General features: G+C 38.6%; 3 protein-coding genes across 12 annotated transcripts; 1 reads left to right on the plus strand and 2 right to left on the minus strand.

Moving 5' to 3' along the window:
* Window positions 1-24,933: 24,933 nt before the first annotated feature.
* Window positions 24,934-97,323, minus strand: wu:fj19g03. 9 transcript variants are annotated; one of them, XM_073906430.1, is made up of 9 exons: window positions 95,459-97,323; window positions 62,209-62,593; window positions 47,183-47,274; window positions 44,410-44,598; window positions 32,388-32,552; window positions 29,128-29,616; window positions 26,913-26,982; window positions 26,789-26,827; window positions 24,934-26,712 (listed from the first exon to the last, which is right to left on the minus strand). In XM_073906430.1, exons 5-9 carry the CDS (start codon window positions 32,539-32,541, stop codon window positions 26,643-26,645), a joined length of 822 nt encoding a protein of 273 aa, XP_073762531.1. In that variant the 5' UTR covers window positions 32,542-32,552; window positions 44,410-44,598; window positions 47,183-47,274; window positions 62,209-62,593; window positions 95,459-97,323; the 3' UTR covers window positions 24,934-26,642. The 9 variants fall into 9 exon arrangements, with proteins under 9 accessions (XP_073762531.1, XP_073762509.1, XP_073762515.1 ...); XM_073906408.1 differs by lacking the exon at window positions 62,209-62,593 and adding an exon at window positions 49,864-50,009 and having other exon boundaries at window positions 95,459-95,903; XM_073906414.1 differs by lacking the exon at window positions 62,209-62,593 and adding an exon at window positions 49,864-50,009 and having other exon boundaries at window positions 47,183-47,271; window positions 95,459-95,755.
* Window positions 78,979-92,345, plus strand: si:ch211-202h22.10. Of its 2 annotated transcripts, XM_073906394.1 has the most exons (2): window positions 78,979-79,208; window positions 90,349-92,345. In XM_073906394.1, exon 2 carries the CDS (start codon window positions 90,432-90,434, stop codon window positions 91,989-91,991), a length of 1,560 nt encoding a protein of 519 aa, XP_073762495.1. In that variant the 5' UTR covers window positions 78,979-79,208; window positions 90,349-90,431; the 3' UTR covers window positions 91,992-92,345. The 2 variants fall into 2 exon arrangements, with proteins under 2 accessions (XP_073762495.1, XP_017212100.3); XM_017356611.4 differs by lacking the exon at window positions 78,979-79,208 and having other exon boundaries at window positions 90,266-92,345.
* A 445-nt stretch (window positions 97,324-97,768) lies between the features above and the next one.
* On the minus strand, window positions 97,769-106,241 carry tekt4 (tektin 4). The gene is made up of 6 exons (NM_001145690.1): window positions 105,627-106,241; window positions 104,048-104,118; window positions 102,721-102,864; window positions 101,015-101,237; window positions 99,087-99,241; window positions 97,769-98,787 (listed from the first exon to the last, which is right to left on the minus strand). The coding sequence occupies exons 1-6, from the start codon at window positions 106,173-106,175 to the stop codon at window positions 98,574-98,576; spliced, it is 1,356 nt and encodes a 451-aa protein (NP_001139162.1). The 5' UTR covers window positions 106,176-106,241; the 3' UTR covers window positions 97,769-98,573.
* Window positions 106,242-108,087: the final 1,846 nt, after the last annotated feature.

A 108,087-nucleotide genomic window follows, 5' to 3' on the forward strand; every position in this document is an offset into this window, starting at 1 on the left:
TAAAAATGCTACAGTACAAATCCGTAACCTGCTTAACGGTATGTTTCCTTAATATATACGGCGAATAACCGTAAATTGACTGTCCCAGAATTCCCTGCATGGCACATCACTTTTTATGCATTTGGTTGACATTAATATGGATCTTTTTAGTTGTTTCCCCATTAGTTATGTACATTAGAGAGTTATGTTACATCTGATGTTGATAAACAATGTTTATTTCATGACTTGAATTTTATGCGTGTTACCATACAGGTGTTTAATAGCTGTGTGAATGACACTGAGCACCTTCTTTATGCTGATACTCTTTTTTACTTGTGGGAAAAGTTGATTGTGATGAGCATTGGCTCATTATGTAACTTCCTCATCACCTCCTGCATGTGGGTGTGCTAACGTGTTTAACTGTGTAACATAAGATGCGTAGATGTTGGTCATTCAAAATACAAATATATTACCTCTAGTGATGGGAAGTTCGGATCATTTTACTGACTCGGATCTTTGAGTCTCGTTCATTAAGATGAACAAATCTTTTTTCGAGTCATTTGGTTCATTTGGTTCAATTTGCCAAAATATTATTAAAATGTTATGAATTGCTTTCAAACACATCTACAACTAGCCCAAAAGGTTGATTGCACGACAAATAAGTCATAAGTAGAATATAAGAAGGAGAAAATAATAATTCAATGTTTACCTGATCTTTTGTCTATGAAGGTATTGTTGTCTCTTTGCTCAGCTCACCTCTTCATGTCTTCAAATGTCAGGGGTTCAATCACGTTACACTGACAGTCACATATAATCTTAACCAATGCACAGTCTAAGCCAGTGGTCTCCAAACTTGTTCCTGGAGGGCCGGTGTCCTGCAGATTTTAACTCCAACCCTAATCAAACACACCTGAACAAGGTAATCAAGGTGTTATTAGGTATACCTGAAACACCCAGGCAGGTGTGTTGAAGCAAGTTGGAGCTAAACCCTGCAGGGACACCGGCCCTCCAGGACCTAGATTGATGACCCCTGGTCTAAGCCGATAGGAGCCATGACCGTTCGTTCATCACGTGAGAGAATGACTCAAACCCGAGGACTCGAGAGATGAACGGTTCAATTCTTTTTCCGGCTCTAAACGCATATGATTGGCTCGTGATGAACGAGTGACTCAGACCCGATGGAGGACTCAAGAGGTGAGCGGATCAGATCTTTTTCCAGCTCTAAACGCTTAAGATTGGCTTCTGCCAATGCGATGAAGCCTTGAAATTAACGATACCTGCACAAATGTGCGCACGCGCGGATGAACGAATCACTCCCTGAGAGGACTCGTAGTTCCCGAGTCATATTGAAGATTTGTTCAAAATGAACGAATCGTTCAAAATGAACGAATCGTTCATGAACGACCCATCACTAATTACCTCTATAAATTAATAAAATACGGTAGTTTACCATGAAAATTATAAATTACTTTTGCGGTTTGTACCGTGTTTTTAACGGTAAAGTACTGGCAACCACCGTAATACCGTAAATTTTACGGATTTATTTTTTACAGTTGCTGTCTCACAGACCGCAATATTTTAGCAATTTATAAAATATGATTCACTTTCTGGGCATTGGATATTAGGCATTGATATATATTGCAATCGTGATTTTCGAAAGTATTACAGCACTTTGTAAACGATAATTACCATTTGTTAAGTCTTCCCATGCAGTTTGATAGAGGGATCCGGAAGCAGTTTCGCGTGACGTCACACTTAACAAGCGTATACTTATCAAAAATGTGTACATGACGGATCGGTATTGATTATAGTAAACAGAAACTAATGCAGAGTTCAGACTGCACAATTTTCAAAGTAGTGGCATCACAGATGTTTTCACACTGCAAGGAATTGGGGGTGGAATTCCGGGAGTTTTCCGGGAGACAACAATAAGGGAGATGGGTCTGAAATACGATAGATTCCCAGGAAAAACGGGAGTGTTGGCAGGTATGATTTCTTGCATACAAACAGACTGAAAAAAGCCATTTAACTTCTTTCTTTTGTTACTGATATACAGTTATTTAAACAATCACAACTAAAACTAAATGAAACTAACAAAAAAAAATAATGAAATAAAGTTTTCAGAATTAATAAGCACTCATTTTGTGGCAGAATGTTTGACCTGCGGCTGTTTCGAGAAACACCAGTAGGTGGTGCTTATACAGACAAACAGAAACCACTGAGCTAAGCACTGAGCCACAGTGTGTTAAAAATAATAACTAAAACTAAATTACACTAACAAAAATAACTGAAAAAGGTTATAAATATGAAGACAAACTATTGATCAAAAATCCTTTTTGTTAATTGACATAATGTTTAAAAAAACATAATAAATAAATAGAAATAACAAAAATAATTGAAAAAAGTTATAAATATCAAAAATTACAGTACAGTGATCTGTACTGACTTTAGTTAATGAAAAGTCTGTCTTAGTTTTTGTTAACTAAAAATCAGTACCGACTGGTCAACAATATTTTTTGTTAACTGTCATACAATTTTAGTTTGAAATCACAGTAAATTAACAACTAAAACTAAATGAAACTAACTAAAATAACTGAAAAAAGTTATAAAAATATATATATATATATATATATATATATATATATATATATATATATATATATATATTTTACAGAATTTATAAGCACTGATTTTGTGGTGGAAAATGTGACCTGCAGCTGTTTAGAGAAACACCAGTAGATGGCGCTAATAGAGAAAAACAGAAGGCAAAACATGATTAAAATATGTCAGTTAGGCATGTTTAACATATGTTGAAGACGTTTGTTTTCATTTCTTTTTTATTTTATTTTTGATTTCCGTGTCTATTTTTCTGTGTCAATTATTTTATCTTTATGACTGAGAGGTTTGTATAAGAGTTAACGTAAACTGACAAACACTTTTATTTACTAAGACTAAAACTGTAACTAAATACAAATTGCATTCACAAAATAAAAACTAAAATAAAACCATTAATAAAACCAGTTAAAATAAACTGAAATTTACAGCAAATTTAAAAATAGTACAGAAGTCATTAAAAATGCTAAACTATAATAACCTTGCTCTGGATACACTTGAAGTGCTTTTTTTCTTTTACACCTTTCACTTCTGTGGCCGTTCTGAAGGTCAAGCCACCGGATTCAGACACATTGGAAGCGACGTGTGGGAATTTGAGCGTTCACTTAGCTGCCAAAGCTGGAAACCCAACAAGAGCAACCTTGCAAACCTCATTAAAAAGCTAAAGCTGGGTTTCCTGTCTGAGAGCCTGAAGCTGATTTCACTGCTACTCATTCTGAGCGCATGCAGACACTCTTTCTGCCAGTGTTTGATGCTTGAGGATCTTTATCACTGGGGGTTGAAGCTTCAATGATCTTTAAAGGGTTAGTTCACTCTAAAATAAAATATTCTGCTATTAATTACTGATCCTTATGTCATTCCAAGCTCTTGAGAGCTCCGTTCAGAACACAAATCAAATCAAGGTATTTTAGATGAAATCTGAGAGCTCCCTCATCCTCCATACACAGAAAGGATCCAAAAATGCTCAAAGTTCACAGAAGGAATAAAAAATATTGTCAAAACACTCATGTGTCTTCAGTAGTTCAGGCTCCAAGAACAATTTTTCATGCCAAGAAAACTGTAAGAACAACTTTGATTGCCTATGTCTGCGTGTTGAGTTAGTGTACGAGTTTACTGTGGGAAACAGTGCTTGTTTTTACTGTTTGTTTGGTTTTTGTCACACTTGGAAACACAGAAATCACATGGACTAGTAGGCAATGTAGATATCTGAACAGACTTATAGGAATAGACCAGTTTTCAGGGTCATTTAACACCTCTCCAAGAGTCAAAGAGTACAGTTTTACCATTTTGAATGCAATAAGTCGATCTCTGTGTCTTTCAGGAGCACTTTTAGCTTAGCTTAGCATAGATCATCGAATTTAATAAGACTATTAGCATATTGTTCAAAAATGACCAAAGAGGTTGGCGCCAGTGGTGCTTATGATCCTTTGCCGATCCTTCCCCTCTCTCTGCTTTTCTGTCAATTCTCTCTACTTTCCTATCCAATACAGGTGAAAACCCCAAAACATTCATTCTTTTAAAAATGACCAAACAGTCCTAATAATTTTTTATTTTTAAAGGAATTTTTTACTCTTCTATCTACTAAGAAAAACGAAAAGTTTCTATTTTTTTTTGTCAACATGGCTTGGAACTATGATAATATGCAACATCTGAAAATAGTCCCCAGCTAGGTAGCTAGGCAACAGCACTACGTAATAACATTGCTCCTGCTTCAGCCATTGGTCCACCAGCAAAGTTCCTTGGTTATTACACCAGTTCCCAGCCATATCAGCCTAGAAAATTGTAACTCTTTATTTCCCATCGATGCACAATGTGACTACAGAAGAGTCGAGCTTTAAATATGACAATTAAAAATACTATTAGCAGGGTAACGGCACAGGGGCACAATGGTTAGCGCTATTGCCTCACAGCAAGTTGGTCGCTGGTTCAAGTCCCTGCTGGACCGGTTGGCATATCTGTGTGGAGTTTGCATGTTCTCTCTCTGTTGGCGTGGGTTTCCTCCGGGTGCTCCGGTCAAACACATTCCCTAAACATGTCTGTAGTATATAAGTGTGTGAAAGAAAGTGTATGAGTGTTTCCCAGTGATGGGTTGCAGTTGGAAGGGCATTTGCTGCGTAAAACATATGCTGGGTAAGTTGGAGGTTCATTCAGCTGAGACGACCCCATATTAATAAAGGGCCGAAAAAATTAATGAATGAACAAATTTTTTTAGCAAGATGCTAATGGTCTAATCCAGTTCAATTTTTTATGCTAAGCTAAGCTAAAAGCACTTCCGTCAGAACCGGAGATTGGCTAAATCAGGAATGGGCAAACTTTTTTTTTTCTTTTATAAATATTTCCCAAATGATGTTTAACAAAGCAAGGAAATTTTCACGGTATGTCTGATAATATTTTTTCTTCTGGAGAAAGTCTTATTTGGTTTATTTCGCCTAGAATAAAACCAGTTTTTAATTTTTTAAAAGCCATTTTAAGGACAAAATTATTAGCCCCTTTAGGTTATATTTTGCTTATGATTTTGGGTGAACTATCCTCTTTAAGCTAATGATTAGATTAGATGGAAACACCTTCAAACACTCTGCAAACTCTGACATTTATTAAAATCACCTTTTGTTTTTCTTTTTTATCATTAGCCATGTTCAGTTCGTCCCTCTCAGTAGTGAAAACAATAACCACAGATGGTGGTAATACAAGGAGCACCGGAAAAATTATTTAAACAGTTGCATTTAAAACTTTCGCAAGACAATGTTTGCGTAATCTAAGATAACCCAAACACACACACACATTCACACTTAACACTGGGTCCCACAAGAGTCTGTGTTGTCACAAAGAAAAAACATTCAGCAACAAATATGCATCATTCCCAACAGAAACTTGGAAAATATGGAGATACGGGTGGCTGCGTCTGACTTTGGATGGCTTTTTGTTCATGGATGTGTGTCGAGCTGGAAAAACAGCTAACTGTGGTCCACATCTCCAGAGTGCACTGAATCACTGTTATGGGTTTTGTAAATTAAATACAGATCACTGAGATTAGCTGCAGAGCTCAAAAATGTTTTCTTATACCTGGTATTAAAGCTAATGCTAGTCCACCCTAAGAATAAAAATGTGCTGCTAATTTACTCACCCTCAGGCCATGCCAGATGTGGGTGACCTTATTATGAAGTAGAGCATTAGAGAGGATTTTAGATGAAACCCTGAGTCTTTATGATTCATAAAATGAAAGTTAATGATGGCTACCAGCACTTTGAGGATATAAAAATATTTTTAGAGCTATATCTTTATCATTACCTTTGGTGTGAACGAGTCTTTAGACTTGTAGACTTAGGGTGCTTTCACATCTGTAGTGCGCTTTATTTGGTCCGGACCAAGGGTAATAAATGATACATTGTTGCATCTTCTGCAGTCTTTAGGTCGTTTTCACACCACACTGCTGGCTTTGGTCCGAACCAGTTGAAACGAACCAAAATGCAGTCATCTGACAAAATCCACATCTCTCATTGGCCAGATGTTGTTGAACATATTTCCTAAACTGCTTATTGATTGGTCAGAATTCACGTGCGGGAAAATGGTAGTGAACTCCTGCAGGTAAACAAAACCTTTTACTCTGGAGGGACGACTGCGCTGGCTGATTGTATCCCTGCTTTAGACAAACTATACATTATGAAAATGAAGCGCGTGCGCGGCTGGAAAACAGTGCATCGCTCGTCACTTCAGGAGGAGGCGTGAATTAATTTGGCTAAACTGCGACATGGTCATCTTGCGGAAATATTACCAACAATCCATCAGGTAATGTTTTCCCCTCTCTCTCTCTCTCTGTTGGTAAAGCGCTGTCAACAAATATTTCTCTTCCATATCCCATAATGCACAGCGCATCGGCCTACGGCACCTGAATTAGTCCAAAACGCGCAGTACTTTTTGCGGTTTTAGTACGGATCATATTCTCACCACAAACGAACCGCTCCAGGGTTCGTTTGAAAGCGTACCGAGACCACCTCTTCAAGCAGGTCTCGGTACGCTTATTTGGTCCGCTTTTGGTGCGCACTCGAGTACGATTGCTGCATTCTCACCTGCCCAAACCAACCGTACTAAAAGGGGAAACGAACTCTAGTGCGATTCAATCAAACTAAATAAGGCAGGTGTGGAAGAACCTTTAGTAACTAAAGGCCTAACTATAAAGATAATGATAAAGATATAGTTATAAAAATAGCTCACAGTGTTAAAGAATAGCACAGTCTACATTACAACTACAGCGATAAAGATAGAGAGGAATTATATTTTTTGGATCATTTTCAGAACAATTTTTCTCAGCTAATGAATGATAAAATGCTGACAGATAATCAGAATCCATTGAAATTCAATGTTATCCATTGAATCACATTGACTGTGTGATTGGACTGATTACACGAGCTGGATTCACTGGTCAGGTGCAGTAGAAGCACACTGAGGACACCTGCTGGTTACAATGCCCAATAAAAAGCAATATCTAAAAATAACCAGATGATTATTATTCATCTGTGTAAACACAAATATATTTATCTTCATATTAATTATTTATCGTTATTGTGCTTGATGTGAATGTGCCCTTAGATTCCTCATAGCATTTGCATATCGCTATTCTCTGTCGATCTTTTATATTTACTATTAAGTCACTTTGGATAATCTGCTAAATGAATACATGTACATAAACATTTCCCGACAAATGTTGTGGAAACACTTGATTATACCATGGTAAAAATTAATGTTGTGAAAGTCATGCTTCCAAACTGAAATTTAAAAATAAAAGTAGCGCAGAAATTCATTGCTAGTTTCAGTGTGTTAGTGTTGAAAATGCTGGAGAACTGACTACGATTGTTAAATTGACTGCTTGATTAAACTGATTACACGAGCTGGATTCACTGGTTAGATGCAGTAGCCGCACACTGAGGACACCTGCTGGTTACAAGGGATACTGCCCAATTAAAAGCAATATATATAAAATTAAACAGATCATTATCGTTCATCTGTGTGGACACAATATATGTTTAGCGTTATATTTATATATATCGTTATCGTGGTTGATGTGAACAGGCCTGTAGACTTTTATATATGGCTATTCTCTGTCGATCAGAAGTGCTTCTTTAATCCTCACTATTAAGCTGTTCTGGATAATCTGCTAAACGAATAGATGTAAATATACAAGTGTCATAGAAACACTTGGCTAAACCATGGTAAATAATGATAATATGAAAGTCATGCTGGCAAATATTTAAAAATAAAAGTAGCGCAGGAATCCACTGCTAGTTTCAGTGTGTTTGTTTTGAAAATGCTTGGGAACTGAATACGATTGTTAAATTGACTTTGTGATTGGACTGATTACATGAGCTGGATTCACTGGTCAGATGTAGTAGAAGCACACTGAGGACACCTGCTGGTTTTAATGGATACTGCCCAATTAAAAGCAATATCTAAAAATAACCAGATCATTATTACTACATCTGTGTGAACACAAATATGCTGAAGTGTTTCTTTAATCCTCACTATTCAGTCGCTTTGAATAATCTGCTAAATGAATAGATGTAAATTGTAGATACGTTTGAAGTAGGAATTATTATCCCCCCTAAATAATTAGCCCCCCTGTATAATTTTCCCCCAATTTCTGTTCAACAGAGAGTCGTTTTTTTTTTAAACACATTTCTAAACATGAATAACATGTGAACCTGTAATATAAATATAACTGACGATGATTCAGCCTGGAGCTCTAACTGTGTGACCTTTTCAGGGCACCACAGGAAGCCGAATCCCTTCTCCTCTGATCTGAGATCAGCATCTAAACTTGAGCCCTCCGAAACCACCATTACATGACAACAAGCACCTGATCAGAGGAAACAAAAACAGGCCAGGGTATAGTCTTGTTTAGCACAACGCTTCAGGACACCCTGTCAGGTTAAATTCAGCTGGAGGTGCCCGAGCGGAGCCGCGGGAGATTCATTATACACTCCTCAGACCAGACACATAAACATTCACAGAGAAAGCAGACACACACTCTTGTATATGCTTAAGAGTGTGTGTGTGTGTCTACACCTGTCCTGAACTGTGATCTTTACAATTTCTTGGATATTTTTTTTAAAGGCACAGGATAAAGGATTCACAGCCCTCCAGGGTCGCCCGCCCACAGCTGCTAATTTGATTGTAATGTTATTAGACGGAGAGAAAGAGTGGGATGAAGACAGAGAAAATTTCCTGGTAGCTTCACTGTTTGACAGTCTCACCACGCTGCCTTTCTACAAGCCAAATCCATGGTCCGCTTAGTGCTGAAGGGTTTTCATATAGGGGAAATAAACACTGCAAATTCAATTAAACTCAACTCAAAGTGTCCTTATAAATTCAAAATCAAACAAAAATGTATTTGTACAAACTACCATGTGATCTGTCTTCTAAAATATCTCTACAACACAACTTTTTTGATGCTATAAATAGCTTGTTTCCTGGAGATTTGGCGTTTTTTTTTCAGCGTGCTGATAAGAGCCTCCTCCGCCTGACCTGCGCTTCTCTCTCCAGCAGGGTCAACATGACACACAGCCAGAGCTTTCTCAATGAGGGCAAGACACGGGACAGAAAGTTCTGAGCATTTCATCTTCTAAGCTTTGAGTGTTCCTGATCAGAATGCTAATTTGAGCTTGGCGGGTTGGAGACGGAGAAAAAAAAATCAATAGTGTTCAATCCGAATTCTGCACAGACCTTCAGAAATGTTTACAGATCATTAATAGAGCGTTTGATATAAAACACTACATGGACTGATTGAAAGGCTTCTCTTTGATAAAACACAAAGACATTTGGAAGCTCCTTTTTCCCAGGGCTGCTTTGTGTCATGTCCTTTGTTCTCCTTCAGGATTTTACTCAGTCAACTAGGATCAGAGTTTATGAATGTTAAATTGTCATCAATTGTAATCAATCATCAATCAATCAGAGTTTGCGAGTTTTAATTCGCTGGAATTAACTCAAAAACCAAAATGATAAAAAGAAGTTGGAGCCAACCTCAACCGCGCGATCTACTGCACTGAACAAGTCTGAACATGTTCCGCCTACGCGTGCGAGGCAGGCAGTTTTGTACAATTACGTAATTTCTCGGCTTAAAGATATCGGCCTTATTTAGGCATCAAACTGATATCGATAATCTTAAAAATAGCATTTATTGGCTGATAACGATATGGCCGCCGATATATCGTGCATCCCTAATCAAAAGACACGTGAAAGAGAAACCATTAAAGCAGGAACGTGCACACATAGGGCTCAAGCTGTGCAGTGCACATGCCCTTTTTAGTCTTGGATAGAAAGTGCCCTTCCAAAATGATCAAAAGTGCCCCTGCGACACACACCCCCTCCCCCCCAACCGGCCTTTACTAGGCGCGCGAGAACACCGCTCTTGAGTACGTGCGCTCCCCACCCGCTTTACAGAACGCACGCGACAACAACACACTTCAGTACTTTAACAACCCCCCCCCCACCCCCCCACCCCGCTCTTCCAAAAAACAGTCTCTGCACGGGCCTGCATTAAAGCGACAGCCCGCAATTCCTACTGCTGCCAGTTTTATCATTAATCAAACAACAAAAGGAGAAAATCCCTCACTGCTCTTGACTGAAGAACTTTTGTAGCTAATTTGTCTTTCTCACAGTGAAGAAGCTTAAAGCACAGTTTGTTTCATATTTTTATTCTGTTGTATTTATTTCCCTTTCCTGTGCAGGGTGGAAAATAACTGTATACCTGCAGTTGAAGTCTTCTGAAGAGCCCTTCTGAATATTAGCAACCCTTTTCCTCCCCAATTTCTATTTGATGGAAAGAATTTTTTTTTTACTTATTTCTGAACATAATAGTTTTAATCACTCATTTTTAATAACTGATTTCTTTTATCTTTGCTATGATGACAGCACATAATATTTTACTAGATATTTTTCAAAATACAAGCATTCAGATTCACAGTGTGATTCAAAGGCTTAATTAGTGTAATTAGGCAAGTCATTGTATAACAGTAGATTCTTCTGCAGAGATCTGTCCTTCCTTTTAACAGCACTTGGTATTGTTACAGTCAGGCAGAATTGCAAATCTCCCACCAAATGGACTATGAATCCTGTGATGCACCTCACACAAACACCTGTTCCGATTTTCCCTGATTACACTTACACAGCTGGGGGGGTGTTGTTGCGGGGGCACTTTTGATCATTTTGGAAGGGCACTTTCTATCCAAGACTAAAAAGGGCATGTGCACTGCACAGGTTGAGCCCTATGTGTGCACGTGCCTGTTCCCAGGGCTATAAATACACCTCAGTTTCTCACACTAATGGTGGAGACTTACATGTAACCTTTACAAAGTATCTTCCTTGCATTGTTTTCCCATTCCCAAAATGTTTTTGATGACTCTTTTGGATTGCCCTTGATTATTCTGTTTGCTCCTGCATGTGACTAACCCTTGACTGCTTGACTTGTCTCATTTTTAAGGAATCTGCAATTGGATCCTTACCTCCGTTGTCAGCATCCTTATTGTTACAGTGATATATTGCAGAAGCCATTCACTAAAACTTTATTTTATATTTATACAATAATCAATAACCATTTAGTACTTAAAGATCATACCCCAAACTCTCACACTGCTTCATGCACTGCTACAAAGAACAGATCTGTTACATGTAGACTATTGTTATAAAGTCTAAAGGTTTGGATTTTTTACGGAGAGCATGTATTGATTCAGATGAAAATAGCCTACTGAACAATGCATTGTGCGGACAAGGGAAATGCAATTAAGAGCTTTCCTCATCCTTCAGTCTCCAGTGATGTTTTCATATTTTCTCTCTCTCTGTAATCTGTAACAGCATTTGGATTGGATTTACTGAGGACGATTAGAAGCAGACGCAGCAAGAGCTCATCCTAAATGCTTAGAGTTCTGGATAATGGATGGAAATTAGCAATTTCATCGGTTAAACAAACAATTGGAGGCTAGCTGGTGCTACTGTTGCTGCGTGTGATATCTGTACCTTTGCATGTATTGTTTTGCATGTACAGTATTTATTCATTAATATTATGCTTATATTTGGCAAGATTGGGTTCCTAGGATATGTTCTTGATGTTTTAGCCTGTATATTGTCTTTATTCTACCATCCTGTAAATGCTTTGGATACTCCGGCAACAATAAACAAAACCTGTGCATGTGTTTGAAATAAAACAATTTGCATTTGTCTCAAATTGCTTTTTCTTTGTCCTTATTTGTAAGTCGCTTTAGGTAAAAGCATCTGCTAAATGACTAACTGTAAATGTAAATGTAAATTAAATCATTAATAATGACTAATATATTAAAATAACAAGAGTACTTGATAAAAAATTGTTTCATTTAAATGTAAAAACAATATTAGCTCTCTTGTGAATTTTTAATCATTTTTTAAATATTTAAGTTTTTTAAATATATATACAGATTAAGTCAGAATTATTAGCTCCTCTTTGAATTAAAAAAAAAAATTCCCAAAAGATGTTTAACAGAGCAATAATATTAATTAATAAATGGCCTCTTTAGCGTTTTCAAAACGATTTGTTTTCGGCGCTCGTAAACTCCGGCATAGAGTGGACTGATGGTGTAACTGTAGCAAAACGTATGCGTATTAAAACTAAAACGTATTAGTGTAAACGCAGCCTCAGACAAAAGTGAACAGCGGTGGGGCGGTGGGGGTTGTGTCGCGTACAAAAGTGAAGAGCAGGTTATGTGGTGTAGGTAAGAGGTTGTGGTATCATAGTAGTATCTCTAGGGGCGTGGGCCCTTAGAAATGTACTAACTTTCCCCACCCAGCGGCACCTCTGTCCATAGTACAAACTATCATAGATATGTACACTAGATGTCGCCTGGCCTTTTGTTGTCTATTGGAAGGAATGCGTCAATAGCGCCGCCATCTCGAAATGAATGTTGGACCAAGGTACAGTGGAGGACTGTGGCCATCCAAAGCCAGAGATATACACATATACACATATATCTGTGATCGGGAGTTTTCCTGGATGTTAGTATGTATTTTTTTTCTAATTACGAAAATTATAATTTTACATCACTTTTCTCCATTGATGGATCAGTGACCGCACGGGCATTCCTGACAAAAAGCTTGTGTTTGTGTGTACAGAAATGTACTATTCACCCTCCCTGTTAAATTTAATCTAATCATGTCCTGAAACACAGCTCCTCTCCTGCTTTCACTTCTCATACTGACGGAGAGAGCGATTCGTTTGTGAATGAATCCCTCGAACGACTCTTTCACTAACGTTAGCTGACAATAATGCAAGTTTCTGGCAGCGCAGCATCTCGTTGTCATATTTCTTTTGCATTGTTTGCTGATTTTATTCAACAAAACTAGCATAAGCCGAGTGTTTAGTGCGAGTTGGAGCTGCTTTGCCGTATGGTGAATGCAGTAAGTGACTGTTATCATCAATAACGTTACCCGATTAGCACAAAAGTTCAGAACATACAAAAACAGAAAAAAACTTAATATTACCTATGAAATGTTCTGTCTTTGTGCTTTATTTTCTTTGTTTGCTCGTTACTACACCCGTAGACAGTGCTAAAGTCCCGCATCTTCACGTAATAACACTGTCTTGACTAGTGCGGTTGAATGACATTTGTCCTGGGAGCACTGTACCAATGTGGCGGCGCTATTGACGCATGCTCAGGGTCCCTATGCGATATCTAGTGTATATATCTATGACAAACTATTATGTAAACGCAAACTTTTATTTTGTGATTAACCATTTAACACGGTGGTCCCCAACCCCAGAGCCGGTTCCCGTGCGTAGATTAATTAGTACCGGGCTGCATAAGAAATCTTAATTATTTGCGTTGAATTTATAATCTGAGTCTGAACACTCTTTTAAATCTTTTATTTTGAAAAATGACCACTTGAATGGTCACTTGAGCGCCAAAATCTAACCTACAAGCAGCCAAATGAGTAAGATGTCTTTGAAAAGTCTCTTTGCGAAGAGGAAAAGGTCCAGTGAAAGACCCGTGAACGGCCAAGAAATGGATCCACAACCCATTTGTCAGCAAATCAGACGAATCCAGCATGTCAGTGCAGGAAGATGATCAACTGATGGAGATCGCAAATGGTGGTGGCCATTCACATATTGCGTCTTTTTTGCGTCACATGTATGGAACTGATTCAACAGAACTATTAAACAAAAACACTGATCTGGACTGAAAAATGCCCTGAAAATAAAGTTTTATGAACTGATTTGTATATACGGCAAACTTACTTATCTTATTTCGAACAGTCTGTGAATACTAATCAGAAATAATGCAAATATATTTAAATCAACTGAATGTATTAATTGTAAAACATGTAAATTCATTTTTACAATGTGTTTGTCCGTTCATTAATTATGCATGCTATTATTACACGACTTCTGTAAAACAAAATGTTGTATAAACCACTTTTATGGTTCCTTTTTTAGAAGTTCTTTTAGCCTCAGTCCACCAATCCTTTCATTACATTCAACATATATTCTTTATCAATTCAGAAACAGCACACAGATCCAGAATTACATACAAACTGAACTATTCTATTAATGTATGTTAATCAATGCATGATTATCCAAATGCTGGACTCATCGTGGGTTATTTTTTACTTTATTTTGCGTCAGTATTGCAGCAGTGACGTGGGTATTAAAGATATTGTATACTAATAATAGTTCTTACCTTAACGTGACCGCTTGAAGAGGCGAGTTCATCTGTGGGTTGCTTTTTTAAACCCTTATTAGCACTCAAACACACTTGAGAGCAAAGAAACATGCATACTTACATTTTTTCTAGTGTTGTGTTGTTTGTAATACACTCAAAGATGAAGAGATGAATGCCTGAACAAAAAAATATGGAATATATTACATCCAAAATGTATAAAACAAATGAAATGCATATGTCTATTCCTAAAAAATAAAATCCTTCTGAATGAGAAAGTGAACATCCAGACGAGACAGATGATCTGATGAGAGAAAATGTCCTCTTCAGTGTTCTCTTCATGAAAAATCACTGTAAATGTCATATCCGACACCTTTACTTTTCATTGCTCATAACTATTTTGGTAAGTATAAATGATTTTCATGAACATTTTCCACCTCTTTCCACCTCTAAACCATTTACTCATGAAAATTTCCTCATCATTTACATTTACAAATTCCTTTCTTCTGTTGAACACAAAGTCAGATTTTCTAAAGAATGAAAAAAATATTCATTTACATCCATAGTAGGTACAAGGGATGGAAAAATACTATTGGGGCTTCAAATATTTTTGCGTGAACCATCCCTTTTAAAACTAGCCGACTGCAAAGTTCCTGTCATTCTCCATCACGTCGGGTCGGATGAGAACAGCGTTTGCCAACAACTCTGTCAAACTGTGAGTGACACGAGCGCTGATGAGAGTAGACAGCCATCATCTGTGCTTGTGTGCAATTAAAAGAATTGACAATGTTCATTTAGAGGCAGAAATGAAGTCATAATGAAGGTGTTCGGATTATTTGTGCTCATGTTTAAACTAAAAAAATTAGACCCTTGGATTTGCTGCTCCAAGTTTGGTGTTGTTGTTAGACAGAGATGTCTAACAATCCTAGGGTACTGTGAAATGTTTCTCAGAATTGCGAAATATAAAGTAAAGAATTTTAAATTTAAGAATATAAAGTCAGAATTTTGAGTGTACATTATGCAATTCTGAGAAAAATAGTCCAAATTCTGAGATAAAAAGGTGCAATTGACATTTTATTTTTTATTCAGTGACAAAAACAGGCTTCCATGTACCAAGTTTGACATTATTAACAAACAAATGATGCAATTACGACTTTATTACACATATATTATTATATTATTTATCACATAATTGCGAGATATAAAATCAGAACTCAGACTTTATAATTAGCAATTAGCAGTCAACCTTTTATCCGTTGTAAACTCTGACATGTTTTTCTCAGAATTGTGAGTTTACATTTCGTAATGTTGACGATATAACTCACAATTTTTACCATGTAATTTTGAGAAAAAATGTCTGAGATTTTTTAATGAAAACTGCTGGTATCTTAAAGGACGCCTATTTTACCCATTTACCAAGATGAAAGATAAGCCTTTGGTGCCTCCAGTATGTGTCTGTAAAGTTTCAGCTCAAAATACCCATCAGATAATTTATTATAGCCTCCAGAATCTGTCCATTTTGGAGTCTGAGTGTGGTGTAGCTGTTTTTGAAAAAAACTCAGAATTCTGACATAAAAAAGGTGCCATGAACTTTTATATTTTTATTTCAGTGGTGAAAACAGGCTTTTATTTAACTAGTTTGGCATTATCGATAACCATATGATGCAATAGTGACTTGCAAGATATGAAATCGGAACTTTGACTTTTTAACTCACAATTTCTCAAATTTGTAAACTCTGACTTCTTTTTCCTCAGAATTCTGTTTACATCTGTTAATTCTGGCTATATAACTCACAATTTTGAGCTTATACCATGTAATTTTGAGAAAAAAAAATCTAAGATTTTTCATGAAAACTGCTGCTATCTTAAAGGGCACCTATTTTACCCACTTTACAAGATGTAAGATACGCCTTTAGTGTCTCCAGAATGTGTCTGTAACGTTTCAGCTAAAAATACCCATCAGATAATTTATTATAGCCTCCAGAATCTCCATTTTAGTGTCTGAGTGAGGTGTAGCTGTTTTTGTAGCCTGGGGCTTTAAATGCAAATGAGCTGCTTCTTCCCGCCCACTGCTAGTCCACCTAGTTTGGCATTATCGATGACCATATGATGCAATCGTGACTTTATTTCTCAGAATTGCAAGATTTAAAATCAGAACTTTGACTTTTAACTCACAATTTCTCAAATTTGTAAAACACTGTCTTATTTTGTTTCAGAATTTACATTTGTTAATTCTGACTATATAACTCACAATTTTGAGCTTAAATGCAAATGAGCTGCTTCCCCGCTCATTGCCACCACATGCATGTTTGTTTCTCATCATGTCTTACATCAGATAAACTAAACAGTGACAGAGACGGACTTGGATGAAGCTGAAATACTGCTCATTAGCCAAAAATATCAAGTAAGTTTATTTGATGTATTTGTGGTGGAGTTTATTCAAGCCTTTTGAGCGAGTCTCACACAAATGTTGCTTGCAGCACACAAATGATCATTTACTGACACCATGCAGCTGTGGTGATTATAGCAGTTAAGTATTACATAGCGATTTTACTGCCATAAATGAAGTTATAATGAAGGCGATAGGAAGCTTTTTGCTATTATTCGTGCTTGTGTTCAAACAGTACAAAAATTAGTTCTTTGGATTTGCTGCTCCAAGTTTGATGATATAGATCGACAGAGATGACACAAGTGTGACTATTTCTCAAAGTTTCGAGTTTACATCCACAATTGCAAGTTTGTATCATGCAAATCTGAGAAAAAAGTCAGAATTCTGCGATTATTCAAGCCTTTCTGAAATGATGAGTCTCACACAAATGCAGTTTGCAGTAGACAAACACACGCACATATATTAGCTTTTACTGACATCATGCGGCTGTAGTCATGTATGCATTTGCAGCTATTCAAAAATACTCACTCTTTACGTGTTGGACTTGGTGTGTCCCGGCCCAAAGTGTGTTGTTCAATAAATTCAAGCATTTCTAAAGCATGGTCAAGGACAGATCTTTAATCTCACCCTGGTTGCTCCTCAAGTCTCTGCAGCTGCAGCTTTAACCTTGATTAGTGCTGTTTAACACTGCCACCTGTTTGTGTGTGTGTTTGTGAGTCTGATTCTCTTCATTATAATCTGCCAGTGCTCAGGTTTGGCTCTAATTAAGCTGTTATTTCTTCAACACTGCCTGCATTAACAGAGGATGTTTATTGGAACGCTGCAGTCCTCCTTTTAAAATCTCTGCAATACAATGAAGAGCCGCTCCAAATATCAGTCCATCGCTTCCTCTGTCCTTAATCATCTGATAAACCAAAGCGTGTCACTGGATCCCTACAGACGGGCACAGTAACTGTCAGGTTGGCTTTAATCACATTGCTTTTTCTGGTAAATATTTTGAGCCGGGTGCAAAAGTGTTCAGTATTTATTTCAGATTTCATTATTTAGCATTTAATTAATATTATTTTGCTGCATTATATGAGTTCAGCTAACTGTAACTGAGTTCCGTACTCTTTGAAAAAGTTTTCCTCATCAAAATATAATGCTGTTGATCTTATTTATCTTGCAGTTTGTTTTCTCTGACTTTTTAATACTTCATTTTTCATAATAAATAATTAAAAATGATTAGCAGTAAACACTGTTTTTAAAATGTTTTTTTTTACTTTAAACTAGAGGTCTACAACCCTAAAAAATCTTTGCTGCCTAAAACATTTAAATTGAATCTAATTAACTTGTTTAGTCATCTCAGCTTATGCCAGTCCATTCATTCATTTTTTTTTTTGGCTTAGTCCCTTTATTAATCAGGGGTCACTACAGCGGAATGAACTGCCAACTTATCCAGCATATATGTTTTACGCAGTGGATGCCCAGAGAAAACCCACACCAACACGGGGAGAACATGCAAACTCCGCACAGAAATGCCAACTGACCCAGCTAGGACTCGAACCAGCGACCTTCTTGCTGTGAGGCAATCTTGCTACCCACTGCGCCACCGTAACACCCTATATCAGTCAAAATGACTAACGATATTCAGTTACCAAAAAATTGAGTATTGAAACCTGATTAACTGACTAAACTTAAAATAACACAAAACATTGGCTGTTTCCCAATATGCGTTCTTGTCTGTACGTGCTTTCTTGTGTCCTCGTGAAACGTCATCATCGTCGCCGAAATACTGTTCCAATTTAAAGTTCGCATCTTGCCAAATACAGATAAAGTTCCCGCATGTGTACTTGCTCTGCCCCTTTTGTCAAGGATGCATCGAGAGTTGACTTGTGCGAACTTACAAAGCGCAGGTATCCCAGAATGCATTGCAGTGTAACCAGTGAAAGCTAATGGCAGAGGAGAAAACTCCCACGGCTTTAAAAACACTCTTGTTGTGTTACAAATTGAAGTTTTAGGAGTTTTTCAGGCGAGAATATAGTTGCTTTAAACTTGAATCGGCAGTTTATTTATAAATACAGCGCATCTTTGGCGATGTGCCTCAGCTTATAGGCTTATGTGCGCATTCACACACATTCAGTCACATTGTTAGCGTAACTAGTTTCTTCTTGTGTCAAATTATAGGCAACAAGCATTTATTTTCATAGACTAAATAAACACACTTATCACACTAGAGCAATGATGTCCAAACTCGGTCCTGGAGGGCTGGTGTCCTGCAGATTTTAGCTCCAACTTGCCTCAACACACCTGCAAGGATGTTTCTAGAAAGCCTAGTAAGAGCTTGACTAGCTAGCCCAGGTGTGTCTGATTGGGGTTGGAACTAAACTTACAGGACACCGGCCTTCCAGGACCGAGTTTGGACATGCCTGCACTAGAGTGATCGTATTTATTATAGCTTAAATTTTCAGTCCAATCAAATGCTCTGTGCAATCTGAAGCGTCCTGCCCTCTGAGCTTCGTGCTCAGGGCCTGTGTGCAATATCTAGTGTATGGGTGATGTACATGACGTTCTTTATGTAAATGAGCTCCGCTGTGATTGGCTCACCTCTTCGCATGCAAAGGATGGAATGCTTTGATTTCCTGTCAGATCCAATACAGTTGGTCATTCTTGACTCTCCAAAGCTGAAATCTATTCAAATGAGATGGAAATTCAGATTAGAACTGTGCAACTTTAATATTTACATTATATTACAAAATGTTCATCCACTCACTGTCTATTGGCAGCATTTAAAGCCTCGAGTCTGTTTCGCTATGTGTGTAGACTCAAGCGATTCACCATTTTTCATTTCATTACATGCAAATTTTCCACAACTGGTGGGCAATTTTCCTGATTTTCAAGTGGATTTAAGTCGAATTGTGCTCTGATTAAATTACACCCTTTTACCAAGTCGTGGTTTTTGTCAGTGCTAGTGGTTAATTAAGTTGACCTTAAGAAAAATGGCCAACTGATCATATCTGTGTAGCAATTCACTCCGATTTATACGAGATTTAAAGCTGATTTTTTTCATAGCACAGTGAATTAATTCATACACTCTAATTCCCCAAGAGTCTAATTTAATGCTGTAATGTGTGTCTCTGATTTCATCAGCTAATTTGTCGACTATTTCTATTCTGTAAAATGTTTAAACATCTGAAAATGAGTGAACACACACAGATGCACACTTTTAACAAGCCTAACAACCTGTGCTCATCTAATTTTTACTCGCACGTTGCAATGTTTATCATATTTTCTCCCACGTCTTTGATAATTTCCCTGAGGACTAATTGGATGTGGGGGGGTGACAGTGCTGTGATTATTTTATTCCTTTATTGGACTTGATGAAGGCGCGAAATGAGATCCTGGACAAAAGAATAATCATGCACCGGACATTTGTTTTTAAATTCACAGACAGTTTATCATAAATGGGTTCATGTTGAGATGTTAATTCAAAACTTTAAAGGGGATAGTTCACACAAAAATCTAAATTACCCCATTGTTTGTTCTCCCTCGTGTGTTTTTAAACAGTTTTGAACACAAGATATTTTGAAGAATGCTTGGTTATCAGCATAGTGGCTCAGTGGTTAGCACTGTCGCCTCACAGCAAGAAGGTCGCTGGGTCAGTTTGCATTTCTGTGTGGAGATTGCATGTTCTTTCCCGTGTTGGCAAGGTTTTCTTCTGGTTTCTCCCACAGTTGCGCTATAGGTGAATTGGAATAACTAAATTAGCCATAGTGCATGTGTGTGAACGTGAGTGTATGGGTGTTTCCCAGTACTGGGTTGCAGCAAGTAGAGCATAAAAACATATGCTAGAATGATTGGTGATTTATTCCGCTGTGATGACCCCTGATAAATTAAATAAGAGAGTAATCCGTGAGAAAAGAGGGATTTTTCAAATTTCATTCGTCTCCTAGATGATAGAACATACTGCGAGTCAAAAGATGAGGCATCATAAAAGTTTAAGCCAACCTGTCGCCTCACCATCCAACTTCGCGACCACAAACACAGATGCTATGAGGAGCTACGTAGGATTTAAATCAAACTTTGCTCATCAACACTTGCATATACACCTATAAATTAACCACATATAAACCTATACTACAGTATGTTCAAAATATGTATGAAACCTGCGCATCTGTAAACTTGATGCATGCATACACCCACATACACACGCACAGACATATAAACTCGACACCTAAATTAACACTTAACTCGCTGCATGCTGGTAAAGCACTCGAGCAAACTTACAAAATAAAACTCCCGAAGATATTTATCAGGAATAAATATGTAGCCTATATATATATATATATATATATATATATATATATATATATATATATATATATATATATATATAGTAAATTTATACAGTATATATATATAAATATATATATATATATATATATATATATATATATATATATATATATATATATAAATATATTATATACATATATATATACATATATATACACATATACATATACACATATATATACATATATATATACATATACACACATATATATACACATATATACATACACACACACATATACACACATATATATATATATATACACACACATATATATATATATATATAAATGTATATATATATATATATATATATATATATATATATGTATATATATATGTATATATATATATATATATATATATATATATGTATATATATATGTATATATATATATATATATGTATATTTATATATATATATATGTATATATATAAATATACATATATATATATATATTTATATATATATATATATATATATATATATGTATATTTATATATATATGTATATATACACATATATATATATATATATATATATATATATATATATATATATATATATATATATATATATATATATATATATATATATATATATATATATATATATATATGCATACAGTTGAAGTCAGAATTATTAGCCCCCCTGAATTATTAGCCCCCTTGTTTATTTTTCCCCCCAATTTCTGTTTAACGGAAAGAAAAAAATTTCATCACATTTTTAACCATAATAGTTTTAATAACTCGTCTCTAATAACTGATTTATTTTATCTTTGCCATAAGGACAGTAAATAATACTAATAATACTAATATTTTTACTAGATAATTTTCAAGACACTTTTGTACAGCTTAAAGTGACAATTAAAGGCTTAACTAGGTTAATTACATTAAATAGGCTGGTTAGGGTAATTAGGCCAGTTATTGTATAACGATGGTTTGTTCTGTAGACTTTCGAGAAAATATACAGCTTAAAGAAGCTAATAATATTGATGTTAAAATTGTGTTTTAAAAATTTAAAACTGCGTTTTTTTCTAGCTGAAATAAAACAAATAAGACTTTCTCCAGAAGAAAAAATATTATCAGACATACTGTGAAAATTTAATTGCTCTGTTAAACCTCATTTGGGAAATATTAAAAATTGAAAACAAAAATGCAAAGGGGCCTAATAATTCTGACTTCAACTGTGTATATATATATATATATATATATATATATATATATATATATATATATATATATATATATATATATATATATATATAAATAACTGTTCAGGTAGGTCTCGAGAACTCCCCTGCTTGATAATGTTGAAAGTAGATTATAAAGCTTTGAAGTGTTTATGCTGTCAATTTACTTGTTACATGTTTTTGGTCTATGAAAGGAAACCGGAGAGCCCGGTGAAAACCCACGCAAACACGAGGAGAACATGCAAACTCTGCTCAGAAACACCGACCTGGCCAGGAAGCGTTCGAGCCGGTGACATTCTTGCTGTGCGGCCGTAGTGCAAACCACTAGGCCTCCGTACTACCCTGACAAGGAAATGGGAGGAGTAGGGGTGAAAGGGGGGATTCTTCAAGACGAAGATGGCTGAAGTAAGATACTCTGGTTATTTATAGGGGTTGAGGAGTCGTCTGATTGGTAAATCAGCGTTAGCTAATGTGGACCAGGTGCTATCAATCATAAGCGCGTGCTCCTCTCGAAATTAGTTTAGAAATAAACTTCACTTTGTGAAACTTCAAAAATCTTGTCAAATTGTTTTGTTTTTGATCTTAAGATCTATTAGTCTTGCGAAATTGTGAAGGCACTGTTTAGATATATAATCCAATATCATGCGTAATGTGCAATAATAAACAAAAACATCACACTGTGATCTGATGTGAGGGGACACACAGGGACATTCAATGCTTCTCAGCCTAAATTATGAGGTGTAAGACTCGATGTTCACTGAGCTAAAGACACCCGTCAGACGTTAATGCCTCTGAGCGACTGCAGTTAAGTCAATCTCCATTTATTTCAGTCACACAGCGGATAATAATGGGCCTCATCACACGCCGATGATGATGATTCTATCGTCTTCGACGCGCTCTGGGTGGGAAACGCGTGATGGAGACCCTCTATTTGGCAGGCGAAGTGTTACATATTGAGATGTTGTGCATAAATATGCAAACACAATCTTCAGCTCTGTACGCTGGAATATTAATCAGCAAGGCCTGAAGGGACAGCGATCTGGTCTAATTGGTAAATCCCACTAACTGCTGAATAGCTGCTGTCTGAGATGGAAAAACAAGAATTAAGAGGGTTATTCATGCAGTTAGAGGTGGGCAGAGTGTGAATTATAATGACTGTTTATCAACGTGGAGACAGTAATGTATTATTGTTATTATTCATTCATTCATTGTCTTGTCGGCTTAGTCCCTTTATATTCAGGGGTCGCCACAGCGGAATGAACCGCCAACTTATCCAGCAAGTTTTTACACAGCGGATGCCCTTCCAGCCGCAACCCATCTCTAAGAAACATCCACACACATACTCACACACTACGGCCAATTTAGCCTACCCAATTCACCTGTACCGCATGTCTTTTGACTGTCAGGGAAACCGGAGCACCCGGAGGAAACCCACGCGAACGCAGGGAGAACATGCAAACTCCACACAGAAACACCAACTGAGCCGAGGCTCAAGCCAGCAACCTAGCGACCTTCTTGCTGTGAGGGGACAGCAGTATCCTACTGCGCCACTGCTTCGCCTATTGTTATTATTATTAATATTATTATTAGTTTGTTTGGGAAAACCTCTAAATTAAGTTAAAAGCAAAAGTTCAGCTCTGATATACTTGTATAAAAAAATCCAGTGGTATAGCCTTCGTTTCTTTGCAGAAAATCCTCCAAAATATTATTACAGTCCTGTCACTTTTGGGTTTGAGTGAGACAAATATCATTACTTGCACATTTAGCATCTCCTTTTCACAAGAAATTGTAGTTAAAAAAATATTATAAAATATCTGTGTAGCATTAGCGTTGGTTATTTTACCCAACCTATGTTTTTAACTTTGGGTTTCATCTCACAAAGTGTTGATTGTCTTCAGCGACTGCTGTGAAGTCTCTTTTTTCGCCTGTTTTTAGTCAAATTTATCATCGTCTTCATTGTTGTGAGCTCGAATATGACGGCTCACCCCCGCCGCTTCTCAAATGTCAAACCTTTTAAGCTCATCTCTAATACCTGCCACTTTTATACAACCAAAATATACAACGTTTGTCTTAAAAGGAATTCAGTTTAGGGGCTGTATTTGTTTAAATTGGGTATAAGAAAACTCACATCATTTTTCTGTGAAAATAGATTGGTCTGACTGGGTCCACATGCTGACTCTCACAAAAAAATAAGTGTATTTGCATTTCATTCTAGAGGTATTGTGTTATTCTCCCAAAATTGCTTGTTTGAAATATTAACCAAGGCAGAAAAACTTTAAAAAATAAAGCAAATCTTACGCCACTGATTTAAAATTGGCTTCCGCTGTGAATATAGACGCAAACTAGCCTCCCAGGAACAATCCTGAATTATTAACCTCCCGTTTTGTATTTTCCATTTCACCGCTTTTCAATAGATTCCTTATGGTGTAAAGGTTTTTTTCCGAGCCTCCTTCTCATTACAGCCCCAATACCTTTGTGGAGTGACCCGAGAACGATCGGTCACATCCAGTCGGTCCACTCCAAAAACTACAGAGGAGAAATTGCGGGGTCATTACGGCGCTCGCGGGGGAATGAATTTATTTGAAGGCATCGTGGGTCAAATGATTGAAGTCCAGCGTCAACCCAGATCTGTTTCAGACTCTATTACGGACATGGACAACAAACTCTGTCTTCTTCATCTTACTTTCAGTTCCTCAGAAACAAATCAGCCATATTGGAGGTTTTAAAAAGAGCAACCCAAGTCCTGCAGTTTTGTTTTGACATTAATTTTAGTGACAATAAAATCAAAGACAGTTGCGGACTTTTAAATATAAGCTCTACAGCAGATGGCTTACAGCTTTCACAGTGACTTCACAAAACAACATACAACAATATAATCAGTAACATCCTTCATCTGGAGTCCACACACACATTTATTATCATGTAACTGCGATTTGTTTACTTAAAGAGTACATAAACCCTGCCAACCTGATTTGATTAAGATGGACATGTTCCTAGATTAACATCCATGTTGATCCTGGAACAACATTCCAATCAGCCAATCAGCATTAAGGGATATGTTTACCGTTTATGTTAAGTTCAGGCTTACACTTATTGGGTTTATACCAGCACGCACACAACGTCATAATAGTTAGATTTAGGTTGTGATGTCAGGTGACCAAAATTCAATCTCTAGCCGATGTCTAAGGAGAACGTTATTTCGACGTCCAAAATCGACATCAAATGACGTTGATATTTGGTTGATTTTAGGTTGTGTTAGAAAGTGACCAAAATCCAACGAGGAGCCAACATCTTAAACCAACGCCATATTGACGTCAAATACTGCCATTTATTGGTCAGGTATGGCAACTAAAATCCAACAACGTTACGTGAACGTTACGCCCATATTAATCAAAAAACTACTTATAGTCAAGGCGTATACAGTTAAAGAAAATTATTAGCTTTAATTATGTTTAAAGCATTTCCAAAGTAATGTTTAACAGTTTTTTAACACATTTTTAAACGTAAATTAATTACTAAATTCAAATAACACATTTAAAAAAAAAATCTTTGACAGTACAATATGTTTTACTAGTTATTTTGAGAAATGCTAGTGCAATTTAAAGACTTACTAGGTTAGTTTGGTTAACGAAGTCATTGGACAACACTAGTTTGTTCTGTAGCCAATCAGAAAAAATAAGGGGGCTAATAATATTGACCTTAGCAGTGTTTACAAATTAGGAAACAATACTTTCTCCGGAACAAATATTATTGGTAGCTACTTCAATAGTGAACCAATACCAGCCAATCATGATCCAGCTCTAGAAAGGGGCGGAGTGGGCTCATTAGCATTTAAAGAGACTTGCACTGAAATGGCTCGCTGTTTATGACAGTGTGTGCTTTATTTACACTACCATTGGATCATTTACCCAAAGTAAGATATAGACTTTTCATTAGGACCCCAGAGAAACATATGAACTGTAAAATGAGCATTGTTACTTTTAAAATTCCCATGAAATTAAACCATAATTATTTAGACGTTAGCATCAGAATTGTTCATTTTTTAGGATATCTATAAGCTACTGCACACTAAAACAGTCTCAAAATTCACTTAATTTACACTTTACAAATTGCTCTGTTAAACATATTAATTATTTGAAAAAAAATAATTCCCAAAAGAGCTAATAACTCTTCAACTGTATATCAGTTTGATATTATCATTACATAGATCATTTTATTGCATTTAATGCTTAACCTTTTACAGGTCAACGAAGATCTGACAGCATAAAACCTAATGTAGTGAATATTTTGAAGGGTGAATTAGCATATAAACGATCCCAAAGCCGACATATATAAAGCAAAGGTGCGATTTTGCATGAACGGGGTCTTTAAGTGTGAGAGATGTAATTGAAAACAGCTCCACGGTCGAGTGTCGATCCACCCTCTCGATGGAGAATCATCTTCATCTGCTGTGGATTTTTATAAACACTCAGCGAAATACTTTGAAGCGACGACCGAGCGGCACTTCTTCACCGGCGGCATTTCCAACCTGAAGCACATAAATACACATGTAATAGAGCTCAGGGCAGGAGGTCAATCACAGAGACCCTCATTATAACACTCACAGATTCCAGTGGAAGCTCTTCATGGGAGCGAAGCCGTAGCTGGAAATGAGAGGAAATACGGTTGAATCTGTAACTGAAAAACACTGTAGGTGCATTTGTGCTGCATTGCGGATCCTGAACTTACTACTTGTCGTGACTTCCTAATAAAGTCTTCAGGCAAGTGATGTCATCGGTGATGTCATCATCAAGGAGAGCTTTTGAGGTTGAAAGGAAAGTAGGCGTAAGTTTGTTTATTCAAAAATGTACATTCATTCATTTTGTTTCAGCTTAGTCCCATGTTTATTAGGGGTTGCCACAGTGGAATGAACCGCTAACTATTCCAGCAGTTTTTATTAAGAGTGTTTATTTACACCAGGGGTCACCAAACTTGTTCCTGGAGGGCCGGTGTCCTGTAGATTTTAGCTTCAGCCTTAATCAGACGCACCTGATCAAGCTAATCAAGGTCTTACTAGGTATACTTGAAACATCCAGGCAGGTGTGTTGAGGCAAAGTTGGAGCTAAACCCTGCAGGGACACCGGCCCTCCAGGACCGAGATTAGTGACTCCTGATTTACACTACCATTGAGACATTTAACCAAAATTTAAGACCCCAGAGAAACATGAACTGTAAAATGAGCATTCAATGTTATCTTTTAAGGTCCCATGAAATTAAAATAAGGTTATTTAGATGTCAGCATCAGTTTTGCTAGTTTTTTAGGCTTATCTATACGCCACTACGCACCAAAAGTCACAAAATCTTCATTTATGACAATAATAAACTGATTTCACGTCACCTCATACCAGGGACAGGGACTGGGACAAAAAATCAGCCCTGGCACTGTAGCCACACCAGCCCACGTTACCACACCGACACAGCCCCACCCAAGGACACGCACACTCACTACTTTGTGTACAGATAGTACAATTATATAAGCAGTAACATATTTAAGAGATGTTTAAACATTTAATGTATGTGACTAAAACAAAAACAACCCATTTATATATGCAAGCATGTCATTCATTTTTTTTTTCGGCTTAGTCCCTTTATTAATTTAAGAACCACCAATTTATCCAGCATCCCTGCTGAAAAATCCAGCTTAAACCAGCCTAGGCTGGTTGGCTGGTTTTAGCTGGTTGACCAGGCTGGTTTTAGAGAGGTTTTGGCCACTTCCAGGCTGGTTTCCAGCCATTTCCAGCCTGATCTTAGCTGGTCAGTCTGGGAGATGACCAGCTAAAACCAGCTTGAACAGCCTAGCCAAGCTGGGAGTCCAGCCAAAACCAGCTATATCCAGCTTAAACCAGGCTGGTCAAGCTGGCTTTAGCTGGATTTGGCTGGTCATTTTCCAGCCTGACCAGCTAAGACCAAGCTGGAAATGGGTGGAAACCAGCCTGGAAATGGCCAAAACCCCTCTAAAACCAGGCTGGTCAACCAGCTAAAACCAGCCAACCAGCCTAGGCTGGTTTAAGCTGGATTTTTCAGCAGGGATATGTTTTACACAGCAGATGCCCTCAAAGATGCAACCCATTACTGGGTTACCCAACTCCCAATCGGCCTACCCAATTCACCTATAGCATGTGTTTGGACTTGTGAAGGAAACCCACGCGAACATGCAAACTCCACACAGAAACACCAACTGTCCCAGCTGAGGGAACCAGTCTTATTGCTGTGAGGCGACAGCGCTACCCACTGCTCCACTGTACTGCCCCCTAGCACTGTTAATTTGATGTATTTGGCATTGTCTGACTTGACTGCCTTTCCCTTTTTATGGTCCATCTCTATCAATTTGTTGCACTTACTGTGTGTTTGACATCCTTGCCAGATTTTGATTACGTCTGCATAACTTCTGATTGGGTCGGCCCATCTCGAAACCAGCCGGTCGTTGATGATTGAGCGAATGCTTAACATTGATTAATATTCTTACTATTATCATCATCATCATCATCATCATAATATTCACATCTTGCAAGAGATAAAAGCTGCTTACATGTAAAAAACAATACATATGAAAAAAATAAATAAAAAAAAATAGCTGACCGGCCCACATTTAAAAAATGGTCCTGCCCTTCTGGCATTTGCCAGAATTGCCAGATGGCCTCATACTCGAATCTTCTGACTAATCAAATGCTCTCTAGTGTCTGACATGCCCCGCCCCCTTTAAAACACTTCACATTTCATGCTTATGATCTAAACCACTCTCACTGGCAGAGCTGTGATAAAACAATAATCTATTGGCTGTTTATTTAAAAGGGAGGAGCTAGTCAATGTCCCGCCCTCTCTTCATGTTTCGATTGAGATTACGTCAAACATCGAATAAAAGTGCACACTTCATGGGACCTTTAATATGTCATTCTCCACTCACCGCTGCACTCCAGACCACAAAGGTTGAGCGAACGCCCCGATCCGGAGCCACAAGCCACACGATCACTCAGCTGGAAGATTCCCAACCGCCTCCATAAGTCAACACCACCACGCACCTCTGAAGAAGAATCTCCAGAGCTCTCCTCCTCAGATATGGCCTCGGCTCCGCTTCCGAAAGAGTCCTCCGGGATCTGTTCAGGGAGGAGAGCTTGACGCCACATGGAGAAGATCTCTTTTGCTCCCTGGTTCTCAACACTCTCCACTTCATGGGCTGACCTCCTACTTCTTACTCTCTTGGGATGACTCGGTGGATGAACGGGGATGATGTATTCATCTTCCATGTTGTCCTCATCCTCCTCTTTTGCCGGTGCCGTCTCCTGGTTTGGTTTGTGAGGGGTTGGGAATGGAGGTTTGATGTGGTCTTGGTGGATCTGGATGCTGGTGATGAGGCTGGTGTTGAAGCCCGAAGTGTTTTCCACATTACAAACAACTGAAAGAAAATCGAGGAAACTAGATTGGAAGCTTGATCATGAAGGAGGTGTATGAGTGACTAGCTATGTTTCCATCCAAAAATGCAGATTCACTTTATGCGCAAAACAGGAATATTGAATAAAAGACGTGCGAATAAAGCAACGTTTCCATCCAACGATTCAAAGAGAACAAAATCGTCACTTCCTGATTATCTGGTGCCACTTATCAACAGTAAAAATGGATTTTGCTGTGGTAGGAGAAGCTGCGTGAATCTTTTCTTCTTTTAATTAATGACTTGCGCGTCAGAAGACGATGCTGACACACAGGGAATGCGTGGTGGTGTTTGAAGGCGTCAGACGCAGAGCATAAACGCTTTTGTAATACTGAAACGGTTATGGCGTTTTAAAATGACCAAAACAACATTTGAGATGGTTTACAGCGTGCTCAGCCTGATGGTTTGTCTATTCACACGCATTTTCATTGTCACATGATCTCTTTTAACAAAATCACATGACCTTTTTTAATGCACATACTGGAATTTGTTAGGTAAAAATGTTTCCATTGCAGTTTATGCACGTCTTTTCTTACTGAATAAAAAGTTTATCCTACTCCGTTATGCGCATATATTTTTATGCGCATTTTCAAAATTGACGCGCATCTTGGTGTTTCCATCATTTGTTTACTTATGCGCATTTCCAAAATGCGCATGAAAATAGGCGGATGAAAACAGCTACTGACGCCAGGCATTTATGTTTCATTTAGTGTGTAGTATTTACCACGGTTTGGGTTTTTCTGTCATTTCAAAATGTCACTTTATTTTCACTTTGTCACAGTTGTTAAGGGCGTACTTACACTATATACAGTTGCCTCGAACCAGGCCAAAGCACGATTGTCACCCTTCCCGTCTCCCCCTACAGCCCGCACTCACATTACAATCAGGCCTGGGCATGCTTACGTCATCGATGCTGCGCTGTTCAGTAAGGGCTCTCGCTCATCACAGTCAAGATTTCTCTAGTTATATCGCTTTAGTCCTTAGGGATGCGGTGACACGCTGTCAGATATTTCGCCGAACAGATCCGCCACTTTTGACGCTCATAAACAATCATAAAGCTCTCGTGCTGCAGGAATTAGGAGGTTTGCTGAAGGTGCAGCTGTCGTGCAGTGAGGGGTTTGCATCTTTAATAAACTACAGCAGTTTGCGTTCACTGAACAGTAAGAATGATTAATAAATCCATATGAAGCAGTCCCTTAAAAATCACGTCTTGCTTTCAGTTTCAGGCTTTGCCACGTTTTGCAATCACACACAAGTGTACCGCGCCAAAGCCCAAGTGAACCGCGCTCTGGCACACCTCTTTAAACCAGGCCAGAGCCTGCCAGGTGAACTGTGCCTGAGCCCGATTCAGAGCTGCCGTCCGTTTGTTTTGGTTTAGACGGCAGCCTCCGTGAGGAACTGCCATCACTGTTATTAATAAATCAGTTAAAAACTTCGTCGGTTCTCCGCCTCCTTCTTCCCGGCGGCAAAAGGGCCGTGAACTTCATTACACATATTTGAAAGAAAGAAAAAATATTGACTTTAGCGATGACAAGGTTTCATTTAAACAGCACAAGATGCCGTCTGACAACGAGGGGAAAATGCCTCATAGAAGTTGTTTTCCATCCTATTAGATCCCATTTCTTTAAATGATCAGTCCAGGAGGTGGTGCTGATCGACAACAGTATCAATTCAAAGATGATAAAAGCAGGTAAAACTGATTAAAACTATCGTTTCAAAGCTGTACGAATGTGACTGTTTATACGCATCAGCTGCCGACCAGAAGTTCTTCGCATTCTCCTTGCGCATACACACAAAGCATAAGGGGTAGATCACGTTCTCAGAAAAAGGTCTATAGACACACAAAGAAACATTAATACACTGTAAAACCCAAAAAGATAAGGTAACTCAAACCGTGTGAGGAAGCCGATTGCAACAAACAATTTAAGTTCAATAACTAAGCCTAATGAGTACTGTGAACTTACTCCATTTGAGTAAACGAAGCAATTTGAGCACAGTAAAACCCAATAAATGAAGAGAACTCAAACCAACTGAGTACTGTAAAACCCAATAAGTTAAGGCAACTCAAACCGTTTGAGGAAACTGATTGCTACAAACCATTTGAGTTACTAATCTATATGAGTACTGTGAGCTTACTCCATTTAAGTTGAAGTAATGAGGTATTTAATTAACTCATTACCTTAAACACTGAGTTCAAAACTCTTTTCAAATGAGTAGAATTAACTTTTTAGTTAATTTTTGTAGTTAGCTACACTCATTTCATTTGATAAAGCTGACTGTTGGGTTTGACCGTGTAATACAGTAGCATAATTTTTGCAGTTGACCTTATTGCATATGTATATATTTTTTGCAGAAGTTTAATTATGATTTAACTCCCCAAAAACGCATGAGACATGTTGTGCCTATGTTGCATTAGTTAAAATGAGCTAATATGTTGTGCATTATCAGTAAATCAATCACAGAAATATCCACCCCTATTCCCAGTTTTATAAGATTCCACTCTCATAATAATTTGCATTGTTTAGTCACTTTTCATAGGGATTTTTGTGACTATGCATTTCATGCTGTGCCATATGAATCATAAAGACACATCCGTCTTTTAAAAGCATGATTATCCAGTCCTAAACCTACAGGCTGCTCAAAAACACATGAATTATAAGTCCAAATTTCGGTGAAATCCCTCTTATTCACCTGTCGAGAGATTTCCTGACATTTTCAGAGCAGTAAGAGTTACTCACGACTGGCGATAAGTTGGTCCACAGTCATTTTGTCTCCAGTAGCGTGAGCCCGCGCCGCCTCCAGCTGCTCCTTCAGCTCACATTTACTCACAATCCGTCCATGAGTCACAGCAGACGCCAGCAGAAGCAGAGCACACGCAGACAGCATCTTCATCTCAATCAACGCTGCGGATCAAACACAACACAATCAATACTGAAATCGATGACAATGAAGGACAAAACAAATCATTCAGCAAAATGAGCAACATGGTGACTGTGATGAGGAAAAAACGGCATTCTGTCTTGAGACGTCTGATGATGCTGCACAATATGTCGGAGAAGTATCGCCATCGCGATTATAGTATGTGCAATATCTATATCGCAAAGAAGTACAATAAATTTAATTAGGTTCATGTGCCAAGCATTTGTGTGCAGCATGCACATGCTTATTCAAATCTGACCAATCAGGTGGGGCCTTTACTATCTTTATGTATTTACTATCCCATGTTAGCTGAACCAAGAGCTGAAAAATAAACACTTACTCTGAGAGAAGAGAGAGGAAAATGACAACAGCCTTTCAGAATCTGAATTACCGGCAAGGTTTCCAGTCATTTTTTAAAGTTCACTTTTCACTTTAATTACCTTAGGAAAATATTTTTATTTTAATATGACCATTACATACATAAATTATTTTAAATGCTGATAAGATAGTGTTTTTTTAAGTATCGTAAGAAATATCATTATCGCAACACTCAACAATATTGCAATAACAATATCAACTATAGTTTTCCAGTATCCAGCAGCATTCATTTTAATGCATTTACCCAGCCAACAATTTTAGTTTATAAAAACGTTCCTATAACATTCGCGTTAAGTTATAAAAATGTTTTATTAATGCTTTTAGAATTTTCAAAACGTCAAAAAGAAAAGTTTTTGTTTGGTTATAGGAACATTATTCAACACAGGCTCATTCTGAAAACGTAGTCCCATGGACGTTTCTGAAGATCGCGAATTATGTAGCCGGAGATACATATGGCTGCATTTCATTTTTTTAAGCGAACGGTACAGGCCGGTATGACGTCGATCCTTTTGGCACTTTCCGGCTAACCGCTTACCTCTGTGTTGAGGGCTTTCCAACCGCAACCAGTTTGTCCAGCTAGCTTGTCGTGTACGTCGACGGACTTGAGACGCAGAGAGGAGTTGACCACGATGACGACCGGGTTTGAGTCGTGGGAAGAGCGGTTCCAGAAATCAGGTAAGACAAAAACATAATCCAAAAAATAAAACGAACGAATGAACAACAGGGTGAGAATGTGGTAACATCTGAAAACTTAGTAAAAATCAGACAAGGGCTTTTCTTTCTCTGGACGGCTTTTGTAAACGGTTGGGTAGGTTTAGGGAAGTAAGTGGGTGGGCGGGTCAATTGATAAAATTGGTTGGGATTAGGGAAGGAGGTAGGTGGGTCAGCCGATTGGCCGATCGCCCAGTCAATCATTCGGTAATTCAGTTGGTCGACAGCGACCTCTGGTGGGTTAAAGTGAGAACAGCGCGTGTGCAAACAGCACTCGCGAGAGATACGAAAAAGCGCAAACAGCGGCCTCTCGCGGATTTGCAAAAACAAAAACTGCAAAAATACGTACCTCCCTGGATGTATTTTGCGGTCTCCAGAAACCTCCACTGGACTGTTTTCATGAGCCTGGGTTGACATGATTGTAAGAAAATGTTTCTATCAACATTATAAGAGCATAAATCAAGCACAAATTACATCATAAAACCAACCCAGGCTCATAAGAAATATATGCCTCAGCCTATATTTTTTTGCAAAATGTAAAATACATTGCTCTATGTACGTTTCATTCCACGTTTCAAATGGCAAATCAACTAGAGGGCGCTGTCTATTTTTGCAAGCTTGAAATACAATATATAGCAAATGTTTTGTTTTACGTTTCCGAGGACAAATCCAGCAGATGGTGCTGTCTAGATTTGAGTAAAATAAAATACATTTCTCTGGGTTTGTCTTGTTCCAAGTTTCAAAATAGCAAATTCGCTATTTTGGGTGCTGTCTACATTTTAAAGAAACAAATACATTGCTCTGGGTACGTTTCATTGCACATTTTAATTGACAAATCCACTAGAGGGCACTATCTTTTTTTTTTTTTTTTTTTGGCAAATTTGAAATATATTACTTAAGGTACGTTTTGTTGTACATTTGAGATACACGTTTTTGCCTAATACTATTGTTTTAAGATCGTTTAACAATTAACATTACAAGAACATAAAAAACATTATAAGAACGTTAAAAAATTTATTTTACTAATGTTTTACACTAACATTTATAAGATTTTTATAGAACATTACTGGATAATATAGAAACATTCCCTGTTAGCTGGGGAGTTTATATTGTAAAATAAAATTAATAAATTAATCGTTTTCTGTACTCTCTAGATTTTGCAATCAACGTTTGATGTTGAAGATTTAAAAAGGTGACTTTTAATGATATTTTTAACATTTTAAAGTTATATATTGTCTGGGTTGGTGTTGTAAATTAAATTAATTAAATAAAATTTTGCATATTTTATTTCTTACACAATATATTTTCAAACTACTAATATTTCAATAAAATGTATTTAGTTAAACTTCAGAGATGAATTTCAACATCAAAATTCAACAGAGCAGAGATCAAGCTCCCTTTGATTTCTGTTCATCACCATAAATAAACAAAACAAAATTTACTTTCAGCAGTCTTGGTCCACTTGTTTAGTTCAGATGGCAGCGTTCACACTGTGAATTCTCTGAAGAATTCACTTTAATCAAATCTTGTGTGAACACATTCACCGCAAAGTCAGCGTCACACAAACTACAAGAACATTCATTCATTCATTTTCCTTCAATTTAGTCCCTTGTTTATCAGGAGTCGCCACAGCAGAACGAACCGCCAACTATTGCAGAATATGTTTTACGTGGCAGATGCCCTTTCAGCCGCAACCCAGTGCTGGGAAAAACTATACACACTTACATTCACACACACACACACACACTCATACACTACAATCAATTTAGCTTATTCAATTCACCTATAGCACATGTGTTTCGACTGTGGGGGAAACCGGAGCACCTAGAGGAAACTCACGACAACACTGGGGGAAACATGCAAACTCCACACAGAAATGCCTACTGACTCAGTCAAGACTCGAACCAGTCACCTTCTTGCGCTGAAGCGACAGTGCTAACCATTGAGCCACAGTGCCGCCCACTACAAGAACACAAATGTCCCCAAAACAAAGAGTCCTAAAGCAACAACGCGTCGAGATTTTCTCATTCCAAACTCTCATTTGTTCTTGAGTCCAGCAATACGGCTCCGTTTGCCCTTAGATAAAACGAAAAGAGCACTAAGCTGAAGTAGTTGAGTGGACAGATGTTTACGTGCTGATAGCAGCTCCGCAGACGTGAGACACATTTATAAAACACAGAAAGAAGGATGACAACCCAAAGAAGCACACCGGGCGATGCTTTTCCTCTGCTTTAGCCTCAAATTAAGCCACTTTCAGGAGAAAACACTTAAAAAAGAAGAAGAATGAGCTCCCACTGACACATTAGCGCTCTGAATGTTTTTAAGATGCAGGGACCATTTTGGATTGAAGCCACATTATATAAAGCTCTCAGAATCCAAACAAACAAATCTGTCATCAAGTGCTATTTGAGGACACCCGCTGCCTGGTGGAATAAATTAATACTGCTTTTTATTAAATATAAAATGGTAAAATATAAAGAAAGTGTCATTATTGTGGTCTTACCAGTAGAAGCTTGCTTGAGATTCATCTCTGGATTGCTGGTTGCCCTTATATATACACACACACACACACAGCAGTGACCTGTAATCATATCAATACTGTAAACCGGTCACACCAAGACTAATAGTAAGGCTATATTTTGTCAACCCACATGACAAAAGCTTCATTCTTTCTGTGTTGTTTTACCTTGGTGTTCCTTAAATTTAATATGCTTAAGAGTGTACTTAAAGGGTGTTCGAGCACTCTGCATTTCTGACAGTCATTGTCAGCTGATAAGAGTCAAATAGTCAGGTAATGACTCAAAGAGAAAGACGAGAATGTGTAAATCTATCTGTATGTATCAACTTCTTTTCCTGAAACTCAATCAAACTGGTACACTTTTGGGTTTTATTACTAGCTCTGTTTACAAAAACCCTCCTTGTGCCAACAGTATAGGCTTTCATAAGGACGTGATGTGTGGCGCTGGAATGTTTTTGAAATGTTTACACGGCTGAAACACTGATAAGGTGAGTCGCATTTAAGCAACTTCAGATTACGTATTTGTGAAACCGCAAAAATGTAGTTTAGTTATCAAATCCCCACCAATCGCCCTCTACACTGTAAAAGATATCGGTTAATTAACATATTCTGGATTTTGTGATTCACCAGCCTGATCTCACGGGAAGACGTACGTATTTTACGTTTTGCCAGTTTAGTAGCTAATTTGTGGGCGTGACACCTAACCTCACCCCTAAACCCAACCGTCATTGGGGCATGAGTAAATCGTACTAAATTGTACGAATTAGATTGTACGAATTCATACGAATTAGCCACTAAATAAAAAAGTTACGAATTGCCATGAGATTGTGTTGGATTCACAAGTGTTTTCTGTTTATTTAAAGTTGTGAATTGTATTATATGATGTTGATATTTTCTCTGAAAACTGTCGATTTACAGTTTAACAAAGTGACTTTTATTGATATTTTTGTAGTTTGAAATCATATAATGTGTAAGAAATAATATATAGAGGAATAAGTGTTAACAGAAAATGTACTAGCAGCAAGGTTTTTGTACCATAATATATAACACCAACTCAGACAATATATGACTTTAAGTGAAGTTTATTCATAAACTGATTTCAAGAGGAACACATGCTTATGATTGACCACAGCTGGTCCTGCATTAGCAACTCACAAATAAGAACAAGAAAGTAATTTACACAACTATAAGAGCAGCAATGAGTAAGTGCTGTAGGCAGGTTTCAGGTGTGTAAAGTGTAAGAAGCAAAACATTAGTCATTTTTTTTTTTTTTTTTTGCTGGTAATACAGTTAGCGGTAGAACCAGAGAGGCAATTGCAGATTAGGAAGGGAAGTGGAGACTAAATAGTTGAGTTTTTAGTCGTTTCTTGAAGACAGCGAGTGACTCTGCCGTTCTGATGCAGTTAGGGAGTTCATTCCACCAACTGGGCAGATTGAACGCGAGAGTTCGGGAAAGTGATTTCTTCCATCTTTGGCATGAAACCACGAGGCAATGTTCATTCACTGAACGCAAGTTTCTGGAGGGCACATAGATCTGCAGAAGTGAGAGCAGATAAGAAGGAGCAAAGCCAGAAGTCGCTTTGTAAGCAAACATCAAAGCTTTGAATCCAGCCTGCAAATCCGCCTGTTGACTACAAATCCACCAGTTCATGGACTACAACTTTATGCATGCACTCCGTTCACACACATGCTCTAAATCCTGACTGATTACCAGGGCCAGAAAGAATCTGCGGACGTTTTTTGATGTTTCTGCAGAGAATTTTGGTAAAAATCTGCGGATTTCTGCTGAATTATTGTGGGAGTATCCAGCAGAGTATCATAACTAAAGCCTTAATATATGAAATAAAAAGTAATAAATCACTGAATAAAAACTGAATAAATTCAGATTTACACATTTACTCAAGTAAATAAACAGAATTAATGATGGGCTAAAAATCTGCAGAAGTCTGCGGAATTCTGCGGAAAATCTGTGGAAAATCTGCGGAATTCTGCGGATAATCTGTGGAAAATCTGCGGAATTCTGCGCGCTCAGATTCCGTGTGGGCATACTGATTACACACGCACAGCTGAAGCTGCTCAAGGACTGATTCATGGACTATTACTGCTCAAACACAAACACTGTGGTCGAGTCTTATCTGTTCTAGTCACATTACAACTTTGTCTTGCTTTACAGTGTTTTGATCCTTGCCTTGTTTATTTGTTTAATCCTGTTTGCTGTCTGCCTCTGACCATCTGTCTGCCTACTGACTACGATTCTGGATTGTCTGTATATATCTGTTTGCCCATGTGTTGCCCGTTGCTGGCCTGACCTCGCCAGTAAACCTGCATCTGGATCCGCATCTCTGTTGTCAGTGTCACTTCCCCTGGTTACAGCGATCTACCTGAGTTCAAACACCCCTCTCGCCCTGCTTTTCCTTTGGGTTAGTCCCTCATTTATCAGGGGTCGCCACAGCGGAATGAACCACCAACCAGCATGTTTTAGGCAGCCCTTGCAGCTGCAACCCAGTACTGGAAAACACGCAAACTCCACACAGAAATGCCAGCTGGCCCAGCCTGGACTCTAACTAGTGAACTTCTTGCTGGGAGGTGAAAGTGCTAACCACCGAGCCACCGTGTCACCCATATTGAATGTAAAACATTTGAACATGGCCCAAATGTTCTCCAACGCATTTAAAAAGATATCAAATATTTATAATTCAGGCAGACTGAACAGGATCAACCGCTGCCTGAAGCCTGACTGTTTTCTGATGCCAGACATCACATCATGACATGAGTTCAGTTTTTATCTGCTCTCGTTCCAGTCCAGACGCTCAGCAGACGCAGGTTTGACGCTTGCACACTTTGTAAGCAAAATGTCAAATTTAACAACCTTCATCAGTCACCAACATGCTTGAATAAACTTAACAGGTATTTTTTTAGCTGACCAGATTTGGAGATATGTTTTGAAAGTGCTCAGGTCTATTCAGTGTGTTGTGAGGCAGATGTCAATGCTTGCGTTTCGAGTGTTTTCAGAAGATGATGGACTATTTGCGCAGTTGTCCTCACACATCCCTCATTAAAATCTGATTTGATCATTAGGCCGTACTGGGGTTTTGTGTTCAGAGTGGCCTTGTGCTGAACAGAACCTCTGTTGATTCCAGTATTGGACAAAGAGAGCTACAGAAACATTAGCTGAAAGAAATATCTGAGCTTATACAGCTACACTTTCAGGTCATTTGGATTTCAAGGGACGTTAAGAAGCGAGTATATCCAGGGTTATTACACTTTTTTCTTACAAGTCAAATTTAAAGGGGAGCTATTATGCAAAAGTCACCTTTATAAGGGGTTTAAACATAGTTGTGTGGCAGCAGTGTGTGAATATAGCCAGCCTTTAATGATAAAAATCCATTCATTCAATTGTTCAGAATCATTCATTCATTTTCTTTGTGGCTTAGTCTCTTTATTAATCAGAGCTGGCCACAGTGGAATGAACCACCAACTTATCCAGCATGTTTTACACAGCGGATGCCCTTCCAGCTGGAACCCAGCACAGGGAAAATTGTTCATAATCACATTTCATCAAAGCAGTCTGCAGAAACACTTTGATTGACGTTCTCCCTTTGTACGTGTCATCAGAGGGGGAAAGCTCCGCCCACTAGTGACCATCTCTCCCTCATTAGTATAGACAGCCCTGAGTGAAAAGCAGCCATCTGTCAATTGGAGGGGAGTCCTGTTTTGAATCTGCCACTATGCTGACACACAGGCATTTGTAGCTCCGCCCTCTTCTGAGAGAGCACAATCTCATTTGAATTTAAAGTGACAGTCACCAAAACACCACAATTAGGATCAAAGCCTAAAAGGGTCAGTTTCAGAGAGTCATAAAACATTATATTTGGGGTATTTTGAGATGGAAATTTAACTACAGTACAAATTCTAGGTACATCTTGTAAAAAGGAGCATAATAGTTCATCTTTAAGCACTTTCGAAACACCTGGTACGTTTTTACAAGTGTGGCAAATTAAATATTTACATACAAATACATAGCATTATTTCAGATACAAGTTGTTAGGAAGTTGTTAGGAAAGGAACATTTTTGATTACATGTTTGTCCCAATCCCAAGATTAAACAACTGTAATTTACTCTCTTAAATGCTATTTGTTTGCATCTTAAATGTCTCATCTTTCATCTTAAATTTATTTTAATTTCAAAAGGAGCAGATTAATAAAGCTCACAAGCTCCAGAATATGCATTTTCTGCAAAAGCAAGGATAGTTATTTTATGTTTTGTAATAACTTTATTATTTATTCGTTTTCTTTTCGGCTTAGTCCCTTTATTAATCCGGGGTTGCCACAGCGGAATGAACCGCCAACTTATCCAGCACGTTTTATGCAGCGGATGCCCTTCCAGCTGCAACCCATCTCTGGGAAACATCCATACACACTCATTCACACACATACACAATGGCCAATTAAGCCTACCCAATTCACCTGTACCGCATGTCTTTGGACTGTGGGGGAAACCGGAGCACCCAGAGGAAAACCAGGTGAACGCAGGGAGAACATGCTAACTACACACACAGAAAAGCCGACTGACCCAGCCGAGGCTCGAACCAGTGATTTTCTTGCTGTGAGGCGAAAACACTATACTGCGCCACTGCATCGCCCTAACTTTATTATTATTACTATTATTACCTATTTAGTAACATATATTATTATGAAAGCAGCACATTTCCATTTAAACAGTTTCAAGCACTCTATGCAGAACTCAAAGCACTTTCCAAACCTTGAAAACAGTGTATTAAATCTCCAGCATTTTCAGAGACTTCCAGAACCCCGAGTAACTCAAAACTGCAGCGCTACTCGCTTTACTACATTCTTTATTAAGCTGCTCAGTTTTTTCCAAAAAGGTTTGTCGCCGTGTAGCGTGACTAAACACTAAAGTAAACACTGCCAAAAGCCCTGGTGTAGTGTAGTCTCTATCTTTAATGAACACTGGGAAGTAAAAATCATTTGGCTTGTATGACAGCTCAATTAAAATGATTTCGAGCAAAGGAGTGCTGGTGTAATTCTGAGCAAATTACTTATACTGTATGACATAAAAGATTTTTAAACACACTGTATGAAATGTCACATATTGCAGCATGTGTTTCAGAATATTGAAAAAAAATGCTGTTTTACATATATATTTTATTCATTCATTCATTTATTTTCCATCGGCTTAGTCTCTTTATTCATCAGGGGTTGTGTTGGAATAGCAAGCCAATTCCATGCGTGTTCAATAAGAAAAGGTCTGGAGAGGGTTTTCTTCAAAACCAAAAATATCTGAACATCTGAACATGCAGCTCAACTCCTTGTTCAAGCTCTTGTTCTCACCAAACTGGATTACTGTAACTCTCTACTAGCTGGGCTTCCAGCTAACTCTATCAAGCCTCTTCAACTGCTCCAGAACCCAGCAGCACGAGTGGTCTTCAATGAACCTAAACGAGCACATGTCACTCCTCTGCTAGTCCGTTTGCACTGGCTGCCAGTTGCTGCTCGCATCAAATTCAAAAGCTCTGATGTTTGCCTACAAAGTGACTTCTGGCTTTGCTCCTTCTTATCTGCTCTCACATCTGCAGATCTATGTGCCCTCCAGAAACTTGCGTTCTGTGAATGAACGTCGCCTCGTGGTTCCATCCCAAAGAGGGAAGAAATCACTTTCGCGAAAGCTCACGCTCATTCTGCCCAGTTGGTGGAATGAACTCCCTAACCGCATCTGAACAGCAGAGTCACTCGCTACTTTCAAGAAACGACTAAAAACCCAACTATTTAGTCTCCACTACACTTCCTAATCTGCAATTGCCTCTCTGAATATCACACTAACTGTACCAAAAAAAAAAAAATACTAATACTACTAATACTTCCCTTCTTAGACTTTACAGACCTGAAACTTGCCTATAGCACTTATTCATTGTTGCTCTTGGTTGTGTAAATTGCTTCCTTGTCCTCATTTGTAAGTCGCTTTGGATAAAAGCGTCTGCTAAATGACTAAATGTAAATGTAAATGTATTAGTAATTTGTTAGATACAAATGAATAATTTGATGACAGAGCTCTGGGTTACGTGACCCCAATGCAAAACAAGAATTACAATCAAGAGGTTCGCAACTAACATACATTTCCTGACTCCAACACAACTGATATTAACAGGCGGAGTTTTGGTGTAACGTCACTTATCAGTTATTCTGCAGTCTTTTGTCTCTTGTACCCCTAGACATACTTCCTCTTTCTGCAACTCTTCTCTGCATACCAGAACTGAACAATTACGTGCATCTTTAATATATTTCACAACTTCTACAAGCATCATGACAACTTGTGACATGTCTAGACTTTGTATTAAACAAAGGCCGCCACATTCTTATTCTGCTTTTTCCACTTGTCAGCATGTTCCTTACAAAAGTATGCAGCACAGTTAAAAAAAAAGTAGTGTGTCTGGTCAAGATGTGTTATAATACAATAGAAAAGATTGATTAATCTGTTGTTAGTCTAAACATTTTTCTAATAAATAGAAACACAAAAGTAATACAAATATATTCCTTTTTTCCAACAGTTGCCACAGCGGAATGAACCGCCAACATATCCAGTTTATGTTTTACACAGTGGATGCCCTTCCGGCTGCAACCCAGTACTGAGGAACATCCACGCACATTCATTCACACACATCCACTATGGCCAATTTAGTCTAGTCAATTTAACTATAGCGCATGTGTTTAGACTGTGGAGAAAACCGGAGCACCCGGAGGAAATCCACACCAACATGGGAAGAACATGCAAACTCCACACAGAAATGTCAACTGGCCCAGCTGGGAGTTGAACCAGTGACAGATCCAGCCCGATTTCACAAGGAAACGTATCTATTTTCATTCCTAAGAAAATGTTCAATTTTAAAAAGGAGGCGAATGAGATCAGACGAATTAGCTCCTAAATCACAAAGTTAGGAATTGCCTGGAGAGACAGTTATTATTTGATATATATGACACTGGACCACAAAAACCATCAGTAAATTACGTGAAAATTTGATGTTTAGGCAATGCAGTGGTGCAGTAGGTAGTGCTGTCGCCTCACAGCAAGAAGGTCACTGGTTCGAGCCTCGGCTGGATCAGTTGGCGTTTCTGTGTGGAGTTTGCAAGAGTTTGCAAGCGCCATTTGCACCTGTACTGTTCTCGCGTAAATCCACCGGAGGCCGCTGTCGAGCGACCATCTGTCTGACTGACTCGTTGACTTATCGATTGACTGGGCGACGGGCCAATTGGCCGACCCACCCTACTCCTCCTTCCTAAACCCAACCAGTTTTACAGATTGACCTGCCGACCGGCCCGCTCACCCGCTCGCTTCCCTCCCTAAACCCAAGCAACGATTTACAAAAGCCGTCCAGAAAAATAAAAGTCTGAAATTGACAGTGTTTTCGGATTTCACCACGTTCTCGTCCCGTTATGAACTCGTTCACTTTATTTTTTGCATTCTGTTTTTGTTTTACCTGATTTCTAGAACCGTTCTTCCCCGGACTCGAACCAGGTCATCGCTGTCGGCTCCCCTCCGTCTCTCCGCCCCACTGACGTACACGACGAGCTAACAAACTGGTTGTGGCAGGACAGCCCTCCACACGGAGGTGAGCTGTCAGCCGGCGAGTGCGAAGAGGAGCGGCATCACACCACCCCGTAGCGTTCGCTTAAAAAAATGAAATGCATCCATACGAACCTCCGGCCACGTAAAACGCAGCCTCCAAAAAAGTCCGCGGGGCTACGTATCCAGATTGAGCTTGGGTTGAATAAAAACGGATGTAAGAGAGAGTAATCCCAGTTTAGGAAAATGATCAGACAAAAAAGATATTTATAATAAACGGAAAGTTAGCATGTGGTGATGTAGACTTTAATTTAGTTATTGTTCATAATGAGACTGAAATATGACTGAAATATAAAGTTTTAATGAGAGCTAGTCTTCATTTTTAATTAACTTGTTTTTTAAATGATGCATTCATTTGTCAATTATTAACAGTTACAGTATTTGAGCAAACAAATCAGAGAAATGTTTTTTCAGCTTTACTCTTGTGTAAGCTGACATTTATGAAGCTCTGTATGTTCAAGGTTTGTGTGTGCGCGCTTGTGTGTGTGTAAATGCTCTTGTAATTGGGCTTCAGTCAGGTTGACGGAGAGCATGTTAATCCCACACGCGCAGAAGCACAAAAGAACACTTGACATTTTCAGCCAGGATTACTCACCTATTTAAATGTACCTCTCGCTCGCTCTCGCGCTTGCTCTTTCCCCCCCTCCTTTCTTTTTGTGCATCTTAAATCCTTGCTGTTAATAAACAACCTTGGAGCAGGAACAATCCTCAGCTCTTTGTGCTTCAACTTCAGCATGTCGAGAAACTCAAACTGTGTCCGCTGGGTTCCAACCTTGGGTTTTGCCTGATTACAACGACAAAGATATATTTCAGCTGTGTGCACATAAGGACAGAAGCTAATTAATATATTAAATTAATGAGCATGCAAAAACTGAGACTTTTTTTAGGGTTGCAATAGGTCATGAAAGACAAGTTCTTGCTCTTATGAAAGCAGAATACACTGTAAAAAACATATATTTTCAATTTTAAAATACACCAAACTATAGTAAAGTACTTGAATTAATCTGCTGCCCTAACTCTATAATTGCTACGTGATACATCCAGTATTGGGTTACTTTAAAAACATAATCAATTACTAATTACATTACTACAATTTTCTAATTACTTTGAAAAGTATCTAAGTTACTCAATAGCTAATGTAATTACTTGACTCAGCACCACAAATACACATAAACCTCAATGCATATAGAAATTCAACTCTTAATTTGTCAAATTTGAGTCAAACTTTGTATTTTTGTCCATCTTAACCGCTTAATACAGTTGAAGTCAGAATTATTCGAATTATTATAAGTTTATTTCTTTCCCCAATTTCTGTTTAACGGAGAGCAGATTTTTTTCAAGACATTTCGAAACATTATAGTTTTTAGAACTCATCTCTAATAACTGGTTTATTTTATCTTTGCCATGATGACAGTAAATAATATTTGACTAGATATTTTTTAAGACACTTCTATACAGCTTAAAGTGACATTTAAAGGCTTAACTAGGTTAATTAGGGTAATTAGGCAAGTTATTGTAAATTGATGGTTTGTTCTGTTGACTATAAGGAAAATATATACCTTAAAGGGGCTAATATTTTTGTCCTTAAAATGATGTTTAAAAAATTAAAAACTGCTTTTATTCTAGCCGAAATAAAACAAATAAGACTTTCTCCAGAAGAAAAAATATTATCAGACATACTGTGAAAATTTCCTTGCTGTAAAACAACATTTGGGAAATATATAAAAAGAAAAAAGAATTCAAAGGGGGGCGAATAATTCTGACTTCAACTGTATGTAGGTATATATATATATATATATATATATATATATATATATATATATATATATATATATATATATATATATATATATATATATATATACACACACACATGCGTATATATAAATATATATATATATTTACTGTAAAAAACATATATTTATATATATATGTTTAAATAAAAACATATATTTACTGTAAAACATATATTTTCAATTTTAATTATAATATTTTCAATTTTAATTTTATATACGCATTATATATACATGCGTATATATAAATATATATATATATATATATATATATATATATATACACACACACATATATATATATACACACATTTATATACATATATATATACATATATATATATATATATATATATATATATATATATATATATATATATATATATATATATACATAATATATAATATAATATATAATTATAATAATGTAATAATATATATATATATATACACATATATATATACACATATCCTGGATCTGGTTTTAGATCTATGCACATCATTTTATTTGTTGATTTTAAGGCAATGGGTTTACTCCCTTTTTTAAAGTAAAGTAACCAATGGCTTTATACAGTGTACCCAAAAGTAAATAATAGTTGATGATGTTTCATGAGAGCGCAAGTCAAGACAAGGCGGCATATTGAGAAACGGCTCCCTCATCATCATCTTTGGCTTCTGTGTTCACAGAGGAAAGAAAAAAACACTTTAAATCATCCGCTGTTGTCTGTGTGTTTATGACTGTAACAATCTGCAGAGCAGCTACCGCGAGTCTCGAGTCAGTGTGTTTTACGAGCTGTTCGTATTGATTTCTAGTCTGCGTGTGACAGCTCTATAAATATATATCCCACGCTCCTTTTATTTAAACCTTCAGTTAACAAGGCCAAAAGTTATTTGTGTTCATTATTCTGTCACACCAAACACCATATGAATGGGCTTTATAGACAAAAAGTGTTTAAAAAGTGAGTTTTATGGTTAAATAAATGCTTTGAGGTGTTAGATATGACATCCTCCCACATGAAGAAGTACTATAGTCATTTATAGTGAATGCTATTGAGTATATAGTAAAGTATACTGTATATTTTAGGGTGTTTACAATATCTTGTTAAAGAATTCTACAGCATACTGTATTATTAGTGACCTGTTATAAATACTGTAGTATATTTTGTATTACTGTATTAATAAAGTATATTAGTATACTGTATAAATAGAAGTTACAACATACAGTATTGTTATTAAAGAATACACTACCTGACAAAAGTCTTGCTGCAGTAAAAGCTGCAGTAAAATCCAAGTTTTAGGAACAACAGATAATAACTTGACTTCTAGTTGATCATTTGGTATCAGAAGCGAATAAAATAAATAATATAGCCTAAATAATTATCCCTAACTTTCGGCCGCAGCTGTATCCCTTCTAGCAACAATAACCCTGACCCGGCGGTCGAGCGCTAGCTGTGATTTTAACGTCCAGTGACTGAAATCTTTAATAATGGAGATGCTCTTATGTAAGGTGTGATTATTTTGATGGTGTTGGATGAGATGGCTGTGACAGCGATTCTCCCCGAGGAGCTGACGCACCTGTTTCAGACACCTTGAACCCCCGTGTTCGTCCTCTGCGGGAACACCGAGCCATCGACCCTCGTCATCTCTCGCCTTCATTAAAGTTACTGCTAAAGGAAAAGTTCACACAGTAATCAAACTTCAGCTCGGCTCATCCTCACGTTGTGTGCTGTTATATCTAATATGTCTGTCAAGCAATTGTTTAAACCAAAGACTAACAAGCTAACATGCATGCTAACAATGACAAATGTCAACAAAATTATGTCACGCCAGAAACAAGCTAACAAAATATTAAATCAGGCTAGCAATATTACAACAGGGTAGATAAACATATTCATGCAAGGAGATTGTAATTAATGCTAACATTCTAAAACATTTAAGAAACACGCTTGGGAAATTATAACTTATAACATGAGTTATAACAATAACATGCTAAAAAGCGTATTGTCTAACATGCTAAAAAGTAGACAGCAGATATTAGCATATTGCTAGACATAGCAGAAAACTGATGTGTATTATATAATCCTGCAAAAATAAGAAACATGATTATAAAATGATAATTCATGCTAACACTGCTACATCCCTGCTGAAAAATCCAGCTTAAACCAGCCTAGGCTGGTTGGCTGGTTTTAGCTGGTTGACCAGGCTGGTTTTAGAGGGGTTTTGGCCATTTCCAGGCTGGTTTCCAGCCATTTCCAGCCTGGTCTTAGCTGGTCAGGCTGAAAAATGACCATCCAAATCCAGCTAAAACCAGCTTGACCAGCCTGGTTTAAGCTGGATATAGCTGGTTTTGGCTGGACTCCCAGCTTTGCTAGGCTGGTCAAGCTGGTTTTAGCTGATCATCTCCTATCCTGACCAGCTAAGACCAGGCTGGAAATGGCTGGAAACCAGCCTGGAAGTGGCCAAAACCCCTCTAAAACCAGCCTGGTTGACCAGCTAAAACCAGCCAACCAGCTTAGGCTGGTTTAAGCTTGATTTTTCAGCAGGGGTGCTAGAAAGAATTATTAGCATAATGCTAAAACATGGCAGAAACGATAAGGATGGAATACAGCCAGGGCCGGAGTGGGACTCATTTTCAGCCCTGGAGTTTCAAGCCTCAGACCGGCCCACCTCAGTTCACAACTGACTATATTGAAATAAGGACATTTCCAATTCAGTTTCTATTTAAACTATCACGTCTTTTTTTGAGAAAACAGCTGCTTTAGAACTTCAAATGTTCAACAACCCTAACAGCATTTTATGTCTTAACAATAAAAATGAAAAAAAAAAATAAAAATTACTCAGACGGGGATCAAACCCGGTTAGGTGGTGTCGAAATCTAACGTGATAACCACTCGACCACAACAATTACATGATATTCAATCTGCAGGCTGCATCTTGATTACGAGGCTGCGAGAAAATAGATAAAAAGAGCAGAGCTGCAGTAAAATATTGAATAAGAAGACTGTGGTCAAGTAAATAAATACATTAATTTAAAAAGTGCTGTAAGAAACAGATTCTGGAGCTAGGGACACCGGCCCTCGCGGCCAAAAAACGGACCGGCCAACCGGGAATTCTCCCGGTCCTCCCGATTAGCCAATCCGGGCCTGAATACAGCTGCTGATACTGCTAGATATAGGGTAGTTTTTTAACATTAAAATATTATTTTTACAGTACTCTAAGGGTTAGGGTTGGGGTATAGACGATAAAATACAATTAATGATTAATTTAACAATTAATATAAATAATTCTTGTAATATCCTGCCTCTGCAACTGGATCACCACCTCCATCGTCACATCCATATAGTTACAAAAACATGATAAAAACAAGCAAGTAAAATGTTAAAACACGCTATATGGACTTTTCAAAACAGGTTGAAAACAAGACAACAATGTGCTAAAATATGGCCAAAATACCCTGTAGGCTAAAACATGCTAACAATGTCTTAAAACAAGCTACAGGAAAATGCTAATAAGGGATGGTCCACTACGATATCATACTTTAAACTTTAGTTGATGTGTAATGTAGCTGTGTGAACATAAACAACATGAGCGTCTGGATCTAAGATGCTCAAAGTTCAATGCAAAGAGAGATATTGGCTTTTACAGAGTTAGCTTAGTGAAGCCTACAGCGAACAAAGTTCGGGGACTACAAAGAAATACATCCGGGTTAATGATGTTATAAACCATTTAGCTCACACAAATACACCCTGCGCAGCTAAGGGGCGTGGAAAGAGGTGCTGTAATGTTATAACAGAGATGCTTCTTGGTGATGTGGAGCTGATCTGTGAATCACAGCACATTATGTTAGCTGACCAATCAGAGCCTCTTGAGAGTGGGTCTTTAAAGGAACTAGGAAATATGCCGTTTTCATGTTAGCTGAGTAGCTGTTTATAAACAAAGTAGGATATATGAAAAAATACCGTGATTTTCTATAAATAAAGCATGAGCACACATTCCAATACACTCTGGACCACCCCTTTAACATTTTAATACATTCTAGGAATTGTAAAGCCCATGACTCTAGCAACCGATCTCCATAGCGAGCACTGCAACTGTGCCAAACACTGAGCTATCGAAATTAATATGAACTTAAAATCACCCCAATTTTAAAATCTCCAAACTATAAGCTTATCGTGCTACTTCAAACTTCCTCTTAGCCTGTTTTCTTTAATCCAATATAAAGTTTGTTTAAATTGAACAAAATGTCCACTTGACACCTGCAGACGGTTGTGCATCTTGATTGTAGTAGCACAGGTTACACAATCTTCATGGATCGCACAATCTGCAGTACGTGAGCGGTGTGACGAAAGAGTTTGGCTCACACTCGCACTCCTCCTTTAATGACTTTTCTAATGCTGTGGCCCTGCACACAAATATCAGAATGAATTTTAAAGCAGAAATGAGAACATGCTCAGCCTAAATGAAGAGTGTGCATGAGAAGCATTTTAATGCGTTTAAAAGTATGTGTTTTGCTAACTTGTCTTCAAAAACATAAAGTGATTCTGGTAGAAATATTAGTGGTGTTTATTTATGCAGTTCAGTGCTAAAATCCTGCTAGGGTAAGTTAGAAGAAGCTTGTTTTATTAATTATTCAATGGATTCAATGGAAATTATCAATTAAAATTATTATCCTAATCATTTAGTACAGGGGTGGCCAACTCTGTTCCTGGAAAGCCAAAAGATCAAATCATTATTAAACAGCTAAATAACTATTGATGTACCAATTGGACTGTGGATCTCAGAAGAAGTTTGTAACTGTATACCATTGGAGATGATCACCTATTCTTTGAGAGGAAAGGATGAAGTATTTAAAAAGATTTGGAATCCATTTTTGAACTACATTAAAACGGTACCACTTGATTTGATTTGACAAAATGTTTTTGTTTCTACTGGCTTATACTGTAGCTCCTCCTTTTTTATTTATTTATTTAATTTAATTTTACTTGTTCATTTTATATATTGTGTATGTTTTAATTTAGTTTGTTTGCTGTTTGTTTTGATGTTCTGTATTGTTAATTCTTGAAAAAGCGAAATAAAAATATATAATCAAAAAAAAAAAAACAGCTAAATAACTTTCTAAGTCGGCCTTTCTCTTTTGTATGTTGTAGCACTGTAATTATACCATAGTAATATTGTGATCTCCCATTTGCAACAGAGAAATACTGGGAGATATCTCTGTAGACTGATGGCATTTCATGTCATTCAGCTTTATAATTTTAAAATGTGAGCAAAATCACCTGTTTTGTCTTGACTTTAGACATTACTCTAGAGAATCATTCAAACACTAGCTCAGATATGTTTGCGGCCGGAAGTTAACGAGAATTATTTCTATTATTTATTAAATTTCTCATTTGTTGTATTTTATTAACGTCTACCCCCACCCCAACACTAAACCCAACCATCATAGTCATGTAAAAACAGTTGTTGTACCGAGTATTAGTTATGTTATCTATTAAATTACCCAATAAAAATGTATTTTTTTAACGCCTACCCCCACCCCAACCCTAAACCCAACCCTCACAGTACTGTATAAAAATTAATTATTGTAATACATTGTCATAAAAAATACTGCTTTATTAATGTGCATATTGCAGTTCAGGCCGGCCGCATATCCAATCTAGACTTTACCCTCAGGGGTGGCCAACCCTGTTCCCGGAGAGCCACCTTCCTGCAGATTTCAGTTGCTACCCATATCAAACACACCTGAACCAATTAATTAGGACCTGAACACGTGATAATTACAGTCAGGTGTGTTTGACATGGGTTGCAACTGAAATCTGCAGGAGGGTGGCTCTCAAGTTAGTGTCTAATTCATACAAATTTGTATGAGTTCAGTCGTACAAAAATGCACAATTTTAAAAAGGAGGCATGGCACCCAACCTCGCCCCTAAACCCCACTGTCATTGGGGGATGAGCAAATTGTACTAAACTTTATGAATGAGATTGTACGAATTTATCTGATTTAGCCACACTGTAAAAAAATCCGTAATTTTACAATAAAAATACGTAAAATAACAGCCGTTAAATTACAGAAATTTACCGTAGAACAACAGACATTAAATTACAGAAATTTCCTAAAATTTGAACTTCTGTAATTTAATTTATTGTACTGTAATTTAATTTAATGTAATTTTTCTGTCGTTATTTTCCTTTTTTTTTTTGACACCCCAGCAGCTGGAAAAAAAACAAGGAAAATTACAGATTTTTTTTTTACAGTGCACCAAATCAAAAAGTTATAGTATTATATTATTATATTATACTAAGAACTGCAATCACGGCAAAGACAAAATAAATATTTATTAGAAACTATTACGTTCAAAAATGTGTTAAAAAAAAGTTGCTTCATGGAAAATATTGGAAAAAATCATTTAAATTTCGCAGGAGGCCGAAATTAAGTCTGTAAATGTTCGTCTCATCTTCTCTTGACCTCATTTTTCTTTCATCCACAAACTCTCTCATTTCCACTCGTCTTTTATTTCCTCCCATCGCCATTTTCCTGTTCATTTGCTCTTTCTCTTCCTCTTTCTACAAAGCGGTCAATCAGTTTTGCTTTTCATCCTTTTTTCTCGGCGTACTCATTAAAATGTAAATGGATTTGATTGTAGTGTGCTAAACACCAACTGACTCGCAGCCTTAATGATTTACATGAGAAAAGACGAGAAATGGGAGTCAACAAAGGTGGGAAACCAGAGATATGACTTTATTTTGTTTGAACGATTGTTCCTGCTCTTCTGTCATTATCATTATATGCTTGTCGTGAAATTGTTCTTCCGCTTCTTCTTCTTCTTTGTTCTTTTTGCACCTTGACATGCAAATCAAAGTCAGATTAGTTCCACTTCCTCTGTCGCAAAACAAACCGCAATTAAGCAGACATCTAAGTGAATATTTCAGGCAGGTGTTTCACATTAATAGAGAAATCACAAATCGACACAATAAAGAATATGCAAATCTGACGATAATGAAGTGTTATTACATTTTGCACCTGTTCCAAGGCTGTCATGAACACGCTCAGTGGATTAAACATAATAATGTTGTAAATAACATTCAGTTTTCATTGCATAATACTTCCATGTACAGTTAGGGGACTTAAAGCTATTCATTTTGTTATGGCTGCATGTGTGTTTTTTACTTTCAAAGTGAGTGTGAACTATCCCTGAAAGAACCAAACCGCCTTTGATTTTATTTTAATCTTCCTTTTCTCTAAACAACCACATGCATCTAGTACATCAAGTTATTCTTTGGAGACTATAATTATTTTATTTTCTAGCATAACCCCTGCCAATCCTACACAACCCACCCCACTGGGATCAAACCGGCATTATTCTGCTTAAGAGCCAGTTGCTCTAATGGTCTGTTCACATCAGACGCAATACGCGCAGATAAATTGCGCAATTTGTGCGTGAATAGACGCATGCACATTTTGAGTTTACGCGCTTCATTCGCATGTCAAATTCCAACACAGGCTCATTCTGAAAACGTAGTCCCGTGGACATTTTTGGAGACCACTAATTATGTAGCCGCAGGTAAATATGACTGCGTTTAATTTTTTTAAGCGAACGCTACAGGACGGTATGATGCTATTCCTTTTCGTATTTACCAGCTGACCGCTTACCTCAGTGTGGAGGGCTTTCGCCCCAACCAGTTTGTCCGGATAGCTTGTCGTGTACTTGACTTGAGACTTGAGACGCAGAGAGGAGTTGATCACGATGACTGGGTTCGAGTACAGGGAAGAGCGGTTCCAGAAATCAGGTGAGACAAAAACAGAATCCAAAAAAACAGGTGAGTAACAGGGTGAGGTAAAATGCAAAAATGTGGTAAAAATCAGATGAGGGCTTTTCTTTTTCTGGACGGCTTTTTAAGCCGATCGGCCATTCATTCAGTTGGTCGACAGCGGCCTCTGGTGGCTTTACGCGAGAACAGCACAGGCGCGAACAGCAGTCGCTAAAGAAATCTGCGATGCGAAAAAGCGCACACAGCAGCCTTTCGTGGATTTGCGAAAACAAACACTGCCAAAATATGTACATCCCGGGATGTATTTTGTGGTCTCCAGAAACGGTCACAAGACTACGTTTTCAGAATTAGCCAGGGTTGTCAAAATCATTTCACAATAGACGCAGATTCGCGTCATGGGCGGTACTTCCGTCTGCCCGGTGACTCTAGCTTCATTGCTAAATCCCTAACAGATTATATTCAGAGAGTACCTGTGCTTTAGGAAGCCTGAAAAACAGCGTATATTTGTTCGGTGCCATGTCCGAGTCCACTAAATCCTTTCAGAGGTGCACCCAGCTCTGTGAGTTCATCAACCCTTTTAGAAACTGTATTTGGATGATGTCGAGCCCAGTTTGATGAGCTGTTGTCCATTGTTGGCAAAAGGATTTTCCCCTCGGGACACCAACAACAGGCACTAGGTAATAATCACACCCATACTAGAGCAAGCTTGATTGGTTTACACAGTGTGAATGTCCACTGAAGTCTCAAACTTGAGCAATTCACGCATTAAGCGCATCAAACCCACAAAACACTCAAGTCGCGTTGCTTCATTCCTGTGAATAGCGTCGTTTGCGCAAACCACCCCGCAGGATGTCTATTTGTGTCTTTGCATTGACTTAACATGTAAATCACTCACGCTTGACGATTCATCTATCTCTAGTGTAAACGCAGCTTAAGGAGGCTGTTGACCATGGTCACTAGCGTCTCTCACTAGAGCACCTTATAGAGGTTAGAGGAGTGAGGTTTACCTGCACAGCACTTCACTAGCTGGCCTCTGTTACACTTAGCCCCCTAAACGTCACTCCCATCCGGGTCACGGCACCAATGTGACCCACGTTGGCCCTACACCACCTAACCCACTCTGAGCTGGGACCGAACTCTCCGCATGGAAGTCGGTAGCTCAAACAAGGAGTCTAAAGACTATACCCTCTGTAACAATGGGTTATCTTTAGAGGTCAGTGGAGTGAGGATTACCTGCTTAGCACTTCACTAGCTTGCCTGTTACACTAGCTAAAAAAAAGAAATGAGCTGAAGTGGAATTTTGCTTGTGTATTTGTATCATTCACAAAAAAAATGCATGAATCACAAAATACAGGAATGTACTAATGATGTTTTTATACAGTCTGTGCTAAAACATGCTAATAAAGTGCTAGCACAATGCTAATTCATGTAAATGTAGTTACAACCCAAATAACGATAGTAACGTGTTAAAGCAAGTAGCATATGTTTATTCTTTCTTTCATTGTTTCTTACAGCTTCCGAAAGATTTTAAGTGAAGTTTAATTTTAAACCAATTTCGAGAGGAGCATGTGCTCATGATTGACCCAGCTGGTCCACATTAGCTAATTATGATCCTCCAATCAAAGGATCCCAAATCACTATATATATCCTCATTTCCTTTCTACAACTATCTTCGTCTGGAAGAATCCCCCCTCCTCCCCTTCTTCCTGCTTTATCCAGAATGGGCGGCACGGTGGCCCAGTGACTAGCACTGTTGCCTCACAGCAAGAATACCAATGGTGTTGGGTCCTCGCTGAGCCATCTAGTATTTCTGTGTGGAGTTTACATGTTCTCCCCGTGTCCGTGTGGGTTTCCCCTGGGTTTCCCGGTTTTCTCCCACCCTCCAAATGTGCTCTATATTATAGATAAAACAAGCCTAAACCTTTTTTATAATGTCTTACTCTCAGGAAGTTCGCCTTGGCCTCAGCAGCGGGGGGGATGTTTGAGATAGACCTGAGCTCAATCTCCACTCGCCCTGCAAAAGGGGGGGGGGGGAGTCCTGGGCTCGAGGATCCCTTGAGCTCAGGGCTCTCTCCCGGGACAGCATGCCAAACAAGCTATGTATAAATCATGAGCTAAGTGTGAACTCTTGAAAGTATTTTTGAATTGAAATGAGTTGAAGTTGTATTTTGTTTGTTTTGTGTATTTGTGTCTGTGTTAATGTGAAACTTTTTATGCGGACATTTTATCGCCCTGGAAGGAGAGATCTTGTAATAATAATAATAAGTTTCAGCAGAACAGCAGAATTCTCCTCCATTTGCCATTTGAGATGCACAGATGACCGATCATTAGTGCTCATTTCCAGGACTTTTTTTATGGTGACGCTGCAATCTGCTGGGGTTTGTTCTGTGCGTCACACAAATCGTGAGCGTTCCTGCAGTGGCTTTGATCTAGTCGTGCTCTGACTGGCTGAAAACACACTGCCTAAAAAAGTTGCAGGGGGATTGCTTTTCTTAAAGCAACTCTTTCTGAACTTGAGTGCATATTTAATTTTTTCTTTAATGCATGCTGTCGACATGAGGCTATTGCTGATGTCAAAAATGAGATCAGAACAGAAACAAATCCATGAAATTCAGCATCATGTAAATATGCATAATTCATAATTCCATCATGCAATATTAAACCCTAGCTTACTACTCTGATTATGTTAGCTTGAGAAAGCAATTGTGCAGATCTGTATATTTCATTCATTCATTTTCCTTTGGCTTAGTCTCTATTTTAGAGGTCACCACAGCAGAATGAACTGACAACTATTCCAGCATATGTTTTACACAGTGGATGCCCTTCCAGCTGCAACCCAGTACTGAGAAACACCCATAAACAATCATTCACATACACTATGACCAATTTAGTTTACTATAGCACATGTGTTTGGACTGTTGGGGAAACCGCAGCACCCGGAGCAAACCCATGCCAACACGGGGAGAACATCCAAACTCAGATATGCCAACTGACCCAGCCAGGACTCGAACCAGTGAACTTCTTGCTGTGAGTAGACAGCTATTTCTTTTCAAGCCATGACATTGTAAACTACACAAATTCTTACATGCCTGCACTCTCAAAACGTTCAACATGTGAGCAATATGCTAATTGACAGCAACATGATGTTTGTTAATAGTTTTCATATTTCGGTATTCACGTTTTTTTGCTTATTTATGAGCCTTTTAAGTGTGCTCTGTTGACTTTTATAGTGGAAAATTCAACTCTGCAGTATAACAAAGTGACTTTTATTGACATTTTAGTGGTTTAAGATTAATATATTGTATGAGTAATAATATATAGAGTCCGCTAAATAATATAAAAAGTATTTGGCAGTTCACTACCAGGTTTTTGTTCTGTGATTTACAAAACAAGCCCAGACAATATATCACACCAAACTTAAAAAAGGCCAACGACAGTCATTTCTTCAAAACGTTTCATCATCAATGTCCCATAATACCCTTCAAAGGATAATAAAATGTATAGCATGATGTAAATATGCACAATTCATAATTCCATCATGCAATATTATATCTCAGCTTAGGTCAACTACTCTGATTATGTCGAGAAAGCAATCGTGCAGATCTGTACAGTATATTCCATTTGTTCATTTTCCTTTGGCTTAGTCTCTAATTCAAAGGTCGCCACAGTGGAACGAACCGCCAACTATTCCAGCATATGGTCCCTTCTTCAAACTTTTTGGGTGTTACAGTGTAGCTAATATGTAGATTAGATTTACATTAGACAAATACTATTATTTATTCTTAGTTTTAATAATTTATTTACTGTTTTGTCATTCATTTTCAGTGTAAAATTATTATGTTTAAATGTCAAAAACCTTTTTTCACTTACTTTTATGTCCAAAGAGAAATGGACTATTGATTGTTTTTATTATTATGTTGAGCTTTGTTATTTGGTTACTGAGCAGCAATAACTAACACTTTAAATTATCCGGAGCTTTCATGTGATTTTCTAAACTAGTAGTGTTTTGAAATGAATGAATGCATAATAATCTGGAAAACTGTGAAACCTTAGACTATAATCGTACATCCAAAATCTATCCAGGGGTGTCAAACTCAATTCCTGGAGGGCCGAAGCCCTGCACAGTTTGGTTCCAACCCTGCTCCAACACACTTACCTGTAGGTTTCAAACAAGCCTGAAGGACTCAAGTAGTTTGATCAGGTGTGTTTAATTAGGGTTGGAACTAAACTGTGCAGAGCTGCGGCCCTTTTGGAATTGAGATTGACACCTGTGCTATAACCGTTGCATCCCTAGAACTGAAAAACAAGGTAAAAAGCAAGGTATTTTGGTCATTTTCTAGTATAAATATCAATCTTAAATCAAGATACGTTAATAAGAAGCAAAACAAATGAAGTCTTGAGTGCTGAAAAATGTATTATAATTACTACCAATGGAGTAAGAGAAATGTACGTGTTTTCCTTTTGAATTAAGTGTGATTTTCCTTACCCATTTGCATATATTTATTTTCGAATGAAGCAAAAAAGTCAACACAAAATGAACAAAGACTCAAGGCTGATTAAATAATGTATAAATCATCAATAATAAAGGCATATTTAGGGATTTAGGTCATCAGTGCTGATTGGAATCCATTTAGATGTGAATGTGAAACCACAAAAAGTCCAAGTAGAGACATATAAATATGTGTGTTTGACTGTGAGAAAGGGCTCTGTTTTCCGACATCTCCCCAACCACCACATAAACCTCAATTAGATTCAAAACTTCTTTCTCTGGAGCATCGGAAAAGCTGAAACATAAAGTCTTGCATACGCTTATAGCCCGTCTGCGCTGCAAACCCAAAAAAGGTAAGGATTGATTATAATACAGAATGACACTGGTGTACATTCCAGTCATGCGGACTTGATCAAGATCTCTACTGAGAGTTAAAATATGCCTCCGCTGGATGTAAAAACGCTGCCGGGACTAAATGCGTTCGGTCCGTGAGATCTGCGGTTTCGCCGAGTCTCCCATAAACACTGTGGTGTGGACGTAATGAAGCAAAACAGACTACAAAAATAAATGGTTTTCCTCCAACGCTGGCCATCCTTCATGTTTTTATGCAGCTCTGCCTGGGAATAAACGGAGTGGTTGTCAATACGCAGGCCTGATTTTTTGTGTGTATGGATGTGGTTTGATATTAAACACATGTATTGTGATCTGCACTGATTCACAGACACTGACCTTCGCTGAGGATCTGAAAAACGCTCGGCTGATGATAAATAGCACTGATTCAGGACTGTGTGAAAGATGGTGTGTGACTGGCCTTTATATGTAAAGAATTGATGAGGTCTTGATTTATTGTTTTCCTGACAAATCACGATTTTCAAACCACCTCATCCTTTCTGTCTGCTTAAACGCGTGACAATAAAACACTGTTTAAACGTAAAAGGCTAGTTCACACAAAACTGAAAATTGGCTCACTGTTTACATTCTTTCAAATGGTTCCAAACCTGTATGAGGTTTTTTATTATGTTGAACACAAAAGAAGATATTCTGAGGAATGCTGAAAATCTCTAACCACTGACTTACGTCGCAGGAATTCTATGGAAGTCAATGGTAACCGGTTTACAGCTTTCTTTAGGATACAATTTTCAATTTTGGGTGAACTATCCCTTTAAGATTTATGTATTGAAGAGCAAATAAAAGTTTTATTCATTTCTATAGATGGATGGATAGAAAGATTGTATGATAGAAAAAACGGCAGATAAAGCAACAGATAGAACGATTGGATCAGATGGAATAATAGTATGGTAGATAAAATTAAAGATAGAACAACAGATGGATAGAACGTCAAATCCACGGACAGACAGAACAATAGTACGATTGATAAACGATGGATTGATGGAAAGAACAATAGTATGAAATGAAGAGAGCAATGGATGGATGAGTGATGGACAGAACGTTGGATGGATGAATGAATGAATAATAGAAAGATGGACAGATGAATGATGGATAAAACGATTGACAGATACGCAATGGCTAGAAAGATAATAGATGAATGGATGAATGATGAATAGAACAACGGACGGATGAACGATGGCTAGAATGATGATAGATGAATGATGGGCGGATGAATGATGGAAGAATGATAAATGAATGATGAATAAGAGAACGGACAGATGAGCGAGGGATAGAATGATATACAGATGAGTGACATCAGATGAACAAAGGACGGATGAATGAATACTATTAGAAAGATGGACGGATGAATAGCGGATAGAACAATGGATAGATAGATGAACGATAGATAGAACTATGGACTGGTGAACGAGGTATAGAACAATGGATGAATGAATGATGGATAGAACAATGGATAGATGAACGATAGATAGAACTGTGGACTGGTGAACGAGGTATATAACGATAGATGGATGAATGATGGATAGAATGATGGATGATGAATGAATGACTAATAGAATAATGGACGGATAAATGATGGATAGAACAACGGACTCATGAGCAAAGAATGGAATGATGGAGAGATTAATGATGTCGAGAACAATGGTGGATGAATGACGGATAGAACGATGGATGGACTAATGATGTATAGAACAACGGACAGATGAATGACGGATAGAACGATGGTCAGATGAACGATGGCTAGAATGTTGATCGATGAATGATGAATAGAACAACGGACAGACGAATGACGGACGAAACGATGGACAGATGAATAAATACTAATAGAAAGATGGACGGATGAATGACGGATAGAAAGATGGTTGGATGAATAATGGATAGAACAATAGCTAGAACTGGAATGGTGAACGAGGTTTAGAACAATGGATGGACGAATGATGGATAGAACGATGAATGGATGAATGATGGATGGTGAATGAATGACTAATAGAACGGTGGACAGAAGAATGATGGATAGAACGATGGAGAAATGAATCACGGATAGAAAGATGGAGGGATGAATGATGGACAGAATGAAGGAATAGATGAACAAGGGAAAAAATGGACAGATGAATAACAGATAGAAAGATGAACGGATGAATGACAGATAGAACAATGGATAGATAACGATGGATAGAACTATAGACTGGTGAGTGAGGTATAGAACAATGAATGGATGAATGATGGATAGAACTATGAATAGATGAATGATGGATAGAACTATGAATGGATGATGAATGAATGACAAATAGAATGGTAGACAGATGAATGATGGATAGAACGATGGAGGGATGAATCACGGATAGAAGGATGGAGGGTTGAATGATGGATAGAACAAGACAGATAAACAAGGGATAGAACAATGGACAGATGAATGACAGAACAATGAACAGATGAATGATGGATAGAATAAGGAACAGATAAACAATATATATTATAGAAGGATAGACAGACAGATAAAATAACAAAACGGCAAAGAGAACGATGGATGGATGGATGGATGGATGGATGGATGGATAGATAGATGATCAAACTAAGGGGAAGATGTATAGCAGAAGTTGTTCATGGCTTCTCTTTTCATCATTTTTTCAGTCTTTCTTAGTGATCTTGATTTCTGTCCAACATTAACAGCTGCTGTCTGAGACCTGCGGCTCCTGAACTAGCAGGAAGCGGGAGTGAAACTGGAAAGAGAAATATTGAAACAGTGGACTGTGTGTGTGTGTGTGTGTGTCAGATAAGAAGGATCTCCCTCTGACTGGTGTCCGCCAGAGACGGAGGATACGCTTCACTTCTGGACTGACGTCAATGAGTAATAGTGAAGAAATCTTCAGCGGGCTGAAAAGATGATTTCAGTGGTCGCTGACAAAGGGGAGGATGTTTTTACCCCGTCACGATAACACTATCATTTTCTACTGACTTCAGCTGCGGCATGTTAAAAGGGTTTGTTGCAATAAAGTCCACAGATTGGACAGGATGTGATGCTATACCGTCGGGATGGAAAATACAAATAAATAATGTATCACACAAAATAAAAATACCACACTGAAAAATATAGAATACTCTATAGTGTTTTTAAAGCGTACTATAGCAGACATCTCAAGTCTCCCAAAAGTTTCAAGAGTGTCCTGCAAATGCATACCTCTCTCCACCAAATCCCTCCTCGTCACATTGTGTTGACGGAAAATGTGAGCAAAAATGGCGTCAGCCAGGCCCGTGCAGAGACTGTCCAAAGGGCATGTGCACATGTGCAGGATAAATTTTTTGAAGGGGGGGGGGGGGGGGGGGGTTGTTGTTGTTGTCGTCGTTGTTGCACGCCGTACTGAAGAACGATGTTGTCGCACGCGTACTGTAAAGCGGGGTGGGGGGAGGATAGTAAGTGCGCGTACTCAAGAGCGGTGTTGTCGCGCGCCTACTGAAGGGCGGTATGTGTCGCGGGGGCACTTTGAATGGGTGATGCATTGCCGGACTGCATTGTGGATCCGTCTAGCTCAACTTTTCAAGCGCCGACGGAAGCGTCAGCCAATCAGATCGCTGTATGCATGCAAATACACCAGATCAGACAGTGGCCTATTGCTGACTGAATTTCATTGGCTGACGCTTCTATGACGATCGCTTCAGCCCCAACTTCAGACACGCCTTCAGTCAATCGTTGACGCTGAAGCCCCGTGTGAATGGGGCGTTAAGGCTTGAAACTCCAGGGCTGAAAAGGAGTCCCACTCCGGCCCTGGCATCATCTGAATAATAATTTTTTTAATAACATGCGAATATGCGTGTCAGGTCTGTGACCCCCTTAAGGATGAAGTATGCTTAAGTTTTGTGGATCAGTGACTGCAGGACAACAACATCACGCTGGATGCCAACATTATCTGCACAAAAGCTAAAAAGCTTTATTTACCTCTTGCTGACAGCGATGACTGTTTGCACCGGAAAGCAGGTCTTGATCTTTGGTTTCGTTCTATAATACAGCGAGCTCTACTTTGCTCTAAATTGACGCTTTCCATGTGGATCTCTACAGTATAGACCTGCTTGTTTTCTTCAGATTCGGACTGATGGGAATACAGAATTCCAGAAAGACTGAGGCCTTCCCACATTTTTTTCCACCACACGTGGTTAGGAGTCTTACTGTGTTTTGGGTTTCCGTGATTCCCATGTTTCAGTAGCTGCTGACACCAGGAAGATCATCATTGGGGAATCCAGTGGATCTGATAGACCCCAGAGAACACTGAAACCCACGGCAAGGTCATGAGACAGTACATGACCTGTCCTGCTTATTTTTAGCACTGAACAAATGCAGAGACACAATTAGAAAAAAAAGTAAACAGAGGGACTCATTGATAACATTCATATGCTGTTTACTGTAGTAGGACAAACTGTTTATCTTCATGTCTGCTGTACAGTCTGATAGACAATAACATTACACTGATGTAAAGCAGAATATATTATAGTAAAACAAACTTGGGTTCGGTTGTGTTGAATATATTCTGCCTTCATCCACACTCTGAAAAATGCTGGGCTGTTGTAACCAACACAGGCTCATTCTGAAAACGTAGCCCTATATACATTTCTGGAGATTGTGAATTATCTGGCCAAAGATTTGTATGGCTGCGTTTCGTCTTTAAAATGAAGGCTACGGGGCGGTGTGACACCATTCCATTCCGCGCTTACCAACTGACCGCTTACCTCCATGTGGACGGCATTCCCGCTGTTTGTCCAGTGGCTCGCTCGTTTTTGAATGGTTTCAGAAAGCAGGTAAAACAAAAAAATTAAATAAAGTAAATAACAGGGTGAGAATATGGTAAAATCAGAAAATGTGGTAAAAATCAGGCCGTGAGGGCTTTTCTTTTTTTAGTTTGCTTTAAAAAAAACACTGTCATTTGGGTTTAGGGAAGGAGGAGAGGAGAATCAGTCAGTTGGTCAGTCAGTTAGTTGACAGCGGCCTCTGGTGGATTTAAGAGAGAACAGCAGGCATGAATGGCACTTCTGAGAAAAATTTGACATCTTAAAAAGCGTAACCAGCGGCCTTTGGTGCATTCGTGAAAACAAAAATTGCAAAAAAAAAAAAAAAAAAAAAAAAAAAACGTAGCTCCTGGAACATTTTTGGGGCTCTCCAGAAATGTATATAGGGCTACTTTTTCAGAATGAGCCTGGGTTGGTTGTAATAGAGATCTGCGCGGGACTAAATTTTGAATCCCGCTCCTGCCAGGTTTTAGCCCGAACCCAACCGATCCTGCTTATATTCAGCATTTGTTGTCCCGCTGCCTGAACCGCCCTGTTTTCTACCTGTCGCGCCCGTTCCCGCTAACGGGTGGGGGGGGAACAAAACCGAAAACCACCCAGCTATACAGAGTCCAGACAGCCTATAACAAGCTGTCTGTATAAACACACACACACACACATAAGCACCAAGCAAGTGACACACACACAGACAGCATTACGCTCTCTCTCATTCACACACACACACACATACAGCACACAGCACAAAGCTCTCTCTCTCATTCGCACACACACACACACACACACACACACACACACACACACACACACACACACACACACACACACACACAGACACTCAAACACACACACACATAGCAACAAATAAGCTAAACACAGCATCATGCTGTCTCATTCACACACATACATACACATGCTCGCTCGTTTGGGAGTCTGAAGCAATATTGTTAGACCACCTGCTCCCATCCAAAATGACACTAGTTACAGACCGCTCCCGTGCTTTAATCGGAAATTGTTCAGGAATGCAGACCTCTAGGTTGTAACACATTGTTGGGTCAAACACAAAGTTTTATTCAATTAATTTGACATTTTTTAACCCAAAGAGTAGGTTCCTCCACATTCAACCCACTGTTGGGTTACAATCCAGTATTTTTTAGAGTACATATGATGTTTCATTTCATATCTTAGGAATTTGTGTTTGGTTATAAATAATTATACTATTACTAAATACATAATACATAATAATAAAGAAAATAAATGTATTTATTATATTCACTAATCTCTCAGTACATTTGAAATTGAGCAACATTTTTTGATTAATTATATTCTACTTAGAAAATGCTGGGTTGTTTTTCACACAATGATTTAGTAAGTGATAATTATAAGTGAAGTACTGTCATAATTCTGAGCATTTTAAAAAATAAAAAATGTTTTGGCATCCGGAGCAGCATTTTGAGCTCCGTCTGGGTCAGTTGGCACTTTTATGTGTTTCCCAATGTTGGGTCGTGGCTAGAAGGGCATCTGCTGCGTAAAACATGTGCTGGATCAGTTGGCTGTTTATTCCGCTGTGGCGACCCCAAATTATTAAAGGGACTAAGCCAAAAGAAAATGAATGAATGAATGTTTGTGCCTCCTGTGAATATGTGAAATACACAAGTTCATTGTTTATTTATTGTAGATGAAATAAAACTGTGTTTTAGTGTTGTTTGGATCCCAAAGTTCTTGTAATAAAATAAAATTTTATATTAATTTTAAATAATATTATCTAACTAACAAGTCTCAGGCTAAAAACACTTGGATTTCCAGGCCAAATTTCAGTAAAATATGGACAAAATCAGCAGCTGGTTATTATAGCAAAATGTATAGGACCAAATTTAAATGTTTAGGGTTATTTTATCATATTTTATTTAGTTTGTGTTGAAAAACCCAACACTCCCATCCAACCACCCAACTTAAAAAATAATTTAGGTAATTGTTTTGGATGAGAATATTCCATATAATAATTCTAGGTGTCCATCTACCTATGTCCTACTATAATCATGACTATATTTCAGGGGCATATTTTGACTTTTACTCTCAGATTATTTTTAGCACAAAAAAAGAGAATCTATAGATGTGTTTAAAAATAGGATCCATTCAAAAGTGTATTACACTTTTAATAAATAAACAAATTTGACTTAAGATACACACATTGCATTTTTAGTCATATTTTTGCTTGGGAGTACTCAAAACATTTTAAAAAATTGTTTTTATAAAATTATTTGCTTAAACGACACAATTCTTACGTTTTTTGGAGACAACTTAATTTTTTATGTTCAATCCACTTAACAGATTTGTGCTGGGACAACTAAAGCAATCATGTGGATTTTTTTACAGTTTAATTACTGTAAATAATTACATTTTCCTTTTAATTATGACCTAGTATAATTTTGACAACATGTTAGACCCACAATTGTGTCTTAAACTCAATTTTCTTTTAGCATGACAGAAAGACACTTTGAATGTATTCGCATGTTTAAAAATAAACACAGAGACTCTCAGAGAGACTCATTGATAACATTCATGCGCTGTTTACAGTAGTAAGGCAAACTGTTTATCTACACGTCTGCAATACAAACTGCCACTATCAGTCCAGAGCTTTATCAGAGCCGAGGACAGATTAATGACATGTAAAAATAAGCATGTGTGTGAGTGTGTCACTCAGCTAATGGCTTCTTAAGATGGTGTGTTTGTGACATGCTCACTGAACTGTGCTGAATTTGTTCTGATGGGTCTCTGGCGTCAAGATCATGTCAAGCGCTTTTACATATGCGGTGAACTCATATGGAAAATTTACAGTCAATATTTCCAGGAAATTGTCTTTTACACGTCAACCGGAAACATGTTATTTAAGTAAACAGTTTGGCAAGATGCAATTATAACCTGTTAAGCTGGAATTCAATATTAAAAAAACTAAAATTTAATTAGTAGAGGCGGCACGACTATCGATTTCTGTTTGTCAATTACTCTATTTCAAGCAATGAAAAAACTATAATCATTTATATAATCTGTTGGACTTAAACCTTAATTTTGAAACTCATATTAAAAAACTTGCTACCATACTGAGATTCAATCTAAGAAATTTTAAACATATTAGAGATTCTCTGACGTATGAGGCCTCTGGTATTTATTTAAATACTATGATTGTTCCACGTTTGTTGTACTGTATAACGAGCTGGTCTCAGGCATGTAAATCATCTTTAACACCGCTGGAATCAGTATACAAGAGAGCACTTAAAATTCATGATAAAAAGCCTCGGTTGTACCATCACTGCAATATATTAGAAAAATAGAGTCTCTTAAGTTTTGATAATATTATTAAATATTCCAATATTTCATTCATTCATTCATTTTCTTGTCGGCTTAGTCCCTTTATTAATCCGGGGTCGCCACAGCGAAATGAACTGCCAACTTATCCAACAAGTTTTTACGCAGCGGATGCCCTTCCAGCCGCAACCCATCTCTGGGAAACATACACACACACACACTCATACACTATGGACAATTTAGCCAACCCAATTCACCTGTACCGCATGTCTTTGGACTGTGGGGGAAACTGGAGCACCCGGAGGAAACCCACGCAAAGGCAGGGAGAACATGCAAACTCCACACAGAAACGCCAACTGAGCAGAGGATCGAACCAGCGGCCTTCTTGCTGTGAGGCGACAGCACTACCTACTGCGCCACTGCCTCGCCCCAATATTTTTTTGTTTTTTAAAATTATTCACAATCTTTCTGCTCCATCGTTAAAAAAAAAATTTAATTTCCAAATCAGAGAAAACATCGCGAGTGACGCGTTCTATGGTAAGAGGGGAATGTATTGTCTCTAAACGTAAGACCTCTTTTGGTCAATCCTCTTTGATTTATAAAGCCTCAAATCTATGAAATTCTCTCACTACAGAAATAATCACATGTGCAAATTATAAGATGTTTTCACGCCTGACTAGGAGGTGGTGTTTGTCAAATAAAATGTACACATACTGAGTGAGATGTTTTTGAGTTGTCAGTGTTTTAGTTTATATGCGATTATGCTTGAATGTTTTAAACGGACTTTTTAATTAATTGGATTTTATTGTTGTAATTTTACCCTGTTAGCAATCCTGCTACAACCTGGCACAATGCATCTTTCCTCTTTGAGGTTAATGTAATCTTTGTGCATTGTCCCTGTTAAATAAATCAATCAATTCATTCATTCATAGAGTAAATACTACAGTGTATTGTACATTTATTCATTCACTATTAATATAACAATTCCAGCATATGTTTATGCAGCGGATTCCCTTCCAGCTGCTCAGTACTAGGAAACATCCATACACACTCATTCACACACAAACACACACACACTTGTACACTACAGCCAATTTAGTTTAATCAATTCACCTATAGCGCATGTGTTTGGACTGTGGGGGAAACCGGAGCACCGGAAGAAACCTGTGCCATACTGTATTGTACTACATACAATAGTAAAGTGTAATACAACACTATATTAATGTAGTATTGACTATTGTGAACTGATAACTGTAGTAAATAATGTAGTACACTTTAGTTTTTACTACTGCTGTGTCTTGTAGTATAATATACCACATGCAAATTGTAAGAAAATATAATTAATTTTTTCATTCCTCATTAGAGGCGAGGCAGTGGCGCAGTAGGTAGTGTTGTCACCTCACAGCAAGAAGGTCATTGGTTCGGCCCAGTTGGCGTTTCTGTGTGGAGTTTGCATGTTCTCCCTGCCTTCGCGTGGGTTTCCTCTGGGTGCCCCGGTTTCCCCCACAGTCCAAAAGACATGTGGTACAGGTGAATTGGGTGTGTGTATGGATGTTTCCGAGAGATGGGTTGCGGCTGGAAGGGCATCCGCTGTGTAAAACCTTGCTGGATAAGTTGGCGGTTCATTCCGCTGTGGTGACCCCGGATTAATAAAGGGACTAAGCCGACAAGAAAATGAATGAATGAATTCCTCAGAGTTATTCTTTATTTGGAAATATTTTGTATGCTCTGCCACATTATATGTTAACTAAAACTGTCCTTTGAGTGAGATGTGTTTTGCATACTAATGAAGCATTTTGCAGGATATCTCGGCCAAAAAAAAAAAAAAAAAAGATGCAGCAGAAACAATAAAAATGTTGTGTGTCTCTCGCTTCTGATTTCTTGTGTAACCATTTGTGAGAACATATTGAGGCCTATGGAGGCTTCAAAGCATGTGTATTTAATTGGTTCAGTTCTTCTGTGCAGAAAAGGGGAACTACAGACGGTGCAGAAAAGCTTACAGGGAGACGACCCGGCTTCTTCTTCTGCGATTATAAAATGGGTCTTTCGTCCCAAGGAAACGCATGCCGATTGCCTGATGTGTTCTCTTGGGTAGCATTGTATAACCAATAGTACAATTTATACTTAATAAATTCAGTTGTACTTAATAAATTACTAATACTTTTGACATTCATCTCCGCCTCCTGAGCTTGTATTGAACACGCATGGAATTGTAGAGCAATATTCAAGCAGAATCTACAGTATTGTGTCATTCATTCATTTTCTTTTTTTTCTTTTTTTTTTTACAGGTCACACTTTTTTTTTTATTAGAATATGCAAAAATCATACAAATACAAGAAAACGTCAACAAATAACAAATACAAAGCAACGAAACAAAAACAAAACAAAAACAACAACAATATAGTCATGTACTGGTATGTGCGTGAGTGTGTGCGTGTGAGTGTGTGTATGCATGTAAAGGTAACTTGGTGGACAGGTCAGAGTACATACATAAGGAACAATAACAGTCAACAAATGAAGCAAGTGTCACAGATATAGATAAAACATATAGAAAGAAACCAGTCAGAGGTAGGGAGTAACAACAATGCTTATTAATGTATGATAGTAAAAATGAGAGTAAAAAGAAAGAAAGGACAACAGTAATAAATGACAACAATAATAATAAATCACATGTGCTACACCAACTATTACTACAAAAAGTTACTTATATTACAACTACTACTGCTTCTACTACAGCCACAACCACGACTACTACTACTACAACGTCTACTAATACTGATACTACTACAACGACTACCACTACTGATACTACTATAGCGTTTGCTACAACTAATACAACAATGTCTACTGCTACTACTACTACTACTACTACTACTACCACCACCACAATCACTTCTACTACATCTACATCTACATCAACAACATCTACTACTGATATTACTACACCAACAATGACTACTACTACTACTGTAACTACCACACCATTACTACTTCTGCTACTACTTACATGAACTACTACTTCAATAATCTCCGTAACAATTACTCAATAACAATCAATACTATTACACTGTCTACTACTTCAACTACAACTACTACTACTACAACTACTACTACTACTATAACTACTACCGCTACAACCTTAATAATGATAATGGTATAAATACTTGTAATAATGATAATGGAAAGATAACAGGACAAGTCAGAACAGTAATAATAATAATAATGATTACAAAAAATAAAAGTAATACCATTTATGACAAAGGTGTCGAGGAGAGGGGAGGATGGGAAATCAGGGAGAGGACAAGTGATAATAATAATAAATAATAATAATAATAATAATAACAACAAATAATAATAGTAGTAAGTAGTAAGAAGTATTCATTCATTTTCTTTTCGGCTTAGTCCCTTTATTAACCTGGGGTTGCCACATCAGAATGAAGCTGCAACCCATCACTGGGAAACATCCTTACACACTCATTCACACACATACACTACCGTCTGCATGCCTAAATGCATTGAGTTGCTGCCAGGTGATTGGCTGATTAGAAATTTGCATTACCGAGCAGTTGGGCAGGTGTACCTAATAAAGTGGCCAGCGAGTGTATATATTTATCGGTCCACATACACATGCATTTACATTGCAGCCTTTTGCTTTTAGCAAACCACAATGTTACAGGATTTAATGTGAGCAATCAAAATCCTGACAATCAACTCTGGTTTGAATGATTAATGATTTTACATTCAAACTGGTAAATGTGACAAAGCTACTATACTATATAAATGCAGTGCTAGCCTTCATTGAACATGCTAGTCTCTGCTTGTTTCTTTGCTGTAATCTCCTACAATAGCATGCTTCTCTGAACCCATCCTAAATCACCGATGGCAGTAACTAAGATAAATGTAGACAGAAATATGAATGATGGCTTTGAAGTCGCGATGAGCAAAAAAACGGGGTTAGAACGAGAGGTTTTGAAGTGAAATGAGGGGTCTAGAAAACACAGAGACCCTGCAGTCACTGCTCTGACTTTGATGAGAAAGTCTGTATGAAGTTTTGGACCATCCTGATGATCAGATTAAACATCCACTTGGAGACTCAAGGGGGAAGACAGACAGAAAAGTCCCAATTTAGTCTTTATAGAGAAGAAAGTCTGAGGCAGATGTGTGTGTTTTTGCTTGATAACATGCAAAAAAAACAGCAGGTCCATGAACAGGTTGACAGAATACTCAAAAAGTATTGAAAGAAAGAAAGAAAGAAAGAAAGAAAGAAAGAAAGAAAGAAAGAAAGAAAGAAAGACATGGACGGACGGACAGACGGACAGACAGACAGACAGATAGAACGATAGATAGATAGAACGATAGATGGATGGATGGATGGATGGATGGATGGATATATAGATAGATAGATAGATAGACAGACAGACAGACAGACGGACGGACGGACGGACGGACGGACGGACGGACAGACAGACAGACAGACAGACAGACAGACAGACAGACAGACAGACGGACAGACAGACAGACAGACAGACAGAAAGAGAGATGGGTGGACAGATGAGTAGACAGACAGATTAACAGACAGACAATAGACAGACAAATAGACAGACAGATAAATAGATAGACAGACAGACAGATGGACAGAGGGATAGACGGACGGACGGACGGACAGACAGACAGATAGACAGACAGACAGACAGACAGACAGACAGATGGACAGACAGACAGACAGATAGATAGACAGACAGACAGACAGACAGACAGACAGACGGACAGACAGACAGACAGATAGATAGACAGACAGACAGACAGACAGACAAACAGACAGACAGATAGATAGACAGACAGACAGACAGACAGACAGACGGACAGACAGACAGACAGATAGAGAGATGGGTGGACAGATGAGTAGACAGACAGATTAACAGACAGACAATAGACAGACAAATAGACAGACAGATAAATAGATAGACAGACAGACAGACAGATGGACAGAGGGATAGACAGACAGACAGACAGACAGACAGACAGACAGACAGACAGACAGACAGACGGACAGATAGACAAATAGACAGACGGATAGACAAATATATACAGATAGACAGACGGACAGAGTAGGCAAACAGATAGACAGACAGACACAAATAGACAGAAAAAGAAGACAGACAGACAGATACAGATAGACAGACAGACAGAGAGAAGACATACAAATAGACAGATGAACAGATGGACAGATAGAGAAGACAGTCGGACAGATAGATAAATAGACAGACAGACAGAGAAGACAGACGGACAGATAGACGAATAGACAGAGAGAAGACAGACAAACAGAGAGAAGACAGATATATAGACAAATAGAGAGACAGACAGACAGACAGACAGAGAAGACAGACAGAGAAGACAGACAGACGTATAGACAAAGAAGACAGACAGATAGAGAAGACGGATAGATAGATGAATAGACAGACAGACAGATGGATAGACAGATAGATACAGATAGACAGACGGATAGAGAAGACAAACAGATAGACAGACACAAATTGACGGAAAGACGGACAGACGGATACAGACAGACTAACTGACAGATAGAAAAGACAGACAGACAAAGATAGTCAGACAAATAGAAAAGTCAGATGGACAGACAGATAGACAGACGAACAAAGAAACAAATAGACAGATGAACAGATGGACAGACAAGATAGAGGGACCGACAGATATACAGACAAACAGATGGATAGAGAAGACAAACATATAGACAGACAGACAGACATAAATATACAGAATGAAAAGACAGACAAACAGACAGACACAGATAGACAGAAAAAGAAGACAAACGGACAGACAGATACAGATAGATGGATAGAGAAGACAAACAGAAACAAATAGACAGACAGACAGATGGAGAAAAGACAGACGAATAGACAGACAGATAGATGGACGGACAAATAGAGAAGACAGACAGATAGAAGAATAGACAGAAAAACAGACAGATGGATACAGATAGACAGACAGACATAAATAGACAAAATGAAAAGACAGACAGATACAGATAGACACATGGAACGAGAAGACAGACAGAAACAAATAGACAGACAGACAGATGAATAGAAAAGACAGATAGACAGACAGAAAGATAGACAGACAGATAAAGACAACAAACAAACAAACAGATGAATAGATGGACAGACATATAGATAAGACAGAGAGACAGACAGACAGACAGATAGATAGACAGACAGAAAAATAGATTAACAGAAGGACAGACAGATAGATAAAAAGACAGATGATAGAGACACAGACAGATTGACAGTGTACTGATCTCAGCACAGCCTCTACCTCCATTCATTCCTCCACCCACATCATGCCTCTTTTTTCACACTCCTCCATTTCTCACAGCACAGTCTACTCTGCATTTACACACAAGCCCATCCAGAATGAATAATGAATACGCACATGTTGAACAGACCAATCAGAGTCCAGCAGAACCTGTGACTGAGCTGAAAGGCTCAGTATAATCACAGGCAGAACGTGCTGCTCATGCATGTCTACAGCTTTTCCTCATACAGAGAGCTAATGTATCCTCTGCTGATTAGAAGTCTATGAAAAGGGTTTTGAGTGCGTAATTACAATCTTCATAAGCTTGTTAATGAGATAATCAGTGATTACACTGATGCTAATTGCCAAGGGCATTATACTTTAGGCTTTTAGGGCCTACAACACCTATAGGTTTGCATATTAGAGCTCTTGATGTTTTCTTCACACATGTGATGGTCATTTTTTATAACACAATGAGCAATAGAAACACTCGGCTAATGTCTTACATGTTTTAACTCTCTGTGTTTTTTTCTTCTTATTCTAGGGTTTATTATCCTAATGGGAATTACCAAATTTCCAAAAATACTATAAATATTAAACAGAGTTCCGAGCACATCCCCAAAAGAATTAAAACCCCATAAATAAAACACAACGATACCACAATTCATATTTAATAATGCCATGAACAGACAAAATGCTATTGCAAATACTATAATCAGTGTTTGTGAACTACAGTGAAGTGTATTATTATAGAGTGTTTACAACACTTTGTTAATGAATGCCACATTATACTGTAGAAATAACTATAATGAACTGATTAACTGTAATAAATACTGTACTTATTTTTTACTGTTAGTGAGTATACTACATTGTCAGGGATGTAAACAATAACAATGGCCCTAATTTGTTTTAAAATGTCAGTTCCATAGTTTCCTAGATTCTAAAAAGGTCCACAAATTGATAAATAATGTTATGGCAGCTGTTTTAATGTTGAGTTCTGATTAAATTCCCTCTTTTTTACAGTTATGAAATGATTTGACAATACACAGAATATGTTTATGGGCCAATGACATCACCACATTATTGTAGTTGTTGAGTTACCATAGCAACTAATGGAATCACCACAACATATTCATCAAAGTACTTTACTCTAGTGTGGTTCAAAAAACACTATATTATTTGCTGTTACTTACTATAGTATTTTTAAATAAGGGATTTCTTGTCTATTGTATAATCCAAAAAGGTGTAATTGGAAGTTCTTATGGAGACAAATTCATACATCTACAACACAATTCACATTTACATAATCGATTTTTGTAAGTTCAAAACATGATAAAAAAATGCAAATCTAGTTTGTACATTTTAAATACGGTTCAAAAATGCACAAAATCTAATTCATAAATTCAAAATGTTGTTAAAAAAAATCGTAACTTCAAAAAACAATTCAAAAATACATAAATCGATTCAAAAATTTGCAAATCCAAATTCATAAAATTCAAAATATGATTCGAAAATACACAAATTGATTCAAAAATATGCAAATCCAAATTTGTAAACTCAAAACACGATTCAAAAACGCAAAAAATCCAATTCATAAATTCAAGACACGATCCAAAAATACACAAATCGATTTAAAAATACCCATATCCAAATTTGTGAATTCAAAACACGATTCAAAAATACACAAATGCAATTCATAAATTCAAAATACGATTCAAAAATACCCAAATCCAAATTCAAAAATTCAAAACACGATTCAAAAATACACAAATCCAAATTCGTAAATTCAAAACACGATTCAAAAATACGCAAATCCAAATTCGTGAATTCAAAACACGATTCAAAAATACACAAATGCAATTCATAAATTCAAAATACGATTCAAAAATACCCAAATCCAAATTCGTAAATTCAAAACACGATTCAAAAATACACAACTCCAATTCATAAATTTGAAACACGAGTCAAAAATACACAAATGCAGTTCGAAAATTTAAAACGCGATTCTAAAATCGGCAAATACATTAAAAATTAGGCAAATCCAAATTCGTAAATTTAAAACTTGATTAAAAAATGCACAAATCCAATTCGTACATTCGAAACACCATTCAAAACTATACAAATCGATTCAAAAATACACAAATCCAATTAATTTGGCGAAAATATTTATGATTTTTAAAAATTTGACTTTGTAAACATGAATTGCGCTCTGCTTGTGTGAATTTTATTTTGTAACTATTATTTTTGAGGCTGATCGGGCTCCATAGTTTTCACTTATATGGACACACAATAGTGTACAGTTGTGTGTTTGTAAATGACAAAGAGATACAGGAAATACAGGATTATCATTTGCCTCCTCATCTCGATGACCTGAAAGTGCAGCCTTCAAAGTATTTCAGTCTTTGTGCGTCTGCTCATGAAGATATGATGAGTTTTCAGGGTTTCAAGAATGAATGAACTACTCTATCTTCTCCAGATCTCATTTCATCTCAAGGGGAATTAAAAGAGATGAAGAGGGGGGAAAAGGACAAAGAGCTATAGATGTGCATTTTCATTCTCGTATGACTATGTGCTACTATCATGCAGCGTCAAAAATTAAATTCATATTTAATATACATGACCAGCTGCCATTTTTGTCGACAGTCATGCTTTTAATAAAATAAAATCAATGTGGAACATGCATAGAGAAAAACCCACAAGCAGAAAATAATACTGTGTTTTTGAACGATGCTATAGTAAAGTACTTTAAATTGATCTGTTGTGGGGATTGTATGTTAACACAACAACTACTGTATAGTGATATAAACAAATTGCCCAATACTGTTTTCTCCAACTATTGTATTTAACAGTGGCAGGGAGAGCTTAACACCACAGTATACTACAGTATTTAGTACAGTTTTTCACTTTACTCAATTATACTGTTAACAAAGAGTTGTAAATACTATGTTACTACAGTATGGTTAAAAAATATATAGTATTTTAACATTTGGGAAGCTGAAAGGTAAAGATGTAAATATTAAACAACACATTATGCATCGGATCAATCATAAGCCTCATTCGACTTCCTTGACAGCCAGAGAACAAAGCCTGGATGTAAATAACTATAGCTAACATTGCCTCTTAGTTTCTTTTCTATAAGGGAGATTTAGACTATTTGTCAATAAAGTAGTGATGAGCTTTTCTCTTCGATTGCTGATTGCTTTGTCACGTGAATTTATGTATTTATTTTGTTGTTCCAAACACTTCACGCAGGCGACTCCTGCTGATCAAAACTGCCTAGGTGTTTTCTTTAGCAGGTTTTGCTGCGATGGTAATCTGTGTAGGGCTGGAAAGAACTTTCAAGAAGCTTTCCCTGCATTTCCCAGACAAAGTAACTGAATTTTATATGAAAATATCCCTTAAGGAAGGAAGCTGGTGCCCTTTCTAAAATGTCAAGTAACCTTGGACATTGTAAATTAAAGCAAAGCAAATTAAAACAAGTTTAGTGGCAAATGGCACATTTAAATTGTGGATTTACTGAATGATGGAAACATATTACACCTGCGCCACCTGCTGGTCAAAATCTGTAAATGCAATGAGAAGTCAGATTAATGCTGTAAGGCTGGGGTCAAATTCAAAGTTCATTCATTCATTTTCCTTTGGCTTAGTCTCTATTTTAGAGGTCGCCACAACAGAATGAACCGCCAACTATTTTTTAAGCAGCAAATACCCTTGCAGCTGCAACTCAGTATTGGGAAACGCCCATAAACACTCATTTACACACACACACATACACTAAGGCCAAGTTAATTTTTTCAATCCACCTATGGCACATGTGTTTGGATTGTGGCCCACGGAGGAAACTCCACACAGAAAAGCCAACTGGCACATCCAGGACTCGAACCAGCAACCCTGTTGCTGTAAGGCAACAGTGTTAACCACTGAGCCACCGTGGTGCCCTTATTGCAAAATTTCAAATCTGAATTTTTATCGAAAATATAAGAAATAAATATTTATAACATGACTTGGTTTTTAACAAACAAGCACATACGTACATAAATCAAGCATTTTAAAAAAGCAAGTAGTGCCCTTTGCATTTAAAAATACTATAATAATCCAAAAATGTAAAAAAAAAAAAAAAAAAGTTAGTTAAAAGTGTCATGGTGCAAAATATGAAATAAAGCACAACCAAAGCCAGGTAAGTCAGAAAAACATGCTGCTAAATCCACAGCAGTCTAATGTGAGAAATGGTACTGTCTGGCGTTTGATATATTCACACTTCAACTCCAACTATTTCATAACACATTTCAAACAGGACACTTTTTAACTGGATTAGTGCAAAATCGCATTTCTCTCCAATCCCCTTTGAAGACTTAATGTTTATTATCAAATTTTCATGTCTGGAAAACATCCATTGCTCGCCTATTCCAATTTCAAACGCTCACTGTGTATTTTTTTCTGTCTATGGGTGAGGAATGTTGTCCGATAACGGCAAATACACTGACTAGGCGTCACAGCAACAGCGTCACACAAATCCACCTTGCGTTACTTAAAAAAAATATCGCCTTCCGTTACATTTCAGACCGTCGCCTAAAATACATTAAAAATCTAACAAGATTACAAGTTTAGAATGCGTTTACCAAAGTAGTAAATACACACTTTTAATCCCTTACACAAAAATAGAGCTCTTGAAATATGAAATGGAGGTTATGAGTTCTCTCAGGTTCTGGATATTCTTAGCAAGGTGTTGTAAATACTAATATTCAGTACATTATTATAATAATGCAGGGCTCAACAATAAGAACTGCCCGCTGGCCCGGGGCCAGATTGCAAGACGCTTGGGACAGTATACAGAATGGTTATTGGTCAGATCGGGGCCAGTGCTGCCTTGTCACTAAACTTTCATTTGGCTGCGACTGTTTGTCAATTGCGTGCTTTCATGCCCAGACATTTGTTTCGGAACCGGTCTCGTTTGTCCAGTAAGCGTGGTAGAGGTGGTCTGGGCTCGTTTAAGCGTATCAATAGTAGTGAAACAAAACGATCCAATGAACCAGGCTATATCACAGTGTATTATGGTTGTGTGATGGCCATATATATGGCTATAAGAAGATAGAATGATGAGTAGGGCAGGATGTCATTTCTACTGGCAAATGTGCATTTCATGTCTAATATGAAATTGAAAGCATGCTTAAATATTTACGAGTGCTGTTTATCCGTTGACCAAAAAAAAAGTTATGAAATTTTTAGATATTTTTTTATCTTATATTTTGTTTTAGGCCAATTTTTTTGTTCATTCGTTTTGTTCATTTCGACACCTCGAAAGAAAGATCAAGATTCAAGATCTGAATGCAATCCCGGTGTTGTGTGGAGAAATGCACCCCTGCACAGACCCCCCTTATAGACTTTCTTTAGCAATCTCAGTCTACATAAAAAAAGCCCTCAAAGGTCATAATTGATTAAAGCGTAGGCTAATATGAATATTATGCTGATGGATCAAGCAAGAGCAACAAGTAAAATGCATTTTAAATCTAGGTTTACAAATAAATGAAAAATAAAAATATAGACAGTATTATAGACTGATGTAATGAGCCGATTTCTAAAATTGAGCATTTTGATGGTTTTAAACAAAAAAAAAAAAAAAAAAAACATAAAACTGTTGTAGTTTTCAACTAAACCATTCACTTTAATGAATCTAATCGATTTTATACTTAAATTAAATCATTTTTAAATTGTCAGTTGTATTTAAAGAAAAGTTATGCTGAATAAATAAATAGCTAACTATTTTTTTTTTTTTTTGGTGGGGCCAGAGAAAATTTTGACAGGGCAAGTAAAAATCTTAACAAAAGTAAAAAAATAAATAAATAAATAAATAAATAAAATTTATATATATATATATATATATATATATATATATATATATATATATATATATATATATATATATATATATATATATATATATATATATATATTTAGCGTTGTACCCTGTTATGGTTCAAAAACACTTTTTTGAATGTTCTTAATAGTCTCTCTTATAAGTCAACCTGGAGAAATAGTCCAACACAAGTAGTCAAATTGTAATGCAAGTAGTCTTAAAATTGTTTTATTTAAAATACAAATTTAGTTCAGCTTATTTAGCCGTTTTTACTTGTTTGATTGTTTAAACAGCAAACGTCATTGTGTCACGCATCACTTTCATTTTCAAGATTCCTTATCATCAGCAGATCTACTGCGCCATCTAGCGGCTTTAGTGTCAGTTTATGACGTAAAGATCACTCCTGTGCTGCAATCACGTGACCTTGTCAGTTTGGTACGCACTCGGAACCTCTGAATCGAAACAAAAGAATCGTTTACGTTCAAGATCGGATCTCCAGGCGTTTTGAAAGCGTCAAGTCATAACAAAACAAATGCTCTTACTGTAGAACTGGCATTAAAGAATAGCGTGCACTATAACTGACTGACGACTGATAATGGAAGAGCCTGAAAACATCCAGACAACACAGGCGCCAGATGTGGAGACGCAGCCGTCAGCTAGACACGAGCACAATAACGTTCGAGGTTACTAAAGTAACCCTTCGTTCCCCGAGGAGGGGAACGGAAGCACTATAAGTGGATTTGATTGTAAAATCCACGCATTGGGAGGTTCGGTTCAGAAGCTACTCGTCTGAAAGAGTATTGAACGGGCCAATTAAGAATGAATTGGCAGCGCAAGCCTGCGCAGGTGAGCGGCATAAGCAATCAACTGAGTATATAAGCTCACCTGGCGCAGCAGACGCTATCCTTTTTAAGCTGAAGAGACTTTCAACAGCTAAGGGACAGTCATTATGGCGACGGAGTATAGTGCTTCCGTTCCCCTCCTCGGGGAACGAAGGGTTACTTTAGTAACCTCGAACGTTCCCCTTCGGGGGGAACTTCAGCACTATAAGTGGATTTGATTGTAAAATCCACGCATTGGGAGCCCATTGAAAGCGCCATAATGACTGCACCTTACCAACACCCCCGATGAGGAGATAGTCAAGCAAGCGTGACGCACCCACATCATGGGGGGCGCGGTCCTCCAACGTGTCCCTGGCCCTAATTTATCCTACTTCAACAGAAGTTTTACGGATTTATATATATTTTTTGGGGTGTCGTGAGCATCTAGATAATTCTAGGAAATACGACAGTACGTTGGGAAGCGTGCAATCCCGATAGGGAGGACGCTGCGGAGGCCATCCGTTACCCAAGGGGGGATAGATGGCAGAATTTACATATGGACTAGCCCTAAAAAGGGGGAGTACGCATAGCAAAAGAGTGGTTAGCGGGGAGGGAAGACACGGGTCCGCCCAGGGGGGGGGGGACTTAACCGTGGCTGAATAAGCATATGGGATCGCCTAGTGGGGACCACGCATAGCAGACACCTTTACCCAAAACGCGGGCTGACCAGCGGGCAGACCTACAACGTAGTGGGCCAGCAAGTGACTCCTCCGCTGAGTCAGTGCTGGGGGCCACGGAGGAATCTGCAGGGCTCACCTGACGGGGAACTTTACTGACAGATAAAAAGGCGCACGTATCTCCGTGTTAGGGAAAATGGCGCAGCAAGCGTGTTTCAACACCCTACCGAGTTGTTTCCTCAATCACCAAGGGTTACCTAATACCCTTGAGGAAACCGGCTCCACTCGCAGATTGTAAAACCTTGCAAATGTGTTGGGTGTCACCCAGCCCGCAGCTCTACAGATGTCTGTTAGAGGGGCGCCGCGTGCGCGCGCTCGAGAGGATGCGAAGCTCCGAGTGGAGTGCGCACGCGCTCTCGGGGGACGCGGCTCATCTCGGCTCTGATAGTGAAAGAAAGGCATCCACAATCTAGTGGGAACTTATTTCGGTACGGCACTTCCCTGCTGCCGACCGCTATAACAGACGAAGAGCTGCTCAGATGATCTAAACTCTGAGTGCGGTCCGGATAATACGCAAAACGCGAACTGGACAATAAATAAGGGCTGGGTCTGCCTCCTCCGAGGGCAGCGCTTGCAGGCTCACTACCTCGTATTAAAACGGAGTGGTAGGAACCTTGGGCACATATCGCGGGCGGGGTCTCATACGTGAGAGAAGCCAGCCCAATTACAGGCACGAGTCACTGACCGAAAAATGCCTCCGGGTCCCCGACCCTCTAATCGATATCAACGCGACCAGCAGAGCTGTCTTCAGGGACAGAAATATACTGAGTCGAGGATCGAAGGGATCTGACGCGGCTTGTGTAGCGAGGGCGAGATCCTAAGAGGGCATGAAGGGGGGCGGGGTGGATTAATTCGCTTAACGCCCCTGAGGAACCGGATGATGAGGTTATGCGTTCCCACGGTGCTGCCAGCCACCGCGTTATGAGAGCGGAGATGGCAGCCACGTAACCTTGAGTGTGGAGGGCGACAGCCTGCTCTCCAACTTCTCTCGGCGTAAAGAAAGCACAACGCTGATCTGGCAAATTACGGGGGTCTTCTCAGCGAGAGACACACCATTCAGTGAATAGACTTCACGTCAGGGCATAGGCGCGCTCGGGGAGGGGGCTCTAGCCCGAGTGACGGTATTAGCCACCGCAATCGGAGGTTACCTAAGTCTTCCTCGCGTCTAAAAATCTCTTCAAAGATCGGCGAGGGTGCCAGGTGGTGCCCTGTCCCTGAGAGAGTAGGTGCTCTCTCGAAGGGACTGCCAGGGGAGGGCTATCGCGAGGGAGAGCTCTGACATCCAGGTCCGGTTGAGCCAGAGGGGCGCAACCAGCAACCTGTTCCTCGTCCTCCCTGACCATGCACAGTAACTGCGCGAGCAGGCTCACTGGGGGAAACGCGTATTGCGCGTGCCCCGAGGCCAGCTGTAAGCCAGTGCATCCGTGCCGAGAGCACTCGGTCAGGGAAAGAACAACTGGCAATGAGCGATCTCGGGGGAAGCAACAGATCGATCTGGGCTTCCCCGAATCGCGCCCATATCAGCTGAACAGACTCGGGGTGGAGTCTCCATGCTCCAGGACGCAAGGCTGCCGTGAGAGCGCATCGGCTGCACGGTTGAGCTTGCCTGAATATGAATGGCGTGCAGCGATTTCAGCCGCGGATGACTCCAGAGGAGCAGACGGCGGGCGAGCTGAGACATGCGGCGAGAGCGCATACCCCCTATACGGCTGATATACGCCACCGCCGCCGTACTGTCCGTCCTGACCAGCACGTGTTGCCGCTCCAACACCGGAAAAAAACGGTGGAGAGCGGGGAACACTGCCAACAGCTCCAGGCGATATGCCAACGCAACTGGGTACCTTTCCACAGGTCCGCAGCCGCATGCCCGCAACGCACAGCCCCCCAGCCCGTGTTGGAAGCGTCTGCTGAAACGACAACAAGACTGGACGCCTGTTCTAGAGACACCCAGGCCTGTAGGAACGAGGGGTCGCTCCAAGGGCTGAGGGCGCGGCGACACAGCGCAGTAACAGAGACTCGGTGTGCGCGCGCGTGCCATGCGCGTCTGGGGACTCGATCGTGAAGCCAGTGCTGAAGTGGTCTCATATAGAATAATCCGAGCGGCATGAAGCGGCTGCGGATGCCATATGCCCCAGGAGCCTCTGAAATTGTTTCAGTGGGACCACTATTTTACTGTCGAGCTCTCTCAGACAGTACAGCATCAGCTGAGCGCGCTCTCCGGAGAGGCGCGCTGCCATGGTGACCGAGTCCAGCTCCAGCCCGAGAGAAGAGATCCTCTGCACGGGGGCGAGTTTGCTCTTTTCTCGGTTGACCTGAAACCCCCACAGGTGGAAGTGCCAGAGCACTTTGTCTCTGTGCATAATCAACTCTGTGCATAATCAAAAGAGAGGGCAATTCAGCCAGTCGTAAAGAAATTGAGTATGCAGATGCCCGCGAGCCGAAGGGGCGCTGAGGCACCCTCCGCGGGCTTGGTGAGGACCCGCGGAGACAGAGAGAGCCCGAAGGGGAGGGCTTTGTATTGCCAAGCTCGACCTTCAAACGCAAACCGCAGAAACTGTCGGTGGCGAGGAAGAGTGGAGACATGGAAATACGCGTCCATCAGGTCTAATGCTGCAGACCAACCCAGAGGACGAACGCACCGGAGGATGCGCTTCTGCGTGAGCATTCTGAACGGCAGCTTGTGCAGGCAGCGGTTCAAAACGCGCAGATCTAGGATTGGCCGTGACCCACCGCTCTTTTTGGGCACGATGAAGCGTGGGCTGTAAAACCCGCTCTCCATCTCGGCTGGAGGGAGCGGCTCGATTGCATCCTTCGCCAGGAGGACAGCAATCTCCTCTCGCAAGACAGGGGCGGACAGGGGGCTGACCCTGGTGAATACACACCCGTGACTTGGGGGGCCGTTTCGCGAACTGAATCGCATAGCCGAGTCTGATTGTGCGTATGAGCCACCGCGAAGAGCTGGCCCGCGCTAACCAGGCAGGCAGAGCTCTCGCTAATGGACTCATCGCTACAATCGCTGACGTACCAGCAGTGGGGCAGCGCGGAGTGGGTGTGCTGATCCGGGAAGCTCGCGGGTCCCACGGAAAAGCTGGAGGTGGGATATTTGCTCTCACTCCAAACCCGAGCTCCGGAGGGGAGGCTCGAGGGGTGGGAGAAAGGAGACCGTCCTCCCAGCGCTCGTGAGCCACTGGCGAAACGCACCGAATCTGCAAGCTAGAAAGCATAGCGTCCCAGACTGGCAGATTTCGGGCTGTCACATCTGGGGAAGTGAAAAGTGCCCTTTCATAATGTTTTCATGGCAGTAAAAAGTGCCGTTGGAAATGGGGCCCCGCCCTCCAGCGGGGAAAGAGCAAGTTCCCTCTTCTCCAGATGGCCTGTCCCAGGGGCGCTTCGCGGTCCGTTGCCGGACTTAGCGGCGTTCTGGGCAGGGGGGCTGCCTGCTTCCGAGGTGCCCGACGCGCTCGCTTCGCCTTAGGCGTGTGCGGGGGCGGAGCAGCTCTCGTAGGCGGACGCCTTCGGCGAGGAGCAGGTATGAATGGCACGGCGGGCGGAGCGGGCTACGGACCGCCGATAAGACATCACCCACCAACTGCTCTCTCACCGCCTTGAATTCCTGGGTGAATTCACAGACAGTGTCGCCGAACCTGGCTGGGGATATGGGGAAGTCAAGAAAGCGGACTTTGTCGACTTTGCGCATATCAGCCAGGGGTGGCGCTCCTGGACCACTAATGTGGACATCGTCCTCCCCAACGCACACGCAGCGGACTCAGTAGTCCGAAGAGCTAAGTCGGCGGCGGTGCGAAGCTCGTAAGCCTGGGTTGGACCCACCCTCGTGCAGCTCGGCCAGCGCCTGCGCTTGGTAGCGCTGGTAGGTGGCTATCGCATGCAAGGCGGAAGCAGCCTGGCCCGCAGCTATGTAAGCTCTAGCTCCGAGGGAGGTAGATAACTTACAGGCTTTGGATGGGAGACGAGGCGGACCCCGCCAAGAAGAGGCGCCGCGCGGATTTACCGCCATCGCGCACTCAACCTGAGGAATCGCCACATACCCCCTGGCTGTTTCACCGTCAAGAGTGGTTAGGGTGGAGGAACACGCAGCACGAGCAGAAAAAAGTGCTTTACAAGACCGCGTGAGCCTACTGTGCACCTCCGGGAAGAAGGGAACGCCCCTCTAGTCGGTCCGGCCGCGGAGCTGGGGGATAAACCATCTCCAACCCACGGCCGAAGCAGCCCGGGAAAGCACGGCTAACATGTCCGTTTCAGGATCCGTAGTGACAGCGCTCACCAGCCCGAAGGGGGCGAGCGGGTCTGGATCATCATCGGACAATGAAAGCCCACCCTCCGATGCCGCGGTGGACATCTGGTCTCCGGTGTCATCGGGCGTAAGGGCTACCATCTGTTAGACGGATCGCTTCCTCCGCCCGAAGCTTGGATGGAGCGCTTAGAGGAGCGGGAGGTCCGCGGGCCCGTGGGCGACGGATTATCTCTCGCTGAAACCCTCAGATCTGCCCGAGTGCCCGCTGCAGAGCAGGGGACAACTGGGGTGGTTCGCCTTTTTGCAAAGGCTAACCGCGATCTTGCGCAACAGTCATGGCATCGCAATGACGACATGAACTGCCCGCGAGCAGCGCATTAACATGCTGGACCCCCAGACATGTAACACAGTGCCCGCGCCCATCATCCGAGGACAGGAAACCACCGCATCCAGAAACGCACAGTCGGAGCGCCGTCCTGATAAGGACGTGCTGCACGACTGTGTTGCTCTTTCTGTGAAGTTTGCAACTTTATACGCACCGCTCTGGAGGACCGGACCCAAAGAACGCCAGGCAAGGGAGAAACCCAGCTCGACCGTCTGCCACTGCGTGTACACACTCTGGACCGGGAGAATGCTCTCGTTCGCTCAGAATCGCTGGTCACAGCAGGAGGAACCCTCATCGCCTCGATCAGAAAGTCTCTGAAGCGAAAAGGATAGCGTCTGCTGCGCCAGGTGAGCTTATATACTCAGTTGATTGCTTATGCCGCTCACCTGCGCAGGCTTGCGCTGCCAATTCATTCTTAATTGGCCCGTTCAATACTCTTTCAGACGAGTAGCTTCTGAACCGAACCTCCCAATGCGTGGATTTTACAATCAAATCCACTTATAGTGCTGAAGTTCCCCCCGAAGGGGAACGCAGGCCAGTGTATGTTGTTTTTGTCCATTACAAGGAAACATGTCATTAATGGATGAGTTAATTGAGTTATTTGTTGGTCGTAAAAAAAGCAACGAGTCAAATGATTTGTCTATGAAACCTATAACGGAGGGTCACGCTACTCCAGATGTGTCTGAAGCTGACAGATGCTCGTTATTCATCAATAATCAGCATTGACTGCTTTTCAAAAACAATTTTAGATGGTGGAAATGTCATCATATAATAGAAATAGAGCCAGATTTTATATATAGCCTGCTAGTAAACTCAACAAATTTGCATTAAAAACTTTATATGTTTATTAAATAGTACATTAAACATACATTAAATGTGTAATTTGTGTGTATTAACGGAATAATAATGCTTCGACCATTTAATGATGATGCAAGTCAGCTGATCTTCATCACAAAATAAAGTTTTATGGTTGATCTGTCTCCGCTGCTGTCTGTTTACTAAACAGAAACTGAGAACAGATAATTGTGGATGATGCAGGTCACTGACGATTAATGAAACAAACTATTTACAATCCAGTTTACACCTTATTTACTTGCTAGATTTTTGAACCATCTAAAAATAAGGCCTTATTATGTATAATAGTAACTAATATAAAATAGTATTAATACAATAACCTTGTATAAATTCTGCCAAGTTTAATATCAAGAAGACATTGAAAGGTAAAATCGTTTGTATGTCAAACACTTGTCGCATTCTGCCAGTGAACTGACTCTTTACAAGGCCTGCCCCCTTTTCCTATGTCCAAGTAGTTTTCACTACCAGCCGTCAATCCCTATATTAATTAAACAATGAATAATAATTTCTGGAAGAGTTCAGTCAGAGGCAGGCACAATTTTCTGTTCAATTCAGAATTTAAAAGTGACTTAAGTTGGAGTAATTAAAATAAAGATTGAAGTTGAAGACAAAATTAATTAATTATTATATTATTATATATTAACAGAGCAATACAGTATTTTCCATTATGTTTTTCTTTCGGATAAACATTTCTTTTAGTTTGGCTAGAACATGTGTAGTGTTGTCATTTATATTTACAGATAACTGAAAAAAAAACATAATATACTAATTTATTTTTGCTAAAAACAGAATTTAAGACATTTAAGTCTCCTTAAGTTTCCTCCAGGTTCTCCGGTTTCCCCAAGTCCAAACACATGTGCTATAGGGGAATTGGGTTGGCTAAATTGTCTGTAGTGTATGAGTGTGAATGAGTGTGTATTCCCAGAGATGTGTTGCAGCTGGAAGGGCATCCGCTGCATAAATCAAATACTGGAAAAATTGGCGGTTCATTCCGCTGTGGCGACCCCAGATTAATAAAGGGACTGAGCCAAAAAGAAAACGAATGAATGATTTACAGATTGTTATGCCATTTTATAAGTGATGTAACAGAGTTGACCAGAACGCGTTCGAACAATCAACAAACCTTCCACAATAATCTATTGAGAATGTTAGGGGAACATGCTTAGAACATTTTCATAATGTGGACGGATCTTACAATGTTCATATAACAACATGAGACTGAAACATTATGTAGAGAATTGAAAAAAAACATTATTAAATCCCAAATTAATGTTGATACATCATCTAAAAAAATGAATGAACATTTTGAACTTTGTAAAAACATTCAGAAAATAATATTATATAGATTAGGCATGGGCCGGTATAAGACTCTCACAGTATGATAACCATGGATATAAATGTCCTGGTACCACAGTGTTGAGATCATTGCTCTTAAATATATTCTTTCTAAATGTCTGGGAAAAAAAACAAAAACCCTTTCCCCCTTTGAACGCCATATATTCATTTTGTGAAAGATTTAAAATATTTTGGAACAGTAAACATGTCAGGCTAAATAATTTACATCAATCAGAGCCTTCTGCAGTCTTCATTAGTTTAGAAAACACTGATTTCTTCACAACTTAAAACAGCATCCTTGGATAGCTTTTCTGCTGGAGATACTGTTGTCCTAAAAAACTAAAAAAAAAAAAAAAGTAAAATGGCTTTTTTCAAACCGCGGTATATAGGGGTGTCACGATTTCGATTTTTAATAGATTTTTAATCGAAATCGATCGAAATTTATGCTCAATATTGATTATCGAATCAAAAAATAGAATCGTCGATGCTGCCACACCCCCATGTCACGTCAGCTTGGCTTGCCAAGCGGGAAAAAAACAGGCTTGTTGAAGTGCTTGTTAAACTGCAGAAGCAGGAGACCTGTCGACAGAACTTAAACCCTCTCCTCTTTCAATGAAGTCGCTGGTGTGTAAGCATTTTGGATTTCCAGTGAGTTATGTTAACAACGTTTGTGTTGTCGACAAAAAAAACAGTTTTGCAAGCTCTGCTATGTACGTATTAGATAGACAACACCGGCATCGCGATCCTCCGCCCGCCCCCGTTGCAAATCCGCTCGCGAAAAGTACACACTCAGGCCCTGTTAACACTGTCTTTGTTTTTAAATGGCATTTTAGAACGACAACGATTTGACATCCACAGTGGCGTGTAGCATTTCTGAGCAGCCCTCCTTCCTCTCTACCTCTGAAAATGCACATCACGTGACCACACAGACACAGACACACACAGCCATGCGCTCGAGACAGCAGGTCCAGGCAGTCAGAGGACTGCTTCAATCTTTCACTCACTTGTACTTAGTCAATTAAACGATCACCTCAGATACTGTTGGCTGGTTCCTGTAGGTTGTGCGTCTTTTTTACCGACGCCATTATAACGACACAGATCACTGCCTATTCACGAGTCCAGCAGAAAAAGTGATTGACAGGTGGTAATTATGTGTGTATCTTGCCTTTATTCATTTACTGTATGATTTGTTTATGGGTAAAACAAAGACCATGCAGGTCAGGTAGTTTAAATGGTAGGCTACAAATAATTAATTGGTCATTAATTAATTAATTATTCATTATCGAAAATCGAATCGAATCGTGCCTTTAGAATTGAAAATGTAATCGAATCGAGGATTTGGAGGATCGTGTCACTCTTAGCGGTATACCATGAAAACAGTTATCATCCCATGCCTAATATAGATTCATGTCAGGTGTAAACCATTGCTGTGAGTTTTTTAGCAGCAGCAAAGCCAGAAATTAATCCTCTCTGAGTGAAGTTTTATTAAATAATTTTGAGTGGAGCATAAGCAAATCATTGAGAAGGCTAAAGCTGCGGTCACACTGGACTTTTCTTCCCATAGACTTCCATTCATACGCACGCAAATGCGTCAGAACGGAAACGCAAGTTTGTGTGTCAAGTTGCAAAGTTCAAGCTTGGTGAACTCTGACCTGCGAAATCGCATCACTTGACTGCCTGAGACCAATCGAGGATAAAAACATGACCTCTCTGGACAGAAATGTAAAACATGGTCCAATCGCTTGTGTTTTAAAACGTCTAATCATCTCGTTTAATCATGCCAATTTTCGCAGCGTCATACAACGGAATTTCACATGCACAAACTCTAGTGTGACCGCAGCATAATTCATCATTGAAGATCGTAGAATTATCCAATCAGCACTGGAACTCATATAAATTACCAGGTATGTCAAAATATTATCTTGTTATTTCTCTCGAACTTCAGCAACCCTCCAACACCCCATACTTTAAATTAATTTACTTAAGGGGGGCATTGAGACTGGGCTACACATTTCACTCAAACCCCTCTAACTCTCTCTTCTGACAAGGGGAATAACACAAGTTACCGTACGTTCACACCGAAAGCGGCGAGAGCGTCAAAGTAGCCGGAAGTCATTCATTTTCAATAAGAGCCGGCGGCGAGGAGCAGCGCGGCGCGTCTTCTCCGGCGTGGGCGTCGAGGAGAGTTGAAATCAAGGCTGTTTCTCAATTCCAAGAACGCAGAGAACGGACTTGTGGAGAGCGGTCTTGCCGGGTGTCCTCGGAAGAACAAACTCAGGAGACCGTGAGGGCAGAGAACGCGTCCTTTGAGAATTGAGATGCTGCGTTCTTCCTGATGGTCACATGACCTTCACATGTTTTAAATGGTAAAGTAATTAAACATTACAGCCTTCATACAACGATTTATTGTTTTTCCCCTTTTCAAAATATATACTATGCATAAAAACATTATATATATATGTTGCACAATATAAATAAAATAGTTTTTAATATGAATTTCAGCAAACAAACACCCTTAATGTGTTTATTCCTTTATTAAGATGTTCATGGTAATGTTTACTTTCACCGTTTCATTTAGTGAAACTCCTGAGGTAAATAAGTTAAATCTCTGAACTTTAATAATAAATCTAAATAAAATGCAGCTCTTCCCACCTCCAGTCGCAATGACTTCTGGGACTTCCAGAGTGAGTTCGGTGCTCAAGTCTGCATCGTTGCGTCCTCGATATCAAGATCACATCCGGGAAGTTTCACGCGTCCTCCGTACTTGCGGTCTGGAGTATTGGAACTAAACTTAGGCAGCTGTTGATGACGTTGCACGAGAACACGAGGACGCAAGACCGCTAAAGAACGCATATTGAGAAACAGCCCAAATCAACTTTATGGTAATGAGCTATGACGCGGTTCGGCGGCAAGCAATCAGAATGAAGACGTTCACCGCTTGATAGGAGTTCAACATTTACAATGTTTTCTTACAGGAACATGCATTAAATAAGTTACTGGTGAGTTACTGATGTTCATTACTGTTAAATATATTTATCTTAAAAAATCGGGAATCTCACGCGACGTGACAGTACAAAACAGTACAGCTGCTTCAGGATATTTCAGACATATGGACACATATTTGATAAATAGAGCAAAGCCAAACCACACGCAACTTGATCTTCCATTGTTAAATGAAGTTGATAAGAAGTGCGCAACATTTTCACACTAGAAACATGTTTTATGCAGGAATGTAACTTATATGCTGCAACGGCTCCTTTAAATACGAGATCAATGTAGCGAGTTTTGACGCTCCCGCTGCCGGAGCTGAAGGCAGATAGCGTTGTCGCCAGGGCGGCCAGAGCGACCTTGGACGCTCTCGTCGCTTTCGGTACTTTTGAAGCGAATGTAAATTTATAGTAAGAATCTTGAGTTGATTTTTGACTGATCTTTTCATGTTGATTTCAGATCAGAAGGAATTGACAGAAGATTCCGCCACATGTCGTCAAAGTGGGAAGCATACCTTTAAGGAAGGAAGCATCGAAAAGACAATGAGAATTCCCACCGAAGAGAAGCCATTCATCTGCCCCGAGTGTGGGAAGTGTTTTTCCGCCAAACAAAAGCTGGAGACCCATATTAGAATCCACACCGGAGAAAAGCCCTTCAGCTGCCCTCAATGCGGAAAAGGTTTCACGCAGCAGGGTCAGATTAAAACACACATGCGAATTCACACCGGAGAGAAACCCTTCACATGCCCTCAATGCGACAAGAGCGTTACGTCAAAACAAAGCCTCAAAAGTCACATGAGGATTCACACAGGAGAGAAACCGTTCACCTGTCCTGAGTGCGGCATGATCTTCTCCCAACTAGGATATCTTAAACGTCACGTAAGAACTCACACCGGCTTGAAACCTTTCAGCTGCACCCAATGTGGAAAACGCTACAAAGTGAAGCAAAGCCTTGAGAGCCACATGAGAGTTCACACCGGAGAGAAGCCTTTCGCGTGTCCTCAGTGCGGAAAGGGTTTCACGGCAAAACAGTGTCTTAAAAGTCACATGAGCGTTCACATCGAAGAGAAGCCTTTTAACTGCTCGCTGTGTGAAATGAGCTTCACCCACCAGCAAAGTCTGAAGCGCCACATGTTGATTCACGTCGGAGAAAAGCCCTACGTTTGCCGTCAGTGCGGAAAGAGTTTCTCGGTGAAACAAAGCCTTGAGAGTCACATCAGGATCCACACCGGAGAGAAACCGTTTGCGTGCGCCGAGTGTGGAAAGGGTTTCGCCGTCAAACAAAACCTTGAGAGTCACATGAGAGTTCACACCGGAGTGAAGCCTTTTTCCTGTCCTCAGTGTGGAAAGAGATTCACGGTGAAGCAAAGCCTCGAGAGTCACATGACTATTCACACCGGAGAACGGCCTTTTACGTGTTCAATGTGTGACAAGACTTTCACGGTGAAACATAAGCTTGAATACCACATGAGAAATCACACCGGAGAGAAGCCTTACATCTGCCCTCAGTGTGGAAACAGTTACGCCTTGAGGAACCACCTCGAAAGACATGTACGAATTCACACCGGAGAAAAACCGTTCTCCTGTTCTAAGTGCGCAAAGAGATTCACCATGAAGCAAAGCCTTAAAAGTCACATGAGAGTTCACAACAGAACTAAACCGTACATCTGCTCTCAATGCGGAAAGAGGTTCACGGTGAAGCAAAGCCTTGAGAGTCACATGAGCCTTCACACCGGAGAGAAACCTTTCACCTGCACTGAATGTGGAAAGAGTTATACGTTAAGACAAAGCTTAGAGACGCACATGAGGGTTCACACTGGTGACAAGTGTTTCAGCTGCTCTGATTGTGGACGGAGTTTCACAGTGAAGCAAAACCTTCATGTCCACATGCGAGTTCACACCGGAGAGAGGCCTTATACTTGCGCGCAGTGCGGAAAGAGATTCACGCAACACGGACAACTGAACCGTCACATGAGAATTCACACTGAGCAGAAGACGACTAGGGACCGTTCTGAAGAAACTCTAAATGATGAGACTGCAGACAATTCTTCAGACATACAACATCAGTCAGAGGAGAAAGATGTAGTCACTGTGTTAATATAATTTAAAGGCCATAAATGATATATTGTTGACGACAAAATTATTAGCGAAATTTTTTCAAGTGCTGTTTACGCTTTAACACATTTTTAAACATAATAGTTTAATAGCTAATTTCTAAGGGTGTGATGAGACGCTTACTCCACGAGATAAGACACGAGATTGGGTTCACGAGAACGACACGACAAGATTTTTACTCTATTTTTAGGAAATTGTCTTTTATTCAACTGAAAAAAACTATAAAAACTATAAAACTGTTTAGGTTTTTTTTTTATTCGACTTGTAATAAATGTTATTTTACTTCTATTTTAATTAATTTTATGGAGAAAAAGGCAAGCGAACACTGTAAAAAAGTTGCTAATAGCCTATGGTAATGGAAAATAACTTATTATTAATTTTGAATATTATCAAAATATTTGCTAATATATAAACAGAAAATAGATTTTAATTTACTGAAGACAAAATCACAAACTGCAAAACAATTTAGGCTCTTTTTTAAAATAATTCAAAATTCAAAATTATAATTAATATATATATATATATATATATATATATATATATATATATATATATATATATATTATAATTTTGAATATTCACTGTTTTAATGAATTCTATGCTGTAAAGGACATGCAAACACTATATTTAAATATAAACTCTACTAACTGGCTTCTCGCCCAAGCAACCAAATGACACGTGTAACTCCAAGGCCAGCCTGGGTTCCCAGGTTTGTGCAGAGCACTTGATTTGCAGTTTAAATCCAATCCTGCCTCCAATTTGTAATGCTAATATCACCCTCATGCTCCTTCTTGACGTCACAACTCACAAGACAATTTCACCTTGACGAGAAATCTTGTCATGATTTAATCTCGAAAGATTTTCTCATATGAGATCTTGTCACACCTCTACTAATTTCTATTAGTCATGATGACTGTACATAATATTTTATTTTGCAAGATACTAGTATTCAGCTTAAAGTGCAATTTAAAGGCTTAACTATGTTGTTAATCAGGCTAACTAGGAAAGTTAGGTTGATTAGGCAAGTCATTAGATAACAGTGGTTTGTTCTGTAGCCGATAGTAGGGTTGGGCGCTGTCGACCACTTTGGCATCGTACAATGTCTTAATGTGAAACACTGCTTTTAAATTATTATTTATGAATAACTAAATAATTCATAAAGAATTAATTATTTGTGGTCTAATGTTTCAACTATCTGACCTGCATGGTCTTTGTTTTACCCATAACCAAAGCATAAATAAATAAAGATAGGTTACACACAAATTACCACCTGTCAATCTCTTTTTCCGCAGGACTCTGGCATGAATAGGCAGAGTGATCTGTGTTAATATAACGACGTTGACAAACTTGGTTGGTAAAAAAGGTGCACAACCAAAAGGAATCAACCAACAGTATCTGAGGTTTTTGCTAAAGTACAAGCGTGAAAGCGAAAGACTGAGCAGTGTACTGACGCTGTGACACGTTACCTGATGGATTCAAAAGATCGAAGAATCGTTAGATATAATAATAAATTAAAAACTGATTTTATTTTAGTCAAACTAAAAGAAATAAAGAGTTTCTCCAGGAACAAAAAATGTATATATATTACATAAATAATCTCAAAAACGGCGTTGCTTTGTTAAACAGCACTTGGGAAATATAATTAAAACTTCAGAGAAGTGTGAATAATTTTGCCTTTAATTGTATGCAAATAGGACAGTTTGGCCAGGATGCTTCTTTACAATCAGTTTTTTCATTATTATTTAAATGTACATCTTCAGCCAATCCATGCTGTAAATAAAACATTTTAACACAATTAGTGATTCAGTGGTCACTGACCAGACTTTTAGCTGTTAAAGTGTCATTGTTGCCTGTTTATATATTTAGACATATATATTGTACATATTTTGGGTACTTCTATGTAATTTATATATAGATTTATGGCATAATTACTGTCAGAATTGTAATGACTGAAATAATATTATCATCTTCACATTCTTGCACTAAGAAGACTTCAGAATTACACACTGTGAAGCAGAACATTCCCATTACTCTATCTTCATGTTTCTGTTCTGATGACTTAGGAGCTTTGACCAATACAAGGTTATTCAATAAACTTTGCTAATTTCTTAGCACTTAATGGCCTACATCAATCTTGTTGATGTTGAATTATTCATTCATTCATTCATTTTCTTTTCGGCTTAGTCCCTTTATTAATCTGGGGTCGCCACAGGGGAATGAACCGCCAACTTATCCAGCGTGTTTTAAGCAGTGGATGCCCTTCCAACCCATCTCTGGGAAACATCCACACACACTCATTCACACACACACACACACTACAGACAATTTACCTCTACCGCATGTCTTTGGGCTGTGGGGGAAACCGGAGCACCTGGAGGAAACCCACACGAACTCAGATAGAACATGCAAACTCCACACAGAAACGCCGAGGCTCGAACTAGCGACCTTTTTGCTGTGAGGCGACAGTACTACCTACTGCACCGCCCTGAATTATTTTAATGTATATTTGAATTTTTACATTTTTCAAGAAAGATCTTATTTGAAAGATAAGAGAAGCTGGCAGAAGGCAATCTGGATTTTTTGGCACTGGATCGCCCAACTTTAACATATATTCAACAGAAATACTACTTGAACTAGAAAAATATGTATACTGATGAGCAATTTCAGCGTTATGGATGCGACATTTGCAGTAAAAAAAATCAAAACATAAATTTACACAAAGTTTATATTAACTTTATATTGAACCATCTGTTTATATTTTCCAAAATTACTAACCACAGAGTTATAAGATTAGAAAAATGTGCTTTGTACTTTAAAAAAGGAAAATAAACATGCATTATGGATGTGACCAAAAAAAGGATGTGAGTTTGCAGTATACAAAATGCTTTGTAGAAATTCTGTGAATTAAACGGCACCCCCGAGACCCCCCCCCACCCCCCAAAATAAAATATGCTAATCAACATGATAAGAGTTGGCTCTCTATAGAAAAAACATGATTTATTTTATTTTATATTTTTGCATTTAGGAGGAATAAGGTTCGTTATGGATGTGACACCTCTGTGTTAAGGATGTGACCAATGTGAAATTGCCACTTGTCTGACTTTGGTAAATCAAATAAAATTGTTTAGAAACACTGACAGGAACATTTTTGAGTATGTCTAAAATACTGAAAAATACTTGCTTACACAAAACAAAACATAGAAACAGTTTCTGTATTTTGTGAAAAAAAAATTTTTGGCAAGGTTGACATTAACATGGAATTGCTCTGATTTTGTTTCTAAGTAATTTCCCGAAAGTTTTCTTTCTATATACATTTTGGTCAGACTGAAACTGAAGGCTAATAAGCTAATTAATCAAAAAATTAATATGAGGAGTTTTTCATCCTTATCAAACAAAACATTGCTGAACTTAAGTGAAATTTAACGTCTGAATGGTGAAACAGCAGCTGTACTTACCTCTAAATCCTTCATAGAATGGGAGTCGACCGTTACAGATTGAATTTCGTCATTCATTCTGGTTCGTTAGCTAAGCCTCGTTCAGTTTTCTGTCAATTAACGTACTTTACTTTGATCTACAAATCACACACTGGTTCATTCATATGTTCAAAAATGTACCCATATAATAATATAAGAATCTTGTTCAGCAAATCTACGGCCGCTATGCGGTAAACCATCAAATTCACAAAGATTCTGAACTAGCATGACATGAGGACGCTTCGTTGCTGAATCACGTGACCTCGCCACTTCTCGCCTAACTCGCCTAACTAACACACTGAAGCTTATTTAAACAGTGTAATGAACGCCAAAATAATCACTGTTTTAAGTAATTCTGTATTTACAATATGTTTTCAATATTGTGAACGAAGTCTGTCTGATGGAGACTGCTGAACAAAGCTGCACTGATCTTTTCCTGGTGAAGATGGAGCAGATTGAAAACAATTAGGCAACACAGACACCAGATGTGGAGACGAAAACCTGCCAGCCGTCAGCTGGACAAGAACAGACGAGGAAAAGACCCTGTAAGATGCTCATTTATCATAAAGTTAAGTACGGTCTTCATTCTTTTTATCGTAATGAAACGCCACAGGCAGCAAATTATTTTTGACTAGGGGAGATGAATGATTAATCCAGATGTCAAATATAGTTGGAAATTTGGCAGGATAAAATTACCATGGCATGATTTCATGTACAAGGAAAAACAATGATAAAAGGACAAAATCGGGAGAATTAGTTTTGTGACAAACCATAAAGGATCAATAAAATTTAATGAAAATCTTATCATTAAATAACTTGGAATAAGAACTGCCTTAAAATATATTGTTTTAATGATGCCCACAGAATTTATATTAAAACTGGGATCCTGGAGCGTCATTAAAAATAAAGTTTTAATTAAATAACATTTAACGAAAAAACGTCATTATAATAATAATTATTTAAATGTTTGTAGAAATCTCAGCACAAAAGCGTATTTCTTTAAAAAAAAAGTCATCAAAACATTGTTATATATGAATTGTTTAAACTTATTTTAAAAATGTACCAACAACTTTCTTTAGGCTGAGATTAGCATGTTAGCATAGCTTGGCAGTTTACAAGATCATATATAAAGGTTGCATTTGCGAATGGTGAAATGGAAGTTGTAGTTGTAAACAAATAGACCCCTACAACATAACACACACCAAAATATTCCATTAATATTAAAACTGAAATCCTCATTAGCATTTGTATGAAGCAACAGAGTTTGATTGATTGTGTGAATAGTCTTGCTTATTGACTTAATACTTATCTATAAGGTTCGCCTGTGTCTTGTTTAATTTTTTGCTCTGTAGATAAACAGCCCGCATTTTTTGTCAGTTCATGTTGCTTATCAAGTGATTTTTCTCTCATGAATACTTTTGTGTTCATTAAAGTGTGATTGCTGGACTCTCATCCTTCAGTTTATTCATTAGGGTGCACATACAGTATGTTACTTTGGCTTTTTCTTGTCTTTATGTCTTTTATCTTTGGTATTTTAGGTCTGACTAAACATTCTGTCACTTCTCATCAAAGCTACACAGGCGATACTGAACAGACTTTCACGTTCATATTCAAGCAAAGCCTCGAGAGACACTCACAAGGTCACACTGTAGAGAAGTATTTTACATGTTCTGAATGTGGGAAGAGCTTCGCCGAGAGACACAATCTTAAAATTCACTTGAGCATTCACACCGGAGAGAAGCCTTTCGCATGCCCCCAGTGTGGAAAGAGCTTTAGGGTTACCAACTATTCCAGCATATGTTTTACGCAGCAGATGCCCTTCCAGCGGCAATCCAGTACTGGGAAACACCCATACACTATGCATTCAAACACACTCTCATTCATTACGGCCAATTTAGTTTACCTAATTCTCCTATAGAGTATGTTTTTTGGGCTATGGGGGAAACCGGAGCACCCAGGAAACCCACACCAACACGAGGAGAACATGCAAACTCCACACAGAAACACCAATTGGCCCATCAGGGACTCGAACCAGCAACTTTTTTGCTGTGAGGCGACAGAGCCACCAACTTTAACAGAATTGGCCCTGGTGAATTAAGGCTGCGTTCGAAATCGCATGTTGAAAACAGTATACCAGCCAAGTAGCATGTCTGAATTCATTGTATTAGAAAACCAGTGTGCAAAAAGTATCCAAATGACCAACTACTTTCGGCGAGATTCTGAAGTGTGCATTTAATGGACTCTAGACTATCCCATGAAGTAGAGCTGCACAATTAATCATAAAAAATTTGCTGTTGTGGTACAATGTTTTTTAATTTCATAAATATGTTTCACATTAAATATAACTCATTTATCAATGTGCCTATGTAGACAATACTTTTAATCCGATATTACAACACAAAAACTCAGCACACAATGTCCAGTTACATTTACAGTGCATACATAAAGCCAATAGTAGTTATTGTGCGAGACTGCAGACCTACTAAAAAGCTCCTTTAGGGAAAAACATTCACTGAAAATCTGTCATTTTTGCATATAAATTGCACTGTAATATTCAAGTCATTTGGATTTTATGACAGACTTTAGTGAAAAATCATTCAGTGTATTAATTTCTGATGTTTTAATTAAATGAAATGTATTAATATAAAATCATTGTTTTACAAAAAGCCAATTTACTGGCAAAAAAATCGATTTTGTCTTCTGGATCTGACATATATCTGAAATAATAATAAAGCCAGTAACAGAAGACAGAGTTTTTTTTTTTAAATAGGCTGCCATCTCATAATAACAGGCCACTCTTTATTTATAATATATCTAGAAATATTAATAAGTGACAAATGGAAAAAGACTTTAAACTACTATAATTAATCTTTTATAAATCCAAAGTTCTGTCCAAACTCTGTTGGGTGTTTTAGTTTTTATGTCTTGAACACACTTGTTTGTAGAGCAAGCATTTTGACTGTTTTTTGTTATTCCTAGTAATTTCCCCCATAGGCGACTGAATTGAACGCTCTAAAACAGTCACAAAAAATAAGAATAAGGTCAATATAATCACTGCCAAAATGCACACATACTGCAGCCCACTGAAAAAGGTGTTTCAGTATCCAGACAGCACTGTGACGGTGGGGTATCTAGTGCGGTGCGTCATGCACTTCTCTCGGTCAATGAGGAGGGAGTTTGTTTTGCAGGCGATGTCTTTCTCCAGGTTCAATCTGCTCTCCTCCAGGTCAGACAGAGACTTTTGTGCTTCATAAAGCTGCTGCTGCAGGGCCGACACGGTATTGCTGAGCTTGGACGCTTCACCTAACAGACTACACACAACAGGTGAGTTTACATATGTGTGTGTGTGCTTGTTTATGTGGTTTATGAGAACACAAATTTGGTTACTGACAAGGGTATGACAATGTTGAGTTGGTTTATACGGATATTGTTTCCTCATAATTTAAAACCTTACATTTTAAAATCATATGTTTTTTTTTCTTCGTTTCATTTCGTTTGAAGGTTGGGGTGGGTAAAGACTATATAAATGTATTTTTTTACAGTATAAATACATAATGGCTATCTAGAGTCCTCGTATATCACAAAAAATAGCATGTGTTTGTGTTTGTACCTGAGCTGCGGCTGGTCTCGACACTGCTCCATGTTGGGTCTGAGGGTCCGGTAATGCAGTCTAGATTGAGCCACTCTGAGCGGAGCCTCTTTATCATGCACCGCCTCCTGCAGTTGTGAGATATTCCTCTCCTGAGCCCCGATCTGCTCCAGAATCTAAAGCACACACACAAGATAAAGTTACAGAGCAAAATTGTATGGAGCCAGATCAGTCTAAAAAAATAATACATTAACAAAATAAAATTCATGCATCTACAATTCATACGACACAATTCACATTTATAAAAATCCAGTTCGTAAATTTAAAACCCGATTCAAAAATACACAAATCCAATTTGTAAAATCAGAACATGATTCAAAAATACTCAAATCCAGTTGGTAAATTCAAAACACGATTAAAAAATATGCAAATCTAATTCGTAAATTCAAAACACGGTTTAAAAACACTCAGATCCAGTTCGTAAATTCAAAACACGATTCACAAATACACAAATCCAATTCGTAATTTAAAAAACAACTGAAAAATATGCAAATCCAATTCGTAAATTTTAAACCCGATTCAAAAATACACAAATCCAATTCGCAAAACCAAAACACGATTCACAAATACACAAATCCAATTCGTAATTTAAAAAACAACTGAAAAATATGCAAATCCAATTCGTAAATTTTAAACCCGATTCAAAAATACACAAATCCAATTCGCAAAACCAAAACACGTTTCAAAAATACACAAATCCAATTCGTAAAACCAAAACACAATTCAAAAATACACAAATCCAAATCGTAAAACCAAAACACGTTTCAAAAATATACAAATCCAATTCGTAAATTTGAAACACGATTCAAAAATACACCAATCCTATTTTTTAATTCAAAACATGATTCACAAATATGCAAATCCAGTTCATTTGGCAAAAATATTTATGATTTTAACTTGTGAACTCACGAATTGTGTGTTTATAAATTTGCTAATTGGATTTTGTAAACGTGAATTGTGCTCTGCTTGTATAATTTTATTTTTTACATTTATTTTTGAGACTGATCTGGCTCCATAATATTAAAAACGTTTTTTACCATTGTGTCAGACGGACCCCCAAACTACACTCGCAACCAATCAGCATTAAGGGGCATGTCTAGTTATGACAGCAGAGATATAAAAAATAGGTAAGGTCCTTTTAGGTTATAAGTGTGTTTGCTTTAGTGCTTTCAAATATCAGCATCGTTTAGCAAAATTTGCGTAGCACACCTTTAAACATAATTATACTACAGCACTGTTGGATGCTTGATTAGCCGGTGAGCATTCTAAAGTGCAGTTATTTTCAGATAAACACACAGCTATAGTAGTTCTGGCAGGTTTTGAGCGAAGAAATGGCTTTGGACGAGATGTGTAAGATACTAGTCCTAAACACAGGAGCCGTCTGAGTACAAAACCTGACAAATGTCTTAAATACAACATATCAGCTGATGTTTTAGCTGTGGTAACTATAGTATAATTGGAATAATTGAGTCCAGTTCATTGAATTATTAGAAAATAATGCAGGCCAAAGTTTTACTGCCCAATCAGCTTCATGTTGTAGATGCATCACCACCTCAGGCATGCACTAATTCATGATAATACAAAATACTGCACACGAGTATGATTGTTTGTACAAAATACAAAGGCTATGCACTCAAAAAAATTGTGTTTGCTTGTTTGTTTAAGCAACTTAATAAAATGAGCTGAAACAACACAATTATTGAGTTTTTTTGGGGACAACTTAAATGTTTTATATTCAATCCACTTAAATGTGTAAAACGAATAAGCTACCTTAATTCCTTCATGTCCCAACGCAAAACAATTGTGTGGAACCCAGCATTCTTCACAGTGTGAATATGATATTTTGTGTACATGTATTGACTTTTGCTGTGTTTGTGTGTGTGTGTTGCCTGTGCCAGATGCAGCTCCAGCTGTGTTTTGGCCTGGCTCATCTCCACGCAGCGCTGAGTGAAGGCTCGATCCACAGCGTCACACTGCGCACGCAGGTCCTCCGTGGTCTCCTGCAGGACCCGCTCAGTCAGACGCCTCAGGGCCTGACTCGCCGTCTCCTCTCTTTCCGCCAGCCGCAGGTTATCCACTGTGAACTTACGCCAGACCTCCTCATCACACACCCTGCAGAGAAACACATCCGAGAGCTCCATGCTGTGATAACTGTTCATCATCAAAGACCCAGTACTGCAAAAATAAGTCTGGGGCCCTAATCAGATGGTAATTGGTTTCCTTTTTTCAGAGGGACGTAAGAGATTTTTTACTATTTATTACACAGGATAGTGGCTGACTTTAGTTGCTATTGGATGAAAATAATGTTGCTGTGAATGTCTGAGTTTATAATCCTAAAAACCCAGGACCGACACTACAAATGCAGAAGCAAATGGTTAGGCTTTAATTGAAGATTACCAAATCAAACAATTTTTTAAGTGGATTATCTTCCACAAATTAATTATCCACATGAAGAATAACAATGTAAGCCAGCAAAAATAAAATTCAAGCAGACTTTAACAGATATTTCTAACAGTGTAAAGAGAAGACACTTTGTATTGTGAAAAGTGTGCATGAAATGAAAGCAGTGGCGCAAAAAGGCAAGTGGTGCTCGCTGCAGAGCCATTTGAGGAGAGCTGAGCTCCAGCGAGGGGGAGCATGAGCTGTCGCTCCTCCTCCTGTAAGCTGTTTTAATGCGTATATAATATATATAATATAATAATAATATTAATTATATATATATTTTTTTTTATAATATATTATATATATATATATATATATATATATATATATATATATATATATATATATATATATATATATATATATTGTTAAAAATGTTTATTTAGCATTTTATATGTGTATAATATTGTATTTTATTAAATTAAAAAATCATTCCACCACTCCCCCCCCCCCCCATTTTTCATACCATATACATGTTTTTATGAATTTATTATGTATCATATTGATTCATCAGGCCTTTTGGTAACTTCTTAGCTCAAAACTTTTAACAAAACAATTAAATAGAACATTTCACACAGTTTGTTTCTGTTTTTTTTTACACTAAACATTTGACAGTCTTTTTTATTTCACTTTTAGCACTTTCAGTCAATTGTTCTGGCAAAGACAGACCTTACATTTCTCACAGTATGCAAAAGTAATCACAATGTTCTTTTGCCCTTTAGGACTCCCATGTCTATGATTTTGTTTTGACAAATGTAGTACAAAAAGTCCAAAAGCAAGGCTAGTCAAGGTGTTATAATCATTTAGTGAGGGAAAATTAAACTGGGAAGAAATTTGGGGTGGTATGAGATGCATTTCTTTGCGACTTAACATGCTTAATGTAATTATACCTTTTACTACTTCATACTATTTCAGTTGTGTTCAGAACTGCGAAACTGTATTTTTTGAAGCATATTGATATCTTTATGAAAAAATATCTTTAATTTATTGATGGAAATATTTTCCACATTTTATCACTTGCCCGTTTTAAAATATAGTTGGATTGAAGGGGGGCGCGCAAAAGTTGAAGCCGCATACCCATCAGTAAATGTGCAGTTGCGCTCCTGAATGAAAGTATAGCTAGTGTCTTGTTGAAGTGAGGTTTGGTACGCACTGATCTTGAAGCACTGCTGAACTGGGATGCCGCTGTGTGTCGGTGCTCCTGTTGCTGAAGCGTCCACAGTGGTCATCCAGACTGTACGCCTGCTGTTTATCAGACCAGTCCAACTCAAGAGTGTGTTTCACCTCCCGGTTCAGCCTGGTGGACACAGACACAGCTGTGTGACTTTACTCAGACTTTTATCCTGACAAAATGCCATTCATCTACTATATGTGACAAACCACCTGTAGAAGACACACTCTTTAATCTCTGTCACTTTTCCTGACACTTTCTTACAATCATTCCATATATCTATAAAGATATTGCACATTTCTGAGTGTGCCTCACACTGGTGAGTGGGCTTGACAAACCCCCTGTAGAAACACTCTGCTATAATTAGTGTTTCATGAGATACAAGACATAATAAAGGGATAGCTCGTTTACTTGATATCCACCTCTATCCTTACCTTGTTTAAACACAAAGGAAGATATGTTGAAGAACGTTGAAAAGCAGCAGCTATGTACCTCCATAGTATTTTTGTTCCAACTATAAAAGTTAGTGACTTCTGGTTTCTAACATTCTTCAAAATATCTTCCTTTGTGTTCCACAGAATAAAGAAGTTTATAAAGGTTTCAAGAGTTCACACTTAGCTGATGATTGATAATAAAGCTAGTTTGGCGTGCTGTCCCGGGAGAGAGCCCTGAGCTCATAAGATCCTCGAGCCCTGGGCTCCCTCCCGTTGCAAGGCGAGAGGAGAGTTTGAGCTCAGGTAGATCGCGATGACTCCCCCTCTTGCTTGTTGTAGCTAAGTGTCAGATATGGATGCTGAAAGGTGTACTCAGAGTTTAGCTAAAGTATTAGGATTAATTGTTTAGAGTGCTTGTTTTTGAACTGTGGGAGGAAACCGGAGGACCCGGGGAAAACCCACGGGGAGAACTCAGCACAGAAATGCCGTCTGGTTTGGAAAGGAATTAAAGCAGGGGCATTCTTGCTGTGAGGCAACAGCGCTAATCGCTGGCCACCGTTACGCCCGTTTTAAAGGAGGGAAAGTAGGGTTGGGTGGGGGGGGGTTTCTTCAAGACGAAGATATTGAGATGAGAAAAGTCTGGTTATTTATAGTGAGTTAAGGATCGTCTGATAGGATAATCAGTCATTAGCTAAAGTTGGAACAGCTGTGAACAATCATAAGCATGTGATCCTCTCGAAATTTGTTTATAAATAAACTTCACTTAAAACCACTTGATCAAGTATTTTTGGGTGAACTATCCCTTGAATTATGAGACCTGAAGATTATGGAATCTGTAGAGACTTAAAAACAAATGTGTAATGTGGATGACTAGCCTTATCTGGTTGATGGTTTGGTCCAGAGTTTTTTTCAGCAGGGTCTGGATGCTTCTGATCAGCTCCACCTCCTGTTGCACATCAATCAAAAATGGTTTGACAAGTGATTCATAGGTTACTCGTTACAACTATTACTGTAATTCTTTACTCATTAATGAAGAAGTCTTTCACATTTACACTCTTAAAAAGAGATTTTCTATAAGATTTTTAGGCAGCGATGCCATAGCAAAAAAACATTTATTAATTTTAAAATAAGCTTTTCGGTAAATAGTTCTTCAAACACACAATTTACTTCTATAAAGAGCCTTTTTGTCCAATTGCAAGATTCCAGTAATGTTAACTTTTTCCATGCAAACATAGATGCCATTAAATATATATATATTTTAGTTAAAATACTAGTGATTTCAAACCATACTATAGTAAACTAATTAATAAGCTGTGGTGATTCTATAGTTGGCCACATGGTGGCTCAGAGGTTAGTACTGTCGACCTCACAGCAAGAAGGTTTCTAGTTCGAGCCCTGGCTGGGTCAGTTGGCATTTCTGTGTGGAGTTTGCATGTTCTCCCCATGTCGGCCTCCAGGTGCTCCGGTTTTCCCCACAGTCAAAACACATGCGCTATAGGAGAACTGAATAAGCTAAATTGGCCGTGTATGTGTGAGAATACAAGTGTATGGGTGTTTCCCAGTGCTGGGTTGCAGCTGGAAGGGCATCCGCTGTGTAAAACATATGCTGGAATAGTTAGTGGTTCATTCCGTTGAGGCGGCCTCTGATAATTAAAGGGACTAAACTGGAGGAAGATTAATTAGTTAATTAATTAGTTTTCAAGTAGTAGAATTCGTTAGCAGTGTTAGCTTCGTTTAACATTATAGATACAATAATATACACTTAAAACATTTACTCATTATTTACTCTCTCTTAAATAGTTCTCAAACCTTTATGAGTTTCTTTATTCCCCTGCACACAAAATAAGATATTTTGAAGAAAGTTGAATTCTTGTAACCATTGACTTCCATAGAAGTAAAAACAACTAATATGAAAGTGAATGGTTACAGGTTTTCAGCATTTTCAAAATATCTTACAGAAGAATTTTCAGTTTTGGATGAATTATCCTTTTAACGAATAAACTCAAATAAATGAACACATTTCAATCGTTAATGGAGCTGAATGCTGATTTTAAATGTGGTCATTTATTATTTTTTTGTAATACTCCATGTAAATTGTCTGTGTATGTTACCTTCAGAAGTAACCATTGACATCCATAGTAGGAAAAACAAATACTATTAAAGTCAATGATTACAGAAATATCTATTCTATCTTTGTGTAGAATAGAAGAAACTCAAACAGATTTATAACAAGAGAGTAAAGAAGGACAAAATTTTCACTTTACTTAAACGAATAAATGAAAATTAATGCACAAAGAAATTTCAACCTACAGAAGAAAGAATTTTCAGTTTTGGATGAACTATACCTTTAACGAATAAACTCAAATAAATGAACACATTTCAATCGTTAATAGAGCTAAATGCTGATTTAAATATGGTTATTATGTGTTATTTTTTAATTAGTAGTCTGTGTACCTTCAGAAGTTCCTCCTCCACCGCGTCCTTCACCAGGTCGGGACCGAAGCGTCTCTCCCGGCAGGTCAGGTTATCGGTGGCGATGGCGAAGGGAATCTCCGTGGCGTCCAGCGCTTTCTCCAGCCGCCGCCTGGAGCTGATCTGCAGGTCGGTTTCTGCGCTGAGCCGCTCAATGAGTCGCTCCAGCTCGGACCTCCAGAGGTGGATATCCTGCAGCCGCGCGCCCAGGTGTGTGGTGCCCTCGGTCTGCGTGCGTAAAGTAGCCGCGTCGGTCTCCGCTTTCAGCGCTCGGGACTCGTGGCAGATGTTTTCCGCCTGGTTTCGGTCGGCGGCTGCCCGGTTTAACAGAGCGGAGTTATTGTCGAACCACTCGTCGGGGGTGTATTTGGCGCTCCGGTAACCCGCGGTGGTCAAACCGGTGGATGTTCCAGCGTATACATTATGTTTAACGGCGATCTCCGGGTTTTCCACCGGTGGCTGTGAGCCACTCTGCGCCACGACCCGTGTGTCATAATGAGGCCGAGACACTAGAATCTGTGAAGACATCATAATTTGGAGTAAAAGTATTTGAGCGCCTGTATATGAAGCGTTTTACTTATAACGGTCGAGGAGATGACGAACGGTTAGTTTGTTTTCCGTCGCCTGGATACGGTTTCCATGAGTTTTTTGGACGCGGGAGTTTCACGTTACACATTTTCAACGTTATTCAGATGAACTCTATTTACACGATTATATCTAAATTACATTATTGTTGCTATTTGTTTTTTCTTCTTCAAAAAAATAATCCATTATTCTTAAAATGATTGCAGATTCAAAGCTCAGAAACAGAAAATAAATCATAAAATAACAACATAATATATAATACATATATAAACACAACTTGTCTGTGTTTGTGTGTTAGTTATAAATGGAGTTGAAATATAAAATCTAATAACCTGCAGGGATGGTTCTGAAAAGGTTCTCTCCAGAACCTGAAAATAACCTACAGGGAGCATTCTGGGAAGGTTCTGTCTACGTCAGGGGTGCCCAAACTTTTTCATATAAGGCCAAAAACTAAATATCATTGGGAGCTGTGGGCTGAAGATCAATATACCAAACTATTTTATTTCATACTATTTTAAAATAAATAGAAAACATTGCTTTGACTCATATTAACTAATGCAGTATGACTTTTAAATGATAACTTAATGCAATAAAGCATAAGCAATCACATTTATAACAACGGAGACCAGTGCTGAATACACTAGTCAAGCAGAATTTGCCTTTGACTAGATTTGCCCATTAAAGTTCCTGCATTATCCTCTATCCGCAGGCTCACAGTATTTACATTTTAAACTAAATTACAGCATGTAAATTAAAACTTTTTATTTCAGTAAAATTTCTGTTGCTTAACAATAAAACAAACTAATAAAAGATTGCATTACATTTGAAATGACAATCTCTGTCTCACCATCATTCTCCCTCTCTTCTCATGGGATGGCGGGCCAAATCAAAGCTTATCATGGGCCAACTTTGGCCTGTGGGCTCTAGTTTGGGCATCTCTGCTGTAGGTTATGTATAAAAATGAAACCAACAGGGAACATTCTGAGACAGTTCTGTCCATGTTATTAAAAAATCCAATTAACACCAGCAAGGAACCTTGGAATGGATAGATCTTGGTTATAAGAATAACTTTAAAATAACCTGCAAGGAATGTTATGGGAAGATTTTTTCTAAGTTATAAAATAACCATCATCATTGAACATAACCTGCAGGGAACATATTGCAAAGGTTATATTGGTTATCAAAAATATCCAACAGAAAACACTCCCGTACCCAGAAATAACCAAAAAAGGGAACGCAAAGGGAAGTGTTTGCATGGGAGGAGTAGGAAAACTACATAATACATCCAACTTCAAATTATTCAAAACATTAATGAATTTCTCTCTTCAGCACTAAAAAGACATTTTGAAGAATGTTGGAAACATTGCCATTGAGTTCTATTAGTGAAAAGAAATAATATGCCAGTTATGAACATTCTGCAAAATATCTCCTTTTGTCTTCAACAGAGGGGAGATATTCAAAGAGATTTGGAAGGAGCTGTGGGTATGAAAACGATTTAATTAAACGAGTGTTGCTAGCTTCCAAAACTGCAAGCTGGTGGACATTTTATGGGTTTATAGGACGTCTAAATATTCATAAAGACAGAGATCCCTTACAACAATTAACCCTGATACAAATTCATTATGGTTAAATTGTGATAAACAGTAAAATAAACTCTTTTCACCAAACTAACCAAATTTTACCCATATTTGTAGTAAAACTGTGGGTACACAAATGGCATAAATCCAAAAACATCACATACCACACCATCAGACAAAAGATCATACTACACTTTTACAATAATAAAACCACATTTATATGACAAGTTATGGTTATAAAACATGAACCATCAATGAAAAAATAAGCATGACATTGCAAA

The sequence above is a fragment of the Danio rerio genome, chromosome 1, assembly GCF_049306965.1.
Source record: "Danio rerio strain Tuebingen ecotype United States chromosome 1, GRCz12tu, whole genome shotgun sequence".
NCBI classification, from domain to species: domain Eukaryota; kingdom Metazoa; phylum Chordata; class Actinopteri; order Cypriniformes; family Danionidae; genus Danio; species Danio rerio.

Coding starts and splice junctions, on each gene's coding strand:
- wu:fj19g03 (XM_021477420.3), bottom strand. CDS start 34,058: ATGAAAACAGTCCAGTGGAGGTTTCTGGAGACCGCAAAATACATCCAG. Junction 32,553..33,481: donor GGAAAGCCCTCAACACAGAG/GTAAGCGGTTAG, acceptor TTTGATCCGCAG/CGTTGATTGAGATGAAGATG. Junction 26,983..29,127: donor TTGTGGTCTGGAGTGCAGCG/GTGAGTGGAGAA, acceptor CAACCTCAAAAG/CTCTCCTTGATGATGACATC.
- si:ch211-202h22.10 (XM_017356611.4), top strand. CDS start 90,336: ATGTTGATTTCAGATCAGAAGGAATTGACAGAAGATTCCGCCACATGT.
- tekt4 (NM_001145690.1), bottom strand. CDS start 106,175: ATGATGTCTTCACAGATTCTAGTGTCTCGGCCTCATTATGACACACGG. Junction 99,242..101,014: donor TGGAGCTGCATCTGGCACAG/GCAACACACACA, acceptor TGTGTGCTTTAG/ATTCTGGAGCAGATCGGGGC. Junction 98,788..99,086: donor CGAGACCAGCCGCAGCTCAG/GTACAAACACAA, acceptor TGTTGTGTGTAG/TCTGTTAGGTGAAGCGTCCA.